At 42.9% G+C, this 144,179-nt stretch overlaps 1 protein-coding gene across 1 annotated transcript; it reads right to left on the reverse strand.

Moving 5' to 3' along the window:
- Positions 1–27,887: 27,887 nt before the first annotated feature.
- On the reverse strand, positions 27,888–93,154 carry HTRA3 (HtrA serine peptidase 3). The gene is made up of 10 exons (XM_040335367.1): positions 92,797–93,154; positions 91,586–92,640; positions 61,326–61,425; positions 56,189–56,411; positions 55,310–55,504; positions 53,034–53,066; positions 50,418–50,532; positions 47,103–47,151; positions 31,337–31,432; positions 27,888–30,335 (listed from the first exon to the last, which is right to left on the reverse strand). Exons 2-10 carry the CDS (start codon positions 91,992–91,994, stop codon positions 30,170–30,172), a joined length of 1,386 nt encoding a protein of 461 aa, XP_040191301.1. The 5' UTR covers positions 91,995–92,640; positions 92,797–93,154; the 3' UTR covers positions 27,888–30,169.
- Positions 93,155–144,179: the final 51,025 nt, after the last annotated feature.

Genomic DNA, 144,179 nt, shown 5'->3' on the forward strand with positions numbered 1-144,179 from the left:
CACAGGGGTAGTACTCATGCCAGGAGGAGGAGTAGACGAAGGTGGTGGAGGATGAGTAGCCGACGGTGGTGGAGGAGGAGGTGGAGGAGGAGGAGGAGCAGTAGAAGGAGGAGTAGAAGGAGGAGGAGCAGTAGAAGGAGGAGGAGTAGAAGGAGGAGGAGCAGTAGAAGGAGGAGTAGAAGGAGGAGGAGCAGTAGAAGGAGGAGGAGTAGAAGGAGGAGGAGCAGTAGAAGGAGGAGGAGTAGAAGGAGGAGGAGTAGAAGGAGGAGGAGCAGTAGAAGGAGGAGGAGCAGTAGAAGGAGGAGGAGCAGTAGAAGGAGGAGGAGCAGTAGAAGGAGGAGGAGTAGTAGAAGAAGAAGAGGAAGCAGAATGTTCAGATGGAGCAGGAGAAGAAGAGGAAGAAGAATGTTCAGATGGAGCAGGAGAAGAAGAGGAAGAAGAATGTTCAGATGGAGCAGGAGAAGAAGAGGAAGAAGAATGTTCAGAAGGAGCAGGAGAAGAAGAAGAAGAAGGTGGGGGAGCTTGAGAAGGAGCAGGAGAAGAAGAAGAAGAAGGTGGGGGAGCTTGAGAAGGAGCATGAGAAGAAGAAGAAGGTGGGGGAGCTTGGGAGTTATGTGGTGTGTGAGGATGGGGATGGCGGCAAATCACAGTGTCCTCTGTGAGAAGACCCCTCACCCCCTGATTTGCCAGGGTGATGAGGAGGCCCTCAAAGAGGAGGCGTTGGTCTAATGTCATTTCTGACATTTTGGCCAAAACCACTGTGACAAATCCCTCCTGAGCAGTGGGAGGCTGTTGCAGGGTTGCATGGGCATCCCGAATGAGGGCTAGTGAGGCGTCACGCACCCTTGTATCCCTCACCTGCCTTCTCGGACGCAGACGAAGAGGAGACACCTGGCATCTCGTGCTTGGCCCAGCAACCTCGTGCAACCCACTTGGGCCTGCCACCTCATCCGCTCCACTTGGGCCTGCCACCACGTTACTGATACTTGGGCCTGCCAACACGTCCAAGATACTTGGGCCTGCAGCCTCCTCCAAGCCACTCACCCTGTCCTCCTCCTGCCTGGCATTTTCCTGATCCTCCTGCTGCCTGGTCTCGTCCTGTGTATGGAAAAAAAGTAAAGTTTTACTATTTTTTAAAATTTTTGGTTTATTTATTTAAGCTCCTGACTGTAGCATTTTTTTTGGTCACGACTTAGCTAAGCCAATCATTCTGACCCATGTTTTATGGTCAATCACACCACAAAAATTCATGGCCAATACTGACAAATTTTAGGAATAACACTTTTAGATTTAATTTTTATTTACCTTTAATATCTTAATTTACATCTCTTTAACAACATTTGAACACCACATATTTGCACATTGAAAGTACTATATACCTGGCTCCAGCTGGGCAAATCTGGATCTTCATCCAGGATGGAAGGCTGCTGAGAGGGTTCTTCTGCAGAGGGAGCAGCAGGTTGGCTGGAGGGAAGGCTGGAGCTTCTGTGGCTTCTGGGGCGAAGGCTAGAAAGTGACTCCCTAACCTCCAGGTGTTCATCCAGGAAGCTCAGTTTGCTGTAGTACCACAACTTGGGTTTAAATACCCGCCCTGCTCCAGCTCCAGACCTCATCGAAGCCAAGACCTTGTTGCGTGCCTTCCTGTAGGTGCCTCTCAAGGTCCCAATTTTGACCTCCAACTGGTCAGTTGTCACATCAAACCCCACCTGTCTCCGCACAAGTGGGAGCAGGCTCTCCAGTGCAGTTTTGCGCAATTCTCTATTTCTAGAGATGGGGTCTTTGGTGGCCCACAGAACAGGAAGTTCTTGCCACCTATCAATGAAGATCTCCAAGAAGTCGGGTCGGTTAAAGAGATTCATCTTTTCCTGTCCAAAACCAAGGATAAAAAAATAATGTCACTACACAATCTAGAAAGTCAATTACTCTTTCTCACAAGCTAGCCCTTAAAGGGTCACTAATGGATAACTATATTTTTGGAGGAAATTACTGTTTACAGTGTCTAGAGACATACAAGTGCATACATATAATGTGCCTCTAGTTTCACTTTTGGTTTTAAATTTAGTTATTGTTTCTGTGAAGTAAAGAGACACACAGAACCCAAAAATATAAAAGCAGGGCATATTTTAATTTCAAAAATTATTAGCATTGTTTTGGTTGATTTTTAAACACACAGCTTAGACCACAGTGACAAGCTCCCCTGATAAATTTGAGAGGGAGCAGAACCAGGAAGTGATGATTTATGCAAATGATTACAGCTGCTTAAAAGCAAAAAGGGACAATGAGGACATGAAATCAAGACTGATATAATGTAAAGTTAGTTATTTCTGCCCCAAACAATTTTGGCTTAGTGCTCCTTTAAATGTCTGTCTTTCCTGAATATGCCACTGCTGTCCCAAGTTCGAAGCATACCTACACGCTTGTCGTTCAAACGTCTTTCTTACGCAACCCGGTCGTATGGACGCTACATGTGTTCGAGCCTTATATACACTCCGCACACGACATCCGCCCATGCTTAAAAAAAATTGATGTTTCCCCCCCGCCCCTTATCTTCCGTCGCAAAAACGACAAGGTGGAATTGGCAGCAGATCATGTTGGGTCAGTTCCTAGGAAACAGATGACCAGTTGTGTCGAACTAATAAGCCAGATCTCATCCTCATTTGTGTATGAAACGTTAGTTAGATAAAAGCACTCCGATATAGTTTGGTCAAGACATAAAAGCGACCATTTGCATCATGTTTAAACCGACTTGTTTTTAGAAGACATCCTGATGAGAACCGAGATTGCCCACACAACAGTAGTTGGATCAAAATGCATAATCAAAGCGTTGTTTACGTACGACGGCACTATAGCGGACCATTACCTTCAAATTTCAAACTGGCTATGTTGTAATTTCTGAACCTAAGATGTAGGCCACAAAATCATTCAATCAAGAAAAACATGTAAAATGTAGTTACATACCGGTCTTTGACCCGATCGTTATCTCCGCCGTCTTCCACAAACTGTGAACGCCCCTTTTACTCACGTGGTAGCCCTTTATACACGCGCATGTGGGACTTTACGCACGTCTCCCCGCCCCTGACGTTCATGGTATCGTATTTTCCCCGCCCCTTTTCCATCTTTTTTTTGTTGGAAGCACATGTTGGAGAATATGGCAGCACGGCGAATCAGTTGTAAGGCCTCCAACATGACCTTTGAGGAAATGGTGGAGATGGTCCTCATCCTCAAAGCAGAGGACTACGATGGGAGGCATGGGCCATATAAGTACCCGAACAAGGTCAAGGCCGCAATAATGGAGAAGGTGAGGAGGAGTCTCCATCGCAAATTTGGAGTGAAAAGGTCCAAGGAGCAGATCCGGAAAAGGTGGTGTGACCTTAAGAAACGTGAGCCGGAACAAATGAAGAGGATCAGGAGAGTGATTAGAAGAAGTAAGTTTGTTATATATTTTGTAAGATTTGTTCCGCGCCATGTGTTTTTTATTTCAGGTTGTACTGTAATATTTTTTTAGGCACAATAATTTGTCGTCAAACTGGACGTCCATTCGGAACGACTAAATATTGTGTTTTAAATCCTACAAATTATGACATTTTTTGAAAATTGTGGTGAGATCAATCGTGAAAATTATGTAGATGTGCTATTAAAACCACAAATCTTTTTTTAATAATTAAATATACAGTAAAAGGAGAGTCTGCTCAGCAGTCGGTGACACATGTGGACTCATTTGCATAATTGTTGTCCCCTTTAATAACCCATTTTGGGCTTCACACAGAGCTGAGGTGATCCAGTGTATACTTTGTTGGCTTACATGTTTAAAAGTAGACCAAAGCTACAAGATTTGTCAGGATCTTTGTGAATGCCTTCAATCCTGTGTTTTGCCCTGAGGGGTTTTTCTAAACATCAATAGTCCCAGAAATTTTATAAAGTGAATCATATTCCTCTTTCAGGCCTATAAGCTCTAAAAATCCTGTTTCCATTTTCTTCATTCTCGTAGGGCGTCATGAAGCTTCAACACGGGAGCAAGAAGTCCAGCAAGCCACACCCCCGAGGGATGGTGATGATGCGCAGCCTGCCACCACATCAGGTAAAGTAACATATAACTAACCCAGCTTCAGGTAATGTAGATGTAGGCCTGCCTAATTTCAAAAAATTGTTTTGTCCCACATTTCAGGATCAGGTGGTGGCTTGGACAGGCATACAAAACAGATGCTGATCTCGGAAATATGGGCCTGCAGAGAAGAGGTGGAGGAGATACATTTGGCCAACAGAAAAAATAATGAAAGAGCAAGGAGGGTGGAAACTAAATTAAAAAATTTATTGGATGTTTTGGGGAGAGTCTGAATCTGGAAAAAATACCAAAAAAAAATTTAAATACCAGATTTTGATGTTTATTTAATAAAAAAAAAAAAAAAAAAATAATAAAACCAGATTTTATACTTTATTTAATAAAAAAAAAAACCAAAAAAATAATAAAACCAGATTTTATACTTTATTTAATAAAAAAAAAACCAAAAAAATAATAAAACAAGATTTTAGACTTTATTTAATTAAAAAAAAAAAAAAAAAAAATAATAAAACCAGATTTTGATGTTTATTTAATAAAAAAAAAAAAAAAAAAATAATAAAACCAGATTTTATACTTTATTTAATAAAAAAAAAAAAAAAAAAAATAATATAACCAGATTTTAATGTTTATTAAGAAAAAAAATCTAAAAAAATTACAAAAATGATTGTATATTGTATGAGAAAAATCACCCACAAAAATACAAAAATGATTGTATATTGTATGAGAAAAATGACCAAAAAAAATACAAAAATGATTGTATATTGTATGAGAAAAATCACCCACAAAAATACAAAAATGATTGTATATTGTATGAGAAAAATGACCAAAAAAAATACAAAAATGATTGTATATTGTATGAGAAAAATGACCAAAAAAAATACAAAAATGATTGTATATTGTATGAGAAAAATCACCCACAAAAATACAAAAATGATTGTATATTGTATGAGAAAAATGACCAAAAAAAAGACAAAAATGATTGTATATTGTATGAGAAAAATGACCAAAAAAAATACAAAAATGATTGTATATTGTATGAGAAAAATCACCCACAAAAATACAAAAATGATTGTATATTGTATGAGAAAAATGACCAAAAAAAATACAAAAATGATTGTATATTGTATGAGAAAATATACCAAAAATTTTTGTAGGGTATTTATGAAAAAATAAAAATAAATTAAGAAAATAAAGAGCTTTTGAACCTCAAAAAAGTGTGTGGTGTTTTTCATAAAATACGTAAAATTTTCTATGTGTTTGGTTTGGGGGTCACCTGGGAAATGTTTGCTAGTTGATAATGAAAATACACTTAGTTACACTTAGTAAAGAACTCCAAACAACACAAGCAAGACATAACAAGTTTAGAAAAAAGATTATGATTTATTTTTTTGAAAGCTACAATTATGGCAAATTTGATTGAGATGGTATTGCCCCCCTACCCATGAAATAGTCCATGTATTTGTCCCGGACTTCACGGGCACTCTGGGGGGGCAGTCCTGTGTGGCCAGCTTCAAGGCCCGCCAAAGTTTCTGCAGGGGTCAAATGTTGTGCCTCGGGCCCAACCAGGGCCATATAATTTGGAGATTGTCTCCGCAAAAAATTGTGGAGAATGCAGCAGGCAAAAATAATAGTATTCCACTTATATTCTGCCATGTGGAGAGAGGTGAGGAAAAGGCGGAACCGGCTGGCCATGATGCCGAAAGCGTTCTCAACCACTCTACGTGCTCGGCCCAGCCGGAAATTAAAGACACTCCTCTCTGGGGTGAGGGTGCGCTGAGGGAATGGCCTCATAAGATGGGGTCCCAGGGCAAACGCTTCATCAGCCAGGAAAACAAATGGCAGGCCTTCTACATTCTGGTCATCCGGTGGCAATGACAGATCATCATCCTGAAGGCGAAGCGCGAACTCCGTCTGCCTGAAGGCTCCCCCATCCGATACCCGTCCATTCATCCCGACATCCACAAAAAGGAATTCATACTGTGCTGACACCACCGCCATCAGCACAATACTGTTGAACCCCTTATAATTAAAGAACTGGGATCCTGAACGGGGTGGAGGCACGATGCGGACGTGCTTCCCGTCGATGGCTCCCCCGCAGTTGGGGAAGTTCCATCGGGTCTGGAAGTCCAAAGCCACAGACTGCCACTCCTGTGGTGTGGACGGAAGCTGGGGAAGAAAAAAAGAAAAAATTAGCCACATAACCTTGCAAGCAGATTATACAAAGACATTATAAGCATTATAACATTTCTGGGAACTAGCATATTATATCTAAATATATTTAGCCAATTAACACATTAAACACCCCCTCTGATGGGCCAATGCCCAAGTTTGGGGGAGGGCTAGATGAGTTTGGGAGTACTAAAAAAAATTAATTTTGATTATTGGTGAACATAGACTTTACAACACATTTTGGAGGGGAGGGCTAGATGAGTTTGGGAGTCCTAAAATTTAAATAAAAAAAAAAAATATATTGGTGAACATAGACTTTACAACACATTTTGGAGGGGAGGGCTAGATGAGTTTGGGAGTCCTAAAATTTAAATAAAAAAAAAAAAAATATTGGTGAACATAGACTTTACAACACATTTTGGAGGGGAGGGCTAGATGAGTTTGGGAGTCCTAAAATTAAAAGAAAAAAAAATTAAATATTGGTGAACATAGACTTTACAACACATTTTGGAGGGGAGGGGGGGGACATTACAATGGATATAACACAATACATTGGGAAGTGACTAGACTAGGTAGGTTGGGGCCCAGGATAGCATGCTGGGGAGGTAAGTGATGGAAAATATGCATGTAGGCCAAAAAAGGGGCATCAAAGTTTACATCATGCATGGGGGCAAAGGGGACATTCACAGCATATTCCAGACATGGTAATTAGGGAAGGAGGAGATAACTACAAGACATTAGCATACATTATAGACATAAAATGTGAGATTAAAGGAGAAAACTTACCCTCATATATTCCTCCTGCAGAACCTGGATGATGGCAGAGCAGGTGTCAGGAATGATGAGGCACAGAGCCTGGGGGGAGATGCCCGTCGAGAACTTTAAGTCCTGAAGGCTTCTCCCAGTTGCCAGATAACGGAGGGTGGCAACTAGCCTCTGCTCAGCACTGATGGCTTCCCGCATAACGGTGTCCTGCCTGGTAATATAGGGGGACACCAAAGCCAACAGGTGCTGAAAGACGGGATCAGACATCCTCAGGAAATTCCTGTAATCAACAGGATTATTTTCCTGAAGCTCCCGCAGCAAAGGCATGTGAGAGAATTGGTTCCTACGGAGCAACCAATTCTTGGTCCATGAACGTGTCCTCCTCCTGTTCATGAACTCCTCATTGTCTAGGTCATAAACAAACAGACCTATAGACAGAAGATGCTTAGCACGAAGTCGGCGACGACTAGGTGCCTGCAACATGGCTACAAGGCTAGTTACGAACGACAAATCAGAATTGCACTAAACAGACCGCAGTGAAGAACAGCAAGACCTATGAAGAACGACCCTGACAATGAAAAACGCGGGGACAGGACCGCAATGTAAAACAATACGACCTGACCGCACGTCTCGATTGCCTAGATACGACCCACACAAGTACAAACTGAACGGCAGAGATCAATCTGAAAGCACAAAGACTGAAAAGCACGAATCGTCACTCACCAAACTTTTACTAACACGCGTAAACACGGAATCAGCAAAAGGAGCCCCAAGGGTGGCGCCAACAAAATCAAACCTCCCCTTTATAGTCGCGTCATACGTCGTGAGCGTCATCGCGCCGGAGAACGACCAGATTTTGGTATGTTACGTGTGTACGCAAAGCAAGCCTGCCGAGCTTCTCGACAAGTTCAACAAGGAACTCGTCGAGGAACTCGACGGGCTTGGCACGTCGAGTTTCTCTGTCGTGTGTACGAGGCCTCAGGAGATATTCTCGTGAACGGCGCTTGCCAGGGCAGCTGCCCGCTGTGTTTCTCTCCTTTTTTCAATTGGCCAAGGAAAAAAAAAAAAGGAGGATCATGGGACATGTAGTTATGAGGACTGGCGACCCCATTGCAATCCTAAGGGGGAAACTGAAGCCCCTACAATGCCCAGATGAAGGGGAAGGAGAGAGAGACAGGCAATGATTGACACTCTGCATTTGGTGGACAACAATGGTGACAAGTGACATGCTGCACCTGGTGGCAGATGATGGGGGCAAGTGGCATGCTGCATCTGGTGGCAGGTGACAGTGGCAAGTGACACACTACATCTGTTGGACGGCAATGGTGGCAAGTGACACACTGTATCTGGTGGCAAGTGAATGACTTGTATAGCGCTACACATGCGAACTGAATCGCCTCTAGGCGCTTTTTGCAGCCAGTGTCTTCCTGGCTGGTGCGGTCATTTACCCTGTAGGATCTTGACACGCTTATATATACATATACTGGGCCAATTTGGCCAGGATCCAATTAACCTACCAGCATGTCTTTGGAGTGTGGGAGGAAACCGGAGTACCCAGAGGAAACCCACGCAGACACAGGGAAAACATGCAAACTCCGAGCAGATGACGTCGTGGTTGGGATTCAAACCAGCGACCCTTTTGCTGCTAGGTAAAAGTGCTAACCACTGCACCACTGTGCTGCAAGTGGCATGCTACATCTGGTGGCAGGCAATGTTGACAAGTGACACACTGCATCTGGTGGAAAGAGACGGTGGCAAGTGACACGCTGCATCTTAGAGGAGGCGACGGTTGCAAGTGACATGCTGCATCTGGTGGCAGGTGACGGTGCCAAGTGACACACTGCATCTGGTGGCAGGCGACGGTGGCAAGTAACACACTGCATCTGGGGGCAGGCCATGGTGGTAAGTAACACACTGCATCTGATGGGAAGTGACACACTGCATCTGGTGGCAGGCGATGGTGGCATTGTTGTTGAGCATCTGGTGGCAGGTAACGGTGGCAAGTGACATGCTGTATCTGGTGGAAGGCGACAGTGCCGAGTAACACGCTGCATCTGATGGCAGGCGGCAGTGGCAAGTGACACTGCATCTGGTGGCAAGTGACACGCTGCATCTGATTGCAGGGAACAGTGGCAAATGAGACGCTGCATCTGGTGGCAGGCAACGGTGGCAAGTGACACGCTGCATCTGATGGCAGGCAACAGTGGCAAGTGACACACTGCACATGGTGGCAAGTGACACACTGCATCTGGTTGCAAGCAACACGCTGCATCTGGTGACAAGCGAGGGTTGCAAGTGACATGCTGCATCTGGTGGCAAGCAACGGTGGCAAGTGACACACTGCATCATGCTTCAATCATTCTGACACAATATCAAGCATGGTGTCAGGATGATTTAAGTTCTAACATGTCCTTTGGAAGGATTATTTCATTTTCCTTGATCAGTGTTAGAAATGTTGAAGGCTCCAAATGGAGCTGCAGACTTTTGCTGCATTTAAGTTCTTTATTTCTTGTTTCCAAATCCCTACATTGCTAAGTAGTAGAGCTGTGATTAGTTAATGCTGGGAAAATTCAGGATGTGGCTGGCATAAACTCAAAAGTTTAGAATTACTGGTGATAAGCTATTGAGCATTACCCTCTGATGTTGTGCCATTGACTCCTTGCCATAGAAACATTTGTAAAAAAGAGGCGTTGGTAAAATGACCACACCCATGTGGGGGCGCCAGAAATATTTTTGCATCCAGGTGTCTGTGACCCTAGGATTGGCCCTGGCTGGTGTCATCACTGATCACATGTGTACTATAATGGCAGTTGAAGATCAAACAGAGGCCAAGATGGCAGCCTCCTTGTCTGAAAACTATTAGCCAGATTCAGAAAGAGTTAAGCCGGCGTATCAGTAGATACGCCGGCGTAACTCTCAATCTAAGCCGTCGTATCTTTAAGTGTATTCTCAAAATGAGATACACTTAAATCTAGCTAAGATACGACGGTCTGCACCGTCGTATCTTAGCTTTCTACTTAGGCCGGCCGCTAGGGGCGTATATGCTGATTTACGCCTAGAATGCGTAAATCAGCGAGATACGCCTATTCACGAACGTACGCTTGCCCGTCGCAGTAAAGATACACCGTTTACGTAAGGCGTTTTCAGGCGTAAAGTTAGTCCAACAAAAAGCTGGCCTAGCCAATGTTAAGTATGGACGTCGGTCCCGCGTCTAATTTTGAAATGTTTACGTTGTTTGCGTAAGTCGTCCGTGAATGGGGCTGGGCATAATTTACGTTCACGTTGAAACCAATAAGTCTTTGCAGCGTAATTTGGAGCACGCACACTGGGATATGTCCACGGATGGCGCATGCGCCGTTCGTAAAAAAACGTCAATCACGTCGGGTCACTAATCATTTGCATAAAACACACCCACCTACTCACAATTTGAATTGGCCGCACTTAGGCCGGCACATTTACGCTACGCCACCGTAACTTAGGACGCAAGTGCTTTGTGAATACAGCCCTCTATAACTTACGGCGGCGTACCGTAAATACGATACGCCCGCTAAAAAATAGGCCGCCCTACCTGAATCCGGCTATATATAACTATATATTGGGTTTAGTTCCACTGTAAGCAGCATAGAGGTCTGTTCCACTATACTAATAGCAATGTCTTGATGAATAGCAGAAACTGTGGCATGCATTTCATGGTTACTTTTTAGTTTTGAATTCTGTACCTTTGAATCAGCCCAATAACGTCGAGTGACTGCACAATTACTCTGGATCATTTGTCATTGGCGTGTTTTAGTCTCTGTTCTGATGTTTGACAGCTGGACTGAGTCCAGATACTGAATCATGAAAGAATGAATACTCTGTGTACTGCTTCGTACCAGTGAGCACAGCGGGACTGTACGACTCAGCCATAAACATTAGCCAGGTGTCAGATCATCAGATAATGACAATATCTGTGGTTTCATCAATGTCACTATTGAATCATGGATTTGATACAGTGCCCTGAGTCACAATGGATAGGAGTCTGTTCAAGATTCAGCATGATTGATTTAATAAATTTTTACTCTTGAAAATGTATCCTACCTCACGGCTTCATTTCCACTGGCGTTTTTACAGCCACTGTTGTTAGGCTTTTTTACAGCTTAAAAACGCCTGTCCATGTTTATTTTGTAAAAAAAAAAAAATTGTTTTTTTTTGTGAGCTGCAGCTTTAAAAATGCCGCGGTCGCGTTTTTGAGCGTTTTCGCGCGTTTTTTAACGTCTGGCGTTTTTACAGCTCTACTCTGGAGCTTCAGAACGCCCTGGTCCTGCGTTTTTTTTACAGCTCAAAAACGCCTATGCCATTTGCAGCTCAAAAACGTCTATGTGGGCATGATGCCATAGAATAACATGGACAGGCGTTTTTAAGCTGTAAAAAACGCTCAGAAAAGTGGCTGTAAAAACGCCAGTGGAAATGAAGCCTTAGATTTATGCAATGAAATATTGAACCAGTTGATAATGAAATGTGGCAGATCTACAATTTAGTGCATATCCCATTTTGCAGAAAAAATATGGGAGGGAAGGTTACTATTTTTCCAATCTCCCATATGCAGATGTACTGATGCATTAGGTTTTATATATACGGTCAGGGCTTTTTTTCAGGGGGAACTTGGGGGAACTCAGTTCCACCACCTCTGGCTCAGACCCTTTGGTGCCTGCTCACCACAATCACCTGTAAACACAGCAGTCTGGTTTCTGTGTTTACAAGTGACAGCTCTGCACTCTGTGTGTAACCCCCTGAACTCTGCACTCTGTATGTAATGCAATCCTGGTATTTAATGCGCCTTTAGGACCCTTCTACTGTTTGTGAAATCTGAACGGGGTCGTGGTTGAGTTCCTGCACCTATTTTCTAAGAAAAAAAGCTCTGTATACGGTAGGTGAAGATCTGAACAGTAGGGGAGTATAGAGCAGCTAATGGCAAGTTGCATGGCTAACATTTATATAAAAAAGAGAAAAAATTGAGAAAAAGAATAAAGATAGGAGGGGTAGTATGAGGAAAAAGGGGGGCAGTATGTGGAAGGAGAATATCATTCCCCCTCTCTGCACTTTTAAGTATGGATAGGAGCGGGACCCATACAGTACATCGGCTGGTCAAGAGTAAACTATCCAAGGGGATCAAATTTTCAAACATTTGCCATGAGAGTCCTGACATTTTTCACTTGGCATGGTACCCATAATGCTGCGTACACACGATCATTTTTCGGCATGAAATAAACGTTGTTTTAAAAAAATTTAATTTTAAATGATCGTGTGTGGGCTTCACATAATTTTTCGGGTTCTGAAAAACGCCCCAAAAAAATTTCTAACATGCTGCATTTTTTAACAACGTTTTAAATAATATAGTTTTTTAGGTTGTAAAAAAAGATCGTGTGTGGGCTAAAACGACGTTAAAAACCCGCGCATGCTCAGAAGCAAGTTATGAGACGGGAGCGCTCGTTCTGGTAAAACTACCATTCGTAATGGAGTAAGCACATTCATCACGCTGTAACAGACAAAAAAGCGCGAATCGTCTTTTACTAACAAGGAATCAGCTAAAGCAGCCCCAAGGGTGGCGCCATCCGAATGGAACTTCTCCTTTATAGTGCCGTCGTACGTGTTGTACGTCACCGCGCTTTGCTAGATCATTTTTTAAAAACGATGGTGTGTGGGCAACGTCGTTTTAATGATGAAGTTGGAAAAACTTTGTTTTTTTTCATGCCGAAAAATGATCGTGTGTACGCGGCATAAGTCCTTGTAAAACGTCATTATATAAGGGTGGGCAAATTCCAAATTCCTTCATCTACAAAAGATGAAGAAAATCAGCTTATGTTTGGGCTGGGAACAAATGGTATTGGGTTTGTGTAGCAAGTCTTGCCAAGTTTCTTTGTGCAGACTTCGGTCCAATAGTGTTCTAATAAGGTGGTACACATGTATCCATAGTCTTTGCACTATGGGACAGGACCACTAAATAAAGTACATAGTGTGTCTTGTGTAGTGCAGCCCCTAAAATACATTGCGTTATGGGATGAAACTTTTTCTTTTCATGCGAGTGTGAGTTACCACCTACATTACATTTTTTTTATTTATTTTTTTATAGAAGTTCTCAAGAACTAAAATGTTGATGGAGTTTTTAGAAGTTTGGGCTCAGATATCATTCCAGTCCTCTAAGGGCAAAGGTTTGATTTATTTCCTCCTCCCACTTCAACATATATTATAGTTTTTTGGAATTTATAGTGGTGTTTAAAGATCGGTACAATTGTGAAAAGAGGCTGAGCTCCTGGGGACCCTCCTGACAGGTGCGCTCAAACCTGGTAAGTAGTCGAGGATTCCGTTTATTTCGAATCATTGAGGATATACAGTATAATATTCTTTGCAGTACATTTTTTCTACCACCAAATGTCCCCAGTCGAGTGACCAGCATCCTTCAACCCACTTCCTCTGAGCCAAGATTATCATGGACCTGCAACAGCCTGTGACTGGACAGTAAAAAGAGAAGCAGCACAGTGGGGAGTTCATCTCTCTCTATGTCACTCTACTTTTTTCCTATAAGCATACTTGCATCAGGTCAAAGTCAGGTACCTACACTGCTTGCATTTAAAAACACATGTAATTATATACAGTGGGGATCGAAAGTTTGGGCACCCCAGGTAAAAATTTGTATTAATGTGTATAACGAAGCCAAGGAAAGATGGAAAAATCTCCAAAAGGCATCAAATTACAGATTAGACATTCTTATAATATGTAAAAAAAAGTTAGATTTTATTTTCATGATTTACACTTTCAAAATTACAGAAAACAAAAAAATGGTGTCTGCAAAAGTTTGGGCACCCTGCAGAATTTATAGAATGCACTGCTCCCTTTGCAAAGCTGAGACCTGCCAGTGTCGTGGATTGTTCTCAATTATCGTCTGGGAAGACCAGGTGATGTCAATCTCAAAGGTTTTAAATGCCCAGACTCATCTGACCTTGCCCCAACAATCAGCACCATGGATTCTTCTAAGCAGTTGTCTAGAAAACTGAAACTGAAAATAGTTGACGCTCACAAAGCTGGAGAAGGCTATAAGAAGATTGCAAAGCGTTTTCAGATGTCAATATCCTCTGTTCGGAATGTAATTAAAAAATGGCATTCATCAGGAACAGTGGAAGTTAAAGCAAGATCTGGAAGACCAAGAAAAATATCAGACAGAACAGCTCGCAGGATTGTAAGAAAAGCAATTCAAAACCCACGTTTGACTGCAGGATCCCTTCAGAAAGATCTGGCAGACACTGGAGTTATGGTACACTATTCCACTATAAAGAGATACTTGTACAAATATGGTCTTCATGGAAGAGTCATCAGAAGAAAACCTTCTATGTCCTCACCACAAAAATCAGCGTTTGAACTTTGCAAATGAACATATAGACAAGCCTGATGCATTTTGGAAACAAGTTCTGTGGACAGGTGAGGTTAAAATAGAACTTGTTGGCCAGAATAAGCAAAGGTACGTTTGGAGAAGAAAGGGCACAGAATTTAATGAAAATAATCTCTGTCCAACTGTTAAGCATGGGGGTGGATCAATCATGCTTCGGGGTTGTATTGCAGCCAGTGGCACAGGGAACATTTCACGAGTAGAAGGAAAATGGATTCAATATCATTTCAGCAAATTTTGGATGGTAACTTGATGCCATCTGTGAAAAAGCTGATGTTAAAGAGAGGATGGCTTCTACACATGGATAATGATCCTAAACACAACTCAAAATCCACGGGGGATTACATCAAGAGGTGTAAACTGAAGGTTTTGTCATGGCCTTCACAATCTCCTGACCTCAACATAATTGAAAATCTATGGCTAGACCTTAAAAGAGCAGTGCGTGACAAACAGCCCAGAAATCTCAAAGAACTGGAAGACCTTTGTAAGGAAGAATGGGCAAAGATACCTCAAACAAGAATTGAAAGACTCTTGGCTGGCTACAAAAAGCGTTTACAAGCTGTGATACTTGCCAAAGGGGGCAGTACAAGATATTAACTCTGCAGGGTATAAATCATTTGTATTTTTTATGCACCTTAAAAATCCCATGTAATTTTCCTATGTTTATTAATCATAGGTATTAGATGATGGAATAGTTCCCCATCATTGGTATTAGTTGGAGGAAAAGTTCCCAATTGTTGGTATCCGTTGGAGGAATAGCGCCACATCATTGGTATCCGTGAAGGAAATAGTGCTTCATAATTCGTGTTAGTTAGAAGAATAGAACCCCATATTAGAGAAATGGTACCCCAAGGGCCAGATAAAGAACTGCATCTGGACCGAGGGCCGCAGTTTGGAGATAAAGGAGACCAGACCAGATTTATTGGTGCAGAGCTGTGTCTAGAGATGGTGGTGTGTTCTTACATTCACATGCTCCTTATGGGCAAAATGTTCTAGGCGGTGTTTTACTGAATACCTAGGATCATTCACATTTGTTGTGTAGGAACTTACAATATAATGTTGGCTTTCTCAATATTTCTACCCTCAACTAACCCTTGAAAAAGAAAAATATGATGGTCTCAGCACAGTGGCATGATTTATGATTTATAACGACAAGCAGGTAATCGCATCTACCATCTGGCGGTGAGCAAAAGCCCTGTTCACATTCAAGGCCATGTATAAAAGTCTAATGCCGCGTACAGACGGTCGGACATTCCGACAAAAAAAACTTGGATTTTTTTTTCGACGGATTGTTCGCTCAAACTTGTCTTGCATACACAATGTCACACAAATGTTGTTGAAAATTCAGAACGTCAAGAACGCGGTGAAGTACAACACGTACAACGAGACGAGAAAAATTAAGTTCAATAGGCAGTGCGGCTCTTCTGCTTGATTCCGAGCATGCGTGGATAAAACGTGTTGTCGGCAAATTTGAGAACCAGCTCTCAAATTTTTGTCGGAAATTCCGACAGCAAATGTCGGATGGAGCCTACACATTGAAAATTTGTTGACGGAAATTATGATTGTGTGTACGTGGCATAAGGCCTCATACACACAGGGCATTTGCCCAGCTCTCCTAAATGCCTTTCCTCCTGACAGAGGCATTTTGGCAGAGAAAAATGTTTGATGTTTGTAAACACGTGCACCACGTATTGGCGTCTCAAAAGCTTGGGTGTGTTTTTTTTTTGCTGAGATAATAATTTATTCTGCCCATTGAAATGAATTAATGCTCAAGCACTAAATGTGCCTATCATTAATGTGCGTTTTAAATGCGTTTACACGTGTTTACACGCATTAAGTATTTTTTCTGCCAAAACGCTGTTGCTGCTAGACGTGCTGGTAGTCTTTTTTTTTCTTTTTATGCCAATAAACGCCTCTAAATGCCTATATGTGCATGGACACATAGGCTAGCATGCAGGGGTGTTTAAAAATTGCCATACGCCCCTAGTAGCAGTGGTAAAAACAGCCAGTGTGCGTGAAGCCTAAAGCTGGCCGTAGATGGATCGAAATTTGGCCAGCGCAGCATGGACTATGGTTTTCCCACTTGACAGAAGACTATCGATCAATTAACTTTTGATGACAATTTTAATTCAGTGAGCGGCAGAAGCCAATCAGCTGCAGGAGGAGTGCCCACTGTCAGAGTACAATAACATAGGTTAGAGAATTCCTCCTTCCACCTAGCTTGTGTAAATGGGGGATCTGTTTGCTTTTTTTTTTATTGGCCATCTGGCTGACCAACAAAAAAAGACCCATCTATAGCCACCTTAACTGTCCTATTTTTTATCATACTATTTCACATCCAACAGAAATGGCATGAGAAGAAGTTTTTTTAAAACAAAAATAGTATTATCAGTTTTTCAATATCTATAAAAAAAAAAAAGAATGTTTCTGGACCATGTAAAATTTAATTAAGTTCACGTCGAAACCAATGACGTCCTTGCGGCGTACTTTGGAGCAATGCACACTGGGAAATTCCACGGAGGGCGCATGCGCCGTTCCGCAAAAACGTCAATCACGTGGGGTCACAGTAGTTTAACATAAAACACGCCCCCCCTTCCACATTTGAATTAGGCGGGCTTACGCCTTCGCTTAGCCTTGTTTTCATGTCCTATGCACAAAAACATAGGAACCAGGGTGCAGTAAAATGGTAGCAGGTGCTCTGGACTGATTAATCAAAACATAGAAATGATTGGCTGTAGCAGGAGGCAGTTTGTTTGCAAAAGGCCAGGGAGTCCTGTGTTGTTCCGGGTAAGCTTGATGGAATCAGCTTGGAGAGCGCAGCACCAGTAGGCATGTGACGTCAACGGGGTGAGGGGAGAACCACAGTGTGTTTCAGAGCATGCGCAAAGCTCGTATGGAGCATACGCGCTCCTATCTCAAGTCCAAGGTCTTAAGAAAAGAGGCACGTGTGCTCCGTACGAGCTTCACGCATGCTGTGAAATGCGCTGTGGTTCTTCCGTCACCCTGGTGACGTCACATGCCTACAGGCGCTGCGCTCCAAGCTGATTCAATTAGGCTTACCCGAAACAACACAAGAACTGCCAGCTTCTACCTGCTATTGTACATTAAACATTGCACTCAGGTGCTTTTCTGTTTATGTTGCATCTCAGAGCTGGCTTTACTCCAGAGAAAAGCTGTGGCCTCAGTGCGTGTCGTCCTCAAGATTCACCATTTATGAATTGTCATCCATCTTCATCATGGACTTTTTAATTCCCTTCCCCTGGACATTTTAGATTAATCATCCATTATTGTCTGCTACTTATACAATTACCCTGCACGCTAGCATTTCCATTGTTTTACAACCACAGAAGTGGTTTAGAACAACCTACCTGACGAGTTCCTTCAAAAACTGTGTGCAAGTATACTTAGAAAAATTGTTATCTGTCCATTTACTTTTTTTTTTACTTAGTTTATTTTTTATAAATTAACAAAATATTAAAGCTTCTATTTCTATTACTGAAAGCATTAAAGTGGAGTTCCACCCTAAAAAAAAAAAAAAAATTAAACAAAAAACCTAAAAAAAAAATAGAAAAAATATATTTTTTTACTTACCAGAAATTACGGTTGCTATGCAGATCTTCCTAATCTGCCTCTTTCTAGTCAGCGGCAGGTCTTCTTCCTCATCCTCCTCGCGTTGTCTTCTGAGGAATGGGGCGCACTGCCTTCTGGGAACTGTGGCCCAGATTCTTAAAGGACTTACAATGGCGCAGTGCCATGTACGCCGTCGTAAGTCCTAATCCGAGCTGTCGTATCTATGCGTCTGATTCTTAGAATCAGTTACTCATATATATCCATTAGATCCAACAGGCGTAAGTCTCTTACGCCGTCGGATCCTAACTGCATTTTTTTTTGGACCGCTAGGTGGCGCTTCTGTCGAATTCTGCGTTGAGTATGCAAATTAGCTAGATACGCGAATTCCCGAACGTACACGCGGCCGACGCAGTAAAGTTACGATGTTTACGTTAGGCTTTTCCCAGCTTATAGTTGCCCCTGCTATATGAGGCGCAGCCAATGTTAAGTATGGCCGTCTTTCCCGCGTCAAAATTTGAAAAAGTTACGTTGTTTGCGTAAGTCATCCGTGAATGGGGCTGGACGTCATTTACGTTCACGTCGAAACCAATGACGTCCTTGCGGCGTACTTTGGAGCAATGCACACTGGGAAATTCCACGGACGGCGCATGCGCCGTTCCGCAAAAACGTCAATCACGTGGGGTCACAGTAGTTTAACATAAAACACGCCCCCCCTTCCACATTTGAATTAGGCGGGCTTACGCCGGCCAATTTACGCTATGCCGCCGCAACTTACGAAGCAAGTGGTTTGAGAATACAGCACTTGCCCATGTAAGTTGCGGCGGCATAACGCAAATCGGATACGTTACGCCGCCGCAGAGATACACCCATTGTACAAGAATCTGGGCCTGTGTGTATCCCAGAGAGAAGCCACCCATTCACAAAGCACCGCGAGACTTGCGGATGCGCAGTAGGAAACTGGCAGTGAAGCTGCAAGGCTCCACTGGCTGTTTCCCTTAGTGAGGATGGCGGCGCCGTGACATCGCGGGCACCTAGGACAGGTAAGTGTCCTTATTAAAAGTCAGCAGCTACTACAGTGTTTGTAGCTGCTGACTTTAAAAAAAACTGCGGGTGGAATTCCGCTTTAACTACAATTTCTGAAAGTATTCTTAATTTACCAAATTTTTTTACACCTGCCATAAACTTTTGCATAGTACTGTTTATATAGAATAAAGCTTTAGATCAGACTTTGCCTCCTTTATATACACTGCAATTACTTTGCCCTGTGCCTTTGTCATAGCGCAACTATATTAAATATTCGACAATGATTTAAGTATTTGTATATACGGTATGCAGTTCATGTATAGCAGAACTCAGACTGGGGAAAGAAGAAGCAGTACAAGGAGCCAATTGGTTGTACTGCAGTATTTATGTGCTAACAAGGCACATGCTAATAGGATTAGTGAGCAGAGTGACAGAATAACTAGCTAATCAGTTTGCTGCTTCTCTTTTCAATGCTTTTCACCTGCTGGGGGAGGGTCAAGACCTATAAATGCTGCTAAACTTCAGCAAAGAAAAATCAGGACTCCTGCCCTGCCAGACCGGGCTATACTGCGAGGCAGAGCTGTGTTAATCTCGGCACTGGATGAACAGTAAAACAAATAATTTGGCATGTAAAACAGCAACTTATGTGTACTTTATGGCCCAGATTCACAAAGAGCAAGGCGCACATTACGCCACCGTAGAGTAACCACCGTATGCAACGCCAACGCAGCGCAGAGAGGCAAGCATTGCATTCAGCAAGCCAGTACTCCCAACGCTGCGCCATCGTGGCGTTTGTTCCGAAGGCGCACGTCGGCGTAGGTGGAAGTGGGCGTGAACCCATGCAAATGAGGCGTGACCCCATGCAAATGATGGGCCAAGCGCCAGACAGGTAGGTATCACGAATTGAGCATGTGCCGTGACGTGGATGCATCCCCCTGCGCCTGCTCACAACCACGCCGGCAAAACTGCCTAAGCTACGCCGGATCACTGCGTACGCCGTGAACATAACGTACGCCCAGCCAGACACACGTCCAACGCACAATATGCCGGCTTGTGTTCCCTGGTGCAGACCTGTGCATGTCTGTTGCTGGGTTGCACCTCCTTTATGGGGAATAACTTTACGCCGGACGTACAACTTACGCGCATCTTGCGTAACATGCGCCGGGCACACGCACGTTCGTGAATCGCCGTATTTCCCTCATTTGCATGTTTGAATGGCTAATCAATGGGAGCAGCCCCATGCATCCAGCCTAAATGCGTGCCCACCCTACGCCGGCGTGTGCAAGCTACGTCGGTGGGGTGTAGCCTGGTTTTAGGTGCATGTCTGTTTGTGGGTCTGGCGCACAGATACGACGGCGCACATTTGCACTTACGTCGGCGTAAGTGCTTTGTGAATCTGGGCCTATATTTGTATTTAGCTGTTTGGCTGGAGTCAAGCTTTAAAAATGGCAGCCTACTCAAAGAAGAGTGATGTAAATCTACTTTGGGTGGTCATGAAGTGGTTAAAGATGGATTGCCTACCCATTTAATAGTGATCCTGTAAATGTGATGCACATTACTTGGTGCAACCAAACTGATGAGTGCAGGAAGAATAGGAGGAATGAGTAATACATCTGCACCTTGGCTAAACTCAGTTTGTTTATATGTCTCCTCTCACCATAACCTTTTCATTCATGTCTGCAGATGTTTACACAGCTGTGGTAGAAGACAGCTGCATGAAAGAACGTGGTGTGACTTTTCCGACCTTTAACTGTTTATGCCGAAAAGGCACAGACTCCACCAACTGGGAAGGTGGCTGCACCCCACAAACCCAATGGTTCTACCATTGATGCTGAAAGCTTTATAAGAAGGAAAGCTTTATAGCCAGTTGTCCCTGATTTCCAGGACAATCCCTGTTTGTCATCGTACATTAAAATGGGAAAGCAAACAGCCTGCAGAAGAAGACGCTTATTACTTACCTCTTTAGTGGGCAGCAAGTCATTGGTTCCATCTTCATGAGCTATGGCCTCCAGCAGAATCTTGGCATTTGACACTTCCAGGTGTGTCAAAATCTTGGTCCATCATTGTGCACTGTGGTTCTCCCACTGAACCCTATGTCAATACTGTATACTTTAGGGGTAAACAGAATCACAGTGCAGCTGGGAGATGTACTACTTTACAAATAGCTAACTTTCCTGTTGCACTCAGTGCTGAGGTGAGCAACCAACCAGAATCCAGTGCCTGAAGCAACATTACGCGCCATCCTCATAGCACGGGGTTCGGGTCCAGTTCCCAAGGTATTGTAGAGGTTGCAGCATAGGCGGCGCAGGGGGTATATAGGGTGTCCTTGGCACACCCTAATCACCCATTTGACGCAGACTCTCCTTGCTGCCCACTGTGTTTACTATGCTTCAGTTTGTGAACTAACAGAAAGCTGCTCAGCACAGAGCACTTTCCATTCATTCATTGATGGGGACTTGGGAATCTCTGTCCCCAGTCACTTTCTCTGTTTTCAAAAGTGAGACATCAGGAGTCTGTAAAGACCCCTGATATGTCACCAAATCCCCCCCAACGGGGCTCCTAAAAATAATTTTAATTACAAAGCTCAAAAACTACTGATACATCTACTGCTCTTCTGACATCATCCACTGCCCTACTGACATTGTCTATGTTTTAATACATTTTAAAATGTTTGTTTACATTTATTTCTAAGACTGTGTGTTTCTGTAATATACTGTATATATATATATATATATATATATATATATATATATATATATAAACTATCTATATCTCTCTCTCTATATATATATATATATACAGTGAGGAAAATAAGTATTTGAACACCCTGCTATTTTGCAAGTTCTCCCACTTGGAAATCATGGATTTATGATTTTTTAACTATTTATTTGTATGATACAGCTGCAAATAAATATTTGAACACCTGTCTATCAGCTAGAATTCTGACCCTCAAAGACCTGTTAGTCTGCCTTTAAAATGTCCACCTCCACTCCATTTATTATCCTAAATTAGATGCACCTGTTTGAGGTCATTAGCTGCATAAAGACACCTGTCCACCCCATACAATCAGTACGAATCCAACTACTAACATGGCCAAGACCAAAGAGCTGTCCAAAGACAAAATTGTACACCTCCACAAGGCTGGAAAGGGCTACGGGGAAATTGCCAAGCAGCTTGGGGAAAAAAGGTCCACTGTTGGAGCAATCATTAGAAAATGGAAGAAGTTAAACATGACTGTCAATCTCCCTCGGACTGGGGCTCCATGCAAAATCTCACCTCGTGGGGTCTCAATGATCCTAAGAAAGGTGAGAAATCAGCCCAGGACTACACGGGAGGAGCTGGTCAATGGAAAAGAGCTGGGACCACCGTTTCCAAGGTTACTGTTGGTAATACACTAAGACGTCATGGTTTGAAATCATGCATGGCACGGAAGGTTCCCCTGCTTAAACCAGCACATGTCAAGGCCCGTCTTAAGTTTGCCAATGACCATTTGGATGATCCAGAGGAGTCATGGGAGAAAGTCATGTGGTCAGATGAGACCAAAATAGAACTTTTTGGTCATAATTCCACTAACCGTGTTTGGAGGAAGAAGAATGATGAGTACCATCCCAAGAACACCATCCCTACTGTGAAGCATGGGGGTGGTAGCATCATGCTTTGGGGGTGTTTTTCTGCACATGGGACAGGGCGACTGCACTGTATTAAGGAGAGGATGACCGGGGCCATGTATTGCGAGATTTTGGGCAACAACCTCCTTCCCTCAGTTAGAGCTTTGAAGATGGGTCGAGGCTGGGTCTTCCAACATGACAATGACCCGAAGCACACAGCCAGGATAACCAAGGAGTGGCTCTGTAAGAAGCATATCAAGGTTCTGGCGTAGCCTAGCCAGTCTCCAGACCTAAACCCAATAGAGAATCTTTGGAGGGAGCTCAAAATCTGTGTTTCTCAGCGACAGCCCAGAAACCTGACTGATCTAGAGAAGATCTGTGTGGAGGAGTGGGCAAAAATCCCTCCTCCAGTGTGTGCAAACCTGGTGAAAAACTACAAGAAACGTTTGACCTCTGTAATTGCAAACAAAGGCTACTGTACCAAATATTAACATTGATTTTCTCAGGTGTTCAAATACTTATTTGCAGCTGTATCATACAAATAAATAGTTAAAAAAATCATACATTGTGATTTCTGGATTTTTTTTTTTTGATTATGTCTCTCACAGTGGACATGCACCTACGATAACAATTTCAGACCCCTCCATGATTTCCAAGTGGGAGAACTTGCAAAATAGCAGGGTGTTCAAATACTTATTTTCATCACTGTATATATATATATATATATATATATATATATAGAGAGAGAGAGAGAGAGACAGAGACAGAGATATATAGATAGATATACATATACATATACATATATATCTACACCAGGCATTAGACCGGCGAGAGTGTCGTGTCAACTTTGGAAGAAGACAGCGGAGAAGACTGGGCAAGAACGAGCAAAAGAGTGGAAAATAACGGAGGAGACCCAGCAGAAGACAGAGGAAGAAGAACCGGAGAGAGAGCGGAGAAGAGCCGGAGAGGGGAGAAAAAACGCAGATTGGAGAAGAAGTCGGAAGAGACCCCCGCAGCTGCCTAATAAACGACTTTAAAAACCTGCGTATAGTGTTTTATTTTTGACACTTTTTTTTCCAGGTGAATGGGTAGGGGTACAATGTACCCCATACTCATTCACATAGGGTGGGGGGCTGGGATCTGGGGGTCCCCTTATTAAAGGGGGCTCCCAGATTCCTGCAAGCCCCCCCGCCCACAGAGCCTGACAGCCAACAGCCAGGGTTGTCAGGAAGAGGCCCTTGTCCTCATCAACATGGGGACAAGGTGCTGTGGGGTGGGGGGGCGCAGGGACCCCCCTGCTCCAAAGCACCCACCCCCCATGTTGAGGGCATGTAATGTGGTATGGTTCAGGAGGGGGGGCGCTCGCTCATCCCTACCCCCTTTCCTGACCGGCCGGGCTGCGTTCTTGCATAAAGGTTTGGTATGGATTTTGGGGGGACCCTACGTAGTTCATTCAGCGTAGGGGCTTTCCCTTAAAATCCATACCAGACTGAAGGGCCTGGTATGCTCTAAGAGGGGGAACCCATGCTGTTTTTTTTTGTTTTTTTTTTATTTGGCGTGGAGTTCCCCTTCAAGATCATCCGAGCACAAGTCGCATACCAAAGTCGGATCAGGCAAGATCCGACTTCAATAATATTTAATGGACTGAAGTAGGATCAAAGTCGGACCAAAGTAGTGCAGGGAGCATTTTAAAAGTCGGACCGACTTGTTTCGGACCAGTTAAGACGGCTCCCATAGGGAAGCATTGATTTTTACACGTCAACATGAGCTCCCAATGTCGGAGCGTTTGTCGTACCAGTGTGAACCCGGCCTAATCCAAAGTCTATGAATATATAGCCTGTGTCCTGTACTCTACAATTAGGTTCAATTGCTGTTGTCCTACCTATTTTATTACAATTGGAAACTATACTATGACTGTGCCTGCTTTTAAAATGGACAGATATGCCATGCTTTGAAGAATTAGCCACATGCAGCTACTATTTATTCTTGCTTTCAACATGTGTATAACTATCAATGGGAATGTGGACTCAATAGACAGTAGTTGGTTCACACTACAGAAATACAATGTTGTAGGTTTTTGTTTTCTGCAATTACACTACAGTTACGTTAGTTTGGAAAGTGCCAATCAAAGTTTAGGGGAAAAAAAACACTGCAAACCTCCCAAACAAAAATGGTCTCTTCCACTGACCCCTGCATCCTGCAATGATGTAGAGCAGGGGTATCCCAATTTTTTTGTATGAGGGCCACATATATTTTACAAATTTACAGAACAAAAAAATTCCTGTCAGAGACCCCTTACATCAAGTCCCCTATCGGAGTCCTCCCTTACATCATGGTCCCCATCAGAGCCCCTGTACATCAGGTTTCTCATTAGCAACCCCCATAACATCACGTTCTCCATTAGAGCCCCCCTTAAATCAGAGTCCCTCCTACATCAGGGTTCCCATCAGAGTCCACCCTTAGGTTAGAGGCAGACCTTAATTTTCAATCTGTGAACATTGGGGATACACCACTGAACCTAGCTGGAGGCCATGTGAAATCTTGTAACATGCCAAATGTGACCAGCAAGACCCCTAATGTAGAGGATGGAAAGAAAGCCACAGTACCCAGTGGGTTACTCGTGGAAATGTTTTTAATCATTACCAAACCAAGTTGTAATTTACACTTATAGGACATGTAACAAACACCTCATTAATTCTGCCCAACTTGTGTACTATTTGCTTATGATTTTTTTTCTCATTATTGCTGGTGACCACTGATCTTATCAAAAACAGGATGTTATGAGACAAGGAGCCTCTGAAAACACTAAATCGATTTATTGCATTTGCATCCTTTTCTTTCAGACTCTGTATCTTCTGTGGTTTCAGGTACTGTATGCTCGTTGATGTATGCTTACACCTGATCCTGGCACAAATGCTGTATGGCAGATATCGTCTGTCAGTTCAGTGAACTTGCACCCTACCATAGCAAAGGTTCCAGTTTTATAATGTCTGAGTTTGGTCATTCAACCTATAGGGCCAGATTCTCTAAGAATCTGCGTTGGCGTAGTGTAAGCCATTTATACTACGCCACCGCAACTTACAGGAGCAAGTGCCGTATTCCCCAAACACTTGCTCCGTAATTTGCGGCGGCATAGTGTAAATGGCCCGGCATATGGCCGCGTAATTAGAAGGGGGCGGCTTGCATTCCAATTAAGCGCGCCACCACGCCGATTGAACTGTGCATGCGCCGGGCTGAAAAATAGCCCAGTGCGCATGCTCCAGCTCACGACGGAAAACGTCAATAACGCCGACGTGTGCGTCATTGACTTAAAGTCGTATTCAAGAATGACTTAGGAAAACGACGTAACCGACGGAAAAAGACGACGCGGATCCGACGCCATACTTAACATGGCATACGGCGGACTGGCGTAAGGTTACCCCTCATATAGTAGTGGTAACCTTACGCTTACGGAAACGACGTAAGCGCCGAGTACGCGACGCAAATTCATTCGGGAATCGGCGTATCAGGCTCATTTGCATAGTCAAATGATACCTGAACGTAAACGCCACCTAGCGGCCGGCGTTGCATTACATCTAAGATCCGACGGTGTAAGTGACTTACACCTGTCAGATCTTGGCCGTATCTATGAGAAAATGATTCTAGGAATCACTCGCATAGATACCCGGGCTCAGAAACAGAGATACGATGGTGTTTCCTGAGATACACCGTCGTAACTCTTCTGAGAATCTGGCCCATAGACTTTATCTCATATTTTTATGTTACCCTGGTATGGACTCATCCTGCGTTTTGGTTTCTAAAAACTTGCCCTTATACCATAATAAAGTTTCTTGCTTTTTCTGGTTCATTTTCTATGGTTGGCCATTGTCTATATACTATAACTTTGCCTCAACCATGACATTGGCTTGCATGAGGACTATGCTTTGCCTGGTTCCCTGTAAGATCTTCAACTCTATCTAGTGGGGCAAACATCAGGGCTGCAACTTGGCAATGCCAAACAGCTCTGCATTAATTCCAATGCTAAAGGTTCCTAGGGACAAAAAAACTCTCCTTAGACTTTTGCTTATGTCTACCACTGGTGAGGTGACACACTGGATCCACACCAGCCTGTGGCAGTAATCTATCCACTTGCATCTTAAATTTGACATCTAACAATACTTAAAAAGAAAAAAATGATTTTCAAAAAATCACATGACACACTTTTATACAGTATATAAACTTTATTTTTTTACAGCAGAAATATATACAGTACACAAAATACAAAGTAAATTACCTGCATAAAGTAGAAGGATTTTCCTGTGGATCAAGGCACTGATGGGTACCCATATGACTTTGCACAAGATGTGTTTACTGCGCATTTATAAGTCATTAATTCTATAAGAATCGTGCAATATATTCTAGAAAGACTAGATTCTGATGGAATTTCCATAGCATATGGTCCAAAGTACCTATTTATTTAAAGTGGACCTGATAGCTGTAGAAATATTACCCAAGTGCACCAATAATCGCATCAGTAGATTACAAACATAGCACTAATACTAATTATTAGATCGTTAAGCTCAGAATAACACAAGTGGGGTTGGGTGGATTGGCCAAATCTAATAATGCCATTTTATTTAAGGTATGGCTAGCCCCAGATGTGATAAACATTTCTATTTTGTTTTCTGACTAGCTAAAAAACCTTATTAACTGGTTGACTCATCTATGCAATGCTTTTGGCTATCTCTGCTTTTTGCAGAAACAGTCTAGATAAAGCTGAATGAGATGGGGTTTGGGTATAAAAGTGAAACTACACTCTAAGTGCTATGAACCCCCCCCCCCCCCCATTTCTACAAAACTATGAGTACTAAATATACAATCTTACCAGACATGCTTACCTTTTCAGAAACTTAGAACTCCCCCTCTCTCTCTACTGATGCTGGTCAGTAGACCAAAAAACTGGAGCGTTGGTCGTATTATCTCAGTGAAGGGGCTTTTGGCAAGTGACATCAAGCTAGAGTTGACCATTCAGTAGTGTCACCTTAACTCTAATGCCGCGTACAAATGCCCGGAATTTCCGACAACAAATGTTTGTTCAGAGCTTGTTGTCGGAAATTCCGAACGTGTGTAGGCTCCATTGGACATTTGCTGTCGGAATTTCTGACAACAAAAATTTGAGAGCTGGATCTCAAATTTTCTGACAACAAAATTCGTTCTTGTAAATTCCAAGCGTGTGTGGACAATTCTGACGCACAAAATTCCACGCATGCTCTGAATCAAGTACGAGATGGAATCACTCGGTCTGGTAAAACTAGCGTTCATAATGGAGATAGCACATTCGTCACACTGCAAATTTTTAAATCTTTTAACGCAGCGCATTCTCTTCTGACGGACTGCTCTTCTAACGGAGCAGTAACGGACTGAAAAGCACGAGGCTAAAAAGCACAAATCGTCTCTCACCAAACTTCTACTAACACAAGGTTAGCAGAAGGAACCCAAAAGGTTGCGTTCTTGGTATTGAACTTCCCTTTTATAGTACCGTCGTACGTGTTGTACATGACCGTGTGTATGCAAGACAAGTACGAGCCAACATCCGTCTGAAAAAACGGTTTTGTTGTCTGAATGTCCGATCGTGTGTATGCGGCATTAGGGTCTATGCACAGTGAGCATAAAAAAATTCTAGTTCTTTTGGGAAAAAAAATTGCTGATGGGGAACGTTTTTGTACAGGTGTTAAGGCGCGTTTAGCTTTTTTTTTCTGCCAGTAAACTCATTTAAAAAATGCATTTTTTTTTCTGCCTCTACATGCTGAGCTCAAAATATGCCCCTAATCATCCTAATGTGCATGGACACATAGGATAATATTGAGCTTCTTCTACAGGCAAAGATGCAAAACTCCTGTAGAAGCAGCAATTTTTAAGCCCAGTGTACATGGACGCTAAAGCTTCCATAAAACAGATGTCACATGAAGAGTGCTTCCACATTTTGTCATCCAAAGTTTGAGGGTACAGTAAATATTTTTTGATTCTTATTTTTTATACCTATTATATTCATTACATAGGGTAGCAACTTTTCTTAGACAATGTTAAAAATAGAATGCTGGTCCTTTGATTTCCTGATTCACATGATTTTACAAAATTCTAATGGATAGCCAATACTAGTTAAACTATTTGTGTTGCCTGCAAAACAGAGGAGGCAGCCATTTCTAAGCTAAATCAATAAAGACTTTGTAAGTTTTTTTTAATTAAGATATACAATACGTTGTAGATCACTATCCCCCAGTTAGAGGATGACCCAGCAGCACACCTTTCTTTGATCCATTCATCCACCAAGAGTGACGAAATTAAAGTAGAAGTTTGGCAATACAACACACCGCCTTTTAAATTCTGTCTCCCTAGTGTTCCCTATTGTCCTGCACACATTTTAGCAAAAATAATTTTTGTCTTTCTATGCACAGCTCCATTTCCCCTATGCAAATGTTTGGCTGGTCCGAGGGAACACCCTTTCCCTCTGGCAATGCCTAAAGCAGTGAACGCAACTGGGTGGCATCAATGCTCTTTTCGATTCAGCTCCCTTGTTGTACCTCTACATTACATAGAAGAGATGGAGCTTTGTGATCACATGACCACATAGCAAAAAAGGTATTTTCTTTCTGCTAAACTGAATTGAGGGGTAGCATTTAGAAGGCGGGATATTGTATAGCTCAAACCTTGTGTACATTTTACATTTCTCTATTTGGGGCTACATGGTGCCAAGGACTCCTACTCCCACCCTCAAATATCATGCCAATTGTCTTTCACCAACATTGTCATATGAGAGGAAGAGGAGTGAGTTATATGTTTTGTCACACCTGGAAGTACCAGCAAGTAAGAGAGGGAAAGATAAACATATGTTGCTGCGGAGGGGGCATTTAAACAAGCCTATTTATTTTTGCTTTGCATGTCTTAAAGGCAAAAACTACTAGGTCTTGTAAACAGTTGGTATACTAACATCTATTTATTGGATTGAATTCAAGATGTTTTATGTAATGTTATATTTTGGTGTTTTGCTTAATTTTGTACAGTGGTGTTTATATACTTTTTTTTTATAGAAAGAATCTATTCTACAGCCTAAGGAAAGTCATATGTGTCCACACTTCTTCTACTCCTTAGTTGTCTCTGTACCTCTTATGATAAAAAAAAACTTTGAAATTTTCAACTGACCTGCAAGTTCTTCGTTCATGACGTACAGTACAGACGCAGCTCAAATTGTCAATTAACCCACCAGGAGGAATATAGTCACTGGCTCCAAAAGAGGTATTTTTTGTTGTTGTGCAGAACATTTACTGCAACTATTCCACATCCATTGAATAAAAACCAGAAAAAAAAGACAGTTCTCTTGCCAGATCCAATCCTTCCATAGTTGGCACCAGCTGCATTTCCGAGTGTTTCAGTGGAAAATATGCCATATGCTTTTCAAAAGAACATCTGATCGTACTGAGGCAAGGTTCTTAGAACTTTCCATTAGGTGGATTTTGATTTTGTGAGCTTAATGTTCTGACTTGTATAAATGTTTTATATATTGTTTTTCTTTTTTCATTACATCGAAACGTCAGGTTCTATGTTAAACAGAAGGTCATCATTCCCTCTTCTAACTTCAAGTAGTAAAGGTGATTCATTTATTACAGCAGTGTGCAAATCAGTTGATGTCATCAGTGGTCGCCCATTAACTTTCACAACGATGTCCCCGGCTTTGATCCCACCTCTGATGAAATGATAAAATGGGTTAATCACTATACTAGAAACGTTATCATTTACAATAGTTGATAGGCCTACACAGCATTTATCAGTCTTTCTATTAAGAACAACCTAAAATGTTGTAGTTAGACCACAAAGTTAGGTTATGGTGTTTATTAGTTTCCAGTGATCCATAGAGCAAAATAATTATTTAGAAAGCACATAAAAATACCCATATCACTAATCAAACTTTCTGAATATACTTTATGATCAGTGCCAACACTGGCTCAGGTACAGCATTACATGGGGAAGACACCACATCAATGCATTCAAAAGTGGTTTATTGTGGCTGATATACTTGGTGGTTCACAAAGGAGGTTACAAAGACACATTCCATTACAGACAGATATAGAGTTCCATCTTGCCTTAGTTTTCAGTGGTGCCTACTGCCAATTGTGGTACCAGCTGACCAAACATCGTCCATTTTAACAGTTTCAAGGAAGAGAATCTACAGTGTATGTCATGGCATTTATTATAATCACGTACATTATTAGCCAAGACATATCTGCCTTCTCTCCCTGTCAAAAAATAAAAAATCTTTCCTTACTAATTTGAACAGTGCAGAAGTAGTGAAGGATCCTCTACCCATCTCTTGCCAGCAGCCTATATTGGGAATAGGTAAGAGCCTTTCCAATGTTATCATCATAGACCCCTCACAGAAGGCTATAATAACAGGACGTATAATCCCATCTCAATTCTTGCCAAATGGTAAAGTGCAAAAATTGAGAGGCATTTAAGTCACTCAATCACTTCACTTCCCTTTAAGGTGTCACTGTAAATGGAAAGAGAGAAAAATCTTCCTAATGGGGAAACAGAACAGCAATAAAAACCCGCCAGAGGTTTACCACTTTCCAGTTCTATCATAAATAAGAAAAAAGTTCTAACTGCAATGGGGTTTTTAATTAACCCAGTTTTAGGCTCAGCCCATGTTTCTAAATAAGCCATCACAGCATAGTTTTGGATTCTTACCTCTGAGCTGGTGAATTGGGCACCACTTCATGGACATATATCCCACTGCTAACATCAGGAAAATCTGGATTGTTTAGTTTCAGTTCTTCAACAAGTCTAAAGCCAAAGCAGTAGAATATTATTAGCCATTCATCCTTATTATGATTATTATTTATTTTATTTGTACACCAAATTATGGTGAGAGAATGAGCGCACTTTGGCTTTTTATCAATAAGTTTGTTTGTTGGAGTGAAAGATGCATATTGCCATTGTCAATAAATACAAAATAACTTGCCATTAAAATACAAAATACATTTTTGGAGGTGGGCACATTGTTTATTTTTGTAAGAAGGCATCACTGTTTAGATAGTAAGAGCCACCTACAGGTATAAATACCTGCCTTAGCATTCAGTGCCCCAACTTCACTTAAATATAGAGGTGTTCTGATTAGACACAGAGCCATCACATCCTGGTAGTGTCAGGGTTTACCAGCTCACTTTTTTAAAGTGTCTCGCTTTCTAATAGCAAAATAATGGAAAGCAGGGAGGACCGGCCAACTTTGACACTACCAAGAAGTGCTAAAGGTTTATCTGTACAGAATGGTGCTACAGAGCGGAGGCCCTGAAAGTTGCTGCGGATGTGTACAGGCACATATAACTGCTTTACACCTGTTAGTAGCTTTATATATTTTTGTTAATTTATTTTTCATTGCTAATATACAGTATATATAGTATATATCTTTATTTTGTTGAGAAATCAGTTTGAAAAACACCCCCCGGCATTTTAGCCATGGTCATCTTGAGTAAGAGCAAATGATTTATGTAGCATTTACTTTCTGGAATTCAACTGCCATTAGGTCAGGCATGCACACCAGAGGGTGTGCTTAGCTGAGAAAGCCTGTCACCCTCCAGATGAAAAATAATGCCCATGAAAATTCATGGGATGTATAACATTATTTCTCCACCAGGAAGAAATGTAATTTTTTTTTTTTAAACCAAGTAAATATTATATACCTTCAGCATAAGGATTAAAGTGATTGTAGACATTCATTTTATTTATTTTTTAAATAACAAACATGCCTATACTTAGTATATAATAGTGATCTCCGTAGCCTTAACCCTGAGCCACACTCTGGATTGCATTGCAGAATGCTGGTCAAGGTAACTTACCTTGTCCCCAGGATCCTGCAATGTCCCCCCCGTGGGATCATCCGCCCAATGCTATGTGTGCCAGGCTCCGTTCCCTGCGAGCGTTGTGACGCATGGGGGCGGAGCCCAGTGGCAAATTCAAAAAGTACAAAAAAATATAACAGTACACTGTAATCTTACAGATTACATTACTGTATCAAATCATTTCACCTTCCTTTTGTCCCTAGTGCTTTATCCAGTGCCCTGCATGCCCTTTTATATTATATACCGTATTTATCGGCGTATACCGCGCACTTTTTTGCCCTGAAAATCAGGGCAAAATCGTGGGTGCGCGGTATACGCCGATACCCACTTTCCCGCGCCGAGTTTGAATACTGCGCCGACATATACCGAGCGCAGTACACTCGTGTATTGTTGGGCAGTCTCGGCTCCTCCCGCGCTGACGTCCTGGACGTACAGGACGTCAGCGCGAGAGTAGCCGGGCATTGCCGACAATACACGAGTGTACTGCGCTCTGTATATGTCGGCGCAGTATTCAAACTCGGCGTGGGAAACGAGCGGGGAGGACACCGCAGAAGGACGCCGGACCCGACGAAGAGGACACCAGAAGCTGCAGACAGACGCCGGACCCGACGAGGCCGCCGATGGACGCCGCGCAAGACACCAAAACTGTAAGTACAAAAAAAAACGTTTTTTCCACAGGATTCGGGGCAACTTTAGGGGTGCGCGGTATACGCGGGAGTGCGCTATACCGCGATAAATACGGTATATACTGTTCTTTCTGCCTGAAAACATGAAAAGTGTCAAAAGTAGTTTTAAACCAGCTAGAAAACAGCGATAGTAAATTGGAACACTTGCAGAATTGAGCGGTACTGAATCTTGGGGAAATTCATTTTAATATTATTATAGTATTATTTTTTATAATTATTTATAGTTATTTATTATATTATAATTCATGATTTCGTGTTTCAAACGTTATCATACCCGGGATGTCTACTAGACTCTTGTTTGGACAGATTTAAGTGAGTTATTAAGAATTAGGCCCCTTTGACACACAGATGTCCGTTTTGACGGACCCTGCTTTGCTCAGCAGGGATCGCTCCGTTGATCTCCGCTGAGCCAGCAGATGACAGGTCTGTCTTGGCTGACTGTGCAGGGATGAACCTGTCAAAGATCCGCTCTCCTCTATGGGGGATTGGATAAAAGCGGACCGCCTGTCCATTTTCATCTGATCCGATCGGCCAGACGAATGGAAAATAGGGTTTCTATCCATCTGGATTCAACAGATCGGAGCGGATCGGATGTCAGAGAACATGTCACCACTGACATCCGTTGCTCCATAGATCTGCTTGGAGCGTCCATTCAGGTCTGCCTAAAAACTTAAACAGTACGCATGTGTGAAAGGGTCTTGCAGGCCTACAATATAAAACACCAGATTTCTATGTAAAACAATGTACCACTTTGAGATACAAAAATCTGACATAATCATTCCACCAGGGAGGCTACAGGGGACTGTTATTAGATTCTTGTATTGTTTTTCTTTTTATGACATTTTAATTTTGTTATCTTTTACATTTTTTATATTTTCTTTTCACATGTAATATTATGTATTTTTGATCATAACATTTTTGTATTGAACACTGAATTAAGTAGGTGTTATTGTTGCGCTACTGTGAATTCTGCTATATATGCATTTTAGTATATGTATTTCATTTTCACTGGATTTGACATGCCTGCACTTACCTGCTCTGTGCAATGGTTTTGAAAAGAGCAGCCCTGATCCTCTTCTTCTGAAGTCCCCTGCCGACACTCCAGGCCCCTCCCCTTTATCAGGTACCCCAGTCGAAAGTCGCTTTACATTGGGGCACCTGTGCGACCTTGCTCCCAAGTCCCACTGCTGCGTCCATTGAAACAGACAGCAAGACCTGGCCCCGCTCCCCACTCCTGTGTCACAGCTTTTGATTGATAGCAACGGGAGCCAATGACTTCTGTTTCTATCAATCTGTCCAAAAAGGAGAGGGACAGTCGTTGGATCAGATGGGCTCCGGTAAGAAAAAAAAGGGGTCTGGGGGGGAAGCTGCAGCACAGAAGAATTTTCACCCTAATACATAGAACCATAAGGCTTTACAACCACTTTAAAGTGGTTGTAAAGCCTTACAGACCACTTTATGCTACAGGTAAGCCTATAATAAGGCTTACCTGTAGCTACCCAGGATATCTCCTAAACTTGTACAGTTTAGGCAATATCCCCCTGTCCACTGATGTCATCGGCACATGTGCACTGGGGAAAACTGAAGCAATGGCCGTTACCGGCGGCTCCCACGCCCATGCGCGGGAGTGATGTCATTGCAGCTCTGGCCGATCACATTGGTGATACCCGGGGGTAACCCCCGGGAAAGATATCGCCACCGGAGGGTGGGAACAAGGACCACTGCGGGGGCTTCGATGTAAGGTAAGCAATTCATAATTGGCTAGTAATTGAATAAATGAGGCATAGGGAAACAAATCAGAAGACACCACATCCCATAGAAAATGAAACAAAATAGGATGGGGGGATCGGGTAACAAACCCGGGGACTTTAAACGGTGTCAATTAAAGAATATATCAGAGAATAACGATGTAGATAAAAATATGATTTATTCGATGATACAAAATTTTACAGAATTAAGACATGACATTGTTGATCCTTGTGATCATGTGGCGGCTCGAATGAACCAAGCAACGCCCAGACCTGTTACAGATTGCTCGACATGTTTCGCTACAAGCTTCATCAGGAGCATATATACAGGGAAGGCTACAAGGAATAAGCAGAGAACAACATCATCAATATTTGTATAGATGATTGGCATGTACTAGCAGACAGTACGCAAATTTAAACAATAAATAATCATTAGCAATAGAAAAGGAACAAAATTGAATAAATGATGTCAAGTATTCATGAATATTACAAAGATCACAGAAACCATAATAAAAAAGGGTGATCATGAGCAGACTTACCACGCAGAGATCAAAGATCATCAAAGGTCATGTGATGAAAACTAAGCATAAACAGCCATAGTTTAAAAACCAAAATTAAACCTGTAGGTACAGAGCCCCACTGGAACCATTCCATACACACGCCGTCACAGAAATGCTGCAGTATAAAAGAGAGGGAATAGATGAAATTAAATGTATATAGGGTAAATTGTATAAATCCCTAAAATTCCAGACAAATACATGCCTGCACAGATTAAATAAAAATCTATGCAAAGAAAAACTAAACTTGCCAGATGTGGCAAGAGGTAGAAAGAAAAAATATCCTAAAAAATATATATGTATATATACCTAATGGGGTTGGTAGGGTCCAGTGAATAAAGCTGGCATCAGCGTATGATAGATCCAGCACCTGAATGGTTAAGCAACCATTGCTCAAAGGGTGGGACAAAATCCCCAATGTTGAAGACTGGTGAAAAACAAAAAGTTTTTTTTTTTAATATAGATATAATAATAGGTAATGTGATATTAAATTGAAATGAAAAGGAACAGCTGAAAAAATTATTAATAGTTGGTGTGGTGAACAATTCAAGATAGTAGCACACCACTTACCTCTTCACTGCTGACAGGTTATCTAAAGAGCACGGATAGATCTAAAGACCAAGCAGTCTAGTGACCCTGACAAGGCAGAGCCATTGAATGGATCATGAGTGTGGATCTCTTTATATACCTCCCACAGAGGCGTATGATGACGCCGCTGGGGGTGGGCTGAAATGATGGGCAGTGATAGGTGCTGGACTTCAAGGGGGAGGACAGGGGGGAAGACAGTTGAAATCCCCTGTCATGGATCGCCAGTAACGGCGAGGCATATCATACGCGCGCATGTCAGTGACGGATGGATGACGTCAACGGGCGGCGCTGAGAGTAAGCGCCATCTTGGATCAGGGATGGAAACCTGGCAAAGCGAATGACAAGCTAGAGTGGGTCACTGACAGTCAGTCCGTCGTCACCAGATCGGTGAACGGCGGCGAAGAGAAGTGAACACACTAGTGAGTGAGCGCGGCATGGTGAGGGAGGGCCAGAATGGAAGTGGCCGGGCCACACCAAGGATGTCCCCATCGGAGGCAGATGGGTGGAGCCAAACGATAATGAGCAGCACCGACAAAGGATGCCCAAATGGGATCACATAAATAGCAGGGACCGGACCTATATCCCCACATAATAACGTGCGCCCCTATTGCCCATACAGCACAGAGACAGCAGCATAATGAAACAAGGAAACCAGTGGAGGCAAATACAAATACAGGCATGGCAAGAGCATATATAAATATATAGAATGAAATCTAAAACATGATTGGAGGATAAATAACAAGCCAATACAATGATTGTAGTTATTAGGAGGGCTACGGAGAAAATGTCAATAAAGATTGAAAAATGTATAAATATTACTCCATAACAGAAAAGGGGGGGAGGAGTTGGATCTTAATCAAAAAGTGCTGGTAAATCTGCTCTGTAAATGCATGTAGACATTAAATAATACATTGGATATGAACATGACTGATTTAACAATGAACAAATTTCAATATAGGGGAAAAGACAGAGAAATGAACAATAATAGAAAGATATATAGCAAGACCAAGATTAAACAATGAATGGAATATCTGTTTTTAGAGGAAGGGTTTGAAACTGAACCCCTCATTCAAGCCGGGTGGCTTAAGAGCCGCTAATTGGTGGATCCATTTAGCTTCTTTTTGCAAAAGTATCTTGTCATAATCCCCTCCTCGATCTCCTGGGGGGACATACTCGAGTGCAAAAAAATGCATGCACGTACTGTCAAAGTTATGGAACAATCCCATATGTCTGCTGATGGGAGTTTCCATCTTTTTCTTTCGCACCAGGGCAACATGATCCCTGATGCGGTGGAAAAAGGGCCTCTTCGTCTTGCCGACATAGAATGCACGACAAGAACACTGCATGATATAGACAACACCTATTGATTGGCAGTTGGCCGCAAAATAGGGTTTGTATTTATGTCCGTTCGGAAGTACACATATAGCCGATGCAGATATGTATCTGCAAAATGCACACTTGTGGCATGGGCGTGTACCTAGCAGACTTGCAGGGATGGATGTGCGGCTGGAGTAATGACTCCTGACCAGCTTATCACGAAGCGAACTGGACCTACGAAAGGTAATTTGAGGGTGAGAATCTAGATGTTTGGACACTAACTCATCACCCATGAGCAGGTACCAGTGTCTTTGAAGGATGGTCCTTATTTGTTGGTGATGTCCAGAGAAGCGGGTAATTATTCTGGTACCCGGATTTAGTTTGGCTACTTTCGGGTCATGAAGTAAAGAACCTCTAGTTTTGGTCTTTACTCTGGCAAATGCCCTTTTTAGACACTTGTTACTGTAGCCTCTATCGCGGAAGCGTTTTTGTAGTGAGTTAGCCTCTTGGATAAAGTCCTCATCAGAGCTACAATTCCTCCTAAGTCTGAGGTATTGTCCATAGGGGATGCTGGATTTGAGAGGTTCAGGATGGGAGCTGGATGCATGAAGCAAAGCATTCCCTGCCGTGGGTTTCCTAAATAAGGAAGTACCTATAGTACCGTCTGGTTGAATGAAAATATGGACATCAAGAAAGGAAATTCTTGTCTGACTGGTTTCAAAAGTAAATTTAAGGTTAAAATCATTGGTCTTGAGGCTATCAAGGAAGGTGATAAGATCAAGATGGGGTCCAGTCCAGATGAACATAATGTCGTCGATGAAACGACGCCAAAATGGGATATGTTCCAAATGGTGCTGGATCCCATCTTGATGAAAGAGGTTGCGCTCCCACCCCCCCAGGTACAGGTTTGCATAGGAGGGGGCACACTTGGTCCCCATAGCAACCCCCTGCACCTGGAGGTAGTGGGAGCAACCAAAAAGAAAAATGTTGTTGGTGAGGATGAACCTCAAAAGATCCAAAATAAATTGATTGTAGTGAGGCCTGGACTCACTGCAACCAGATAGGAAGCCCTCGACAACTCCCACCCCATGAGTATGGGGGATAGAGTTGTATAGGGCTTCAACGTCCAACGATATCAGCCAAGACCCCTCGGGCACGGCAATGCCATCGAGGGATCTGAGCAAGTCGCTGGTGTCTTGTAGGTATGAAGATAGACCTTCAACGTGTGGTCTGAGGTAATCATCAACCATCTCGCTGGCTTTTTCAGTGAGAGACCCATTTCCGGACACAATGGGGCGTCCAGGAGGTGGGGATACATTTTTGTGGATCTTGGGCAGGGCATACATGGTAGGAGTGCGTGGGCAAGTGACGTTGAGGAATTCCCAGGTTTTTTTTGTAATAAGTCCAGTGTGATAGGCAGAACCTATTAATCTTTGATATAAAGAGGTAGTGAGGTTCAGATGGTCTAATGAGACCTTTCTGTACCATTGTTTGTTGTTAAGTATGTTCAATACCATGCGTTCATATTGGGTGACATCCATTACAACAAGGTTTCCGCCCTTGTCGGAGGGCTTGATTATAATTTCCGAACATTGCTGTAGAGAGGCAAGAGCCGCTTTCTGGGTAGATGTCAAATTGGTTTGGGATGGGTTGACCCATTTGGTTTCTGTTATTTCCTTAGTCACTTGACTGGTGAAGGCCCATACATTGGGGTTCCCCTGAAGAGTGGGGAACATTCGTGATCTAGGTTTGTACTCCCTTTGAGTTGATGTAGTGGGAATGATATTAGGTCTAAGGCCAGTAGATGGTGATACAGATGGATCAGGGTTAGACTCCAAGAGTTCAGCTGCGGATAGATCATCGTCATTGATATGGCCTTCTTCCCAGAGTTCCATTAACTCCTCAACTGCCTTAATGTCAGCAATAGACATGTTTTGCCATAGAGGGTTGTCAAAGTTGGTAGTGTGAATAGCAGGTTTAGGTTTGTCGAATAAAATTTTTAACATCAACTTTCTGGAGAAGAGGTTGATGTCTTTAATAAGTTCGAATGCGTCAATGTTTTGAGTTGGACAAAAAGATAGGCCAAGTTCAAGAACTGAAATTTGGTCCTTAGATAGTTGGACAGACGAAAGATTGATTATTTGGAAACCGTCCTGGGTGTTGGTGGAATTGTTGGATTTTTGTTGGTCCACCTTCTGGAATCTGGAACTGGCTGGCTGAAAATTTGTGTTGGACAAAAATCCCCCTGTAAAGTATCAGAGCCTATATCATTCATCAGTGATGTAGGTACTCCCAATGGGGCAACAAAGTCAGTAGTATTAGAAGTGGCTACGGTATGATTATCAACAAGTGCATTTTTAGCTAGTGTAGCACGTGTATTAATCTGACTTTTGGGAAACGCCCCCCGTTTGGAGGTATTGGTGGAGGCTAAACCCCTACCAGCTCTAGACTGGAACATCCCATGAATCTTAGGGCCTGTAGTTACATCTGCCATCTGGATGGCCGGAGTGGAAGGCATAGATGAATCAGAATCCGTACAATCGGTGGTAGAGTCACGTGGATTGGACTGATTAGAGTTGGTATTTCTGTTTTTATTTTTATTGGCCATGCTTGGTCGTTTACGGCCTTTGTTGGTCGCTGCCCAATTATAGGCTTGGCCATTATCAAAGGCCAACTTATCACGGATAAATTTTTTGTCTTTGTTTTTTAATAAGGTGGATACATAGGTCTCCAAATCCTTATTTAACGCGAGTTCTTTGGTAGGGAAAATTTCATCAGCAATGACGAGGCTATTGTCTTTGTATAGATCCTCAATTTCTAGATCTAGGGTGGCCAAATCGGATGAATACTGATCACATAGGAGAGTCATCATTTTGGCCGAACATTTCTGAAGATTTAATTCCCATTCATGCTTGAATTCTGAGCTGACATTAAAAATAGTGGGAAAGATCTGGATCCTAAGACCCCACGGGGTGATCTTATCCTCAATGTACTTCATAAAATACCATCTATTCCAGAATAGACGTGTTTTACGTTCTAGCATTCGTTGGAGTCTAGCAAAGAATCCTTCAGTGGATAGACCCCCACTTGCTTGACTTTGAATTTTTTGGAATTTGTTCATTAAACCTTCGAAAGCATTACCACAATAGTCGGCCATAGGTACAAGGGATGTAGGCCCTCAAAGCCCAAAAAATATAAAACTTGATCAAAAACCACTGGATGAAACAAAAGAAAAGAGGAGAAGGAAAGGGAAAGAGAGACAAAATCGAAATAAGCCTAGAATATGTAAATTACAGTCATCATATATATACGTATGATAGGATTTGATACTTCACTGTGCCTACTAAAAGTGATGGGTGGATACCACCCTAGAAGAAACAATTGAATAAATGAGGCATAGGGAAACAAATCAGAAGACACCACATCCCATAGAAAATGAAACAAAATAGGATAGGGGGATCGGGTAACAAACCCGGGGACTTTAAACGGTGTCAATTAAAGAATATATCAGAGAATAACGATGTAGATAAAAATATGATTTATTCGATGATACAAAATTTTACAGAATTAAGACATGACATTGTTGATCCTTGTGATCATGTGGCGGCTCGAATGAACCAAGCAACGCCCAGACCTGTTACAGATTGCTCGACATGTTTCGCTACAAGCTTCATCAGGAGCATATATACAGGGAAGGCTACAAGGAATAAGCAGAGAACAACATCATCAATGTTTGTATGGATGATTGGCATGTACTAGCAGACAGTACGCAAATTTAAACAATAAATAATCATTAGCAATAGAAAAGGAACAAAATTGAATAAATGATGTCAAGTATTCATGAATATTACAAAGATCACAGAAACCATAATAAAACAGGGTGATCATGAGCAGACTTACCACGCAGAGATCAAAGATCATCAAAGGTCATGTGATGAAAACTAAGCATAAACAGCCATAGTTTAAAAACCAAAATTAAACCTGTAGGTACAGAGCCCCACTGGAACCATTCCATACACACGCCGTCACAGAAATGCTGCAGTATAAAAGAGAGGGAATAGATGAAATTAAATGTATATAGGGTAAATTGTATAAATCCCTAAAATTCCAGACAAATACATGCCTGCACAGATTAAATAAAAATCTATGCAAAGAAAAACTAAACTTGCCAGATGTGGCAAGAGGTAGAAAGAAAAAATATCCTAAAAAATATATATGTATATATACCTAATGGGGTTGGTAGGGTCCAGTGAATAAAGCTGGCATCAGCGTATAGATAGATCCAGCACCTGAATGGTTAAGCAACCATTGCTCAAAGGGTGGGAAAAATCCCCAATGTTGAAGACTGGTGAAAAACAAAAAGTTTTTTTTTAATATAGATATAATAATAGGTAATGTGATATTAAATTGAAATGAAAAGGAACAGCTGAAAAAATTATTAATGGGTGGTGTGGTGAACAATTCAAGATAGTAGCACACCACTTACCTCTTCACTGCTGACAGGTTATCTAAAGAGCACGGATAGATCTAAAGACCAAGCAGTCTAGTGACCCTGACAAGGCAGAGCCATTGAATGGATCATGAGTGTGGATCTCTTTATATACCTCCCACAGAGGCGTATGATGACGCCGCTGGGGGTGGGCTGAAATGATGGGCAGTGATAGGTGCTGGACTTCAAGGGGGAGGACAGGGGGGAAGACAGTTGAAATCCCCTGTCATGGATCGCCAGTAACGGCGAGGCATATCACACGCGCGCATGTCAGTGACGGATGGATGACGTCAACGGGCGGCGCTGAGAGTAAGCGCCATCTTGGATCAGGGATGGAAACCTGGCAAAGCGAATGACAAGCTAGAGTGGGTCACTGACAGTCAGTCCGTCGTCACCAGATCGGTGAACGGCGGCGAAGAGAAGTGAACACACTAGTGAGTGAGCGCGGCATGGTGAGGGAGGGCCAGAATGGAAGTGGCCGGGCCACACCAAGGATGTCCCCATCGGAGGCAGATGGGTGGAGCCAAACGATAATGAGCAGCACCGACAAAGGATGCCCAAATGGGATCACATAAATAGCAGGGACCGGACCTATATCCCCACATAATAACGTGCGCCCCTATTGCCCATACAGCACAGAGACAGCAGCATAATGAAACAAGGAAACCAGTGGAGGCAAATACAAATACAGGCATGGCAAGAGCATATATAAATATATAGAATGAAATCTAAAACATGATTGGAGGATAAATAACAAGCCAATACAATGATTGTAGTTATTAGGAGGGCTACGGAGAAAATGTCAATAAAGATTGAAAAATGTATAAATATTACTCCATAACAGAAAAGGGGGGGAGGAGTTGGATCTTAATCAAAAAGTGCTGGTAAATCTGCTCTGTAAATGCATGTAGACATTAAATAATACATTGGATATGAACATGACTGATTTAACAATGAACAAATTTCAATATAGGGGAAAAGACAGAGAAATGAACAATAATAGAAAGATATATAGCAAGACCAAGATTAAACAATGAATGGAATATCTGTTTTTAGAGGAAGGGTTTGAAACTGAACCCCTCATTCAAGCCGGGTGGCTTAAGAGCCGCTAATTGGTGGATCCATTTAGCTTCTTTTTGCAAAAGTATCTTGTCATAATCCCCTCCTCGATCTCCTGGGGGGACATACTCGAGTGCAAAAAAATGCATGCACGTACTGTCAAAGTTATGGAACAATCCCATATGTCTGCTGATGGGAGTTTCCATCTTTTTCTTTCGCACCAGGGCAACATGATCCCTGATGCGGTGGAAAAAGGGCCTCTTCGTCTTGCCGACATAGAATGCACGACAAGAACACTGCATGATATAGACAACACCTATTGATTGGCAGTTGGCCGCAAAATAGGGTTTGTATTTATGTCCGTTCGGAAGTACACATATAGCCGATGCAGATATGTATCTGCAAAATGCACACTTGTGGCATGGGCGTGTACCTAGCAGACTTGCAGGGATGGATGTGCGGCTGGAGTGATGACTCCTGACCAGCTTATCACGAAGCGAACTGGACCTACGAAAGGTAATTTGAGGGTGAGAATCTAGATGTTTGGACATCTAGATGTCCCCATCTTGATCTTATCACCTTCCTTGATAGCCTCAAGACCAATGATTTTAACCTTAAATTTACTTTTGAAACCAGTCAGACAAGAATTTCCTTTCTTGATGTCCATATTTTCATTCAACCAGACGGTACTATAGGTACTTCCTTATTTAGGAAACCCACGGCAGGGAATGCTTTGCTTCATGCATCCAGCTCCCATCCTGAACCTCTCAAATCCAGCATCCCCTATGGACAATACCTCAGACTTAGGAGGAATTGTAGCTCTGATGAGGACTTTATCCAAGAGGCTAACTCACTACAAAAACGCTTCCGCGATAGAGGCTACAGTAACAAGTGTCTAAAAAGGGCATTTGCCAGAGTAAAGACCAAAACTAGAGGTTCTTTACTTCATGACCCGAAAGTAGCCAAACTAAATCCGGGTACCAGAATAATTACCCGCTTCTCTGGACATCACCAACAAATAAGGACCATCCTTCAAAGACACTGGTACCTGCTCATGGGTGATGAGTTAGTGTCCAAACATCTAGATTCTCACCCTCAAATTACCTTTCGTAGGTCCAGTTCGCTTCGTGATAAGCTGGTCAGGAGTCATCACTCCAGCCGCACATCCATCCCTGCAAGTCTGCTAGGTACACGCCCATGCCACAAGTGTGCATTTTGCAGATACATATCTGCATCGGCTATATGTGTACTTCCGAACGGACATAAATACAAACCCTATTTTGCGGCCAACTGCCAATCAATAGGTGTTGTCTATATCATGCAGTGTTCTTGTCGTGCATTCTATGTCGGCAAGACGAAGAGGCCCTTTTTCCACCGCATCAGGGATCATGTTGCCCTGGTGCGAAAGAAAAAGATGGAAACTCCCATCAGCAGACATATGGGATTGTTCCATAACTTTGACAGTACGTGCATGCATTTTTTTGCACTCGAGTATGTCCCCCCAGGAGATCGAGGAGGGGATTATGACAAGATACTTTTGCAAAAAGAAGCTAAATGGATCCACCAATTAGCGGCTCTCAAGCCACCCGGCTTGAATGAGGGGTTCAGTTTCAAACCCTTCCTCTAAAAACAGATATTCCATTCATTGTTTAATCTTGGTCTTGCTATATATCTTTCTATTATTGTTCATTTCTCTGTCTTTTCCCCTATATTGAAATTTGTTCATTGTTAAATCAGTCATGTTCATATCCAATGTATTATTTAATGTCTACATGCATTTACAGAGCAGATTTACCAGCACTTTTTGATTAAGATCCAACTCCTCCCCCCCTTTTCTGTTATGGAGTAATATTTATACATTTTTCAATCTTTATTGACATTTTCTCCGCAGCCCTCCTAATAACTACAATCATTGTATTGGCTTGTTATTTATCCTCCAATCATGTTTTAGATTTCATTCTATATATTTATATATGCTCTTGCCATGCCTGTATTTGTATTTGCCTCCACTGGTTTCCTTGTTTCATTATGCTGCTGTCTCTGTGCTGTATGGGCAATAGGGGCGCACGCTATTATGTGGGGATATAGGTCCGGTCCCTGCTATTTATGTGATCCCATTTGGGCATCCTTTGTCGGTGCTGCTCATTATCGTTTGGCTCCACCCATCTGCCTCCGATGGGGACATCCTTGGTGTGGCCCGGCCACTTCCATTCTGGCCCTCCCTCACCATGCCGCGCTCACTCACTAGTGTGTTCACTTCTCTTCGCCGCCGTTCACCGATCTGGTGACGACGGACTGACTGTCAGTGACCCACTCTAGCTTGTCATTCGCTTTGCCAGGTTTCCATCCCTGATCCAAGATGGCGCTTACTCTCAGCGCCGCCCGTTGACGTCATCCATCCGTCACTGACATGCGCGCGTATGATATGCCTCGCCGTTACTGGCGATCCATGACAGGGGATTTCAACTGTCTTCCCCCCTGTCCTCCCCCTTGAAGTCCAGCACCTATCACTGCCCATCATTTCAGCCCACCCCCAGCGGCGTCATCATACGCCTCTGTGGGAGGTATATAAAGAGATCCACACTCATGATCCATTCAATGGCTCTGCCTTGTCAGGGTCACTAGACTGCTTGGTCTTTAGATCTATCCGTGCTCTTTAGATAACCTGTCAGCAGTGAAGAGGTAAGTGGTGTGCTACTATCTTGAATTGTTCACCACACCAACTATTAATAATTTTTTCAGCTGTTCCTTTTCATTTCAATTTAATATCACATTACCTATTATTATATCTATATTAAAAAAAAAACTTTTTGTTTTTCACCAGTCTTCAACATTGGGGATTTTGTCCCACCCTTTGAGCAATGGTTGCTTAACCATTCAGGTGCTGGATCTATCCATACGCTGATGCCAGCTTTATTCACTGGACCCTACCAACCCCATTAGGTATATATACATATATATTTTTTAGGATATTTTTTCTTTCTACCTCTTGCCACATCTGGCAAGTTTAGTTTTTCTTTGCATAGATTTTTATTTAATCTGTGCAGGCATGTATTTGTCTGGAATTTTAGGGATTTATACAATTTACCCTATATACATTTAATTTCATCTATTCCCTCTCTTTTATACTGCAGCATTTCTGTGACGGCGTGTGTATGGAATGGTTCCAGTGGGGCTCTGTACCTACAGGTTTAATTTTGGTTTTTAAACTATGGCTGTTTATGCTTAGTTTTCATCACATGACCTTTGATGATCTTTGATCTCTGCGTGGTAAGTCTGCTCATGATCACCCTTTTTTATTATGGTTTCTGTGATCTTTGTAATATTCATGAATACTTGACATCATTTATTCAATTTTGTTCCTTTTCTATTGCTAATGATTATTTATTGTTTAAATTTGCGTACTGTCTGCTAGTACATGCCAATCATCTATACAAATATTGATGATGTTGTTCTCTGCTTATTCCTTGTAGCCTTCCCTGTATATATGCTCCTGATGAAGCTTGTAGCGAAACATGTCGAGCAATCTGTAACAGGTCTGGGCGTTGCTTGGTTCATTCGAGCCGCCACATGATCACAAGGATCAACAATGTCATGTCTTAATTCTGTAAAATTTTGTATCATCGAATAAATCATATTTTTATCTACATCGTTATTCTCTGATATATTCTTTAATTGACACCGTTTAAAGTCCCCGGGTTTGTTACCCGATCCCCCCATCCTATTTTGTTTCATAATTGGCTAGTAGGCTATGCCTACTAGCTGATTATGCCTTTGTTTTCAGGGTTTTTTGTTTTTTCAAGGGTTTACAGCCACTTTAAATATAGTTAATGTTGATTGAGGAAGTTTAGTTACACTTTAAATTGGTATATAGCCATTTGCTTTGAGTACAGCTTTAAGGAAAGGGCAACATTTCCCATTGTCAAAAAGAAATCTTACATGTATTCATGTTTAATAGTAATAAAAAAAACTCTCTCTCTATAAAAGTTCACATGGCAACTAAAAAGAAGATAAAAAGAAAAAGCAATTTTCTTTCCAAAACATTAATCCTTTCAGTGCTCTAGCCAGAAATGTATTTTGTAAAAATTTCAAACACTGCAGCTCAAACCTCTCCATGTCAGGCAATAAAAAACATTTTTGGCATGTAGACAATTTCCTCTTCTTGACTTACGTAGGAGTTATAGTCAGCATCTTTATCCCGATGAAACGCTTCTTCCCGTCTGAAGAAACAAACAGTGACAAGACGTTTGGAATGGGGATATTAATATTAGACCACAATAGAATAAATACAAGATTTGGATTTTATAAGAACATTGTTGACTTCCTTCAGATCCCTTGTCTCCCACCCTGTGTCTCTCAGACATAACATAAACAAATAGAGAGCAAAATCAGAAATATCACGATGTGCAAACTGCGTCCTTTGCACTGGGAAAATATACAGCAGATTAACGTATACTATAATATGTACATCAATAAAAATAGTTGCCTTATTGTGCAATGTGCTCTATTTACTTTATTCAATAAAAGTCTTGTGTTTATAGTGAAGCTCATTATGGTAGGGTGACCAGACATCCCCGGTTTCCAGGGACAGTCCCCAGATTGAGGACACTGTGCCCGGACCAAGTCTGTCCCCGGATTGGATTTGAATGGGTGCTGGGGCAATTTCAAAAACAGTTAGTGCAGAATAAAAAAAAACAAATCTGAATTACACCCCCCCCCCCACTCTGCCGCTCCTACTAGCTTAGGGGGGTCTATTTCTTTCCATTGTCTGTGCCCCTTTCTGATGATCATGTGCTGGTCGGAGCAGAGGGACTATTTCTTCAGTTTCGGGTGCGTGCCCATCCAGCTCCGCTTGCATGTTCTGCCTTGGCTCAAGTACTGGCCAGTTTATCGCCTTGCCTTCCCTGGTGGAGTGATCTTCCTCTGCTCCCCACCCAGTAGTAGCCGGGGGCCTGGAGAGTGAGACTTGACAGACTGTGAGGCGGGCGGCATCGATGGGGAAAAGAGTTGCTGATTGCTGCCATTACTAGTAAAAAATATATATGTCCCCGAATTTCATTTAAAAAATCTGGTCACCTTACATTATGGAGCAATACTGAATGTATGGTTTGAGCTAACAGACAAGGGATATGTTATCCTAAAGAAGATCTTCAATCTAAACTATTAATTTAATTTTGGGTGGCTGGAGATATGTATAGCCTGTCTGCTGGAATCTTTTTACTTTTTTCCCGGGGGAAAACTTTATTTATGGTCAAATTAGCTACCTCCTGCTGGTATGTGTCCTGGGAAAAAAGTATAGGCAGGCTGCATTTACTGGTGATGAGCAATGTTTGTAGCTTTGCTTTCTGATGATCTAGTAAATCCATACTTGAAGTTTTGTCTTTCATTGTGTTCACTGCTGATTGCTACCTAGAAGTCACTGGATAAAAGCATTTTTTGGACCCCTTCTTGCTTAGCCTTTGAAGTGCAAATATCCCTCCCACCTGTACTGCCTTCTAAAGTTCACATCCATCAACCACCATTGCTGATGTAGGTGTGCCATTCCACCATTATAATATTCAATCAACTATTGGTCCATTTGTATTTGCTGGGCAAGGATGAAAGAACGACGGTGCCCTATACAGAAGAATGATTGGGAGAAGTGACCACTTGCACACTTTGTAGCATAGCAGTGAGCTGGATAGGGGTCCAAAATACTCCTATACCAGTTTACTGTGCAGATTGGTTAATTGAGCAATTGGATGTTCTCCGAGGATTAACCAGATCCACTGCAAATCCTGGTTTGGGCCCACAAGTTTCAATAGGGACTTCTGGGTTTGTTCAAAAGACAGCAGATCAAAGCATCACCAAAGAAACATATTGGACGTTTGTGTTTACTTTCTTCTTGTATTATTATTATCATCTATGGCCACTTGTGTGTAAATCATAGCTAAAGGTGAGGAGGGCCTCTGAGAGGTGTCAAAAGAATCTACAGGGTGGGCCATTTATATGGATAAACCTTAATAAAATGGGATTGGTTGGTGATATTAACTTCCTGTTTGTGGCACATTAGTATATGTGAGGGGGGAAACTTTTCAAGATGGGTGGTGACCATGGCGGCCATTTTGAATCCAACTTTTGTTTTTTCAATAGGAAGAGGGTCATGTGACACATCAAACTTATTGGAACTTTCACAAGAAAAACAATGGTGTGCTTGGTTTTAACGTAACTTTATTCTTTCATGAGTTATTTACAAGTTTCTGACCACTTATAAAATGTGTTCAATGTGCTCTCCAGTGACATGTGGCGAGTGCTACGCTGTGGGCTCTTGCTGAATGATGCTATCACAGCCACTGATGTTTCTTCATTAGACCCCTTTCACACTGGATACGCCTATAGTGGAGCGTTAAAATCGCGGTAAAACACCGCTATTTTACCGCGGTCTAATGAAGAAACATCAGTGGCTGTCCTAGCTTCATTCAGCAAGAGCCCACAGCGTAGCATTTGCCGCATGTCACTGGAGAGCACATTGAACACATTTTATAAGTGGTCAGAAACTTGTAAATAACTCATGAAAGAATAAAGTTACGTTAAAACCAAGCACACCATTGTTTTTGTTGTGAAATTCCCAATAAGTTTGATGTGTCACATGACCATTTTCCTATTGAAAAAACAAAAGTTGGATTCAAAATGTCCGACTTCAAAATGGCCGCCATGGTCACCACCCATCTTGAAAAGTTTCCCCCCTCACATATACTAATGTGCCGCAAACAGGAAGTTAATATCACCAACCATTCCCATTTTTTTAAGGTGTATCCATATAAATGGCCCACCCTGTACAATAACACTTGTATCAAAGGGAATTATCATTCACAGCTTTTCTTTAAATAAAACCCGGAGTACAGGAATGTAAAATCATCTACACGTGTGTGCTGTTTCTGTAGAGAACATAGTAACAGGAAGCATGGAATGGTGGCAGTGGGTGGGGTTTAATATGAAGATAGTGAGACAGCATCTTAGACTTGTGGCCTCATATGAAGGTCCAAATTGGTCAACTAACTCTGTCAAACTTCACCATGTTAGAAATATACAGTTTGTCACCTGATTGACCTTAAAATTTATTCCTTCAAAACACAGAAGGGGGAGGGAAGTAGAATCTGACCCTCGGAGCGGAACTAAAAAGATAAGTATACTTTGAAGAAAAGTCTCCCACTAGTCTTGCCCACATGTAAAATAACAGTTTTGGGTGAAGCTTAAATCTAGAATAGCAATAAACATGATATCCAGTGCTCAATTCTGTTCCTAAGGGCTTCTACAACAGTTTCAACAACCAATTTTCCCACTGGGTCTGGAAGTTCGGTTCTCTGTAGGAGTTCTGCCTGTTTATGTAAAGCCTAATAAATGGTGGAACCCTCAACACCAATGAGATGAGGTGAGAGAAATAATCATTTTATCATTACAATCTTTTAAATGGAGTTTTGTCTTGAAGCATTTTATTTTCCTTTACCTTTAATTTTTTTGTCATGTGTATCAGTCATGAATTTTGTAATGCGGTCAGATGGAATTGCAAAAGAGATTCCGGCTGCAACTTTCAGAGTATTAATACCAATTACTTCTCCATCCTGTAGAGATAAACAAGGACATAATGATATCACTACATCTACATAGATGAGAATAAACAGTTTATATACAGGTGATACTCGAAAAATTTGAATATCGTGCAAAAGTTCATTTATTTCACTAATGCAACTTAAAAGGTGAAACTAATATATGAGATAGACTCATTACATACAAAGCAAGATAGTTCAAGCCGTGATTTGTCATAATTGTGATGATTATGGCTTACAGTTCATGAAAACCCCAAATCAACAATCTCAGAAGATTTGAATATTGTGAAAAAGGTGCAATATTCTTGGCTCAAGGTGTTCCACTCTCATCAGCTAATTAAGCCATAACACCTGCAAAGGGTTCCTGAGCCTTTAAATGGTCTCTCAGTCTGGTTCAGTAGGAATCACAATCATGGGAAATACTGCTGACCTGACAGTTGTGCAGAAAACCATCATTGACACCCTCCATAAGGAGGGAAAACCTCACAAGGTAATTGCAAAAGAAGTTGGATGTTCCCAAAGTGCTTTATCAAAGCACATTAATAGAAAGTTATGTGGAAGGGAAAGTGCGGAAGAAAAAGGTGCACAAGCAGCAGGGATGACCGCAGTCTGGAGAAGATTGTCAGGAAAGGGCCATTCAAAAATGTTGGGGACTTTCACAAGGAGTGGACTGAGGCTGGAGTCAGTGCATCAAGAGCCACCACACAGACGGATCCTGGACATGGGCTTCAAATGTTGTATTCCTCTTGTCGAGCCACTCCTGAACAAAAAACAACATCAGAAGCGTCTTACCTGGGCTAAAGAAAAACAGACCTGGTCTGTTGCTCAGTGGTCCAAAGTCCTCTTCTGATGAGAGCAAATTTTGCATCTCATTTGGAAACCAAGGACCCAGAGTATGGAGGAAGAATGGAGAGGCACACACTGCAAGATGCTTGAAGTCCAGTGTTAAGTTACCACAGTCTGTGTTGATTTGGGGAGCCGTGTCATCTGCTGGTGTTGGTCCACTGGGCTTCATTATGTCCGGGGTCACCACAGCCTACCAGGAGATTTTGGAGCACTCCATGCATCTTCCTGCAGATAAGCTCTATGGGGATGCTGACTTCATTTTCCAGCAGGACTTAGCACCTCCCCCACACTGCCAAAAGCACCAAAACCTGGTTCAATGACCGTGGGATTACTGTGCTTGATTGGCCAGCAAACTCGCCTGACCTGAACCCCATAGAGAATCTATGGGGCATTGCCAAGAGAAAGATGATAGACATGAGACCAAACAATGCAAAAGAGCTGAAGGCCACTATTGAAGCATCCTGGTCTTCCATAACACCTCAGAAGTGCCACAGGCTGATCGCTTCCATGCCACTCCGCATTGAGGCAGTAATTGCTGAAAATGGGGCCCAAACCAAGTACTGAGTACATATGCATGCTTATACTTTTCAGAGGTCCGATATTGTTCTATGTATAATTCTTGTTTTATTGATTGCATGTAATATTCTAATTTTCAGAGATTTTGGATTTGGAGTTTTCATGAGCTGTAAGCCATAATCATGACAAATCACGGCATTAACTATCTTGCTTTGCATGTAATGAGTCTATCTCATATATTAGTTTCACCTTTTAAGTTGCATTAGTGAAATAAATGAACTTCTGCACAATTTTTCGAGTATCACCTGTAGATGGCAGGATGAGGAATATTACAGGGCTTCCAAGGACTACACTATATGGATAAAAGTATATGGACAACTGACCATCACACCTTCACTATATCACCAAAGTATGTGGACACCCCTCCAAATTATTAAGTTCAGGTGTTTACACTGAAGTAACTGTTAAAGCTATAACATATAAATACATTTTAGGCAGCTCTGTGTCTGCAGCCTAGTAGCAACAGTTTAGTAAAGGCCGCTTTCAACAGTTTAGTAAAGGCATGTATCTGCCCCTGTGGACAAATCTGGGGGTGTGATGTGAAGGAACTAGAGAAACCTGCACACAGTCCTGACCGGAGCCCTACTGAACCACTTGGGGATGAATTTGAATGCTGATGCTGCGAACCAGGTCCTCTTGTTCAACATCATTACCTGATCTTACAAATGCTTTTTTTGGCTAATTGGATACAAATTTCCGCATTCACGTTCCAAATCTTGAGTCAACCTTTCCCGGAGTGTTACAGCTACAAAAAGGAAGGAGGGAGGGAAGGAAAGCAAGGAAATCCTTGCTACTGTCCATGGTTTGGGCATCTAAGAAGCTCATATAGGTCTGGAAGTCAGGTGCCTACAATGTTTCAGCTATAGTGCACCTACCTTTTAAAAGAAGGAATATTTACAGAGCTTCCCAGAAAACATTGTGTGAAACTTCACTACGTTTCCTAAGTGCCCCATTAATGTCCAAATATATTGCAGTTTTAATACTAAACAATCACACCATATAGTACATCAAACTGAATAAAAATGAAAATATCCACACACACGACTCATTCTACATTTTATCATTTAGTACAATAAATATGTAAATACACTCACCAAATTTACTAAAGGACCTCCAGAATTTCCATACTATAAAAAAGCAAAAACATTTTAGCATACAAATTAGTCTGCTTGCACAAGATGCTTGTTGCCAAAAAGTATCTTCTAACAATCAGTGTAAGTGCATAAAAGGTACACAGAATATCCCCATGGTTTCCATGAAAAAACTGGTGCAAGCCTGTAGGTAGTTTATAACATCCTAACTTTTTCCTAATTTACTCGTTGTTGTTCCCAGTTTTGCATTGTTTAGTATATATAAAGTGTATCCAAAGGCAAAACTTTTGTCCTGTTTTAGATAATGTTAAGTTTTTTTTTTTCACAAAGAAGATTTTGTCTCACTTTGAGTTACATACTGGTAGTTAGTCTGGTTAAAAAAGACACAAGTCCATCTAGTTCAACCAATAAAAAGAGGGGGGGAAAACACACAGTTTATTCAGAGGAACACAAAAAAAAAAAAAAAAAACCCTAGCAAAGCATGATCCAATTTGCTCCAGCAGGGGAAAAATATTCTTTCCCGATCCCCCAAGAGGCAATGGGATATTTCCTGCTGGATTGTTGTGTCTATAGGGAAACAAATGAAGAGATATCTATTGATTGGGATACAGCTGGTAATATATATATATATATATATATATATATATATATATATATATATATACCGGTATATATATATTTATATATATATATATTTATATTTATATTTTTAACCACTCCCCACTCTATCAAAATGGAAAAAAAAAAGGTTTGGGCTATATATATATATATATATATATATATATATATATATATATATATATATATACTTTAAAATATTAATAACAGAGTAAATATATGAACAATGACATTACAAAATTGCAGCAAATGTATAGAAAGATCTCTATCGACACATCAAGCTACAACATAGGTTTCCCCTTCTGATGCATTTCAGCCAAAATTAGGAATCATGGATGCACTCTGGGAGAAGCACTGATGAGCACTGTCTGTCTGCTGAGGTTGGGACAATGATTGCCTAGCCAGCTGAGCTGCTTCCATGTTGTTTATGATTATGTCTGTAGGGTTGGAATTTAATATTTCCCTTTCTACAAGGAAAGGTCAGAAGAATTGTGACGGGAAGGCCTGTGGAACCAAGAATCCTTTGGAGAGGGAGGGAACCCTTGTTTCAGCTCCCCATGCCCCTCCTATGTCTAAGCCACCCTGTGTCCATTAGAGGCACAGGGTGAATGAGAAAAATGATGGACAGCTGTTTAATGGACAATGAGAAGGTGGTTACTTAAATATAACAGTAATATTTATTCACACTATCTCCCAGGATAGATATAAAGAGCTGATCACAAGTCTCTAGAACTGGGTAGGAGCGGGACAGTCTACTCTTCTATATTTGTTGCCTACTAGGCTGAGGAGGGGGGAGATCACTGTTTGTATTGTGAGAAGGTTTTCTGTGTTTATATTTATGATAATGTTGATTGTGTCTTCTGAGCTAAAAGACGGCAAGTCTGTCCTGAAAGGTCATGCCTCCGAGTCACCTAGGCTGTCTAAACGATTAGTAATTAGCTCATGTTAATTTGGTTTCTGGTTACAGTTTGTATTGTCATCCTTGTGTATATATTTTTGTAAGATCTCAAATAAAGCAGGCTATTCCTGATGTACTCCAAGACTGGTGTTGTCTGGTTCTTGGGGGTACTATAGCCAGATGCATTGGTCTCGTGTTTCAAGACTTAGGAAGCGATATACTGACGGAAGCACTCAAGCAGAGTGTGGGACGTTCCGTCTCACATATGTATCAAATTTCAGTGTAGCAAGAAAAATTCACTTAGAATGGCAAATTTGGTGTTGAAAACCAAACTAGCCTTTTGGTGAGGACTGTGAAGTTCCACAAGTAATAATTTCATACAAAATCTAAATGAGGTCACAATATGAGGTTTCTGGATTCCCTTAGTGATTAATATTGTTATGTCGCGTACACACGATCGGGTTTTTGCCCAACCAAAAGCTCATTGGAATTCCGACGAATTCCATCAGTGTAAAATAAAACAAGTTCTATATTTAAACTCCGATGGAATTCATCGGAATTTCCGATGGAATTTCTCCGATGGGGCATACACATGGTCGGAATTTCCGATGGAAAAAGTCAGTGGGCAGATTTCAAAGCATCTGGCAAACTGATATCTAGAGTCCAAACAACCAGAAATCTCTACTCTACTAACATGTTGGTCCACACCATAAAGAACATCAGCAACTTTAATCTAAAAAAGAGGTTTAGGAAGTTAACTTACATTAATGATGGCATCAGTCTGCACATAATCCATATCAGAGTCTCTCAAGCCCAGCTCCCTTCCATCTCTCTGAGCTGTGCTCACTATTCCTGTGGTCACCGTGTTCTGTAAGGCAAATGGGCTTCCGATAGCCACAGCAAACTCTCCAGGCCTTAGATCTGCTGAATGGCCCAATGTTAGGACTGGCAGCTTTTTCTAAAGTGGAATACAAGTATTACATTTGTTTATATAGATAAGGAACAATGTACATGCTCCTGTATCTGAACAAATTTACATTAGATTTCTACTACTACAAAAAAAATCTCTATCACACAGAGCATAGGCATACCATGAATAACACAGCCAACTAATACTAGATCTAAGTTTGGCAAATAACCTTATTTATTATGTATCCAGATGTGTTTTGGTTGTAGTATCAGGAATTCCCTTGAGAAATATCTACAGTAAATTTTGCTTATTGCTATTCCGAAACTGTAGACACGGCATGCACAACTGCTGAAGAAAGTCCCAGCTCTGCTACTACATGAGGCTAAATGTATATTATTTCTAAGTGAAAATGTTCCAGCATCAAATATCCCAGTCATTTCATAACAGAACACGGACGGTAGCAAATATTTTTTATTAGTCAATCACAGAGCTGCAAGGCAATCTCAAAGTAATGTTCAGTTAGTTACCTACTTTCACACCCATGTGCTTTTTGGTGCATTTTGCAATTTGCAGGCCATATATTTGTCTAACCAGCGAATCAGAAAATACTCAAGCCAGAGGGAATCGGACAACTAGCATTTTTTTTAAATGTTCAGCAATGGCAGCTCCCATACTGTATTTCTCCCAGAACAGGTTTACTTGAAGTGTTGCCTATATGTAGCTCATACTCACTTTTGAATTGATCTTGATTGTAGCAATGTCAGATTTTTTATCAATATCCTTTATTGTTGCTTCATAGGTGTCCCCATTGTGCAGCTGTACCTTTAAGTGCTGCCTACCGGATACAGTGTTACTGCTTGACACCACATGGGCATTGGTCACAATTAAACCCAAATCTGATATGATAAAACCTGATCCACTGGACATGGGTACATTACGTCCAAATAGCGGATGCCTGGAGGAAAATAAGGAAAGTCATTTACTACAAATTGGGGAGGTGAAGCAAGTTTGAAACTCCCAAAGTGTAACTGCTGGGAAAAAAAAAATTACATATATGCTGTCACTACCATTAACATAGAAATTTTACTACCATCACATTGTTTTAGTACCTGTTGATCCCACCAGTAGATCTGTTATGTTTCTACTTCCTCCAACAGGGTGACAATGCTGTTTGTTTCATAGTGAAATCATATGAAACCACGGTCACCCCATGAATAAGGTGGTCTTACGTGGATATGTAGTATTGAATAGCGTTTAAGTAATTAACATAAAAACTTAAGCCAATAGTCTTTAAGTAGTTACAGCATTTTTGGGGGAAAAACGTTAAACCACATATAAAGACTGACTATTGTAAGCAACACTAGCAGTGTAATATGGCTTGTCCCAATCACTGTCTGTCATTTTTTTCTGGACAGCTTGACTATTTTATTATTTTTATTTATTATTTATTATTATTTACTATGTTATTTGAAGTGGAAAAATGATGAACCTATTGATGACAGAGTCAATAGATAATAACAATATTACATTATACTATTGTTCCGTTTTCATCAAAGTGTGAACAGCTACAAGGTATTACTTGACCTTGAGGGGCCATCTACACTTTCTTGTTGTGGTAAAACATGTGTTGCACGATACGTGCACTACACCTACGTTGCACTGCAAAAAAGAGTTACATCAGATTTTCTACATATTTCGGTATTGGTTTCAATGGCTACATTTATGTAACACACATTCGTGGGCAACAATACATTCGTGGTGGAAATTAGCACTAGAAGCCCTCTTGAGAATGTCCATATGGATGAAATGCGACGGGCGGAGACTCTGTGCTGACATCACACGGCTGCATGACCCAGGATAGCAGTGGCTTTCTATGCGAATTGTACTTGTTTTTAATAGCCTTGGCCAACTGTTTTAACTACCGTATAAGTTTTGTATATATCCAACATTACAATAAATACTACATTTTTGTTGCTATCTGTTGGCTCCTGGGTAAGCTTTATTTAACACAGCCAAGACCAGACTTTAGGCACTACTGAAAGGAGAGGAACTAGGACTGATGTACACATTGCCTGGGATGAACTTGATTTGAGAAACATGCTGTAATTGCTACGTGTATTGTAGCATTGATTTTGGTGAGTGTTCACTCTGTAAGCTGGTGGTGTGGTGGTGGCTGGAAGATCTCTACACAGTGGGATTAATACCATGTACACAGAGGCATTTGATTTTTTTGTGTTGGTGGAGGATTCGTGACTCACGGAAGTGTTGGAATTTTTATGGACAATTATTTTGATAGGGAAGCACTCTACAGACTTTTGATAAGTGTTTGTACTTTGTCATTGATTTTCCTTTTTTTAATAATTGTATTAATTTGGCTCTGCATACATTTATGTTGTATTTTTTTTGGGCTGAATATCGACCCTCTGTGTGCTAGTAGCCATATTTGAACCACAGCACAGATTCATCTTTCAGATATTGTTACATTTGTTAACATTTGTGTGCTATTGCACAGCAAAATTGTAAATGAGTCCTCAAAGTCTGCATTGCAACTCTTCACTTAATGCATATATAGGCAAGGAGCAGTGCTTTTGACTGAAAAGTGGGCATGGGTAATATTTTGCAGATTTGATGTAGACAATATTTTTTTGCAATTACCTTTAAGGCCCCGTACACACGGTCGGACCAAACCGATGAGACTGGCCTGTCGGACCATTTTCATCGGTTCACCTCTGAAGTGGCCGTACGGCCTGATATGTGTACACACCATCAGTCCAAAATCCGATCGGGTCAGAACACGGTGACGTCAAACACACGACGTGCTGAATAAAACGAAGTTCAATGCTTCCAAGCATGCGTCGACTTGATTCTGAGCATGCGCAGATTTTGAACCGATGCTTTTCTGTACTAACCATCGGTTTGGTCCGATGGGGCAGCGGTCCATCGGTTCGGTTTTGAAGCATGTTTAGAAATTTTGGACCGAAGGAAACCAGACCGATAGCCTATACACACGGTCGGTTTGGTCCGATGAAAATGAACTTCGGTTCATTCTCATCGGACCAAACTGACCGTGTGTACGGGGCCTAAGACTTATTGGTGCATTCTTTATAATATAAAAAAAGTAAAAAATCCAACAGGGACAGTGGTTCCCCCTAACACTAGCCATGGAAGGTTTGCAGACATCTTTCCACTAAATTACTGGTAAGCTAAAATAAATATTTGATGTGACATTACAATTTCATTAGGACTGACCTGTTATCTGACTTTTTGCTATGAGTCACTTTTTGCTCAATTAACTGAAAATCCCTGAAAAGGTTTTTTTTGGGCAGCCCTCATTTCTGCCACCCAGCAGCCTAGTAATCCCACTTTAGTAAACAAGGTTGATGTTTTAATGCACGCTATGAAGGAAGCCCATTCAGAACTCAGTCTCTCTTCTCCTTGATCTAGTTTTGAGTCATTTCAGGTCACAGCATTCCTGGACCCAGAAATATAAATGATTGAGCAGGTCCCACTAAATGGTAAGAACTGAAGAATTTTAATAGCCGCGGGAGGCCATAATTTATCTTGGCACGGGCACTTTCTTCAGAATAAAAATGACTTGCTGCATTTTCTCTTAAACAGATTCAACACAACTATTCTGTGGCTTCACATTTTTAATGAGTGAAACCAATCTTGTATCTGGCTCCCCATATTAATGCCAGATAATCATTTTATTCTACCACTGCGGTATAGACTGCATACTTTGCTGCCAGGTTTAAATATAATTTATCTCTGTTCATGCTTTTCAAGAAATTTCGAACTCCTCCAAAAATACGTAATATATAGCACCTGGCCATGTTACTGTGCATAATGAGTTCATTCATCAAAACAGAAGATTTATCAATTGACTGGATGACCTAGTTGCAAACTGTACCCCATCTCCAGGAAAAATTTCATATGATAAAAACTTTCTGGGATTTTTTTTTCCCTGGAAGGATGCTTTTTTTCCAAGACTGTAAAATCTCTTTCTTAATTTTTACATTTAAACCAAGCGTAGTTGAATTTTTGTGTCAAGTGTCAATAAACTGTATCTAAGGGAAAAATGCAGCAAACCTAATAAAGATGAATTCCAAATATGGATATTTTTGCATAGTTACGTGTAAGTATGCATTTTCTATATGAAGCCATTCCCTCTGGAAGCTGGGTAGGCACCTCTACTACACTACAGGGACCTCCACTGGCCTCCGGGTCCTATGCTGAGTGGCTTCCCTGCCTGGAATTCAGCTTTAGAATATTAAGGGTTGCTGATAAAGCAACCCAAAATAATATTTTGCTGTTTTTTGCATTTAAATGCATAGATTATAAGTTGCCCTATGTTCAAATGCATTCAAACAACGCTTGTCAACATAAGCCCTACATAATTAAAGGAACAAAAATGGTAGACTTTGAAAGAAAACACAGACAATTAAAGTGGTTGTAAACCCTTCCTGTGCTATTTCCACCTTATCAACCTTTCCTACCTTATAAACGAGTTGCTCTATGTAAAACGCTTCCTACCTTATTCCTTTCTGTGTAATCTGTAATTTTCGAATGAATGACGCAATCGGCACATGCGCAGTTAGTGCCGTTTTTCCGGCCGGCTCTTCTTCTTGCCAGAAAACTGTGTACTTGCCAGGGCTGCGTAATTTCCTCTGACTGACGTCAGCCCCGAGATCCCGCGAAACTCCCTCCCTGAGAAGCTGATTCTAACCCCATGTGACTCGCTATGTCACAGGGGTTGGAGCGTGGAGCCGAGGACAGAACCTCCCTATCTGACACTAAAACGAGGCTTGGCTTCAGGAAGGAATGCGCACGTGCGGGATTATGGACACAGAAGAAGAGTGAGGGCGGAAATAAAATACTACTGAAACGCGGAAGACAGGAGTCATAATGGCAGCGGCTGAGTACAAGCAAAGGCGAGCATAAAAAGTCATTTTTTTCAAGTAAGAGCGTTCTATTTGTATAATGTATGTAGCGCATAGCTGCTAAACAGCAAGATGAAATTGCATATGGCTGATTTGGGGTAACATTATCTGAGTTTACTACCGCTTTAAGTACTGTTTTAAGTACTGATCCTTTTTTTTATTTGCACTAACATACAATTTTTCAGAAAACACATATAAGACCAATGGAAGAGACAATCTGCCAATAACCACCATTTAACCTTGTTTTGCCAATAAGAAACCTTAAAATTTAATTTTTCAACACCCTCTACTCTCTCACACACATTATTTTCTTTCTTCTTAAAGGAGTTGTAAAGGAAAAAAATGTTTTGCCTAAAATTAATATCTGCAAGGTAGACAGACAGAATAGTGTAATGATTCTGTTAAAAAACTAGTGAATACCTATTGAATTCCTTCATCTATATCACCTCTGGCGTTCTAGTTTCTGTTCTCTCATTCACTTCCTGGTTTGCAGAGCTCGTTCATGTAAGAACTACATTCATGTAAGAACTACATAGAGAACATGTTCTCTATTTGGCCCGACGAGATCCTCGTCAGTTTCCTCGGCCAAAAGTGTACACGCGACCGGGTTTCTCGGCAGAATACGGCTCCGATCGAGTTTCTGGCTGAATTCTGCCGAGAAACTCGGTCGTGTGTACGGGGCCTAAGTCCACTTTGTGGTTTTGAATATTTCCCCCAAGCAGTGTACAAGCAGAATTGGTGGATTTGATATCCTTCCTGTGCTGCAAAAAGCACTGATGGGCACAAGCTTCCCCAAAATGGGCTTGATGACCTATAAACATCATCAGGGCACAGAGTGACGATGTGGCAATATGAGGTCCTCACCCTGCACAAAGGGAAATTGTATAACTTATTCACATTATGTCTGAAAAATTAACACTTGATATTACCTCAAAAAAAGTTCAATGTGAACAACAGCTGGAGCGATCTTCTCTACCACATCAGCAATGAAGTTAAATTTGTACCTCGGACTGTTGAGATGTTGGTGACCTATACTGGCAGAAAAAATTGGGTATGTTAGTAGGAACATTCCATGATGAAACCTCCTAAACACAGTCAGGATTACAGTTAATTACAGTCTTCAAGCTTTAACTTCTGGCATTAGACTTTGACTACTATGCTCCTGCAAAGTCATATCCTTGGCTGACCCCATTATTCTCAAAGTAAGCAATCTGTGATAAAAATAATATGAGCTTTAAAGACCTTTGAAGGAGACTTTAGACGTCATTTGTTCCACCAATGATGTTCTTATTTACAGAAGTCCATACTTGCAAAGCTCGTTGACACAGATCCTAATTTCTTCAGCTTTATGGTATACAGAGAATTCCAGACTCAACTCTATGTCCCAGACTTGTCTTATAGCCTCTTCTGTGTCTCGACGCACTGCGGTTAAGTATATTTACTTGTGGATGACCACATGAAAGGTCCACTTGAAATCAGACTGTGGTGTTTATGTAACAAGCTTCCCAAACATGCAGAGCGATGAAGTTTTGTGTGGTTCCTAACCACCAGTATCATCTTAACATGGAACATTTCAAGATGATTAAAAAAAATTCAATATTAGTATTTAAGGTTCCTCTAAACCAAAAATACAAATTGGTCCATGTCAAAGAGCTACTACATACCAGTGGTCAATGGTTAGTCTAACCCGAAGGCCATATTTTGACTTTTGGTTGATGCCGGAAAGCAAAAATCAAAAAGCAATTTTCTAAAGATTTCTCTTGAATATGGCTTACAAAATGTTGGTATTAAGGTCTGTATGCATGTCATCGCCTTTACTTGAAAGTCCAACACATTCTTTTGCATTTTTCCTTTATTTTTTATCATAGAGAACTCAAGGTCGACAGAAATAGAGCCAGGAACTATGGCAGGAAGATCTTAAATCACTGGAGTCCTCAAGGCATACGAGAAGGTAGGGAATGACTCTTTATATGAGTCCTTGCCTTTGCCCAAAATATTACTTTGATAATATACTAACAATTACTCATAAAAAATATTTAATTTGAAATAAAATTCCCCAAAAAAGCATCAGAAAGGTCAGTAATAAATACTGTATGTGGTTTGTATTTCTGTATTTCTTTTTTTAATAAGTAGTAAAAAAAAAAAAAGTGTGCTCCAAAAAGTTTAAGATGATAGCATGAAAGTATGCATTATTCAGAAAAATTTGTCAATTGGTACAAACTTTAATTTATTGGTTATCATATGTACAAATACAACTAGCATTTTGGATTAAAATGTAAAATGAACAAGGTTTTTGCACCAAACACATGACAAGCAGTAAGCTAGCTTTGATGCCCTTCTGCCTTATAACATACCATTTCACTCTGTTTCAGTCACAAGTACAAAAGATTGGGTTTAAAAATAAGCCAAAAGTCTGCACAACTGCACCAACCCAGTCTACATGTTCATGCCACATGAAGACACCTCCAGTGCTAGTAGATATAGGTATTGGAAAAAACCTTATGGACAACCAACCTGTCTGCCTACATACGACTCATACTTAAGAACGGAGGCAGCGTGATGACCCCAGTTACAAACCTCCGACTTACATACGACTCATACTTGAGAACAGAGGAAGTGTAATGTCCCACTGGTCCCGGAAACCGCTGGGTGACCATCTTGATGCTCACCGCATGCTGCCACCTACCATCCAGCAGACTTTTCAGCAATCACACATCACTGCATGACCATAACCTTCCCTATGCTATCCAAAACTTGAAAATAGTTTTTTGGCTGGAGTTAGACTTAAAAAAATGTACCTGTTCCAACTTACATACAAATTCAACTTACCATATATACTCGAGTATAAGCCGAGTTTTTCAGCTCATTTTTGAGTCACCTTTTTGTGCCTGATCTACCAGACTTTGGGGACCCGGTACTGGCCGGCCGTAGGTCCCCTGCACTCTAAACTTGGCACACATGTAGCCCCTCTACAAGTGTGCAAAGTTTGTTGTCCGGGGGACCTAGGGCTGGGGAGCACCGATTTTTCAAAGCTGGGCACCCCTTCCATAGACTCCCATGTTAAATGTAATTTCACCGGTGATTTTGGGGACCTGGTACTAGCCGGTCGTAGGTCTCCTGGACCCGGAACTTGGCACAAATATAGCCCCATTTCTCCTCTACAGGTGTGCAAAGTTTGTTGTCTGGGGAACCTACAGCTGGGGAGTACCGATTTTTCAAAGCCGGCACCCCTTCCATAGACTCCCATGTTAAACATCAGTCTAGTCATAGACACAGTGAGGCATGGGCACAGTGAGGCATGGGCACAGTGAGGCATGGACACAGTGAGGCATGGGCACAATGAGGCATGGACACAGTGAGGCATGCAGATGGACACCCTAGGCTTATACTCAAGTCAATACGTTCCCCAGTTTTTTGTGATAAAATTAGGTGCCGTGCCTCGGCTTATATTCGGGTCGGCTTATACTCAAGTATATACGGTAATTGCATTCCATGTTTTTGTCATAATTGCCTACATAATTATATTTGGCCTCTGTCTTTTTTTGGTCAATGCAGTCCTCACCCTCACTGACCTCCCCGTCACTACCATGTCCTCTAATGAATATGTATGTTTGCAGAAGGGACCACTGAGTGCTGAGTGGGGTCAAAATTCGGAATGTGCCATGTCCCAGTGGATCTCAGAGGAAGATAGCTCTTGAATAGAGCAGTGTTATGGTGTGTAGACAACAGGAAATGTAAGTATTTAGTCACTTCTTTTCCAAGTACACCAATTCCTTTTTTTTAAGACAGGACTGCTTTAAAATGTGTACATATTCATAGCAAGCAATAATAGAGCTTTAATATAAGTCCTTACTGGCCTCTGTAGCGGCAGGCCCTCTGGAGTAATTAACGTATATAGACAGCTGTTTTGGTGGAAAAACAACATTTTGCAGTTAGCTTCACTTCCATCCCTGGTGACACTGTTGACTGAGACAATTAAAGAGGTGAATCTCTCTAACTGGGACACACACAGCAGTAAAAAAAAAATGACAAGGGTTCTAACCATTTACCACTCTATCCAAATCTTGAAAACCCTTTTTCCCTTAGTTATTCTTTAATACCCAAATATCACAAGAGAGACTTTGAAGTTGGGTTTAATTCAATTGCTAAGGCGACATTCGCACAGGCAACTACCAGCTGCAGGCTTTAGGAGATTCCTTCTGCTGTCAATCGCACCAGGGCTAGTCACCTTGTTTAACCCCTTGCCACCACTTGTACACATGGGTCCTGTACTAATGATCAGGAAACAGAAAGCCTGGTTCCCAATCACCTGATCAATGTGATAGTCCTCGATTGGCTCTCAGACTTGCCCTGACATTCCCCCGTTGCATTGCCATTCACTGGGAAGCTCAGTGTGCTGCTGCTTCTCCTTGCCCCAGCTCTTATGCAGCTGAGAACAGAGGAAACAGTATACAAAAATGTTTTGCATTTCATTTCTATTTTAAACTTAATGGGATTTTACAAGGTGATTGTTTACAATCACTTTAACTACTTAAGCCCCGGACCAATATGCTGCTAAATGCCCAAAGGCGTTTTTACAATTCGGCACTGCGTCGCTTTAACAGACAATTGCGCGCTCGTGCGATGTGGCTCCCAAACAAAATTGGCGTCCTTTTTTCCCCAAAAATAGAGCTTTCTTTTGGTGGTATTTGATCACCTCTGCGGTTTTTATTTTTTGCGCTATAAACAAAAATAGAGCGACAATTTTGAAAAAAATTCAATATTTTTTACTTTTTCCTTTAATAAATATCCCCCAAAAACATATATATACGTATTCTTCTACCTATTTTTGGTAAAAAAAATCGCAATAAGCGTTTATCGGTTTGGTTTGCGCAAAATTTATAGCGTTTACAAAATAGGGGATAGTTTTATTGCATTTTTATAAAAAAAAATGTTTTACTACTATTGGCGGCGATCAGCGATTTTTTTCGTGACTGCGACATTATGGCGGACACTTCGGACAATTTTGACACATTTTTGGGACCATTGTCATTTTCACAGCAAAAAATGCATTTAAATTGCATTGTTTATTGTGAAAATGACAGTTGCAGTTTGGGAGTTAACCACAGGGGGCGCTGTAGGAGTTAGGGTTCACCTAGTGTGTGTTTACAACTGTAGGGGGGTGTGGCTGTAGGACTGACGTCATCGATCGAGTCTCCCTATAAAAGGGATGACTCGATCGATGCAGGCGCCACAGCCGCCACAGCCGCCAGATCGCTCCCCGCGGAAATCCAACCGCCGCATGTAGCGGGGAGGGGTCCCGATCGGACCCCCACCCGCTAGAAAGCAAGGATGTACCTGTACACCCATTTGCCTGTACGTGCCATTCTGTGGACGTACATATACATGCGGCGGTCGGGAAGTGGTTAAGCTTGATACATTTTGACCAGAAAATAAAGGTAAAGACAATTGTTTTTTTTTTTATTTGGACAGAGTCATTTTTGCTATATTTATAATGAGCTTGTATGTTGTCTGCTATGGGTTTCTGTATTTTTCATACTTGTTTTTTTTTTGTTTTTTTTTATAATCCTGTATTTGCCATGACCCATTGGTAGTTAAAGTTGCAAACTAAAATTTGAAAAAAATGACCTATAAATCGGCTGTAGTAGTTCTCATTCATGCTAAAGGTATGCAAAATATTTGTAGAAAAAAAGTCGATTTACCATTACGTAAAGTGAGCCTAGAAATGTCGGAATCTCTATAAAGACTTGTCAGCCGCTGCTAGATCTTTACAGACACCTAAGGCCTCGTACACACGACAGAGAAACTCGACGTGCTTGGCACGTCGAGTTCCTCGTCTCGTTTTGGGATGAAGCCGCCGAAGAGCTCGGCGGGCCGCCTTCTCCTATAGAACAACGCGGCCAACGAGAAAATAGAGAACATGTTCTCTATTTTCTCGTCGAGCTCCTCGGCGGCTCCATCGAGCCAAAACTGTACAGACGACAGAGATTCTCGGCAGAATCCGGGTTTTGACCGAGTTTCTCGGCGAATTCTGCCGAGAATCTCTGTCGTGTGTACGAGGCCTCAGAAAACACTTGACCAGCTAATGGTTGTAAATAAATATATAGCTATAGCATGGGCTATATGCCTACCCCTCCCTGGAGGAACATTGACATAGCTAAGAAAAGATGTCTGTGCTATTCATTCATCACCTCGATGTATGGCACCTTCACATGCTTTATAACCGCATGGCCATAAAATTCTATACTATGGGCCTCAGTGCAAACATCAATAAACCCATCAGCTACCGGTTATACCGGGGCAACTGCAGATGTGAAGCTACAGTTCATTGACTATGTGTTTCGACTCGTATACTGTAGGAAAGGTTAGGAAGATTAATGTTTATTTTCCATTTTTAAGTCTGGACAGCTTGGCACGCTTACAGGAAAAGTATACATTGTGGTTTGTTGTCACGCAAAAAAAGGCATTCCCCAATGTAAGCACATGAAAAAGGGATAGGCGCCAGTATCAGAGGTTAGTTTAGTTCTGTAGCCAGTTGATTTGGAATTGCTTGATTAGTTATAGTGACCATTAGGGATGAACTTCGTATTCGAGTCGAACTCATGTTCGACTCAAACATCGTATGTTTGATCGTTCGTCGAAATACGAACAAAACGGGTCATTCGCGCCAAATTCAAGTTACGTTTCACAGACCATAATTCACTGCGGCATCGCTGGCTGATGATTGGCCAAGCATGCACTATGATCCGCATGCTTGGCTAATCACAGCTTGCAAAAAACGGAGAGCCATAATTGGCCAAAGCCAGGGTGGCTTTGGCCAATTATGGCTCAGGGGGTTTAGTACACTCCCCACACTATAAAAGGCCGCCTGCAGGTCGGCCCTGTGTAGTGTGTTGCGGTGGTTAAGAGAGGACAGAAAGAGTGACCTTTTTTGCAGGTAGATAGAGCAGGCAGGCAGGCTAGTCAGTTAATGTTACAGTGTGTAGAGGATATATATACATCCCAGGTGTTGTACATATATTTATACACTGTATAGTTTAGCTAGATCAGTTATTCCTAATTGTCAGGCAGTTGATTGTGCTAGCTGCTGTGTTCTCACGTGTTGTATTGCCCGTGTGCTCTTTAGTTTGCACCTAAACCTACTTAGTGTATACTGCAAGTATGCTCTGTAGTTTGCACCTAAACCTACTTGGTGTTTACTGCACTTGTGCTCTATAGTTTGCACCTGAACCTACTTGGTGTTTACTGCACTTGTGCTCTATAGTTTGCACCTAAACCTACTTAGTGTATACTGCAAGTGTGCTCTGTAGTTTGCACCTAAACCTACTTGGTGTTTACTGCACTTGTGCTCTGTAGTTTGCACCTAAACCTACTTGGTGTGTACTGGCCGTGTGCTCTGTAGTTTGCACCTAAAGATTCAGGAGCAGTGATTTTAATAAAGCTTAAATATGCCAGCAAAAAAAGTTTTAAAAACAGTCATTTTTTCAGGAGTCCTGAAAAAAACGACCGTTTAAAAAAAAAAAAATTCCAAAGATACATGTTCCCTGGGGCAAGACCCGGGTTCTCAAAGACGTTTTCACAGGCATACTATAGACACCCAGCAGGTACAATATTTAAAGGAATTTTTTTTTTTTTTTTTTTTTTTAAGCATCATTAAAATCACTGCTCCTGAAAAAACGACAGTTTTTAAAACTTTTTTTCCATTGATACATGTTCCCTGGGGCATGTTTGGTCCGTTCGAAGGTTCTGGTGCGAACCGAACGGGGGGGTGTTCGGCTCTTCCCTAGTGACCATAAACTCATGACTGCCCTCACTGGCACCTAGTATTCACTGACCTTTTAGTTAAATTGATACTAAACACACACTGTTCAATTTCCATTGTCCCTTTCTGTATGTGGATGATGGCACTGAAAAAAAAAAACAACCAAACAAAATATATATTTTCCGAATCGATATACAGCTGTCACATGACCCAGATCTTTACCAGAGTGAGTATGATTAGCATGAAATACAGCAACCCTAAACATTTCCACTCACCTGGTCGCATTAGGTTAGTGGAAATAAGCTGAGGGTGAGTGTGGAGCAGGGAGGACTGGGCCGGGGGGCAGAGAGGCAGTAAAAAAAAGGCTGCACCGCTTCTGCCAAAAGTGATCGGCCAGGAAACTGTCGGGAGGAGAGCTGGTTGAATCACACAGAGAGAAAATACCGGTGGGAATGCTGGGAAATTGAATCGGTGTGCTGTCAATTCTAGGATGCGGTTCAGGAGATGGGACTTTGTTTGACAGTGGCCGGCGTTTCAGATCCAAGCTGTGTCAAAATATCTGGAGAACCTCTCTCTGTGTGATCTGGCCAGCTTTCCTCCTGATTCCTCGCTGTGATCACCATGCAATGATAGACTGTATTGATGGGCACTGATGGACGCTGATAGGCTGCACTGATGGGCACTGATAGGCTGCATTGATAGCCACTGATGAGGTGGCACTGATGGCCACTGATGAAATGGCACTGATGGCCATTAACCTGCCTGGCGGTATTCCCGAGTCTGACTCGGGGTTAGATTTTCCTGCTGCGAGCGGTAACCCCGAGTCAGACTCGGGCTTGCCTCGCTAGATCCACAGGCATGGTTTACTTACCTTGTCCCTGGATCCAGCGATGCCACCGCGCTGTGTGAGCGAGCAGGACCTCGCTCGATTCACACAGTGCCTCTGTGTGATGCCGATCTCCGTTCCCTGCGACGTTACGACGCACGGGGACGGAGAACGGCGCCAAATTCAAAAAAGTAAACAAACACTTTACATACAGTATACTGTAATCTTATAGATTACAGTACTGTGTGTAAAAAATACACAACCCCCTTTGTCCCTAGTGGTCTGTCCTGTGTCATGCATGTCATTTTATATAATAAAAACGTTTCTTTCTCCCTGCAAACTGTAGATTATATATCAGACAGGAGGCTCATATCTTATGCATTAATCCTTCTTTATTAATGCCCATAGCAGAAAAAGTTCAATATTCAATTTTAATGTAAGTGAAAAAAACAGAAAAAAACTGTACGGACTACAACTCCCAGCAGTCCTAGGGCCAGTAGCCACTCCCATTCTGTAGCCCCTATATAAGTACTGTCCCATCTTGCATCTTCCTCTTTCTTTCTGCTCATAGCAGCACGGATATTCAGATGAGTATAATTTTGTGAAATATATATATGATATAGCCTAAGATTATCAACGGCTTTCATATTTAGTCCTTTTTCTTCATTTTTAACCTTGATGCCATTGCGCTTAATGTGATGGCTTAGATGTTAGGATTGTCAAAGGTTTTTTATATTTAATCCCTTTTCTGTCATGTTTTAGCTGGTGCCATTGCGCCTAGTGCGATGGTTTATTAATTTTCCGATTGCCTCCGGGCCCTGTCTGTTTCCCCGCTGTCACCGTTTTATCCTCTCGCCTCAATCATCAGCTGCCTCGATTCTTCAGCTGGAGACCGGACCCGAGGGCCTCAGCAGTGGACGCTTTCCGTCACTCCTGGACGGGGGAGACACATTACGCGTTTCCCCCATTTGCGATGATCCCCAGAGCGTTGCTACAAATAGCGAACCAGAAGGCGACGGTTGTGCTGATCACTCCTTGGTGGCCGACACAGCCATGGTTTCCCCTCCTGCTAGAGATGGTCATAGACCATCCCAGACTTCTGCCTCACTTTCCGCACATCCTCTCCCATCCGACCAAGGGCATTCACCCTCTGGTAGCGGACGGCACGCTGACTCTCCTGGCATGGTTGGTCTCGGGGTGCCAGACCCAGACAGCGACCTTTCTAAGTCAGCTAGAGACCTCCTCGCCCTGGCCTGGGCCCCCGGGACTCGATCGGCATATCGATCAGCCTGGGGACTCTGGGTGCGTTGGTGTGGTCAACGACAGGTTGATCCCGTACAAGCCCCTGTAACTGTCTTAGTCAATTACCTGGCGGATTCCTTTGAATCTGGTAAAGCATACAGCTCCATAAATGTATACAGATCAGCCATTTCGGCTTACCACTACCCGGTAGTCTCTACCGGTTGGCAAACACCCCTTGATATGTAGACTGATGCGGGGCATCAAATTCAAGCGACCTCCACGCCCTAAATATCAATCCACCTGGGATGTCTCCAAGGTTCTCGACTTGTTCTTTAGATGGGATGACAACGAGGCGTTGCCTCTCAGGCTTCTGTCTTATAAACTAACAGTCCTTCTGTGTCTGGTTTCGATCAAACGAGTCTCCGACGTTAGAGCGTTGGACATTTCCAGGCGTCAGTTTTCGCCGCAAGGGGTTAAATTCTCAGTGGTCCGTAGGACCAAGACAAACCTTCAGTCGGTATTTTACCCTTACTTTCCGGCGCATCCGCGACTCTGTGTGGTTAAATGCCTACAGGCCTACGAAGCATATACTGCTGACATACGCTCTCCTGTTTTCTCCCAGCTTCTACTGTCATATGTCAAACCTCATCATCCGGTCACCTCCGCCACTCTAGCGCGTTGGGTTAGATCAGTCATGGAGATGGCGGGCATAGACATAGCCCTGTTTGGAGCACATTCTTCCAGGGGAGCTATGGCTACCAAGGTGGTTTCGACGGGGGGTTCTCTGGCAGACCTCCTTTTGGCGGCCGACTGGTCTTCTGAGACCACCTTTCATCAATTCTATTTTAGACCGGAGGACCATATCTCCATGTCCGTCTTATGATTGGTTTTGCTACATATATACATAGGGTTTGTATATATATATATATATATATTGTCTTTATTCATAGTAATGTACACAACGTTAAGCTTTGAACTTGCATAAGATATGAGCCTCCTGTCTGATATATAATTCGAGATTTTCCTAGCTTGTGACGGAAAATATTAATTATATGAAGACAGGAGGCGAGTATCTTCCCTCCCTACCCAACCCTGTCACGGTTCTTCATTCTCTTCCAGGTTATTGACCACTATCACAGTCCATGTGTGCTGACGACCTGTCGGTCGTGAAGAGTTTTCCTGGGATCGGATGACCTGTTAGCCAAGAACGTTTCGCTGGTTAGTCCCCGTTGGGACGTGTTACAGTTTACCCCAGTTGTCTCCTGAGACTGAGATGTCGGACCGGCTGGCCGAAGAATCCGGTGATTAGACGACCGTTCAAGGGATGTTCCTGGTTCCTGTAGGTTTAGGATTCGCATAAAGAAGAGGAAGATGCAAGATGGGACAGTACTTATATAGGGGCTACAGAATGGGAGTGGCTACTGGCCCTAAGACTGCTGGGAGTTGTAGTCCGTACAGTTTTTTTTCTGTTTTTTTCACTTACATTAAAATTGAATATTGAACTTTTTCTGCTATGGGCATTAATAAAGAAGGATTAATGCATAAGATACTCGCCTCCTGTCTTCATATAATTAATATTTTCCGTCACAAGCTAGGAAAATCTCGAATTGTCCATAGCAACCAAAAGTGTCTCTTTATGTCAAAAATAGTTTTAGATCAGCTAAAAAACAGCGATAATAAATTATAATCACTTGCAGAATTGTGCGATAGCGATTTGTGGGGAAATTCGTCATAAAAAAAAAAAAATGACAGCAACAATTCTGCAACTGAGCAAATTTCAGTGATTTTGATTTGATTACATTATTGAATAATTTGTATTATAATTATATTAATATTTGTTATAATTATTTATAATTATTTATTATATTATAATTTATAATTTTGTTTTTAAAAAAATTTCATACCCGGGATGCCTATTAGAATCTTGTTTGGTCAGATTTAAGTGAGTTATTTCTAAAAATTACAGACCTACAATATAAAACGCCAAATTTCCTTGCAAAAAATGGTACCGCTTTCAGCATGTTTTTTCTGAAAGAATCATACCGCCAGGGAGGTTAATGATGTGGCAAAGATGGGCACTGAGGAGGCTGCACTCCTGCACCCCTACTGATAGGCACTGCTGGTTACTGGTGAGGCTGCACTAAAGGCCACTGATGAGGTGGCACTGATGAGGTAGCAATGATGCCCACTGATGAGGTGGCAATGAGATGAAGCTGCACCGATAAGGCAATGATAGGCTGCACTGATAGGCACTGATGGGCACTCATGAGGCTGTACTGATGGGTACTAATAAGCTTTATGTTAATCTTGCTAAAGTTGTAGCTTTTCTGCATAAAACATTTAACAGTTTCATTTTATGAGATCATTTATGAGGGCGTGTTTAGGGGCAGGGCAGGGTGGGGCAACTGGTGGCGAGTAACTTTTAAGGCCTGGCTAGTAGCTCAGGGCTTGACATTTTGAGCCCACAGCATTTATTAATAGTTTTTACTGATGTGGGCTTAATGTGTTAGCTATTTATTACCAAAAAGAAGACTATGTTGCCCTGTATAGTTATAGCAGCATAGTGTGCTAAACCTACCAGCCAGCCTGGGCTCTCTTTCAGTTCAAAGAATATAGGCCAAAACCACTATAAAAAAAAACCTTTTAAAATCTTCTGCAGCCTGTGGTTGCTCCGTCCTGGGTTATTGTAAGGATGGAACAGCGGTTGGGACCAGTGTGCAAACGGAAGAGGGTACTACCATGTTTTTTCAGGCCACACATACACACTGTGTACTCTCTCCTGTTGCAGCCACTGAGCTCATCATGGGCAGACATGCTGGCACTCCCTATAGTGGAACTAGGGGGTGCTTGTCCCAATGGCTGCTCTATCCCTACAATAACTCAGGACGAAGCAATCACAGGCTGCAGAAGATTTTAGGAAAGCCTCTTTTTAAAGCATTTGTTACCCCAACATTTCATATTCCTGATATGTGCCTGCTGTACCATGTACTTGTATGAAACAGTCTCCTGTTTTCTTTGTATTGCTTTGTTTGGTGTTCCTGCCCATCTGCTTTCCTATTAAAAACTGACCACACTAATAATGAGAGCATAACATGGTCAGTTCTCTAACTATGCTGAGAATGTTCCCCCAATGATCAGACTTGTCCTGACACCCCCCACCTGCACAGCCTTTCATTGTGAAGCTCAGTGTGCTGTCGTTTCTCCTCCCCCAGCTCTTATGCAGCTGAGAACAGATGTGATCACTTATAAGATGGGGAAAAGGGTATTTATAATGCTTTTTTATACCCATACACAGATGTTTTGCCTTTTATTTCTATTTTAGCTTGTAAATCTCCTATGGGTAGATTCAGGTAGGGGCGTGCTAATTTGCGGCGGCGTAGCCTAGCGTGTTTACACTACGCCGCCTTAAGTAAAAGAGGCAAGTACATGATTCACAACGTACTTGCCTCCTTACTTAGGGCGGTTTAGTGTAAACGCGGCGGGCGTAAGGGCGCCTAATTCAAATGTGTTGGAGGGGGGCGTGTTTAATGGCAATGAGGCTTGACCTCACGTTTTTGACGTTTTTTGGCTACTGCACATGCGCCGGGCGCCTACATTCCCAGTGCGCATTGCGGCTAAGTACGCCGTACGGGCCTATTGATTTCGACGTGGACGTAAACGACGTAACTCCCGATTCGCGGACGACTTACGCAAACGACGTAAAAAATTCGAACCTCGCGGTGGAAACGGCGGCCATACTTTAACATTGTTATTCCACCTCATAGGTGGAATAACTTTAGGCCGCCGGGCGTACGTTCGTGAATCGGCGTACAAACTCATTTACATATTCTACGCCGACCGCAATGGAAGCGCCATCTAGCGGCCATCCGAAAAATTGCAACCTAAGATAGGACGGCGCAAGCCGTCCTATCTTAGTTATATTTAAGCGTATCTCTGTTTGAGCATACGCTTAAACATAGGTCGGCGTAGATTCTGAGTTAGGTCGACTTATCTACTGATAAGTCGGCCTAACTCTACCTGAATCTACCTACTTGTATTTGTTTGACATATGTCGCCCTTCCAGAGCTCCTTGCTGCAATAGAGCAGTTATAGGTGAGGGCAGTGGCCACTTGTTTGTATTTTGATGATTTTTGTCAGGGAACGCACTGACATCTTTGCTGCCATAGTACTATGTGCTGAGTGTTCAGTGTGCCCCTGTACCTTTGACCACTTCTCGCCCGCCCACCGTCATATGACTTAGTTGGGTTTGAGCGGTGATATCCGAATGATGCCTGCAGTTATAGACATCATTCAGATTCCTTCTTTTTCAGCCAGCGATTCTCTGCACCATAAGAACAATCATGGCGGCTGTTCAGCAGCTTAATAATTCCCCCCCCCCCCTCCCGCTGCCCTCTGGTGCTTCTCCCAGCTCGCCCCTGCCATCAGCGAACCAGAGAAGGAGCCGACCGCGGCCGGCGATGGATGTTGACCATAGAGATTTCTGGCGGGCCAGATGGTCGCCGGAGTCTCTATGATCATTCGGAGGTTGGGGAGCGATTTTTTGACGTCACACCCGTCATCTACATTTAAAAAAATGCCGCCGCCTCAGCTGGGAAGCCAGGATCTGTTCTTTTTTTTATTTTTTTTAGATTTCATGCTTCCCAGGCTTCTGGGGACTTATTGACACCATATCTCACTCTAAAGAGGGCCTGTCACACACTATTCCTATTACAAGGGATGTTTACATTCCTCGTAATAGGTATAAAAGTTATAAAAAAAAATAGAAAAATAAAAGTAACATTAACAATAAAAAAATAATAAAATTGAAAGCGCCCCTGTCCCAGAAGCGAACGCATATGTAAGTCGCGCACACATATCTAAACTATGTTCAAACCACACACGTGAGGTATGAGGTGAAAGAGAGCAATAATTCTAGCACTAGACCCCCTCTGTAACTCAAAACATGTAACCTGTAAAAAATGTGAAAATGTCACCTATGGGGATTTTTAAGTACCGAAGTTTGGCGCCATTTTACGAGCATTTTCAATTTACTTGGTGTAACATCATCTTTCACATTATGCAACAAAATTGGGCTAACTTTTTTTAAATATGTTTGAAAAATTGCTTAGCAAAAACCGTGCGCGATAAAAAGTTGCAATGACTGCCATTTTATTCTCTAGGGTCTCTGCTAAAAAAAAAAACATATGTAATGTTGGGGGGTTCTCTGTAATTTTCTAGCAAAACACTTATGAGAAATGTCAGAATTGGCCTGATAGGCAAGTGGTTGAGGAGGGGTGGGCTCCTTCCAGTCCACCTGTCCTCACTTATCCATTAAAATGCATGTGCTCCCAATGTGGAGACCCAGAAGTCTGGTTAGGGACTAAACAGGGTGCCTCAGCAGAGCCTGTAGCTTACGCATGCATTTGCAAATGTGTGCAGATTAAACCCCTGTTCTTAACGCATATTGTTAGACAGGTCCATTCCATTGGTCGCTGTCTGGTTGGTAAGTTTGAGTTTGGAAATATCCTTGTAATTGTTTGATCATTTAAGCCACGTAACCCCACGATTGGATTTTCCGACAGGAATTGTGTGTTGTCAGCCTTTTGGCGAAAAATCAGTTTGTACGCTCCATCGGACAATTGTTGTCGGATTTTCCACAGACAAATTGTGGATGGCAGGCTTTACCGCCAGGCACCCGTGATCGCTTGTTACAGAGTGAGAATCGGGAGCTGTGTGTGTAAATGCATTTTTATAGCACTGATCACTATAAAAATGCCAATGGTCCCAAAAATGGTTAAAAGTGTCTGAAGTGTCTGCCATAAGGTCGCGGTACCGATAAAAATCGCTGATCGCCGCCATTACTAGTAAAAAAAAAATATTAATAAAAATGCCATAAAACTATGCCCTATTTTGTAGACGCTATAACTTTTGCGCAAACTAATCAATAAACGCTTATTGCGTTTTTTTAAGAAAAATATGTAGAAGAATACGTATCGGCCTAAACTGAGGAAAAAATTATTTTTTTTATATATATTTTTGGGGATATTTATTACAGCAAAAAGTAAAAGATATTCATTTTTTTTTTCAAAATTGTCACTCTATTTTTGTTTATAGCGCAAAAACTAAAAACCGCAGAGGTGATCAAATACCACCAAAAGAAAGCTCTATTTATGGGAAAAAAAGGACGCCAATTTTGTTTGGGAGCCACGTCGCACGACCGCGCAATTGTCAATTAAAGCGACACAGTGCCGAATCGCAAAAAGTGGCCAGGTCATTGACCAGCAATATGGTCCGGGGCTGAAGTGGTTAAAGAGAGTTCAGGCTAGAAGGTAGGTTTAGCATACTATGCTGCTATACCTACAATGGGGATCGAAAGTTTGGGCACCCCAGGTAAAAATTTGTATTAATGTGTATAACAAAGCCAAGGAAAGATGGAAAAAATATACAAAAGGCATCAAATTACAGATTAGACATTCTTATAATATGTCAAAAAAAGTTAGATTTTATTTCCATCATTTACACTTTCAAAATTACAGAAAAGAAAAAAATGGCGTTTGCAAAAGTTTGGGCACCCTGCAGAATTTATAGCATGCACTGCCCCCTTTGCAAAGCTGAGACCTGCCAGTGTCATGGATTGTTCTCAATCATCGTCTGGGAAGACCAGGTGATGTCAATCTCAAAGGTTTTAAATGCCCAGACTCATCTGACCTTGCCCCAACAATCAGCACCATGGGTTCTTCTAAGCAGTTGTCTAGAAAATTGAAAATGAAAATAGTTGACGCTCACAAAGCTGGAGAAGGCTATAAGAAGATAGCAAAGCGTTTTCAGATGTCAATATCCTCTGTTCGAAATGTAATTAAGAAATGGCAGTCATCAGGAACAGTGGAAGTTAAAGCAAGATCTGGGAGACCAAGAAAAATATCAGACAGAACAGCTCGCAGGATTGTAAGAAAAGCAATTCAAAACCCACGTTTGACTGCACGATCCCTCCAGAAAGATCTGGCAGACGCTGGAGTTGTGGTACACTATTCCACTATAAAGAGATGTGTGTGTGAAAATATTGCGCAAACTTATAAAAAATGAAAAAAGTGGGCGGCCAACACACAAAAAATATTTGTAAAGGTATTGTGTAAAAAGAAGTGTAGCGCCAATATATTTCAACTCTACTTTGGTAAGAACCGGAAGGAGAGAGATAATATAAGATTGGAAATAATCCAAATGTGTACTTAACACCGTGAGGTGTAGTGACAATTATTTGTAATTGAGAATTTTATAAATCCTTCAAAAATAAATAAATAAACTTGTGAAGTGGAAATAAACACCTATAATGCAAAAATAGTCTGTAAGACAAATATTCCTGTGTGAATGTTAATGTGAATGTGAACTTCAGAGGATCAACATGCACCTGTTGCCAGTTAAGTCCTGTTAGGAACTCAGGAGAGAGATGATGGTACTCTCAAATAAACACACACTACAGCAATTACCCTGCAAAGGCAGGTGAGCTATAGGTTCAAAACAAGTTTTTTTGGGGAAACATCTTAAATCATATGGGATGATATTAACTTCACATAAATTATATATAGTCCAATCCCCTGTTGGGAATAATACATATATATAGTCCTTTTTGATTGTATAAATATCCTCAGTAGCACGCTTCAATCAGACTTTTACGAGAGAAGAAATAACTGGGTACTCTTACCAGAACACGTTGACCCACTCCTCATCTTACGATGGGTGGGTCTCCAAAGCTTGTACGGGCCGATTGCCCTCTCTGGTTACCCTTGCGATGTAATTTCTCTCAAGGCCTCTCCAGCTTTATGTAGTCTCCAGATAGTGATTGGTGCAAGATTATACTCACAGACAAAAGGACGCAGATGTTCTCCCCAAAAAATTTTTTTTTTTTTTTTTTTTTTTTTTTTTTTTTAGGTGATGGAATCAGTGGTTGATCACAACAGAGTATGTGGAAAAAACAAAAAAAGAGAGCTCCACATAGTGTAAAAAAGTTACAGTTTTAATGAAAAAACTTCAAACTTGTGTCACTGAAAAGAGTGAACACACTGGATAAAATAACACTTTGAACAAAAGTTTTTTCCCAAACAAAGTTCAGCAATAAAAATCAAAATCAAAAGTCCAACAAAAAGTTGTAAAATCCAAAAAAACCATGCAGCAAACCAAAAAGCTTTCCAATCCAATAAACGGACAGAAAATATCCACAGATAATGCAGGTAATGGCGGTATGACCTCATACCGCCATTACCTGCATTATCTGTGGATATTTTCTGTCCGTTTATTGGATTGGAAAGCTTTTTGGTTTGCTGCATGGTTTTTTTGGATTTTACAACTTTTTGTTGGACTTTTGATTTTGATTTTTATTGCTGAACTTTGTTTGGGAAAAAACTTTTGTTCAAAGTGTTATTTTATCCAGTGTGTTCACTCTTTTCAGTGACACAAGTTTGAAGTTTTTTCATTAAAACTGTAACTTTTTTACACTATGTGGAGCTCTCTTTTTTTGTTTTTTCCACATACTCTGTTGTGATCAACCACTGATTCCATCACCTAAAAAAAAAAAAAAAAAAAATTTTTTGGGGAGAACATCTGCGTCCTTTTGTCTGTGAGTATAATCTTGCACCAATCACTATCTGGAGACTACATAAAGCTGGAGAGGCCTTGAGAGAAATTACATCGCAAGGGTAACCAGAGAGGGCAATCGGCCCGTACAAGCTTTGGAGACCCACCCATCGTAAGATGAGGAGTGGGTCAACGTGTTCTGGTAAGAGTACCCAGTTATTTCTTCTCTCGTAAAAGTCTGATTGAAGCGTGCTACTGAGGATATTTATACAATCAAAAAGGACTATATATATGTATTATTCCCAACAGGGGATTGGACTATATATAATTTATGTGAAGTTAATATCATCCCATATGATTTAAGATGTTTCCCCAAAAAAACTTGTTTTGAACCTATAGCTCACCTGCCTTTGCAGGGTAATTGCTGTAGTGTGTGTTTATTTGAGAGTACCATCATCTCTCTCCTGAGTTCCTAACAGGACTTAACTGGCAACAGGTGCATGTTGATCCTCTGAAGTTCACATTCACATTAACATTCACACAGGAATATTTGTCTTACAGACTATTTTTGCATTATAGGTGTTTATTTCCACTTCACAAGTTTATTTATTTATTTTTGAAGGATTTATAAAATTCTCAATTACAAATAATTGTCACTACACCTCACGGTGTTAAGTACACATTTGGATTATTTCCAATCTTATATTATCTCTCTCCTTCCGGTTCTTACCAAAGTAGAGTTGAAATATATTGGCGCTACACTTCTTTTTACACTATAAAGAGATACTTGTACAAATATGGTCTTCATGGAAGAGTCACCAGAAGAAAACCTCTTCTACGTCCTCACCACAAAAATCAGCGTTTGAACTTTGCAAATGAACATATAGACAAGCCTGATGCATTTTGGAAACAAGTTCTGTGGACCGATGAGGTTAAAATAGAACTTTTTGGCCGGAATGAGCAAAGGTAAGTTTGGAGAAGAAAGGGCACAGAATTTAATGAAAAGAACCTCTGTCCAGCTGTTAAGCATGGGGGTGGATCAATCATGCTTTGGGGTTGTATTGCAGCCAGTGGCACAGGGAACATTTCACGAGTAGAAGAAAAAATGGATTCAATAAAACTTCAGCAAATTTTGGATGGTAACTTGATGCCATCTGTGAAAAAGCTGAAGTTAAAGAGAGGATGGCTTCTACAAATGGATAATGATCCTAAACACACCTCAAAATCCACGGGGGATTACATCAAGAGGCGTAAACTGAAGGTTTTGCCATGGCCTTCACAATCTCCTGACCTCAACATAATTGAAAATCTATGGATAGACCTTAAAAGAGCAGTGCGTGACAGACAGCCCAGAATCTCAAAGAACTGGAAGACTTTTGTAAGGAAGAATGGGCAAAGATACCTCAAACAAGAATTGAAAGACTCTTGGCTGGCTACAAAAAGCGTTTACAAGCTGTGATACTTGCCAAAGGGGGCAGTACAAGATATTAACTCTGCCGGGTGCCCAAACTTTTGCAGACGCCATTTTTTGGTTTTCTGTAATTTTGAAAGTGTAAATGATGAAAATAAAATCTAACTTTTTTTGACATATTATAAGAATGTCTAATCTGTAATTTGATGCCTTTTGGAGATTTTTCCATCTTGCCTTGGCTTTGTTATGCACATTAATACAAATTTTTACCTGGGGTGCCCAAACTTTCAATCCCCACTGTATACAGGGCAGCATAGTCTGCCTTTTGGAAAAGAAGAGCTTACACTTTAAGTAAAAGGTCAGTGAATACTAGTCAGTGAGGGCAGCCATGAGTTCATGGTCACCATAACTGATCAAGCAATTCAAAATCAACTGGCTACAAAACTAAACTAAACAGAGCCATCACAGGCTGTAGAGGATTTTAAAGCGGAGCTCCACCCTATAGTGGAACTTCCACTCATCGTAACCCTCCCCCCTTCCGGTGTCACATTTGACATCTTTCAGGGGGGGGGTGCAGATACCAGGAATTTGCACCCACTTCCGACCACACAGTCTGTGGGTAGACTGCGGGCAGAACGTCAGATGAATCCCCCCGCCGCCCATCCCCGCCCCCCCCGTTGTGTTCTGGGAAACACACGGCTCCCAGAACACAATGGGGACCAGTGAGCACGGCGCAGCGCAACTCGCGCATGTGCCGTAGGGAACCGTGCAGTGAAGCCGCAATGCTTCACTTCCTGGTTCCCTCAGCGAGGATGGCGGTGAGGGCAGCAGAGTGACGAGCGTTTGCTCATCTTCTGCTGCCAACATCGCTGGACTCCAGGACAGGTAAGTGTCCCAATATTAAAAGTCAGCAGCTGCAGTATTTGTAGCTGCTGGCTTTTAATATTTTTTTTACAGAGAAGCTCCGCTTTAAGAAGCTTCTATTTTGGCCACTTTGAACTGAGGGAGTCCTGGATGGAAGGTAGATTTAGCACACTATACTCCTATATGCAGGGCTGCTAATATAAATCGCAGGAGCCCCAAACAGACTACCGGACAGGGCCCCCAAGAAAATATTGAGGATTGGTCCCCCTGCATCCAATTTGCATGGCAGGAGATTGTCACCGGCTCTCAATGGAGCTGTGGAGCGAATTGCACAGAGGTCCTGTAAGTCTTTGGCTCTGTTTCAGGCCTGAATTCAGGCAAAAATGTAATCCCGATTCGTCCCTGAAACGGAGAACAGGGATGCACTGGACCCCTGTTGTCAGCCGCATCCACCTGCAGTGTGAACCCAGCCTAAAGCTAATTTTTGATAACAATACAATAAAATTAGGGCTGTGGAAATTAACTTTTAATTAATCGATTAATCTTTAATTTTTTGATCGATCAAAATTATTTTGATTTGTACTCACCTCTCCGCTGGCTTCAGGGAGTTCCGTCGGAGATCCGGTGACGTCACGGACACCGGCGGGGCTTGCCGTGTCCATCTGAAGGGCTCCTTTGCTGTGCCTTCATATCTGCATGCCGGCAGGACCTTACTATCTGCCACACGCAAGGGATGTTACACTTCCCTCTATCACCCTGGGATTCTACAGCCATCCACTGGGAGTTGTGATAGTTCCCTTCGAGTGCTGCCTTTGTGTGTTTTTTGTATCCTGCTTTCCATTTTTCCAGTGGTTGGTAGAAAAAGCTAAAAGTAGTTGGATCTGTATGTGCGTTATAATTAATCGAAATTAGTCGATTAATCTATTTAAAAAAAAAAACGATTAATCGAACAGAAAAATTTTGATCAGTAACAGCCCTAAATAAAATTATTAGCAGACACGAATACAACATAGAATTCTTGCTAAATCTAAAAGATAAAACTGAGTTAATAAAAAAAAATGAACATGAGATGAAAAAAACTATACAGGCTGGGCAGTTGGAGCGGCAGGATCAAAGAGACAGAGGGAGAGAAACAAAGTTTACTTGGCAGCAAAAAGAAACGCTAATATAGAAAGTTTTTTGTACAAAGTTTAGACGCGTTTAGGAGAGTTTTATGGTTTTTTTTTTCTGTGAGTAGGCTCCAATCAAAAACGCAAACCAGAGGAGTTTTTTTCCTGCCTCTAAACATGGAGCTCAAAATATGGTTGTAATCGTCCTATGTAGAAGCAGCGATTTTTAAATCAGTGTGCATGGATCCTTCAAGAGCACAGCTAATATTAGAGCCAGTGCTGCACAGGGAGTGGGATTATTGAGGGATGGCTGTTTCTTTCTCAGCAGATACAAGCTGGCAGCAGGGAGAGGTGGAGAAACCAGCTTTTAGATGCTGGAAGAAGAGAGACACAATTGTCGTCCATCACTAATCCCCCTCCTTGTGTGGGCCCCTTTGTGTGCTCGGTCCCCCTACAAGAGAACTGGTGGCCCCCCCCCCCTATTAGCGGCCCTGCCTATACGCATATGTAACCAGGGCCAATGTGGTGCCCATATTTAAAAAGGGAACAAAGTCTTTGCCAAGTAACTATAGACTTGTTAGTCTAACTTCTATAGTTGGGAAGATACTGGAACGTTAATAAAAGACCACATGGATGAGTTCTTGCTGGAAAAAAACTATTTAAGCAGCAGACAGCATGGATTCATGAAAGACAGAAGTTGTCAGACAAACCTGATTTCCTTTTATGAAGAGGTAAGTAAAACCTTGGACAGAGGGGTGGCGGTGGATGTGATATATTTGGATTTTGCAAAAGCGTTCGATACAGTTCCGCACACACGGCTCATGTGTAAGGTAAAGTCTACAGGATTGGATATATCAGTTTGTAAATGGATAGAAAAATTCAGAGAGTCGTGGTTAATGATTCTTACTCTGAATGGTCGAAGGTTATCAGTGGTGTACCCCAAGGTTCAGTGCTGGGACCCTTACTTTTCAATATATTTATAAATGATATGGGTCTGAGATCAAAAGTAACATTTCTGTCTTTGCAGATGACACCAAGCTATGCAGTGGAATAACGTCCTTGCAGGATGTCTCCAATTTACAAGCCGACCTCAATGCTCTGTCTAATTGGGCGACTGAGTGGCAGATGAGGTTTAATGTTGATAAATGTAAAGTTATGCACTTAGGGGCTAAGAATATGCATGCATCATACATACTAGGGAGAGTACAACTGGGGGGATCCGTAGTGGAGAAGGATCTGGGGGTTTTAGTTGATCATAAGCTCAATAATAACATGCAATGCCAAGCTGCGGTTTCCAAAGTGAGCAAAGTCCTTTCTTGTATTAAGAGAGGTATGGACTCCAGAGACAGTGACCCTGTACAAATCATTAGTAAGACCTCATCTGAAATATGCAGTTCCGTTTTGGGCACCAGTTCTCAAAAAGGATATCAGGGAACTGGAGAAAGTGCAGAGAAGGGCAACCAAACTGATAAGAGGCATGGAGGAGCTCAGCTATGAGGAAAGATTAGAGGAACTGAATTTATTCACTCTTGAGAAGAGGAGAATAAGGGGGGATATGATCAACATGTACAAATATATAAGAGGTCCATACAGTGGACTTGGTGTTGAGTTATTCACTTTACGGTCAACACTGAGGACAAGGGGGCACTCTTTACGTCTAGAGGAAAAGAGATTTCACCTCCAAATACGGAAAGGTTTTTTCACAGTAAGAGCTGTGAAAATGTGGAACGGACTCCCTCCAGAGGTGGTTCTGGCCAGCTCAGTAGATTGCTTTAAGAAAGGCCTGGATACTTTCCTATATGTACATAAAATAACTGAGTACTAAGATTTGTAGGTAAAGTTGATCCAGGGAAAATCCGATTGCCTCTCGGGGGATCAGGAAGGAATTTTTTCCCCTGCTGTAGCAAATTGGATCATGCTCTGCTGGGGTTTTTTGCCTTCCTCTGGATCAACTGTGGGTATGGAGTTGGGTGTATAGGATTGTACTGTGTTTATTTTGTTTGTTTATTTTTTGTGGTTGAACTGGATGGACTTGTGTCTTTTTTCAACCTGACTAACTATGTAACCGCATAGTGTGCTTTTCGGTTTTTGAAGGTAAACTTACTCTTTAACCACCTCAATACTGGGCATTTTCACCCCCTTCCTGCCCAGGCAAAATTTTCAGCTTTCAGCGCTGTCACACTTTGAATGACAATTGCGCGGTCATGCAACACTGTGCCCTAATGAAATTTGAATATTTTTTCCCCACAAATAGAGCTTTCTTTTGGTGGTATCACCTCTGCGGTTTTTATTTTTTTTGCTTTATAAGCAAAAGAAGACGGACAATTTTGAAAAAAAAGCAATATTTTTTACTTAATAAATATCTCCCAAAAATATATTTAAAAAAATATTTTTCCTCAGTTTTGAACGATATATATTCTTCAACATATTTTTGGTAAAAAATAAGCGTATATTGATTGGTTTGCGCAAAAGTTATAACAGCTACAAAATAGGGGATAGATTTATAGCATTTATTTTTTGACTAGTGATTTTTATCGTGACTGCGATATTGTGGTGGACACATCGGACACTTTTGACACTATTTTGGGACCATTCACATTTATACAGCGAACAGTGCTATAAATATGCATTGATTACTGTATAAATGTGACTGGCAGGGAAGGGGTTAACACTAGGGGGTGATCAAGGGGTTAAATGTGTACCCTAGTGAGTGATTCTAACTGTAGGGGGAGGGGACTGACTGGGGGAGGTGACCGATCGGTGTCCCTATGTACAAGGTACACAACATTGGTCTCCTCTCCCTGACAGGACGTGGTCCTGCTCAGTTACTGGGCAATCGCGGGTGCCCGGCGGACATCGCGGGCGCCGGGCACGCGCATTGGGTCTCCATTGATGCGGCGCATACCGCGCGCACCCTGCCGGCACGTGCGCCCCCTAGTGGCTCGGGAAGGTGAGGACGTCATTATGACGTCCTCCCAGAATGAGAGGCTTATCGTCCCGCCGTCATTTGACAGTGGGCGGTAAGCTAGAGGTTAAAGTTGACATAAGCTGATCCCGAAAGTTAAAACAGTAAAAAAAGTGCTGGTGTGCAGGCACCTTATGGGCCTTAAAATACCTCTGTAAAGCACATTACTCCTGAATAAAGACTGTAAACAAGGTCTTGACTTCAACTCAAGTCCAGATTACAGATCGGACTTAAGCTCCATGCCAAAGCCCCAGCTTTCCACACAGACTAAGTAGGCAGTACTGGACTTTCTTATTACCATGCCCCATACACACAACCGGTTTTCCCGTCGTAAAAACTGCGATGAGAGCTTTTCGTCAGGAATGCCAATCATGTGTATGCTCCATCTGACTTTTTCCCACAGAAAAACTGCCGGGGAAAAAAAGAGAGCAGGAAAAAATCCTAGCGGGAAAACCGTGGGAAAAATACTTTTTCGACGCGAAAAAAAACATGCATGCTCAGAATCAAGTCGACGCATGCTCAGAAGCATTGAACTTAATTTTCTTGGCTCGTCGTAGTGTTGTACGTCACGCATTCTTGGAAGTCAAAAGTTCACCGCACTTTTGTGTGACCGTGTGTATGCAAGGCAGGCTTGAGAGAAATTCCGTCGGGAAAAACCATTGTTTTTTTCCGACAGGAAAACCGCTCGTGTGTACGAGGCATGCCCCTTTTCTGGGTATTTACAGCTCTTCAGGACCCTGGCAAGATCTGCCTCATGGCTGAGAGTGAGCTTTCAATGGGTTTCCATAGCTGGGCCCTGTCATACTAGGAAAACCAAGACGTTCAGGGATTGTGAACAATATTTTGGTGGAGGTATCAACAACCTCAACAAAGCCACATTGAATTTGCCATGACTACAATATGCATTCAGCCCTCTCTGGGTCGTATGATATTTGTTTTGGCTGGGCGGTCGGGAGGCAGTAAAAAGAGTTGCACTGCTACTGCTGCAGGAGCTTGCTATGGGGGCACCCAGACCTGAGTCAATGCTCTGTATGTCTATTCAGACATGGAGCTTCGGCTCACTCCCCTCCCCCTCTCTCTCCTCATTAGCTCACTAACTTTGATTGACAGCAGGGGGAGCCAATGGCACCCAATGCTGTGTTTCAGCTAATCAGGAAGGAGAGTCCCGAACTTCGTAGCTTTCCTGCAACATCGCTGGGTCGACAGGCAGCTCATGTAAGCATTGGTGGGCTGCTGCACACAGGTTTTTTTATCTTCATGCATAGAATGCACAAAGATAAAAAAAAAACCTTCTGCCTTTACAACCACTTTAACCCTTTGGCGCCAGCCGCATGCAAATATGCGGCCTGTCGCCGCCTGGCCCTTGGTGCCAAGAGGCTGCATATTTGTGTGGATTGCTGTCAATACAGCAGTGCTGAGAGTGCGAATGCTGCGTACTGCACTGCAGGTTACCAGCACCTAACCGAAAGCTCCTGTTCGCTGCTTGCGATCAGGAGTTTTCAGATCACGTGACTGCCGATCACAGCAGTCACGTGACTGCCGATCACAGCAGTCACGTGATCTTAAGGTCCGCCTCCCAACTCTTTAAGAGGTTTATGACACTGGGAGGCGGAGCTTAAGATCACGTGACTGCTGTGATCGGCGGTCACGTGATCTGAAAACTCCTGATCGCAAGCAGCGAACAGGAGCATGCGCAAATAGGTTAATGGACCCTGCAGGTGTATGCCATAATGTCCTAGTGTGCACCGTATGCTAGCATATTATGGTGGACTTGCCTGTCAAACGCGGCCCTCCAGCGCAGCACTGTCGCTGCTTCTGGTACTCCCATCTTCACCAGGGGCCGGATTCAGATACCTCCGCGTATCTGTCCGGTCGGCGTAACGTATCTCCGATACGTTACGCCGCTCTAACTTTGGGTGCGAGTTCTTTATTCAGAAAGAACTTGCGCCCTTAGTTACGGCGGCGTAACGTATGTGTTGCGGCGTAAGGCCACGTAATTCAAATGGGGATGTAGGGGGCGTGTTTTATTTAAATTATGCTTGACCCCGCGTATTTGAAGTTTTTTTTAAAAAAAGCGCCGGGCGGTCATTCGTTTCTGAATCGGCGTAACTCCTCATTTGCATATTCCTTGCGTAATAATACGGAAGCGCCACCTAGCGGCCGGCCTGGAATTGCAGCCTAAGATCCGACGGTGTAAGTCACTTACACCTGTCGGATCTTAGGGATATCTATGCGTAACCTGATTCTATGAATCAGGCACATAGATACGACCGTCGGAACTCAGAGATACGACGGCGTATCCAGGTTAGCGCTCTCCTGCTGTTTGAATGGTTGGGCCGCGATGATGTGATGATTAGAGCGCAGCACTCTCTGCTTTCATGGCACACCCAGTGTCTTGCCTACCCTCCAGTTCCAAATCTTTGGGTCACTAACATAGAACAAGCATCTAGACATACTGGGGTTGATTTACTAAAATTGGAGAGTGCAAAATCTAGTGCAGCTCTGCAACACCAATCAGCTTCCAGAATATTCTTTCATCAAAGCTTAATTGAACAAGTTGAGGTTAGAAGCTGATTGGCTACCATGCGTAGCTGTACCAGATTTTGCACCCTACAATTTTGGTAATTCCGCCCCACAAAAACCTGTTTGTCATAACAAAAGCCAGGCAACTGGCATTTTCTATAACAGGTCATCAATGACAATCTCCATATTTATACTTTAGAAAAATGAAGAAAAAAATCTGTTGCTTAGTGTTTGACTTGTACCTCCTGCCCAGCAGCCATCCAATGTCTATGACCCGCGTATAATAATAATGGCCATCTAGAGGCAGTCTGCGAAGACTAATAGCTCTCCACCATGTAAACAAGCAGCCGGCATGTATTCTGTAAACTGTTATAGTATTCTAGCAGCATGTGTCTTCTAAGCTTCACGTCATAAAAAGAATGTCGCTTTGTTTTGCAGGTCATGTATTATGATCACTCTTAATGCCGTCTGAGCATGAATAACATTATTTGCTTACATAGTCAACAACAGCAATTAGAATCCAGTTTACCGTTCCCGGAGTGCTGCCATTAATATTCTACAATGAGGCTCTGTCTGCACTAACCAGACACAATTTCTGGAAGACAGCCAGGAACAAGTTTCCCGTCCTCACTGTATAATAACTCACTTTCCCATGTAATAATAATGGGTCATCCATTGTAAACCATGTTGAATTATCGGCCCCATTCACACTACTGTACCATCATGTACTGTAGGCATGCTGGTTTTATGCCTATTCTTTTCAATGGGCTTCCCAACACTCAACAAACATGAAAAAGATGCTCATGCACCTGTCTGAGCTTCATACGTTTTTTTTTTAACCGCACATTTGCCATGCGTTCTCATGTGCACAGAATGCGTCAGTTGCTTGGTACATCTGACCGCAATCCTTCCTTGCAGTGGGGCTACCCCCGCACGGCAAGGGTTAAATGCTCATTTATGTCTAGGGGATCAGAAAAATCTGCTTTACCTACCTGATCCCACTGGCAGCCATTGAACCCCTACACTCCAGCTTGTGGACTGTCCCTTGGTGTCCTTACATCCAGTTCAGGGCTATGGGCCCTGCACTGTATTTGGCAATGTCATAGGCGCAGGGGTCTCCAAACTACGGCCCTCTAGTTGTTCAGGAACTACAATTCCCATCATGCCTAGTCATGTCTGTGAATGTGATGCCACATACACACGACCGTTTTTTTTTGTGGGCTCCAGAGCATTTTCATGACAAGAACATGCTCTATTTTTTCGCGTCGTTTTTCACGTTGTCGTTTTTCACGTTGTGAAAAATGGTCCTGTGTAGGCTTTAACGACGTGAAAAAAACGTGCATGCTCAGAAGCAAGTTATGAGACGGGAGCACTCGTTCTGGTAAAACTAACGTTCGTAATGGGGATAGCACATTCGTCACGCTGTAACAGACTGAAAAGCACGAAGACTGAAATCGCGAATCGTCTCTCACCAAACTTTTACTAACACGTAATCAACAAAAGCAGCCCCAAGGGTAGCGCCATCAAAATGGAACTTCCCCTTTATAGTGCCTTCGTACGTGTTGTACTTTATCGCTTTGCTCGAGCATTTTCTTTTCACGATCGTGTGTAGGCAAGGCAGGCTTGACAAGAATCAGGTAGAAAAATAATTAGTTTTTTTTCTAGACCATTAAAAATGGTCGTGTGTATGCGGCATCAGAGTTTTACAATGCCTGATGGGACATGTAGTTCTGCAACAGCTTGAGGGCTTTCGTTTGGAGGTCCCTGTTTGGGTAGGTGAGCGCTGCAGTGTAGGGGAGAGGAGGCTGAAGGGAGCGATCTAGCAGCATGGGGGGAGACTGCAGGAGGGGAGGATTGGGTAAGTAATAAGTGCTTTTAGCCTCCCCAGACATAAACAAACATTTTAAGCTGAGCTATGAGAAACCCCAAATTCCTCACTGCAAGGGCAAACTGCTCATTTAGTCCAGGGGATTTGGTAAAGCACTTTCCAAAACTGCCCTGTGGAATGAGCATAGGAGGCACAGCAGACAGCAGCATTGTCAGTCTGAGGGGGAGAGGTGGATAGCTGCAATATATTAAATGTTTACTTTTGTTCCAAAATCTGCTGGTATGTGGCCACCTTAAAGCGAAATTAAAGGGGTTGTAAAGGTTCGTTTTTTATTTTCTAAATAGGTTCCTTTAAGCTAGTGCATTGTTGGTTCACTTACCTTTTCATTCGATTTCCCTTCTAATTTTTTTTTCTTTGTCTGAATTTCTCACTTCCTGTTCCTCCTCAGTAAGCTGTTCTGCCTTACTAACCCCCAGCCAGAACGGCTCGGATGATGGGGGCAAGCTTACTGAGGAGGAACAGGAAGTGAGTTATTCAGACAAATAAAAAAAACATTTAGAAGGGAAATCGAATGAAAAAGGTAAGTGAACCAACAATGCACTAGCTTAAAGGAACCTATTTAGAAAATAAAAAACAAACCTTTACAACCCCTTTAATTCCGCTTTAAGCTGGCCATATACCAGCAGATTTTCTAACATACCAAAACTCCTACAGACATACGATCGAATTCCTGAACCAAAAACCCATTCACTGAAATTCTTCCATTGGGAGAAAAAGTTTCTGCTGCTTGAAATTTTCTCCTCACCGTGGTTGATTTGACCCAATAACAATTAGACAATTAAACAAATGTTAAAATCTCATTCACACGTGCTTTGGAGTCTACAGTAAAGATCCGCGTACAGGTCATTCTTCAGAAAGGATTTAACCCCTTGAACCCCGCAGTAGCGTGCCGCAATTGCTTGCATTGCATGTGGTTGCAGGACACCTGCAGAGCGCCCCATTCACTTGAGTAGATTGTGCTCGTCAGGTGCTACACCTGCCAAAAGTGACAGGGGGTATAGTTCCTGCTGTGGTCACGAAGCAAAGCATTGTGGCCAGAGAATGTGTACACCCCAACTTGCTGGCTCTGCAGCTAAAGGATGAGCAGTTGGGGGGCTACAAAAACATGGCTCAACCACTGGGTTTTACTACCCCTCAACCGCTAGGGTGAATGAGAACATTTTTATTGAAATTCTACTAGTGTATTGCCAGCTTCAGGCAGTTATCACTCAAACATGTGTGCCCACTGGTACAATTTCAGATCTGGCATTAACTCGGACAGAAATCTTCCCAATAGGGAGACAGAGCAATAAATATCTGACAAGCATAGGCATGCGCACATAGGGTGTAAGGTGTGCCTGGGCACACCCTAATCACCCTGCACTGTGCAGATTCCCCCTGCTGCCTGGCTGCAGAGAAAGGGACTGGGGAATCTCTGTCCTCAGTCCCTTTCTCTGTCTCAAAAGTGTTCTAAACAGACCCCTGATATTTCACCAAAGCCCCCCAACAGGGCACCTAAAATATATATATATATATATTTAAAACAAATAATAATAAATATAAAATTGTAAAAAAATAATAATAATAATACAAAAAAAGACACTGACACCAATCTCTGCCTTGCTGACAAAGCCCTACTGACTTGCCCACTGCCATATACGGTATATTACACATGCATGTGTGTTTGAGCTTTGGTGTGCACACCCTAATGCCATAGGCTGCGCACACCTATGCTGACAAGGATTCTAACCCCTCCCCTCTCTATCTATACACCTTAAAAAAAGTTCCTAATCTAATAACATGTGCTAGAGATACAACACGGGTATATCATAATTCATTGCACTAAAAAATACCCTGGGTGTGATATGATTTATATACAGGTAGGTGATATACAGTAAGTAAAGCTAGCAATGCATAAACCAGATCCCCAGAGCTTGGACTAACTCTTCAATTTAGAAATTACATTGCCACGCAAGGTTTGCAGAGACTTGTAGTTCTACACAGTCTTACACATCAGCACCACCCCCCCCCTCATAATTCTGGTATCACCCCACATATCATGCCCCTCCTTACCCGATTGGCAGGCTCCTTTGTGCACCTGCACCACTGGGGGGTGCCCTTGCTGCAGCGCCCTCCGACTTGCAAGTTTCAGTTGGCACAGGTTGTCATAAGTCTGCCCGTCATTGGCACACACCTGGTAGTCTTGCTTGCACTGGCATGTTCCCTTGGTGCCCCTCTTGCCAGTGGGTGGCTTGCAGTGTAGAGTATCCCCACATGGTGGGTCTCCTTCCCGGCCACATGGCTCTCCTTCCCCCGCAGCGCAGATCAGGCAGCAGTTGCATCGATCGGGGATGTACCCGCTAGGGCAGACCGGGCTTGGGCACCTCGTGACATCACAGCGGGATGGACAGGCTGAGGATCCGCAGAGGAGGGAGAGGGAAGTAAGGATGAGCATGATTGGGCAGCTGGGAGATCCCTTCATGATGGGCACCGGGTGGGCAGGCAGGATCACACTGGCCACTGAGGTCTATCCTCTCTACCCTGTAGGCTTGTATCACACTGGACACTGAGGGCTATCTTCTGTACCTGGCAGGCTAAGCTCACTTTCCTGTAGACACTGAGAACCCCTCACTCTCCTCTATGGGCACTGAGGTCAATCCTCTCTTTATTGAAGGTTGGGGCTCACTTCTCTGTAGGCACTGAGGGTTATCCTCTCTACCCTGCAGGCTGGATCACACTGGGCACTGAGGTCTATCCTTCTACTCTGAATTCTGGAGCTCACTCAACTATAGACACTGAGATACATACTCTCTATCCTACAGACTGGAGCTGACTCCTCTTTGGGCACTGAGGTCTATCCTCTCTACACTCTAGACTGGAACTACCTCTTCTTTGGGGACTGAAAGCTATCTTTTCCGCTCTGCAGGACTGAGCTCACACCTCTGCGGGCACTGAGGTTCTATCTTACAGGTTGAAGCCTATTCTCTATTGGCATTGAGGTCTATCCCCTCTATCCTGCAGGCTGGAGCTCACACCTCTAAGGTCTATCCTCTCTTCCCTTCAGGCTGTGGCTTACTCTTCTGTAGGCAATGAGGTCTAGTCTATCTGCCCTGCAGGCTGAAGCTCACCTCTTGGTTGGCACTAAGGTCTATCCTCTGTGCCCTTCAGGCTGGAGCTCACCTCTTGATTGGCACTGAGGTCTATCATCTGTACCCTTCAGGCTGAAGCTCACCTCTTGGTAGGCACTAAGGTCTATCCTCTGTACCCTTCAGGCTGGAGCTCACCTCTTGGTAGGCACTGAGGTCTATCCTCTGTACCCTGCAGGCTGAAGCTCCACTCTTGGTAGGCACTGAGGTCTATCTTCTCTGGAGTTCACCTCTACATAGGCATTGATGTCTATCCTCTGTACCCTGCAGGCTGGAGCTCACTCTTCTGTGGGCACTGAGGTCTGTCCCCTCTACCCAGCAGGCTGGATCTGACTCCTGTGGGCACTCTCTCTCCTATACCCTGCAGCCAGTATGATGATACAGGGTACCAAGGTGCTGAGTGCAGCTGTGCTCTTTCTGCATTGGAGTCAGGCAGGGATGGCTAGGATCCTATTGCACAGTGTATAGAGTAAGCAGCTGAGTGTGACTTGTGTTTTATGGTAAGAGGCTGTGTGTGAGCCGGAGGGGGAGTTACTTGGGCTGGAGCAGTGATGTTTAGGATCTCTTAAAACTCAGTCTTCACCACCCCCTCTCCACCCATTCTCCTGCTCTGGCATTCATTAGGTGGAAAGGATGACAGTGACATTTCCCACTTCATGCCAGCAGTGTGCCTCAGTGGCACCAGACTCTTCTGTCATCTGAATTTCAACCACCTGTTTGTTTCTCAGAGTTAACAGATGAAAACTAAATTACAGCTACTGATTCTATGAAAATATTAGAAGCGACAGGACATCAAACTGCAGACACACATTAATTACATGATAAATCACCCGCAAGTCAGAAGCCTGTATTACGCTATGAAAAGGCATTTTAATGAAGCCGATACAATATATTGTGAACATTTCCACATATAAAGATTTTCAGATGTAATGGCTGTTATGCTATTGCTATGAATTGGGTACTCTCTGTAGTGTCAATGACATGGTGTCCATATGTCTTTCACTATAGATGTATGCTAAAGTAAACCTGTCAGGAGAGAATTACGGAAGCTGCAATTGCTGAAAATACTAAAACCGCGTACACAAGACCATTTTTAATGTCCTAGAAAAAAACATTTTTTTCGACGTGATTCTTGTCAAGCCTGCCTTGCATACACACGATCAATTCAGAAGTTCAATTCAAATGGCGCCAACCTTTTGCTGGTTGTGTGTTAGTAAAAGTTTGGTGAGAGACGAATTCATGCTTTTCAGTCTTCGTGCTTTTCTGTCTGTTACAGCGTGACGAATGTGCTATCTCCATTACCAACGCTAGTTTTACCAGAACGAGTGCCCCCGTCTCATTACTTGCTTCTGAGCATGCATGTTTTTTTCACGTCGTTAAAGCCTACACACGACCGTTTTTCACAACGTAAAAAACGCCACAAAGTGAAAAACAACGCGAAAAATTAGAGCATGTTCTAAATTTGTAATGCCCATTTTTCACGTCGAGAAAAATGCTCTGGAGCCCACACACGATCATTTTAAAAAAGGGCATTTTTCACGTTATGAAAAACGGTTGTGTGTACGCGGCATAACTGTCTGGCCATCAAATCAGTGTTGAGGCATATTTGTTTCAGAAAGATAAAATATAAGATTCAGATTGAGAATAATTTAATAATCCCAAAGGGAAATTATTGCCATACAGCTGCATTTAACAAAGACAACAAAAGATCACAATAATGAACAGAACACAATAATGCACAGAGCAGAACAATACAATTACCAAAAACAGAAATTAGTACAAATAAAACAAATTAAAACTATATTCTAATAAAACATCCATACTATTAAAATACAACGAAGAATAAATAACAAGATTGAAAATAGAAAATCAAACTACCAAAATGCAACTAATACACCGCTTTCTCTAAAGATGATAATACACGATGATAAAATAGTTGAAGAAGAACAGAACATACTGTAGATAGAAATATGCAAGGGAAAGTGGAGACATGATTGAAACCTTTTGATATATTAAGTGTGTGAATAGGGTTCAGGAGGGCAGTATTTGAGGTATATGTAGCTAAGATCAAGATCACAGATCACAAGGGCATTTCTTCAAACTAGCAGAATGAAAGTTTGAAATTTACCATAGAAAGTATTATTTTACCAGTAGTTGATGCTTGGAACAAAATTCCAGCAGATTTGATGGACCACTTGGGTCTTTTTCCTGCCATCATCACCCTTCTATGTTTCCATGTCACTAGATAATCTGACTATACCTAGTTTCATGTTCCTCTTAAACCTAAATGATTTTCTTGCCTTGTCCTAGCTTGTGTCTCTGATTTGATATCTCTAATATCATACAATCACATATACCCAATTCTATACCCACAGTTGATCCAGAGGAAGGCAAAGAACCCCAGAAGAGCATGCTCCAATTTGCTACAACTTTACCTATAAATGTTAGTACTAGTAAGTTATATTCTGTACATTTAGGAAAGTAACCAGGCCTTTCTTAACCACTTCAATACCGGTCACTTATACACCTTCCTGCCCAGACCAATTTTCAGCTTTCAGCGCTGTTGCACTTTGAATGACAATTGCGCGGTCATGCTACACTGTACCCAAACTAAATTTTTATCATTTTGTTCCCACAAATAGAGCTTTCTTTTGATGGTATTTGATCACCTCTGGGATTTTTATTTTTTGCAAACATTTTTAAAAAGACCGAAAATTCTCGGATGGGCACTGATAGGTGGCATGGATGGGCACTGATAGCTGGCACGGATGTACTGTAATGTGTTGCACTAATGGATGCAAATCAGTGGCTCATTTGCTTTCAGTTTGGACTGGGTACTTCTTCATTCCTTGATCCTCAACCGTGGCTTGTCTCCTTCTTCTGTACTTTGGTGACACTTGGGCTCCATTCACATCTATGCGACAAAACGCCCGACGCCGGACGCTTCTGCCGCTAGAGGGGAGAATTCCCATTGCTGTCTATGGAGATGGTTCACATCTCATAGACGCCGAACGCCTGTCGCCTAAAAAATAGTCCCGGGCCCTTTTTTTCAGGCGACATTGGCGTTCGCCCATTGACAGCAATGGGAAGAATCTGAAAAAAAAAAAAAAGATACACACTCGCGGCAAAATACGCCGTGTACGCCGCTGTCGCATAGATGTGAATGGAGCCTTAGTTCTGATTCCTAGCTTGGTTCTGATCTTGCCTTCATGTTGGGTTTTTCTCACCTCTACCTATGAACACTTTTGGTTGTGTAATTTCACTTTTGCTTGTTCCCAGTGAAGCAAACTCGAGGGCTGCATCTTAGGCCTCGTACACACGACCGAACATGTCCGCTGAAACTGGTCCGTCGGAGCAGTTTCAGCAGACATGTTCGGTCGTGTGTAGGGCCGACCGGACAGGTTTCCAGAGGACAACTGTTTCTTAGCATGCTAAGAAACATGTCCGCTGGAACCATGTCCACCGGACATGTCCGATGATCAGTATGACTCATCGGACATGTACGCTGGCCCGAGAACCCACGCATGACGTCGAAGTGATTTGACGCATGCGTGGAAGCATTGAACTTTCGGGTTCGCGCACGTCGCCGCGTCATCGTCGCCGCCACGTCACTGCGTCGTAACCGCGTCGTCACCGCGTCGTCTGTCCGCGGGAAATTTGGTCTGATGGTGTGTACAGCCATCAGACCAAATGATCCCAGCGGACATGTCCGATGAAAACGGTCCACGGACCGTTTTCATCTGACATGTTGGGTCGTCTGTACAAGGCCTTAGAAGGAATCTTGCAGGAAATATTCTATGCACATCTTTAGTTGCTCTGGGGCAAACCAGGTGCTTCTTCCATTTCTACTGTTACTCGAACGTCTGAAGATGCTTTTCCTTCTATTAAACTACCTGCACGCTATGATTTCTGCCTCTTCTTCTTCCAGTTTATTTTTCTACTGGGATTACCTAGATCTGTTTCCTGCTCAGAACCAGATCATAGGCTCCTATTGAGTACATATTCTACTGGGTCTCCTTTTACCAGCTGTTACCAGAATATACTTATAGCTCCTGGAAGTCAGATGGTCTTCTCTGTATATCTCATGATAAGTTATTACTTTAAGGCCTAGTACACACGAGAGGATTTATCTGCGGAAAAGGTCCGGAGGTCCGTTTCCGCGGATAAATCCTCTGGCGGATTTTGATCTCATGGTTGTACTAACCATGAGATCAAAATCCCAGCGGAATTCCGTCTGCGGTGACGTGTCGCGCCGTCGCCGTGATGATGACGCGGCGACGTGCGCGACGCTGTGATATAAGGACTTCCACGCATGCGTCGAATCATTACGACGCATGCAAGAGATGCATTCGGACGGATTGATCCGGTGAGTCTGTACAGACCAGCGGATCAATCCGTTGGACTGGATTCCAGTGGATAGATTTCTTAGCATGTTAAGAAATTTTGATCCGCTGGAAATCCATCCCCGGGGGAAAAAATCAGCGGAAAAATAACCGCTGGATCGTACACACCAGGGGATCTATCCGCTGAAACCGGTCCACGGATCAATTCCAGCGGTTCGATCCTCTCATGTGTACGGGGCCTAAGAGGAAATAACAATAGATTCCAGTTGTTCGTTGTTCTTATCACTCACAAAGAACATTGTTTTCAAGAAGAAGAGGAAAGGTGTTAATCACAGGTTTACTATATCTGTCTATATAAAGTCTCATGAGAACCAATGGCAAGGCCCGATGATATATGTAGCACTACCCCCGAAGGAGCTGCTGGTTTGTTTTGGGTGACATGTTACCTCTATTCCTTCGCCGTCTAGGGCAGGGCTCAAAATTTCAAGTCCTTAGCCACTAGCCAGGCCTTAATAGTTACTCGCCATCAGTTTCCCTACCCAACATCTCCCCTGCCCCACCCCTAAGTACGCCCCTAAACACGCCCTTGTAAATTATCTCATGAAATTACACTGTTAAATATTTTAAGCAGAATTAAGTTCCAAAAATAAATATTAACAATAGTAACATAAAGCATATCAGTACCCATCTGTGCAGCCTCAGTGTGCCCATGAACGTAGCCTTACAGTGCACCATCAATGCAGCCTTACAGTGCCCCATCAATGCAGCCTTACAGTGCCCCATCACTTGCAGCCTTACTGTGCCCCATCACTTGCAGCCTTACTGTGCCCCATCACTTGCAGCCTTACTGTGCCCCATCAATTGCCTCTCAGCACAAATCCCCCCCAATATTCCCCCTCTTAAAAATCTTCACCCCCATATGCCACCTTCCAGTACAAATACCCCCTCTCAGCACATTACTTCCCCTCCATTTCCCCCTACCAGCACAAGTCATCACCCTCATATACCCCCTTTCAGCACAAATCCCCCTTCTCAGTAAAAAAATGCCCCCCATATCCCTCGTCCCAGTATAAATCCCCCCAAACCCCTCCTTATACAAATTATTTTACCCCCCAAATCCCCCCTCTCAGCACAAATCATCCCCCCATCTCCCTGCACAGATCCCCCCTCTCAGCCCAAATCATCCCCCCCATCTCCATGTACAGATTTCCCCTCAGCATAAATCATCCCCCATCTCCCCCTCCCTGCACAGACCCCCCCTCTCAGCACAAATAATCCCCACATCTCCCCTCTTTCAGTATTAAACCCCTCTTCTTGCCCAAATTCGCTTATTCCCCCCAACCAGTCACCCTCAGCAGAAGACTTACCGGTTATCAGAGACCGGGTCCTCAGTGATTGATGGCCGACACTTTAGCAGCTCCCATCTGTCCCAGCCGGCTACCTGCATGTTAGCAGTGTCAGAGCGCCGGGTGATCTCCTTCGAGTGTGTGTCGGCATTTGCCGACATCTCCTGCGGGGTGTCCCCGGGTCTCCAGCGCAAGGATGGCTGACAATTTAGCAGCTCCTATCTGTCCCAGCCAGCCGCATGTCAGCCGTGTCAGGGCGCCAGGAGATCTCCTTCCCAGGTTCCTCCTCGCGTCCCATCAGAAGACACGCCAAAGCAGAGGAGGAACCTGGGAAGGAGATCTCCTGGCGCCCTGACACGGCTGACATGCGGCTGGCTGGGACAGATAGGAGCTGCTAAATTGTCAGCCATCCTTGCGCTGGAGACCCGGGGACACCCCGCAGGAGAGGTTGGCAAATTCCGACACACACTCGAAGGAGATCTCCCAGCGCTCTGACACTGCTAACATGCAGGTAGCCGGCTGGGAAAGATGGGAGCTGCTAAAGTGTCGGCCATCGCGATCGCTGCGCTGGGGACCCCCTGCAGGAGATGTCTGCAAATGCCGACGCGCACTGTAGTAGCCCACTCGCCATCACCTGAGACTCAAGCCCCGCTCTTGCCCATGCAGTCCCGGCCCCTGGTGTCACCCCTTTGGCGGGTGTCACCTGGTGCGGTCCGCACCCCCATAGCAACGCCGCTGCAAGCCCCTCTCCATGACACACAGCGGAAGATGCCCGCTGTGTGTGATACAAGAGGGGGAGAAGGAGAGTGCTGCAGCCTTGGTTTAAAGCGGTGCCAGGGCAGTCCAGTCCTGCCGTTCTCTGTGTCCTTCGGCTGACAGAACTGTCAGCCTGGTTCACCCCAGCTCCTCACTCGCCCTGGAATAAATTTCACTCGCAAAATGCGAGCAAAAGAGTGAAATTTTGAGGGCTGGTCTAGGGTATACGATGAGAGCTGAGAAGAACTGCAATGTCCACACTTTAGGTGTATTTTTCTGTGCTTTATTACCCAACGGGGTAAAATAATAAAAGTAGTAGTTAAAGAGGTAGAAAGAGTAATAGGTAGTAGGTTCAGTTGTATAACTTTGTTCGGAAACAATCCTGCTTCCAGCGATAAAACTTTTGTCGCCACTCTAGCCAGACACCTGCACACCTGGATAGGCCTCTTTCAATAGCCTAGCAGCCAGGATGTCACACGGAAACTTTAGCAAAGTCTCTGCCACAGACCTTCCCAAAGGTGGAGATGTATTCGGTCCAGAATCATTCTCAACACAGGATTAAGCACCCGGATCTCTCTTGAATAAACTTGTGAACTTAGGACTGACAGGCGACCATCATTCAGCCTTTCAGTAATGGTGCGTCCTTCGATGAAGTTCAAGGCTTTGCCTGAGATACCAGCCTTGTACTCAGTGCTCTCCCAGACAGGTTCTTCATCGAATGGCTTCCTCCCTCAGGACGCACAGCACAGGACCACTCTGTGCTTGTCGACCCAGTCTGACTACCGGGCCCACTGAGTAGAACATAACCCCAGTCCAACGTGGTCCCGGAGCCAGGAACACTTGAACACGCACCCCCGGCCATGAGGGCCACACACAGGAGGTGGTGGGATGACAGACCAGCGATCATCGACCACGAACCAATGACGTCTGTCCCTTAAATACTCTCCCCCAGCATGCACAGCGAAGCGATCAACCCCCACTGATCGGCTGCCGAGGAAAAACACCCAATATGCCCTGACTCGACTGCTGCCACCCTTGGCCTGAGGTGGTACTAACACCCCAGACAACAATAGTGGTCACTCACAGTACAGCCATGGCTGAAATAGAGGCCCAAATTTGGCAAAAAACACATGGCCAGAGGTAACTAAATCTCTGACCACCCTCTAAATTTAAGGCAGCACCCGCTATGAAAGTAGCAGGGCGCTACATACTACATATACATAGAGGTCAGGTTATGCCCATGTATGACTAGGTCTACATTAGTACAGTGCACTATAGCTAAGAAACAGTGCAAAATGTAATACTTGTCTGAATGAGTCCTAAAGGTGCCCCTACTTCAAGGACTTTCTTTCAGTTGACTAACACCAGTATATATCAGATAATTAAAACTAGTGTAGTTGCGCTAAAATCTGCTAAATATAAATCACACCTGGAATAAATACAAAAGTGCTGGTGCAATAAATAACTAAGACCAAAAAGATTATGTGAAAATGTCCACAAAACAGGTGCAAATGAGCTTGTCTGATGGTTAAACAGTCACTGCAAGTAGTTCCCGATATGCAGCAATCACTGCTCATCACAAACCAATTGATAGCGGTTTCAGATGCTTGCTATAAATATTCCAAGATTGCTTCAAAAAACAAGGCTCTCAAATAAATCAGAAAGATAAAATACATAGCGCAATATGCTGATGCTGACTTCTAAAATGCTGAAGTATATAAACAACTCACATGCAATCAGCCGAATAACAGTGCATAGTACGATCAGATACAATACTGGACTCCTCAGTCTCCTGGGTCTTGTCACTAGGCTCCTCCCCTACGCGTTATGTCACTTGTCACATGACTTTTTCGAGGTATGATACCTTTGTTGCAGATTCCTACGTTTTGTTATTCTGAAGTAATCCCTGTGTGTTTCTCTGTGCCTCTATACTGAGTGGGTGTAATGGGAGTGGTTTCATATTTACCTGTCAGGTGTGCAGCTGCAGGGCACTAATGAGGAAATCTGATGGGTCTGCATCCCTTTAGACGTGCTCCAATTGAAAGTATCTCTCCAAAAATGAAATTTTTGTTGCAGAGGATGCCTGGAAATCTGACTTGTATCTTAGGCAGACTTCTGGGAAAATTGGTGAGCCAATCACACAAGCAGGAAACTATGTTTCTAGGGAGTGGTCAGTACACACTCTGTGTACAGAACAACTCCATGTAGCTATATTGCAATGTCTTCTACAGTGGTTGCAGTTTGAAAAGGAAAGGTAATTTTAATAACATTCAATTACAATATGATTAGTGTCACAATTATATGTGCTATATTATTTTTTCTTTAGTTGCTATTTTTTCTTCCAAGAAAGTAGAGTTACCCTTTACGTACACAAGAACAAGGCCTTACTCTAGCTGAAAGTGGCTGGAATGAACAACTGTCACACTAGCTGTATAAGCACCCTAAGGGATATGAATGATTACTACAAAATTGAGTGTGTTGGGTAGAGTTTTATTTTTATTGCATATTTCATATGTACAGTATATGTTTTTATGCCTCTGTGTTTCTTCACATTGTATAGAGGCTGGTGCTACATACATCAGGAATGACAACAAATGGAAATTATATATATATATAACATTTATATGGTTTTATATGGACAGGAGCATTTGCATTCTCTTCTTATCTGAAAAATTCCTTATCTAGAAAATTCAATGGCATCCTTTTCTGGCCAGCCTTGGAGCCTAGTGGGTAACTCTTATCACCAAATAGCAGATTATGTGTCTTTGTTTCTGTCTGTTCTGAACAAGACCAGGAAATGTTGTGCTTTTATGACAGAGATGTAAATGACACATCTTATGAAAAGTCTCAATTGTCATCCCAAATGTTTTTTTAAATACCCAGACCTACCACTCAAACTAGGCCCAATACTTATTAATATTATTCAAGCTGTGCTATAAGAGCAGCTTAATATCAGGTGCCTTGGTGTATCAAGGCAGGATTATGTATGTCTCTTCAATACAAAGAGACAGGTACAAACATTTATGTTTATTATAAGAATAACTCCTGATTTTCTGAGGTGAGCGATATGAATATTGTTTATTATGTTTGTGGATAGAGGACAAGCCCGCGCCATGCCCCATGGTTACCAACGTTCAGTAAATTTATGAACACTTTGTAAAATCCATACTTTTTGCGTCTGTCCTTGAATTTCCATTACGGACATGAAGGCTGCATGTCCATAACTGACATTCATGGACAGATGCAACAATTAACTGTTTGAAGATTTCTAACCCTTTCCAACCCAAAACTAAAAACAAAACCTCTTAGCTGGAATTTCTGAAATCCTCCATAGATGCTGTAGGCATTCAGGGGGGGGGGGGGGGGGGGTCCGCATTGTATGACTCCAGATCAACTTTTTTTGCAAACATTCTGCAAGTCTGCTGCAAGTTCTGGTTTAGTTATAAATAGTTATTAATAGTCATCCCACCACAGGGGTCACTGTGGCTGAATTTTCATGCTGTAGACTTGCAGAGCTCTTGCAGTAAACTCACCACTGCAACTTTGCTCTTGCTAGAGACTTGCCACGCACATTTGCTTCAAATTGGAAAAGTGTCAATTAGAAGTTGTGCTTCAAGTGCTCTGCAAGTGTACAACTTGCTAGTTGTGCAGAAAGCTGACAAACTTACTGTCCTGGACATGCAATAATGTCTGGCAGCTTACCTTCTCCTCATGTGTCCATTAGAGGCCTGACCCTATTCTGGCTGCCTTTTTATCATCTCTTCTTCCTGTATGGCCCCACTCCAGGCCATCCCAGGAAGTCTATATTAACTGTTGCACTGCAGGTCTGCTTTGCTGTTCAACCTTGTTAGCTTAAGTTCCTGTCTGCAGTGTGCTACGTTTACCTTCCTGTGTACCGTTTTGGCTCGTCCCTGACTTCTCCCGTTTGCCTGTGACCCTGACCTTTTGCCTGTCCCTCGGTTATCGTTGTCTGCCTGTTGCCCTGACCTCGGCTTACCCATTACTATCGCTTGTCCTAGTTGCTGCTTCCCCTCTCTCCCTGCGGAGCGTGACCTAGGGGATCCCAGGGGTCGACCTGGATCCAGCTGCAGCGAAGGCCATCCTCACCACTAGAGGCTCTGGTGAACACAAAGCTGGGTCTTAGACTCCGCGCCCTGGGGCATCTTGGGATCACGCTTCCTCTCTGATTGCAGCAGTCGGCTATAGGGTTCACTACCCTGTGGTGCATCCCTGACCCCAACGGGGTGCACTTGTCACCTGGCCACAGGTGACCTGACACTTACAATTCAACACTGCCACAAATTTGTGGTAAGTAATCCTTGCTATCTGGGTTGTACTCTTGGCCACCACCAAGTCTTTTGTTGTATTTGTGGTCAGCTATTGTTTTGTAACTTGCAAAGCTTCAATAAAATTTTACTGAAACAGACAAACTGAAACAAACTGAAAAACACATAAACACAAATCAACCTCAAGGGCTTTTTAAACTGAACTTCATGCAAACAGCTAGATACATAGATAACATCAATGAGAGCAGTTTTATCTGCCAAAAGATTTGTTTCTGTCTATTTAATCCTAAAATGTGCACAGTTATGCCACACAACACAGTCATATCTAGCTGGGGAGGGGATCTGATTTTTCTCTGCATTCACATACAGGTATCTTCCGCACCCCAAGCCTGTGACTGGACAGTAAATGAGAATCGGTACACTGAGGAGCTCCTCACTTTGACAATCTGCACTGTCCTACACAGCCACCCATTCAAGTCAAATGCTGCATGCAGCCATACTCTTGTAAACTCAAAAGGTTTATGCATTGGCATTTACCTGGGCATGTGCCAGCATATTTGCCAAAACATGAACATGGCACTTTCAGGAAAATATTCCATGTGCACTTGCACTGTTAATACCAATGCAGCAGACATCAGGGTTTACATGAATATAGTAATTGTATGGGCGGCTGTACGCAGTGGCTGCCCAGATGGCAAGGATAACCTGCCACAAATTTGTGGCAGTGTTGAATTGTAAGTCTGTTATCCTGCTGCACATTTTCACTGGCAAGTTTTACACGTGCAGAGCATTTGAAGCACAAGTTCTGGTTGACACTTTTCTAATTTGTAGCATATTTGCATGGCAAGTCTCTAGCAAAAGCAAAGTTGCAGTGGTGACTCTACAGCAAGAGCTTTGCAAGTCTACAGCATGAAAATTCAGCCACAGTGACCCCTGTGGTGGGATGACTATTGCACAACATAACTGAACCAGAACATGCAGCAGACTTGCAGAATGTTTGCAAAGAATGTTGATCTGGAGACATGCAAACCTGTGAAGCATGACAAGTCTAGCAATAGCTTAGCAAGTCATTTTCAAATTTGCAGCATATATACTTACTATCTGGATGCAGCTCCCCAGGTGCAGGGAAATGCCAGGGATTTTACATCAGAAAGCTTTTCAGCCATTAGATGTCTGTGTGTATAAGGCCTAATAAAAAACACTAAAATCAACACGATCAAAGGGCATAACTTACAGTCAGTAGGATGCGTCCATTGTGCTAATGCCTCTTCTTTTAGGTAAAACCCTCCTCTGTCAATGCCCCTCTGACATAATCTTCCAGTGCACAGAGGTCAAATAAATTGTGGGAGATCTCAAAGGCTCACATCCAGAGTACCCGACTATACCAACCCTTTCTGCCCAGCTCCAGCATTCATAGAAGCCTTACTACAGTCTCTATGAATATAGATCAGGTTTCATTTATAGAAGCTATAGAATGACTTCTATGAATGGTGAAGCTGGACAATAAGGGTGGGCATAGTTGAGCTCCCTTGATGAGAGCCTGTGGCAGCCCCTTAGTTCTATTAACCCCCACTGCACTGGAAGATTAGCCCAGCAGTGTTGGGGGGGCATGGACAGAGGAGGATTTTACCTAACAGAAGAGGTATCAGCACAAGGAACACATCCTACTGACTGTAAGTTATGTCCCTTGCAGTATTTTTTGTGTTTTTTATTTTGGCAATACTTGGGCTTTAAAGAGGGGTTGTAAAGGTACATTTATTTAATTTTTTAAATAACAAACATGTCTATACTTGCCTACCTGGTAGCCGGGAACCTCCTCTTTTTGGGTACCCCGCCGGCACTTCTGGTCCCTCTGGCCAGTGTCCCCATGGGAAGCCACTTCCCATGGGGGCACTCATGCATGCTCGCACCCGAGTCCCTCTGCTATATCCATTGACGCATACAGTGGGACTCGGCCACGCCCCCACTTCCTCATCACTGGCTTTGATTGACAGCACTTGGAGCCAATGTCTCCTGATGCCCCAGCAAAGCCAGTGAGACCTGGAAGTGAGGGAAGAAAAGATCTTCAGACGTGCATGGTGCTGGATCAAATGGAATACATTAAATTAATAAATGTTTAGACTTTACAACCCCTTTAAGCATAGCTATAGAAGACCTAGCAGCACAGTAAAAGAAAAAAAGGATTGTTATATTTAAGGACGATGTATACATATTGGGGAGGCAATAGGACTAAATGTTTGCCAATCATTCTAGCTGTCTGAGATGGAGGTTCAGAAAGCAATTCTGATCATACCAATGAATAGACTTTGCCAAAAATGAGGGTGGTGTTCCAGTTAACATTTGCATATTTTGCAGATCATCTTCTGCCTGGAATCCTGGAATGACCTAACCAGAATAGATTTTATCCAGTGTCCTTTTCCACATATTTAGAAACTTCTATCCTGCCCATCGCTTGTGAGCAGAGCTGACTAATAAGCGGTCCCTCTAGAGGAGCAAATTGGGCGATCCACTCTATGACATAATCAGTTACATATTCTTTTCTTCTTGTAATGAAGTTAATGTTGTAAATGTCTGAACACCATCCCACCCTAACCAATTCTTCACTTGTGACTTCCTATTAAATTACATTAAGTGACACAGAAAATAGAAACTGATGAATCAGGGTCATATAATACTATTATTTAATCATTTTAAATATTTTGTCTATTTGAGGGAAAGCCCTTTAAAAAATGAAATGTTAATGGTTTGGAAAACTATAGAAAACTGATGTGCACATACAAAGAGCACTATAAACAGTTATTTAATTTCAATCAGATTTCTAGTTTAAGTGGGTGAGGTTTAATTCCCTGCCAAGTCTTCTCTGATGTCTGGAATCTCCGCCAGTGCTCTGAGATCAGCTGATTGCACCAATTTATGCTTTTTTAACTCAACACATGGTGGTTTTTGACTGGCATTGTGGAATAGTTCATTAAATGATAAAGATACTGGGGTAGATTCAAGAAGCAATTGCGCCTGTGTAACCATAGGTTACACAACGCAATTGCTTACTTGCCCCGGCGTAACGAGTGCTCCTGATTCAGGAACCTCGTTACGCCGACTGCAGCCTAAGATCTGCGCGGCATAAGGCTCTTATGCCCGCATATCTTAGGCTGCATTCTTGCGGTGGCCGCTAGGTGGCGTTCCCGTTGTGCTCAGTGTATAGTATGCAAATTGCATACTAACACCGATTCACAACGTTGCGCGAGCCCTGCGTACGCAATTTACGTCGTTTACGTACGGCGGTTTTCGCGCAAGGCTGCCCCTGCTATTAGCAGGGGCAGCCCATGTTATGTATACCCGTCATTCCCGCGTCGCGAAATTTGAATTTTACGTACTTTGCGTAAGTGAATCGTGAATGGCGCTGGACGCCATTCACGTTCACTTTGAAGCAAATGACGTCCTTGCGACGTCATTTGCCGCAATGCACGTCGGGAAAGTTTCCCGACGGAGCATGCGCTCTACGATCGGCGCGGGAACGCGCCTAATTTAAATGATTCCCACCCCCTACGGGATCATTTAAATTGCGTGCTCTTGCGCCGGGCAATTTGCCGGCGCGCCCGCGCAATTTACGGAGCTTCTGCTCCGTGAATCAAGGGCAGCGGAGCAAATTCGCAGGGGCGCAGGGCAAAAACGTTGCCCTGCGCCTCCGTAAATTATGCGCAATTCTACCTGAATCCGGGCCACTGTAAATGGAGGCACTAATGAATGTCAAATTCAGTACAGGTGAACAGACATGAATACTCAGGTCCTAACCTTCATGTAATGACATCTTATAGTACAACTTTAAGGATCCCCAGATCTCTTACCACAATATTCACAGCATACACTAATGGCTCTTGCCATTAAGTGCACATAATGGCACATGAAGCGACCGCTCCCACAGGAGCCCGCAGTTTAATGTCCCGAGGGTCTTTTCCCATAGTTGCACCCGCAGCCAGGCACACAGTCACTCCTTTGGTTTTATGAAAAGTCTAGGGGTATGCTTTTCTAATGCTTTATTGCAGAACTTAAATTTGGATAGGAGTAGGGTAACTGTGGGATACTCCAGTAACTCTAGTAGCAACTTGAGGACACTAATCGTCTTTCTATTATTGTGAGTAGAGTCCTTGCACAAGCAGTTAGTGGACTGAGCTTTATCAGGACACCAAGCACAATGTCCCATTTTGAACAATGCTGACTCTAGCACTACAAGGGATAGCAGAAGCACACAGTCTCAGGCATCTCTCTCTTCAGTCTGTACACACGAATGTCCTTGGATAGTTGAACACCTCCTTCCAATATCTCCTGGACACCTTTTCCAGTGATGCCAGCCCAGATCTCCAGATGAAAGTCCCTCAGTCAGCTCCGGTAACTTTTAGCAGAATGGGCCCCACAGCTAGCCTAGCTGGGACCCCGATGGAGAGCAGACACATGGCAAGCCTGCCTGGGAGGGCAGCAGCCATCCATGCCAGGATCTCCTCATCTGGGAAAAAGAACGGAAGAGTATTTATGCTCCTCCCCAGCCACCATCTTGGCACCTTTCCCTAGGGATTGGCCAGGGCTTCATAAATATTCAGCTGCTGATCTGAATCTCCTAGCCCACTATCTTCCAGAACCTTTACAGAGCAGACCAAAACAATCATATGCAGCTCAACTGACTACATTGAGCCAGTAGATAAATTTACCTAACCTAGCGCCTATCCAGGAGGGTGCTACACACACTTACCTCCTACATTGTGCATGACAATGCTAGTTGTTTGGCTTTTATTCTGATGTAGCGCGCACCCCAGAAAGGGCTCACTGAATGGTCCCAAGATTATTTCCCTTCTTTCCCAAACTAGGGTATTTACAGCCAGGCACTCCAGTCTCAGTCACTCTTCTGGCTCAATGAATAGTCTAGGGGAAACCTTTTTTTTTTATGCTTGGATGGGTGCAGGGTAACTGGATGGGATATCTTTCTCAAAGATTCCTAGCTCAGTTCTTGCGGCAACAAATAATGGGCTGAACCACACAGGGACAGCATAAAGAATGTCAACCTTTCAACACAGGCTGGAACTGATGTATGAGGGATAGTAGCAGCACACAGACATTGGGATCTCACACACTGGTCTGTACTCACAAATGTCAATGGATATTTGAATGCCTGCTTCCAATATCAGCCAGACATATATCCTGTGGGCTCTTCAGACCAGATCCCCAGGTAAATCCCTCAGTCAGCTCCAGCAAAAAATCAAGAGATTAGGCCAACCCTCTAATACAGCTGGAACCTTGATGAGCAAATGAAGAAGCAGAGCTGGATTGTGCAGAAGGGTGGCAGCCCTTTAGGCTGGAAACTTCTCCTCCTGGATAAGAACCCCTCTGCTCTAGGCCTCCAACTATTTGTGCAGTCTCACAGCCACCTACTGGGCACCACCCCCCAGGGATTTGCTGGGACCACATAAATATTTCAAGTGTAGATTTGACTCTACCATCCCACTACTTTCCAGAACTCTCCAGAAAATGGGGAAGCAGTCAAACCCACAGCCAGTGAAACTCAGAGCAGACCAAAGCAATCACATGCTGCTATTTTATTTACAGAGGAGCTAAATAATTAGATTGACCTATAGCACCTAACTAGGAGAGTGCTATATTGATGATGGCTTTTACACTGATGATAATGTTTAAGTGCCCCTTTAATACTTGCATCATTGACTAGAAACAAGTATGGCGCTAATGACCTCAGAACTCTCTGAACTGATCTGTATATTTTTTCCAGAGCTCTGTTGGGCAGCACTTCCCTCATAAATGAGACCGAATGTCTCTCTGTATAATTAAAATGGTAGACATGTTTGCTTTATATGGTGGTATAAAATGTCAGCCTGTCCAAACATCTCACAAAGTGTCTTGTGGTTACTGGCTTCCCTGTGGTTTTAGATTCTCAGTACTACAGACAGCGTTAATCCTAAATAGTATGAAAACTAGTTATTAGAAGATAAAGTTAACCTGTACTTTGTCTGGATTAGACAAAGTTACATGTTCACTTGATAGCAGGCATCACAAGGAATTTGTACTTACCTTTCCTGCATTCCCCACCATCTCAAACCGCAGCATTGCTTCTGGCAAAGGAGGACATGAGACATTCTGCTTTGCTTCTAACCATGCAATCTTTTTTTTTGTATTGATAACATTTGTAACAAATCCCAATTTTACTAGTCAGTTGGCAATTGAGCGGCATAGACATTAAAGAAATAAGAATAAGCTATTGTGCTGACTGGAACTCAACCCTCATTGAACGAGGCAAATAAAAGGGCTAGGAGAGTGGTAGGGAACACCAGGTAAAATGGATGCAGCTCCTTTCAAATTAGATCTTGAGATCCTAATGCACATATAAAAAACAAAACCAAGAGGGTGTCTCCATCTAGGTAAAGCGATTTAATTTAAAAGCATAAAAAATAAATAAAATGCACGCACTAGAAAAAAGTAGATCAAGGCTTGTCATAGACCCATATAGACCTTCATAGGATCACCGTGAGGCTGCATAGCTCAGTAGGCACGTGGCTGGTTGAAGCCAAGTTATTGAAGTAAGTGAAGCTGTCAGGCTTCAGGCCGGAACATAAGCATCAGCAGCTTCCAGAATTGGTAAGAGGGCCGTGGCTCCAACAGCAGGACGTGGAGACGGTAAGAGGGCCGTGGCTCCAAAACAGCAGGACGTGGAGATGTGCAGACAGGACGTGGAGAGGATGTGGCTACAGGTTTCAGGACAGAAAGGAGGGCCCCTTTATCAAACCATAGGAAGGAGATTGGCCAAAGAACAAGCCTCCCACCTGTTACAGAGTATAAAGTTTTATTCTTTGGCCAATCCCCTTCCTATGGTTTGATAAATGGGCCCTCCTTTCTGTCCTGAAACATGTAGCCACATCCCATCCACTTCCTGTCATCACCCAGCCAAGAGAGATGCTGTTTTGGAGCCGCAGCCATCTTACCACTTCTGGAAGCTGCTGATGCTTATGTTCCGGCCTGAAGCCTGCCAGCTTCACTTCCATGAAGAACTCGGCTTCAACCAGCCACGTGCCTGCTGAGCTCTGCAGCCTCACGGTGATCCTATTAAGAATAAAACCTTTTAAGAATAAATAAACGGCATTGCATGTCGCTCATGTATATGTGGGGGGATGGCCAAAAGGTGAGTATGGACTATAAAGCAGGTCTGTTTCAAAATTCACAGCTTGTGGTGTTTTACTTTCCCCCTATGCTTTGCTATGTTTAAAGCCCAAATACAGGAAACGTAAAAATGCTAATTTAGGGAACATTAAAAGCAATTTTTTTCTTTCCCGATCCATTTCTCTCCAGCAGATTGCACTCCTATATGCTACTGCAGTGGACTATCCCTTGAAGTCCAGTGCAGGGCTTCTACTGTTATGCAATTATTTGGTTCATATGAATTTAAAAAAATAGAAACTTTTTGTGGTATTTTGAGCAATTGAAGCTATAGTCCTCAGGTGCTGATGAGAAGGGGTTTATAGAAGATCTGGTGATCCTGCCGTAGAGATCCTTGTTATGGAATTTCTTGTTCTTGGATGACAACTGTCTTCTAGTTATGCTCCTTTGGTGCCACCATCACATGTACCTCTGGTGGAGACTATTAGGCCTAGATTCACGTAGGGTGGTGTAAGTGTGGGCGGGCGTAGCGTATCGTATTTACGCTACGCCGCCGCAACTTAGAGAGGCAAGTGCTGTATTCACAAAGCACTTGCGTCCTAAGTTACGGCGGCGTAGCGTAAATGTGCCAGCGTAAGCGCGCCTAATTTAAATTGTAAAGAGGTGGGCGTGTTTTATGCTAATGAATCGTGACCCGACGTGATTGACGTTTTAAACGAACGGCGCATGCGCCATCCGTGGACGTATCCCAGTGCGCATGCGTCGGATAGAATGCCTAAGATACGTCGAACACTGCCTATGATGTGAACGTAACTTACGCACAGCCCTATTCGCGTACGACTTACACAAACGACATAAAAAGATACGCTTGTTCCGACGTCCATACTTTGCATGGGCTGCGCCACCTAGAGACCTGCTTCATCTTTACGCCGGCGTATGTCTTACGTAAACGGCGTAACTAAATGCGACGGGCGCACGTACGTTCGTGAATCAGCGTATCTAGCTCATTTGCATATTCAACGCGGAAATCAACAGAAGCGCCACCTAGCGGCCAGCGGAAATATGCACCCAAAATACGACGGCGTAGGAGACTTATGCCGCTCGTATCTTGGCAGAATGTATGCGTAACTGATCCTATGAATCAGGCGCATACATACGACGGCGCTCATTCGGACTTACGACGGCGTATCTGGAGATACGCCGTCGTAAGTCTTTGTGAATCTGGGCCTTAGTAGCTGTGCTACTACACTGTGCCCTGGTGGGGTCCCTATCGGGCATCAGGTCAATGATGTGCAGCCAACATTGGAGGGAGTGCATCTAGACAGAAAGTGGTTGAAATAAATTGGAGGAAAAGATCGGGAGGATGAAAAACATAAGAAAGCAACGTTTTATAGAGCAGACAGTACATGGTAATTATTTATGTTATACACTGGGTTGGATTTACTAAAGGCAATTCGGCTGTGCACTTTGCAAGTGCAGTTTCTCCATAGCTTAGCGAATGTGGTGAAGCGCTGCTGACTTCCATCATCCAATCATGTATAAGCAATAATGCGTTTTTTTTTTACTTGTAGGTGATTGGATATTGTTTGTAAAGCGAAACTTTGCCTTTAGTAAATCAACCTCAATGTTTAGCAAACTAAATGTCATGCAGTTAGGGTTTGCATCTACCTTAAATATGACTGTGACTTGGAACTCTGCATCAGAATTCATACTGCTATTATTTTCTATGGTTCTCAGAAAAGGTCTCACTACTACACAGGAACAAGTTGAGATTATAGAAGAATGTGAATATTTTGCCAAATAAAACAACTTGCTGAGATGGAACATTGCAAAATGAATTAGGAAGAATTGGGTCTACTTCTCTGCACACAGTATTAACTATTTCAGTGTAGTGCACCCTTCTAGCTAATGCATTTGGTCCTACTTCCCTCTTTGTAGAACACACAGCCAGGCACACAGCATTTTCTTCATTGGGCTCACAGAGGTAAGCGCTCTGTGAGCCCAGGCTAAGCAAAGAGTTATCAAGATTGTCCACATTGATGTCCGAAGTGCAGAAGTTTTGTTTATCACTGGCACACCAGATTGATTTATCCAAACTTTGATTTATATATTTGGACTTTTATTTTTGGATTTATTATCAGTTTTGGGTTATATCAATAATTTTGAATTCACTGCATATCTTTATTGATTGTTATCAGTCCCTTATGGACTGTCTTTATATTCACTTTTAGATTTTTAGTTTGCGCTCATCATTTTTTATTCAGACCTTTATTTGTTGTTAGCACATTTTAGATTTGAGCAGCATTCTGTTTTTCACTGGTCACTTTTAATTTTCACTGTTGGCTAGCGCTTTAGTCACCCACTTGTTTATTCATTCATACACTGCCTCAGGAAACAATCTAGGGGTTCCTTTTAGGGTTTTTATTGGAACAGGAACTTGGATGGGAATAGGGAGCACGGAATACCCCTGGCGTACTGTAACCGGAACAAACTTGAGTGCTTCTCAACTTCTGCCTGTGCCTTACACTGGCTGCGCTTGTGGTTGCTCTCCACATATTGCTGGCTGCACTTGACTGTCCCACAGGATTCCTTATACATAATAGTGACCTGTACTCCAGTAGGGGGTTAATTTCAAAGAATTGTATTAAAGGTTTTCAAAGCACAAGCACAAAGATCAAATGAAAAGAACTCACTTCTGCAGGTGTAGCTAATACGCCCACTGGAACACACACCTGAGTGCTAGCCCCGGCTCGCCTCTGTGGTAAATTGTCAAAATAAGAAATGGCTGCACCTCACGTGAGCTTCAAGGAAAGTTTATTGGAATATGAAAATTTTCAAAAATGACACCAGAGGACACCAACAGTGGTCAAGGTAGATGCGTTTCACATAACAGAAATATGCTTAATCATTATCATAATCGTAACCATAATTTAAAGTGGTTGTAAACCTTTGTGTTTTTTCACCTTAATGCATCCTATGCACCTGAGCCCTCAATTTCCGTGGGTGCGATCCCACGTTGCTTTCCCCAGGTCTTGTCGGCTCTTCATTGGATAGATTGATAGCAGCGCTGCCATTGGCTCCCGCTGCTGTCAATCAAATCCAATGATGCAGCTGGGGGGCGGGGCCGAGTCATACAATCGGCGGCTATGGACGCCAATTGTATGGCACGGGAGCGTGCTCGCAAGCTAACCCCCTTGGGAGAGAGCTTCTAGGAGGGGGTTAGCTCTTGCAGGGAGGAGCCACGAGAGCCACCGCGGGACCCCAGAAGAGGATGATCGGGGCCACTCTGTGCAAAACTAACTGCACAGTGGAGGTAAGTATGATATGTTTGTTATTTAAAAAAAAATTGAAGCTTTAATACCACTTTAACATCGAATGTCATTTAGATTGGTTGAAACCAGTAACGTATGGAAACGTTGTTTCCATAAGTAGCTCATGTATATCAAGAATTGTATTATATCAAACGGTCCTTCTTGGGGAGGGACTGGGCCTAGATCTGTGGGTGAGGCAACATTCTTGGGTTTGACAAGATGTGTAATGGCCCCTCTAAGGAGGGAAGTAGTGTTGGGGAAGAGGGAAAAAAAAGAAGCAGGGAGAGATGGAGAGAGGTGGTGTTGGGCAGGTGGTCAATATTCGATTCTCTTGCCCTTGAATGTGTTTAGGGGTGTTTTAGGGTGTAAGTCCCAATTAAACAGTGTTCGTCCTGTATGAGAAGTCTAGTCTTTAGAGCCGGAGTATAGGAGTATAGAACCTAGAGACAAGCTGCCTTGTCCCTAGGTTCTTTATTCCAGTGTGGGTTAAAACTCTCATACGTTATTAGGGTTTTAAACTTTCATAAGCCTGGTTTATTCTGCTGATTCTGTAAAGTTCAGCCAGCATGCCCAGGTTTTGCAGAATTTGGTGGGAGTCTCACGGCCTGGTGTACCAAATCATCAATTTCCAACGTTTTCTTAATGCGTTGCAGCCATTCTGCTATTGTTGGGGGGGTTGTGACTTTCCAATGTATCGGGATGCACATTTTGGCCTCATTGATTTAAGTAGAGGGTCAAGGACTTCCGATATGCCAATTGGGGGATTGAGGTGTGGTAAAGGAGATACTGCACGGTTGTGTAATCAAGGGAGTAGGATGTGATAGTTGTAGTGAGACAGTGCACTTCTCTCCAAAAGGGTTGGATAAGCGGGCAGTCCCACCATATGTGCACTAATGAACAGGAGTCTCCAGCAAAGCGGGGAAGTTGTAGGATAGTATTTGTGGAGTTTGATAGGGGTTCTGTACCACCTCAAATAGATTTCATAGCTGTTTTCCTTTGTGGATGTGGGAGAAAATACATTCCCAATCCTCTACCAAGAGGGCTGAGGTTATGTCTGTTTCCCACTGTTGACTTACCTTATTACGTTTGTTGTCAAATTTGGCGAACATCAGAGAGTATAAGTTGGAGATGAGGTGTCTCTGGGGTTCAGATTTGGTGCATAGTGTTTCAAAATGGGTAAGATCTCTGTGCCATGATGTCAGAGTTCTGGAGCTGTTCAGGAAGTGTCTAATTTGGAGACAGGTGTAGAAAGGGATGGATCTATTTGGGAAATGTGATAGTAAGGCATTGTAAGGCAAGAGATAATCTTTATCTAAGAATCTTTTGGCACAGAGAGAAACCTCAGGATTGGGGTTGCAAGAAAGGTAGCCTGCTAGGCCAGGTGGGAACTCAGGGTTGTGGTTGATTGGGGTAAGAGGCCCTGGGGGGGAGGAAATGTTCAGTTTTTTACAGTCTGTCTGAAAGCGGGGGTCCTTAGGGGGTTAAAAGCACCACACTGTCACTTCTCCTTAGTCATTTACTCACTCAGCCACAGGATCATTGGTTGCCTCTTGTCAAAATCCACAGGCTCTTCCTAGTGAGGGAGATGTAGACTCACACCACTGCAGGACAGTTGGGCTTCTTCCCACCAACTTCCTCCTGGCTCTCTCCAGGGAGCCTTCTCCTGACGCAGCTCAATCCCAGGATAAAAGCTCTATAGTAGGCCCCACAGCTAAGCCTAGCTGGAACTTCGATGTCTTCACTATGGCTTCTCTAGCTTTTGTGCCAGAGCCCATGCACAGGGGTCTCCTGCTGCAGGACTTGACCCAGGAACAGTGCACCCTGCTGCACAGGCCTCAGACTGCGTATGCGCTCTCTCTTACGCCTCCCCAGGTATTGGTCAGAGTTTCATAAATGTTCGGGGCTGCCTGTTCTGCTCTTTTTTTCCACTATGCTTCTAGAAGCCTTTAGAAGACAGGGGAAGTAGCAGAACAGCAGCATGTGCAGCCCTGAGCAGCCCTAAGCAATCAATATCTGCTTCACTGTTTATAGAGGAGCCAAACTAAACGTTGTGTCACCTAAGTTCCTCACTCACACATGACAAAGGACTCCAGGTTTTGTTACTTGTCAGCACTTAGTAGCTTCTGTTCCGAGTCCTGTAGCCCAGAGACTTTGCTGAGCTTTAAGTGGGATAAAGCCTCCAATCCCAGGCCTACATTTTACATGTGAACCAGTTCCCTCTGATTGTTCAGGCGTGCAAATGTAATTTTGTGCATGAGCCAACTAAGGCTGAAGGCTCCCCTTTTGGAGATAAACGGCTACAGGAGAGGATTGTTTGAACACTAGAGCACTAGTGCCTATTCTGACTTTAAAACCAAGCTGAGGACTGAAAGAGTTATTGTTTGAGGGTCTGAAGCAGACCGAACGTGGCCAAAAGGCTGGTTATTTATTTATTTATTGTATTGTATTGATGTGACACTTCAAACCCGGTGGGAGCAACATGCTGTAAGAACCTTTTCCAGGGTTCTCCTATTCTTGAAGTTCCCTTAGGCCGCCGCGTACACATGGTCGGTTTGGACCGATGAAACTGAACTTCAGTCCGTTTTCATCGGTTTGACCGGCCTCAAAGTCAAAGGATATATAGCCAGCAAATCATGATTTTTCAAGATACCATCCTCCGAACGTTTATCAAGGGGCTCACATCATAGCGTTAAGCTGCAGCATTTCGGAGCCACGCATGACCCCTTTGACGGGCATGTGACGGTGTGCTGGCGATATATGCTTTGTGGTGTTACTGCTCTCCAGCTGGTAGATGCTACAGAACACATTTACTTCTTGCCATCTCCAAGAGTGTGTGCAATGGAAATATTATACATGGTTTGACCATTTAAAGGATATCTACCAGGATATCTGCCAGGATATCTGCCACTAGATAAAATTAAAAACATCCCATTACAGTATGTACTTAAATAGCACCATGTTTCCTTTCTAAAGGATAATTGAAAGTCAATTGATCAATCAATATACTGATACATCCATATCTTTCTTAAAACTGTTAATGTCAGCAGCTCACATTTTACTTGTTAGTTGTTGAGACACATTCCATACCTTAAAGGGGAGTTCCACCCAAAAATGGAACTTCCCCTTTTTGGAATACTCCCCCCCTCCGGTGTCACATTTGGCACCTTTCAGAGGGGAGAAGGGAGCAGATTCCTGTGTAATCCAGGTATTTGCTCCCATGTCCGGCACCTACTTCATCGCCCCCGCTGTCTTCTGGGAGACACACAGGTCACAGAAGACAGTAAGGACCAGTGAAATCGCACAGCGTGACTCGCGCATGCGCAGTAGGGAACCAAGAAGTGAAGCCGAAAGGCTGATTCCCTGATGGCGGCGGCGGCACCTGAGAGCCGAGGGACAGATTGGCTTTGGGTGATGATATTGTGGGCACACAGGACAGGTAAGCGTCCATATATTAAAAGTCAGCAGCTGCAGTATTTGTAGCGGCTGACTTTTAATAATTATTTTTTAGGCGAAACTCCGCTTTAACTGCAGTAAAGAAAATATATGATCACCCTGCCTTTAGTTTAAAGTGTCCATATGTTGAGAGGGCTCATAAGCCATGAAGAATCTATCCAAAATACATGTCTCACACACCTAATAGCTGTTTTTCCCATAGTCCAAGTTTCATTATTAGAGCATGCTAATAATTGTTTTTTTTTTTTATCAGATTTTATTTTGCAGGAAAATAATTAGTTAGACTAAACCTAACTTAAAGATACACACATACAAATTTCATGCAGGTTGCATTACAAGAGTCCCCACTGGAAATGCATACAACAGAAGAATAGGCTACACCAGTACTCGCCCTATCCACACACACCCCAAAAACATCAGTTCTTAGGAAGCAGAATTAGGGGGATTCACTATCCTGACCCCCCCCCCCCCCAACTGCTGCCATTTAGACCATATCAAAATCACATGTTTAGGGGTTCCACACTTTCCATCAGTAATTTGTCATAAATGATGTTTGTTCATCTCAGCCATTTAATATCCAACAGGGGGAGGTTGATAATTGTTCATTTTAACCACTTCAATGCTGGTCTTTTTTACCCCCTTCCTGGCTGGGCCAATTTTCAGCTTTCAGTGCCGTTTTCCTTTGAATGTCAATTGCACGGTCATGCAACACTGTACTCATATGTCATTTTTATCATTTCTTTTAACACAGATAGGGCTTTCAATTGGTGTTATTTCATCGCCAGTGGGTTTTTTTTTTTCTGTTATAAAACATTTTGCAAATAAGTAATTTTTCTTCATAAGTTTAGACCAAGATGTATATTGTTAATTTTTTTGGTGAAAATAGACAACAAACTATGGTATACATATCTGAAAATTTAACAATCCAGATGTACGGACAAAACTCATTTCTCGAGGTCCGAAAACGTCAGGACAGTAAAAAATATCCCCCAAATTACCCCTTTTTGGAAAGTAGACAGTCCAATGTATTTAGTAAGAGGCATGGCGAGTTTATTGAAATGTGATTGTCCCTACCTATACTATGTGATCACTGTAACCAATCACAGCTAACAAGACAATTGTACACAATGACTGGCATGAATCAAAGCCATTCATTGTTTACAGTTGTCATGTCCTCTTCTGTGATTGGTCACAGAGATTACATGGTACTGGCAACGGGCCGATACACTGATCATTCATTGACTGTGTGTCCAGTGGACACAGTCGGTGACAGATCGCATTGCATCACAGCTCGTGGGGCGCATGCGAGACACATTCCAGCAGGACGTCATATGATGTCCACTGTGAATGACAAAGGTCCCACCCAGCTGTCATTTGACAAAAGGCTGGGTGGAAAGTGGTTAACTTTTTTCACATTTAAGACGTTTTGGGGTAGAAAAGGATAAATAGGCCCGACAGAAAGATTTGATGGTCATATAAACAGGAGTCAGTGTCTGGGTCTGAACCGAGGACCTCTGCTGTGTCTGGCGGTAACTCCTCTAGTTTAGCCACCTGAGATGCTGGACATCTCCCTGCCTGATTGCTTTGACAACCTTGCCTTATGTCTTGTTTCTTTTGAACTATGAGCTCTTTGCTCCACCCATTACTTCCTGATTCAAGCCATGTCTCTGCACTTCCTGTTTTCCAGATTATTGTGCTCTCTGGAGACAATATCTTGCTCTTGTCACTCCTGCTGCCATCTGCATCTTTGCTACCACCACCAACCTACAGACCTTTGGCTTGTTCCTTGACTACGCTTCTGCTTGATTCCAACCTGCAACCACTTGTTACCGACCTTTGGCTTGTTTACCGACTATGCTTTTGCTTGATCCCTACCAGCTATATCTGCTACTGGACCCCAGCTTGCTTACCTCATGGTGGGGAAATCCTGAGAACCACGACCTGGTGCTATCAAGCAGCAAAACCCATCTCCACCATCATGAGCTCTGGTGAATACCAGATAGTACTTAGAACCTGCACCTCAGGTGAGCCAAATCTGCCAAAGTGGCCTGCTTATATACCTATCTTGCTGGTCAGTGGGAGTCTCTCTACTACTATAGCTACTTGTCTCCGAGCCTGATCCCTGACCCAGTGACAACATGGTTCTCTGTTTCTGTACAAGATGTAAAGTCTGCCCAGTAATTAAAATGTTTGTGATTTTGTCTAAACCTAAAACCAGAATTCCAGATGGGTGGGATAGGCCATTTAATTAATTTGCACATAGTCAGAAGGAACATCTAAAGCTTGATTAGCCTGTTATGCTGCAATCTAACAACATTTGATCCTTGCTACTGCTGTCCTACCCCATTGGGACATCCTCCAAAAGCCTATACACCATCTCCCCCTTTCTTCTAAATAAAGACATCTGTACCAACAACCTCCAAAATGCACCTCCCTAAATGATGTCAACTAATCAGGGCAATTAAAGAAACCTGTAACAAAGACCCATCAAGTGTGCAGAAAAACAGGAATGCTGTTCTTTTCACGGGAAGCACAGAACATAAGCGGAGTCCAATCATTCCCATGCACCTTCATGCTAACAAAACAATAACTTATTGCTACATTACTCTTTATATTAATCTGTTTTATTTTAAATGTATAAATGTAGTGAAGCAAATATGTTGTATAATACCACCACAAGTTGCCATAATTTCGTTATTATTTAGGAAATAAACAGAAATCTTTGGAAACTGTGAGAAGGAGCTCTGGCCTGTAAGCTCTCATAAATGTCACTTAAGAACAGGGAGTGGAACAAGAATTGGTCAATTGAATATTTAAATCATACATGTGTTTTCTGTGTTATGGCGTCAATTAGGAGGCTCCTTCACCACGTCCATAAGCACAGACCTAGTAAGCACTTTTATTGTGTATGGAAAGAATGAGTCACGACGTGTCTCTAATGGGTAAAGGAAGAAAGTTCACTCCATAGGCTCAGAAGCTGCTGCAAAACAGATGGAAGTTACTCAGAAGTTCATTTGAACTGTGCAGCTTTTATCTGATGATATATCTTTTTTAAATCTCCCATCATCCTAGACATTCAGTGTTGCTTTTTTGCAGCTATAATATGACAAAAAATAGATCTATTCAGGAACATTTAAATAAGCCTGTCACATATATTGTAATTCAAACTGAGGGTGAACAAAAGAAAAAGTAGAGGTTACTGTGTGCCGAAGCAATCTCTGATATAGAAAGCTGAAGTTACCAGCAGATCTACAAATATCAACTTTTAAAAAGTATAATGAAAGGCAAAACCTTTTTTTTTTATATAAAGTAGAGAGTGGTTAAAGTGGAACTAAAATTGTATTTTTTTTTTTTTATTCTAGAGGGATAGACTTTCATTTCCAGAAAAGACTCCAAGAGGGCAATTGAATAACGTTTTTAAGACACTTTTCCGGTGGTATGGTTCTTTTAAAAGTGTGCTCCTGCTCCTTTAACCACTTCTCTACTTTGGGTGTTTTTCAGATTTGGTGTTTACAAGACTAAAACATTTTTTTTTGCTAAAAAATTACTAAAACCCCCAAACATTATATATATTTTTTTCTAACACCCTAGAGAATAAAATGGCGATCATTGCAATACTTTTTGTTGCACCATATTTGCGCAGCGGTCTTACAAGCGCACTTTTTTTGGAAAAAATTCACTTTTTTGAATTAAAAATTAAGACGGCAATAAATTTGGCCCAATTTTTTTATATATTGTGAAAGATAATGTTACGCCAAGTAAAATGATACCCAACATGTCACGCTTAAAAATTGCGCCCGCTCTTGGCATGGCGTCAAACTTTTACCCTTAAAAATCTCGATAGGCGACGTTTAAAAAATTCTATAGGTTGCATTTTTTGAGCTACAGAGGAGGTCTAGGGCTAGAATTATTGCTCTCGCTCTAACGATCGCGGCGATACCTCACTTGTGTGGTTTGAACACCGTTTTCATATGCGGACGCTACTCACGTATGCGTTCGCTTCTGCGCGCGAGCTCGTCGGGACGGGGCGCTTTAAAACATTTTTTTTCTTTTTCTTATTTATTTATTTTTATTTATTTTATTATTTTTTTACACTGGAAAAAAAAAATTGATCACTTTTATTCATATTACAAGGAATGTAAACAGATCTCATATTTAGACTTAAAAGCAAAAAAAAAACTGTAAATTTTGTCATTTGAAAAAATGACAACAAAAAAATGTCTTGTTAAGACGCTGGGCGGGACTGACGTTTTGACGTCACTTCCGCCCAGCAATGCTATGGGGATGGGTGGGGGCCATCTTGCCCTCACTCGTATTCACACAGAGCAGGCTGAAGCACCCGATCGCCTCCGCCGCTACCGACGGCTCCGGTAAGCGGCGAAGGGCGCAGGAGAGCGGCGGGAGGCGGGGGGCCCCCTCCCGCCGCCGATAACGGTGATCTCGCGGCGAATCCACCACGGAGACCACCGTTATCTTTTACAGGATCGCTCACACTAAAGATGGATACCTCGGTTGTGGCAGCAGCTGCTGCCATTACCGAGATATCCATCTTTAAAGTGCCACCGTATATAGTCGTATAACGGTCGGCAAGTGGTTAAGGAGGGTTGGGCTCTCTCCAGTCATCTGCCCTTCATCTATCCATCAGCATACATGTGCTTCCACTGAGGAGACTTTACATTTTAGAGTTAGGACTGCAGTACACAGGGAGCCTTGAGGGGTCTGCAGCTTACGCATGTATTTGCAAATGCGTGCAACTAAACCCCTGTTTTTAACACACTATTAGACAGGTGAATTTGGTTGGTTGCTGATTGGTTAGTAAGTTTAGCTTGGATATTCTGTGTGTTTTTTTTTTTTGTATAATAAGTGTTTTATTTTATAAACGAGAGACAAAAATAAAATGCAAAACAAATACAAAATACAGTGGCATTTGGACAACATCTCATTAACATAGTCCGAGCACAGTTATGCATTACAGCCGGGATACAGTTCTACTTGGGCTAAGGGAGGGGTGTCATCCCACCTACTCCGGACATTCGGTCAAATTGAGCGGGCATCCCCCCCAACAGGTGGGGAGCGGGATGGCCCCGAACCCACCTGAACAAAAAACTAACGATGCTCCCATAGTGACATTAATACATTCCCTGGAATCCGCCAAGGGCGCCATGGGCAGCCCAATAACAAGTGAAAAAGAAGAACCTTCCAGGGACCTTCCTGAGAGCCCGAGGCAAGGCCGGGTACCGAGGTACCACATGCCTGCCTAACTTTAGCCGTATGCCACAACACAAAGGCAAAAAAAAAAAAAGAAATTATTAAAAATAACAGAGGACACAAAAACTGACAAACATTAGACAAACACACAGAGAGAGAAAAGACAAGGGAGTCAGGGTAAGAAGAGGAAACAAGAGAGCAAGATATAGAAGGAAAGAAGCGGAAGGATCAGCCCCCACCAACGTCCCAGGCAGGGTATAGCAGTAATCAGGAGGCCTCCTAATTAGACAGTTGGCTTTGCGCATGGACGAGTCTCCCAAAGGAGGGGTCTGCCAAAGTGAGCAGAGCCTCCTCTAGGCTGGACGATAACGGGGCAGTATCGTGGATGTGCGCCCTCCACTCACCCCATGTATTATTGAAGCGCTCCCGGGTGTCCCTACACTCTGCGAGCCAGCTCTCGGCCTCCATGATCTCCCCCACCTTCCCCAGCCAGTCCTGTTTCGCTAGGGATTTGTGAGCTCTTCCAATGAACTGGGATGAGACGTTTGGCTGCATTGAGGAGATGGGGGAGAGCACTTTTCTTATATCGGGACAGTGAGATGGTAGGAACGTGGAGCAGAAAATGTTGAGGCCGGGCCGGAATATCCAGCCCCAGGCCCTCAGAGATATGCTTACGGACAACATCCCAGAACGGCCGGAGCACCGGGCACTCCCACCAAATGTGTAGGAACGTGCCTTTCTGCCCACATCCCCTCCAGCACACCTCAGAAGCGGTAGGGAAAATCTTTGCTAGCGTAGTGGGGACTCTGTACCATCTTGTTAGTAGCTTATAATTGTTTTCTTGGGTCCTAGAGTCCACAGAGCTTGAGTGGGTCAGTCGGTACAGATGGTGAAGTTGTTCCCCGGTAAAGTCTATGTGTAAATCTCTCTCCCACTCCCGCACAAAGTGGGGGGTGGGAGAGGGTGATGCCTCCCCCAACAGCCCATATAATGCTGAGATCGCATGAGGCAGGGGGTCCGCAGCGAACCACATGTCCTCAAATTCAGTCAAAGTGGACCTAATCTGAGCTGTCTTATGGCTTTTGGTTATAAAGGTCTCCAGTTGGCGATGTCTCCAGAAATCAAAGGGGTAGCTACCGAATCTCTCTCGCAAAGCGTCGAGAGACAACAAAACGCCCCCCTCCGCAAATTTTGCTAAACTACAGAGTCCGTCACCTACCCATGTACCAAGAGATGACCTGAGCTCCCCAGGGGCAAACCACGGGAACCCACAAATCGGCGCCAGGGGAGATGTCCTGGGCGCCAAGCCTAAGCTAGTATTCAGCCTATCCCACAGACTCAAGGAGTGTGCCGTCAATGGGGACACCCACTCCGAGAGCCCCCGCTCTTCAGCCGGTACCCACGGCGCATAGGACAGGTCCCTCCCAGCCATAGTCTTTTCCAGGGGGACCCATAGCTTGAGGGATGTGTGGAATTTCCAATTCAAAATCCGTTGCAAGGCGACCGCTTGGTAATATTGTGGGATGTTCGGTATGCCCAGGCCCCCTCTGATCTTAGCCCGCTGGAGTATGGACATTGCCAATCTGGGTTTTTTGCCCCCCCACACAAATTTAGTAAAAAGGCTACGGAGATCTATGAAAAAGCGCTTTGGCAATCGAATCGGTACCATTTACAAAAGGAAAAGGACGCGTGGCAGTACTACCATTTTTAGAATATTCGTCCTACCTACCCACGTGAAAAGAGCCCTGTCCCACGTCTGGAGGTCCTGGGTGATGGAACTGAGAAGGGGTATATAATTCAGTTTATATAAAGAGTCATGATGGTTGGTGAGCTGTATCCCTAGATATTTTATAGAGGCGGTGGACCACCTAAAGGGGAAGGAATCTCTCAGGGAAGATATCAAAGTCTGCGGGACCGTGATTGGCAGAATTTCGGATTTTGTAAGGTTTACTTTAAAGTTGGAGACCTCCCCGTATGCAGTTAGTTCCCTCATCAGGCTTGGCAACGAGAAAAAGGGGTCGACGACATGAAAAAGTATGTCGTCTGCGTAAGCAGATAATTTGTGTTCAAGGGAACCCGCCTGTACCCCCCTGATGTCCGGGCACTCCCTAACCTTCTGAAGCAATGGTTCCAAGACCAGAGCAAACAGGAGGGGCGAGAGCGGGCACCCCTGTCTCGTGCCATTCCGAATGGGGAACACCTCAGAGAGGCCGCCGTTTACCTTTACTCGGGCCGTAGGTGAGATATATAGGGCAGAGATCCAGCGTAGCATGTGGGGGCCTAGACCTGTCCTCACGAGTACCACGCGGAGAAAGTCCCAGTCCACGCGATCGAATGCCTTCTCCGCGTCGGTGGACAATATCAAATAAGGAGGCATCCGATCCCGTGTGTGCGCCCAATGTATAAGCTGCAGGGCCCTATTGGAATTGTCTCTGGCTTCCCTACCCACCACGAAGCCAGTCTGATCAGCATGTACCAAGTCGGGGATAAGGTGTTTCAGTTGGTTAGCCAGGATTTTAGAGAAAATCTTTAAGTCCGTGTTTAGGAGGGATATTGGCCTGTAGCTCTGCGGTTGGGTGGGGTCCTTGCCTTCTTTAGGGAGCACTGTAATGTGTGCCAGCGAAGTCTCCTGCGGGAGGCCGCCAGTCGTCGCCAGGGAGTTAAGTAGGGCACAGAAGGGAGCCTGCAAGGTGTCAAAAAACTTCAGGTAATAGGCCCTAGTGAACCCGTCCGGTCCCGGGCTTTTGCCAGAGGGCAAGGATTTGATAGTGGCCAACAGTTCGGCCGTGTCAATAGGACGTTTTAAGTCTGTCACCTGTTCCGAGAGAAGGGAAGGGAGCCCAATCGAAGAGAGGTATTCTTCGATTCTGGCCCGCTTGAGAGTCTCTGCTGCCGGAGAGGAGGCGGAGTTCAAGTTATACAGAGACTCATAATAGTCTCGAAACAGCGAGGCGATTTTTGAAGTATGCTGTGTTTGTTCACCCTCAGGGGACAATAGTTTGTGCACGTGAGCTAGGAGCCTCTTCTTCCGAAGAGCACGGGCCAACAACCGGCCGCATTTGTTACCCTGCTCGTAGTAGGTATGGGCCATATATCTCAATTTACGATTGATTTTGCGATCCAGTAATTTCGCAAAAAGCACTCTGAGTTCAGTAAGACGGCTAAGATCTTCGGGACCAGACGTCTTCTTATGACTGAGCTCAGCCTTCCGCAGCGCCTGAAGCACTCGCTGGAAGTCCGCCTGCCTCTCCCTATTAAGCTTGGCACCCATAGCAATAAAGGTGCCACGTACCACTGCCTTGTGACCCTCCCACAGGGTGCCCCCGCTTACCTCCTCGGTGGTATTTTCCTGAAAATAGTGCGTCAAGGTCTCCTGTACCCCCGCCACTACCCCCAGATCATCCAACAGGTTCTCGTTGAGCTTCCAAGTCCTGACCCTGGAGAGTGCCTGAGATAAGGAAAGCGTGAGGGTCACTGGGGCATGGTCAGATATAGTGATTTGGTCAATAGTTGCCCCCAGGAGAAGGTCCAGTGCATCCTGATCCACCAAAAGCATGTCAATTCTAGTATACACCTTGTGGACACTAGAAAAGTAACTATAGTCCCTTTCCGTAACATGGAGGGCCCTCCAGCAGTCCACCAACGTGTGGTCCTGAAGTATCCTCCTAAAGTGTCTTAAAAAAGCGTTAGAGTGGGTGGTCTTACCCGTCGAAGTGTCCAGCATAGGGTCCGGGCTGATGTTAAAGTCCCCCCCCAAAATTAGTCTACCTTCGCGGAAGTCAGCTAGCTGGGCAAGGGTCTGGTCAATAAATGTAAGTTGTTGCACATTGGGGGCGTACAAGGTCGCAAAAGTAAATTTCTGTCCCATGATCAAGCCCTTTAGAAACACATAGCGTCCCTGGGGGTCCGTCTTGTGGTCGATAGGCTGAAATTGGCAATGCTTATGGATAGCGATGGCCACCCCCCTGGACTTGGGTTTTGGGGAATTGCTAAGATACCACTGCGGAAACAAATGGGTGGGAAGCTTCGGGAGAGATATGTCTGTGAAGTGGGTCTCTTGCAAGAACAGCACTTGAGCCCTCAGCCGTTTCACTTCTAACCAAAGCCTGTTACGCTTATTAGGGGAGCACAAACCCCGTGTGTTATAAGAAACTACCTTAACCGTAGCCATGGGAGAATGAGTGTGGTCGTCCAGGTACCATTCCGAATCCGCAGGGGCTGATGCGCTTCTCTAGTAGAGAAAGAGAGAAAAGAGGGGAAGGAAAGGAGAAAAGAGAAAAGAGATATAGGGTGTAAACATTGGGGGTTAGCTTAAGTGGTAAATGCGATTGTTAGCGAGTCCACAGCAGCCAGTTGTAAGATTTAAGGGCATGGCAGCCCATTTTTATTAAAGGGAAACAAAATAAAAAGTCCATTCATAGGATTCCCACGCAGGGGTTCTTCTCCAGTACAGTTCACAAACACAAAATGCCAAGCTTACTGGCTCCTAGGCTTACTTCAGCCTGGCTGTACCTGTTAAACCTTGGCCCACTCCTGGCCTCAACAGGATTCTCCAGTCTATTGTCTCCCCGACTTCAGGACTTCCTTCAGCCCCTCTTGCAGGGTAGACAGACAGCTCCCCACACACAGGTCTGCCTTGCAGCAACAGCCAGCTGCACACTCCACCTTCCTCTCCACTCTGTTCTCACCAGTACCTCATTATATTGGCTGTTTTCACCTGAGCACCCAACCTGCTGGCTATTCCCAAGACCTGGACACAGGGCCGGAGATCCCATCCCGCCCAAGTCTCTGCAGGATCTCCAAACCACACAGCCCCATTCAAACTTAGCAAAACCCGGAGAAAGCTGCCAAAACAGTTTTCTCCGTTTTAAAGTTATGCTGTGAAGTTCTGCTGTCCACTGACATGCAGACTCTGTGTCCGTTTTTGCTGCGTTTTTATGGTGACCGGGACCCTGACTATTACAAGGGATAAAAGGACATTAATGACACAAAATAAACAACAAATAAAAAAAAACATTTTCGGGTCCACTAATGCCAAAAGGGCATAAGAGAGTGCGACCCTATACTGCTTGCCCGGCCCAAGTGGCCCCCAAAAAAATGCGGGGTCACAAAGGTGGGGCAAGGTGCCCTTAACAGGGCATATACCCATAACAGGTGGTCCTAAGTGGGAGTCGTGATCAGACACCGAGAGCCAGGAAGCTCCCGCCCCTCACACACACTAGTAAAAAGAAAAAAAAAAAGAAATAAGCAACATATTCCGGCACTATTCTGCCCAAGAGGGATCCCAGGCATACTAAGGGCACCCAACCCAACAAGCCCAGACCCCAGGGAACCCCAAGGCCCATCCACCACCCCGGGCCCGCCCCCCAACCCACAGTCCCACCTCCTCCTTGTCTGAATGTACAGTTCCCCATTGGCATTGGATGGGTAAGGCACTGCAACATGGTCCTGGCCGTGGGGCAAGGTCCCGCAAAAAACAAAATGTGCGTAGTTTCAGGACCAGAAAGGAGTAACAACCACAAAACCCCCCCCCCTCACTTGTGTGCCAAAAAAAAAACAACGGAGAAAAAGGAGACCCTCAGTCGGGCCTCTTCGTCAAACAGTCCCTGTAGGGTGGTGTTGGGGATATCAGTGATACAAAAAAAGGGACAAGAAGAACTCCCGGCGGCCGCCGGGGTTCTCCGCCTTCGGATGCGAGAGAGTGCGACAGTCCTCAGTCCCCTGCCGGGGATCCTCTTCCAGCCCCTGTAGATGAGGGACGCTTACGACCACGGGAGCTTCGGACCTGCTGCCAGGGCTGGGGTGCTGCCACTGTCGGAATAGCAGAAGTCATTCTCCAATCTGTGAAGTCTACCGGCTCTAGCTGTAGCTGCGTCAGGAAACGTGGGAGATCATCTTTATTGCGTAGGATAGCAGACCTGCCATCTCTGCTAGCTTGCAGCCTGAACGGGAACCCCCAGCTATACTTGATATCTGCAGATCTTAAAGATTCCAATAGGGGGGAGAGAGCCCTGCGCTGCATCAGGGTGCGGCGTGATAAATCCTGATAAAAGAAAAGCCTGGCACCATCAATATCAAAATATGGGCGTTTGCGCATCAGCTGCATGATTCGGTCCTTAACAGTATATCTATGGAGCTTGCATATAATGTCCCGCGGGTTCTCCGCGTCCTGTGACGGGGGTCTGAGGGCCCTGTGAGCTCTGTCAATCTCCACTTTGTCATTCGGGGAGAGGCCCAGCAGTTCCTTAAAAATGCCTTGCAAGGTGGGAACAATATCACTAGCCCCTGTAGCTTCAGGCAAGCCCCTGATACGAATGTTGGACCTGCGGCTGCGGTTTTCGTAATCATCCAGCTGCGTGATCAAGGCCTCAATTTGAAAATCCTGAGCAGCACATTTATCCCTGAGTTGTGCAATAGTAGGCAAGGCCTCATCTACAATCTGCTCCAGCGTTTCCAGTCTGTTACCAAGCTGAGTAGTATCGGCTTTTAGCTGATCAATGTCCTGTTTAAACGCTTTTTCCACCCTGGTGGCAAAGCGATCCAAATCTTCCCGTGTGGGGAGTGATAGCAAATGCTGCCTCAAGTCCCGGTCGCCCAGCACCTCTGCAGCGTCAGATGCTAGGCCTAATGAGGTCACAGAGCCAGGGGAGTCAGGGGGGGGTCGCATCCCTTACCAGATTCGGCGTGTGGATGGGGGATCCTCCGTGCTGTGACTGCGGGGAGAGTCTGGCCGCGTCCTTCCCCTGCTTCTCAGACCCCTTGCTTTTCCCGGGCGCCATCTTGGAGGGCTCGCCGCGTGTTTGCAGGCCGCAGCCGAAATAAGCGCCGATGGACCGGTTCCGAGCTGTGCGGGAGGCTTGTTTCTGGAGGAGGTCTTCCGGGATCGGGACATGCCGTTCAGGGCCCGTTAGGAGGCGGCGAATCCGCCAGATTGTGCTGTTTAAGCTGCGGTGTGTGAGGAGCTCAGGAGATCAGCGTCCTCACGCGTCCATGTCCAAGCCACGCCCCCTTCTGTGTGTTTTTTGACATGCGTTCGCCCTTTCCATTGCTTTTTGCTGTGAAGACCAGTCATAGGTAGGGGCAGTGACAGTTGTTTTTTGTATGGTTCTTTTAAAACCCTGTGACTAATTTGTGAAAGCCTCACAACAATTTTGTTCCAAGTTTATGGCATGTGTGGCAGATTCAAGTGGTTCTTATTTGTACCACTTTAAAAATGTGTTGCTATAGTTGTGACAAATTTAAATAAGATTTTTTTCAAATAAGCATGATCAGTTTTTGACTTTCAGAAGAAGAACTATCATCATGTCTGCATGCTGCAAGAAACATAAAATAGTGACAGCATCAAAAAGTGGTACATTACGTCTGCCCCATTTTTTATTTATTTATTTGTTTTTTAGTTTTTTTAAACTGTTTTTAGTTAACCTTTTAGTATAGATCTATATTTGTCCCAAGCATGTTTAAATCTCCTTTGTAGCTCACACATCCCCAAACATCAGCGATCCACCTCCGTGTTTCACAGTAGGGATGGTGTACCTTTCATCATAGGCCTTATTGACTCCTCTCCAAATGCGTTTATTGTTGTGGCCAAAAATCTACATTTTGATCTCATCACTCCAAATGACTTTGTGCCAGAAGGTTTGAGGCTTGTCTCTGTGCTGTTTGGCATTTTGTAAGTGGGATAATTTGTGGCATTTGTATAGTAATTGCTTTCGTCTTGGCGACTCAACCATGCAGCCCATCTTTCTTCGAGTGCCTCCTTATTGTGCATCTTGAAACAGCTACACCACATGTTTTCAGAGAGTTCTGTATTTCACCTGAAGTTATTTGTGGGTTTTACTTTGCATCCCAAACAATTTTTATGGCAGTTGTGGCTAAAAAAAAATTGAGTTGGTCTACCTGACTGTGGTTTGGTTTCAACAAAATCCCTAATTTTCCACTTCTTGATTAGAGTTTGAACCACTGCTGATTGGCATTCTCAATTCCTTGGATATTTTTGTATATGCCTTTCTTGTTTTATATAGTTAGCTTTTACAACTAGCTTTTCCAGCAGATCCTTTTACAAATCTTTTGCTTTCCCTATGATTCAGAATCCAGAAACGTCAGTGCAGCACTGGATGAAAGATGCAAGGGTCTGTCAGTGGGTCTTATTTGCGCCACTTTTAGAATGTGTTGCTATAGTTGTGACAAAATTAAGTAAGATTTTTTTCAAATAAGCATTTGTGATGATCAGTTTTTGACCTTCAGAAGAAGAACTCTCATTGTATTCTCATGCTGCAAGAAGCATAGAATGGTGACAGCATCAAAAAAACAAGTGGCTTGACCTGGCTTGAAGATGGCTGCTTAACTCCTTGGCTCCCGCCGCTACGGCTCATCTTTTGATCACCGGAGGGTAAATAGTCGCGATTTCTACACATCTACTATCCTATTAGATTCTCAACATACTACTGATCTTATTGATCGATTTTGGAAAGGCGATTATTGATTTCGGAATCACAATCAGCGATTTATTGCAGCCTCATTGACAATATCTAGGGGCCCTCACTTTGATACCAGTCAGAGCTTTTATCCCCTGTTTTGATTGAAATTGATTCCAGAATGGCGGCTGATAATATAAAAGAACTACCAAACATTGGATCTTTACAGCCCAGTCTGATGGACCTTAGATCAGTCGCGACTGACATTAAAGAGACATTGTCCGCAGCTATAGCTGAACTGCGTATCGACATACGCGACATTGCTGTTAGAGTGCAGGACGTTGAAGTATCTACCGCTCAACATGACACGGTGCTTCGCCGTATGGCTTTTAAAATGGATACCCATACACTTCAATTGAGAGACCTCCAACGTCACACTGAGGACTTGGAGAACAGAGGACGAAGACACAACGTTCGTGTTAGGGGACTCCCTGAGGAAATTGATTTCGACCACCTTCTTGGATGTGTTACCGAACTATTTAATGGAATTCTGGGTAAACCCCCCCAGTCCTTAATAGGGATGGAACGTTTCCATAGAGCCCTTAGACCGAGGGGGAAAGACACCGACCCCCCTAGAGATGTGATCTGTTGCTTGATTGACTATGGGCTAAAGGAAGAAATTCTTAGAAACGCCAGACTAAAATCCAATCTCTCTTATAATGGATCGCGTATACAGATTTTTCAGGATCTGTCCAGCATTACCCTAAAGAACAGAAGAGACCTTAAGCCACTACTTGAAATTCTACGTAGCAAGGGCATTGTCTACAGGTGGAAGTTCCCCTTTGCACTTTCTGCTACGCACCAGGGCCGCACTGCCCTATTGAAAGTACCTGAGGACCTTAAACCCTTCTGTGACGCACTTTCTTTACCGTTGATTGATGTCCCTGACTGGTACGCGGAGTTCCGTCACACACACAAGAAGAAGGACCCTGGATCATCCGACGCTATGGAAACACAAGCTGCAAGACTGCGTAGGAGGCGCTCTCCCTCCACTGACAGGAGCTCTCTTACGTCACGCGGACCGCACGCTGAACCAACCAGCTCTCCCTGCTCACGAAAGTCACGCTGCAACTACTGAAGACCAGCGCTGATCGTTCTGCCTGTGTCCCGTAGGACTGTTTATCTATTGTCTGACTCCTATGTCAGTATGGTACTTTTATTTTGTTCGCATGTGCAGATTTATGCCTAACCTTTCTTCTTTTTTTTTATTCTAATTGTTGCTGAGTGATGTCATCCCCACAGTAATGCTACATTCTATCCTCTGTGTGTAACACATAGACCATAGTTGTTTTTCCTTTTATGATTTCTTGTTTACACACAGGGAAATTTTTATTTATTTCTTTCTAACTAATTGACACAATGTTCTCTCTTTTTTTTTTTTTTCTTGAAAGATTTAATAATATCGTTACATCCTTTTGAATCCATTGGTGTACTAGTTAATTTCCTATTGTTTGCTGAAAATGTTTGCACGCACTGTTTCTATGAGTGGTTAAAACCCAGGACTTCTATTTTAATCTCCTGTCTTTTAAACCTATTGATATTTGGATACTCTTTACACAGTTTCCTCTATGGTTTAGCATAACAAAATAATCCTACCCTGCTGAGATATTTTTCTTTTTTATATGTCTCATTTAATCTGATTTTGCTTACACATAGAGGCTGATTTCTTCACTCACGCTAGATTAAATATTTATATGTTACAATGTCTGGGTAAGTTTTCATTGTATCCAATTCCACCGTTGTCTGCTGGCTCTACTTTTGTTATCTTTTATTGCCGCATAGTAACTTATATCTTATTCATTTACTTATTACATCCCATTATTTACTTTCCTCTTCATATCCTTGCTGTTTTCAGTTTTTTTTTTTTTTTTAATGATCTTCCAATAACCTCTCCTTTATTATACATATTTTTTTTATATACCGTGGCGGCGGGATATAGGTCCTTTATTTTAGTCTCTTCTCGATCCGGGCTCTCCAACCCCTCTCAGTAATAGGGTGGTGGGCATTGCTGTCCTCGATTGCATTCCCACTACTTTGTTCTGGACCAAGCCTTTGTAATATTTACGGTTAAGAAAACATATCGGTTTTCTCCGTGGGGTTTTTTTTTTTTTTTTTTTTTGGTTTCCCCCCCCCCCTTTTTTTTTAAATTTAATTTTTTTTTTTTTTCTCCTCCTATTGTTTACAATTCATTACTCTTAAGGTCAAATGTCACAGCCAAACAACAATTCGAATTCCTCTCAAACTATCAACTTATACTCTTTAAATGTTAAGGGCCTCAATATCCCTGAGAAGAGGTCGAAACTATTTTTATTGCTACGTAAAGCTAAAGCAGATATTGTTTTCTTACAGGAAACCCATTTTAAGTCCGACAATGTTCCAAATTTTCACAATAATCTGTACCCTGTTGATTATCACGCCACTAATCCGGATTCCAAATCAAAAGGGGTTTCAATCTTTGTTTCTAAACACTGCCCATTACGAGTCCAAGATTCCCTAATTGATCCTGGAGGTCGTTATATTTTTTTGAAAGGTACTCTTTACAACAAAAACATTACCTTAGCTAACATTTACGTCCCGAACAAAAAACAAGTCCCTTTCATCAGGGACACTTTTGACGCTCTCTTCCATTTCCAATCTGGTATGTTAATATTGGGTGGAGATTTTAATGTGACTCTGGACCCTTTGATTGACTCTTCTTCAGGTACCTCCACTTTGCCATATTCCGCTCTTCGTTCAATTAAAAACTTACTTAAAGACTTAACACTCCATGACACATGGCGCACTTTACATCCTAAGGCCAAAGATTACACTTTCTTTTCTCCACCTCATAATAAATACTCCAGGATTGATTATTTCTTCTTGAACCAGACAGAACTTGACTCATTAATCTCAGCGTCCATTGAACCTATGATTCTTTCTGATCATCATCCAATAACACTTTCCCTTACTCTCTCCACTAAACCAATTAATTATTTTATATGGAGGCTTGATAATTCCCTCCTTAACAACCCTGAAAATGTAGATTTGATTACTTCTCACCTAACCCATTTTTTTAGAGAAAATGATTCCTCTGAAATACAACCTCTGAACCTATGGATGACTCATAAATGTGTCATTAGAGGCTTACTTATTTCAAAGCGTAGAAGGGCTCACCGAGCTCACATAGCTGCTCTGACTGACCGTATTCGTATACTTGAAAACAAGCACAAACAGTCATTAGCGATTGAAGCATATAATGAACTTCTTCATGCCAGAGAGCTTCTACTTGAGGAATTTAATAAAACAACCAAACGTAAATTTATGCTGTCCCGTAAGCTTTTCTATGAATTTGGCAACAAATCCGGGAAATTGCTAGCTAGAGCCCTGAAAAATAATAAATCTAACACGACTATTCACTCCATATCTGACCCTTCAGGGAAAAAATTTCACTCTTCCACTGATATTGCTGCACAATTTAAGACTTTTTACTCAAACCTTTATAATATTTCTGCTGACCAGAGTTTCGACCATTCCACACGTAGAAAACAATTGATCACAGAATTTTTAGCAACTCACAGCCCTAATCCCATCACTAAAGAGGAGGCCGAATATTTGGACCGCCCACTGGAATGGGATGAATCTAAATTTGCCCTTAAACAGCTGAAAACTGGCAAATGTCCTGGTCCGGATGGTTTGAGTGTAGGCTACTATAACACCTTCACAGATATTGTACTCCCTTATTTTTTGAAAACTTTCAACTCAATCCCAGATCAACCTCTCAACAACAACAGGGATCTTCTTGAGGCACACATCACGATGATTCCTAAACCTGGTAAAGACACGCTTTTAGTCTCTAACTATAGGCCCATTTCCCTCCTTAATGTTGATTTGAAACTTTATGCTAAAATTTTATCAAATAGATTATTGCCATTAATCCCTAATTTAGTTTCTTTGGACCAGGTTGGTTTTGTCCCTGGACGTGAATCTAGAGACAATACCCAAAAGGCCATCAATATCCATCATTGGCTGACGAGACACTCTACACCTGGATTCTTTCTCTCCTTCGACGCGGAGAAAGCATTCGACAGGGTTGCATGGGACTATATGGCTGAATGCCTGAAAGCCCTTGGGATTGGTGACCGCATGTTACGTTACATTCTTACTCTTTACTCCTCTCCCACTGCTAGAATAAAAATTAATGGATGCCTGTCGGAGGCTTTCTCCGTGTCGAACGGGACCCGCCAGGGATGTCCTCTGTCTCCAATCATATTTGTTTTAACTCTGGAGCCTATCCTTAGGAGAATTCGATCTAATCCCAGCATTAAAGGTGTTGATATCAATGACAAACTATACAAATTAGCAGCCTATGCAGATGACATCCTGCTCTTTTTAACGGATCCTGTTAATACTATACCTAATCTACTAAAGGACTTTTCAATTTTCTCTTCAATTTCCAACTTTCAAATCAATTTTAATAAATCCAGAGCTTTAAATATCACTCTGCAGAATGATGTGGTATCCCTGTGCAAACGTATATTTCCATTCATATGGGAAACGCATTCGCTAACCTATTTAGGCATACGCATACCTATTCTACTAAAGGACTTATATTCCTCTAACTTTCTACCTATGCTTAAATCTATTCAGGATGACCTCCTAAAATGGGACAAAAATCTTTTTTCATGGTTTCGAAGAATAGCCATAATCAGGATGAATATCCTCCCCAGATTACTCTATCTTTTGCAAACCATCCCGATTAAATTGCCAGCCTCCTTCTTTAAATTATATAAAAAATTGTGTTTGAAATTTATTTGGGATTCCAACCAACCCAGGATTAAGTGGGATACTCTACTCAACCCTAAACTGTTGGGTGGGGTAGGATTACCAAATATACAGAAATATTATTGGTCTTGCCATTTGTCCCGTGTTATTGATTGGCACATTCATAAGAAGACCAAAGATTGGATTGATCTTGAGGGACTATCTTCTAAAATTCCTTTACATCACCTTCCTTGGACGAACCCCCGTAATATACCCCGTGGCAATAGCTCGCACCCCCTTACTGGTCCCACGTTACAAGTCTTTAGGTTAATATGTGCTAAATTTGACATATCGTCCTCCCCGGGCCCAATGACACCTTTCCCTGTAATCCCTAATCTTTTTCCTGAATCCGCTGTACCCATCTCCATAGATCCTACTTTATTTCCTTCATTAAGAGCGGAACTCTTTTTCAAAGATGGTAAATTTTTGACTTACGACACCTTTTGTCTTACTTTCCCGAACCTCACTATTTCTAAAATGGACTATGAGATTATGCTAAATTCTATTTCAAACTCTGGTTCTCTTTTGACTTGGAACAGGCCTAAAACCCCCTTTGAAATGTTATGTGTTAGTAATGGCCCGCAAAGACATATCATATCGAAAACGTACTCACTATTATTTTCTGATGTTGATCTTGAAATGGATGAAAAAGTTCAATATTGGGAAAGGGTTCTGGATATACACCTATCTGCCAATGAATGGCGTCACATTTTCACATTCATTCATAAGGGTTCTCTGAATGTTCTCACTCAAGAAAACGGTTATAAAATATATTCCAAATGGTATAGAACACCTCATGTTATTCACAAATTTAGCCCTTCCACTTCGCCTACCTGTTGGCGATGCAAGTCTGCTTTGGGTACTCTCATACATATTTGGTGGGAGTGCCCATTCATACAACCCTTTTGGAAAGAGGTTTACCGTATTATTCCCCTAATCACTACTTACTCTCCGAACTTCACCGCTGCCCAATTCTTGTTACATCATACCTCACTACCTTACCACGTTTATAAGAATTCCATAGTATTACATTTGATTAATGCAGCAAAGCTCTGTATCCCAACACATTGGAAGGACACCTCTCCTCCTAGCATTTCAGAATGGCTTCAAAGAATTAAACGAATAGCGGAAATGGAAGACCTGATTCTTCAATCATTGGACTCTCCCTCTAAATTTCAAGATAAATGGAAATGTTGGTTACGCTTTACTGACTCTACAGAGTTTCGTAACTTATCCCATCACCCTGCTTCTGACTGAGACTACCCTGACCTTTTATATGACAAATTACCGAGACTCCCTATCCCCCTTTTTTTTTTTTTTTTTTTTCTTTTCTTCCCTTTTTATGTTTTGCTTGGTGATTCTTATTTGGAAAATAAAAAAAAAAGAGGTGTATTACTATTTTTTTTTTTTTTATCTTTTCCTGGTAGAATTTTCTACTTGTTATCATCAGTTATGAAAAACAAAGAGATATGTATTCTCTTGACTTTTGTTGTTCCGTGGATGTTTTTAATTCACTTCATTCGTTCTGTTATTTATCTTGATGTTTCAATAGATGTTTACTGCTTTATTGTACAACTTATTTTAAAATTCCAATAAAATCTTTAAACCAAAAAAACAAGTGGTACATTGAGTCTGCCCCATTATTTTTATTATTTGTTTTTTAGTTTCTATAAACTGTTTTTAGTTAACCTTTTTGTATAGATCTATATTTGTCCCAAGCATGTTTCAATGATTGACTCACTATCTCTGCTGGAAGTCTATTCCAAGCATCAACAAATCTTTTGGTAAAATAATACTTTGTAAGATTAGTTTTGGACTGTCCTCCTGCTAGTTTGAGGTCATGTCCCTTGTGTTCTTGATCTTGGCTTCATATTTAAAAAAACTGCCCTCCTCAACCTTATTCACCCCCTTGATGTATTTGATGGTTTTAATAAATTCTTCCCTTCCCCTTCTTTCCTCCAGACTGGCTAGCTCTTAAAGTGATATTGAAGGCTTTTATTTTTATTTTTGTTAATAACAAACTTGTCATACTCACCTGCTCTGTGCAATGGTTTTGCACAGAGCAGCCCCAATCCTCCCCTTCTCAGGTCCCTCACTGGCGCTCTTGGCCCCTCTGTCCTCCAAGGTGATTCCAGAGCAAGCCGTTTGCAATGGGGGCGTGACAGACCCACCCAGGACAGTATCTTTTTGGCGCTGACTAAAGGCAAGCCTGCTACACACTAATTATGGCCCATGGAGGAGACCAGGAATTTTCTGCTTCTCCTAGTCAGAGCATGGAAAACTGCTCAGTTTGGCCTCTAATCCCATAGAGAGAGCAGCAGACCATTCTCTAATGATGGACAACAACGTGATGAACACTGAGAGCGAGCTTTGGACTAATTCTCTGAATAAAGACAATGAGCTTCCTTTCTGGAGGGGATGGAAAGGTGTAATATTAATCTTATACAGGTTAATGGTCAAAGGGAGTATGGTGGCTCTCCTGCAGACTGGGTTGGAGAAGCACCCACACTTGGGATAGAAATATTTATCAACAATCTCCTTCATACAATCTATGAAGATAAATGAACTCTACATTTTTAGACTGCTGGAACATTGTATGAGTTTTGCCTTATGATGACTTTTCTAGTGGACAGATTACACAAGTAAAAGCCAAACACCTGAAAGCCAGCACGTGTAATGTACTTTGCGTATCCAGGGCTGTGGACTTGTTGCCGGATTGTCTGGGATGGGCTCCCTTAATAATGAAAGCTGGTCTGGGTGCCTGGTTGATGATTAGCTTACTGTTAACTAGATCACTGTTTAATTAGGTTACTGTTAGCTGCTAGCTGCTCAATAGATGTACTGTTATATTTACTAATGATATTACTGTTACAGGCTTGCATTATTTAGGATAATGTGATCAAGCTCTTTGCTGATTTTGTGTGGTATAAATTCTGTTTGAATTTACAATATAGAGAGTGCTTGTTTACACCTAATCTAGTGTCGACTGGTTGTTGGGTGCAATTCCCAGCTATAATATCTGATTCCTGTGTTCCAGCGGTGAGGAAGCAGCACTGTTTGATGGAGGCACCCAGGCAGAGTGCCAGACAGTTCGTCACAGGGGACACTCAAGCAGGCTGATTCCCGAGCTGTGGCTCTTTGTGTCCATTACACACAGAGCCATGGCTCAGCCCTGCCCCCTCTCTCCCCTCATTGTCTCACTTGGTGTGATTGACAGCAGTGGAAGCCAGTGAGGCTTCAATAGGGAGGGGAGTCCCCTGAGTGCCAAGGCTCTTGTGCACATCGCTGGATCAAGATGGGGCTCAGGTAAGTATTGGGGGGGGGGGGCTGGGAGGACTGCTGCACAGAGAAGGTTTTTACCTTCATGCATAGAATGGGCTAGCTCACGTGTAGACATATTCGCCAGCACACCACGGATCGTATATAACGTCCAAAAAAGTTTTAATGCACAGAAAACATCACAAGAGGTGCAACATTTCGAGGCTGCACATGACCTCTTCGTCAGGCAAGAGGTCCTGTGCGGCCTCAAAACGTTGCACCTCTTGTGATGTTTTCTGTGCATTAAAACTTTTTTGGACATTATATACGATCCGTGGTGTGCTGGCGAATATGTTCATGTGGTTGATTGTTCCAGTACCCAGCTGGTGATCGCTTCAGCACCCATTTGTGTACTTTTGAGCCGTCTCCCCAGGAAGGTGTGCGATTGGAAGATTAACTAGTCTTAGTCAGGAAAGTCTAGGTTTAATCCCGGGGGAAAAACTGTTAGACTTCCTGCACATCAGAAGAAGGTTAGTTCTTCTGCCAGCTTAGTTGGGGCCCTTATGATGTCACGCAATGAAATGTTCAGTCCCTTTAAGATATGGAAGAAGCAGGATAGCTCCCTTTACGAGGCATAGTGGTTGGCACAGTTTACTTTAAAATGTGAAATTGTTGGGAAGGGTCACTTTAAGCTATTGAGTTGTGGGCAAGAGTGACTTTAAGAAGGGGGGGTATTTGTGTTCCACTTTAAAAGGGGAGTTTGAACTTAGTTTTATTCACCAGGAACAAGAGACAACTGTTCTAGGCCCTTGTCTATTTATACTCCTCTCAGCCCCCTGCTGGTCACTCACTCTCCTCACCAGGGATTGGCTGAAAGAGCATGAATATGCAGGCCAGAGTCAAACTTTCCCACCCACTATACCCCAGAATTCAATGGGATGCAGGGGAAAGTAGCTAAGCCTGCACCAGCAGAGCCAATAACAGACACAACTAAATGACAACTGCTCTCCAAAAACAATATTTTACGCAACACTAGGCCAAACAGACGCACTGAATTCCTGAAAAGTCAATCAACAGCTACAGCGATCCACTCTTCATAGCCTCTATTGTCACAAATGTGTGAAGCGTTTAACATGGTGGAAAGCATTCATTAGTCACAGAGCACATACTGTATGTAACTATGATTTGCACATTAAAGATGGGCTACTGCCGATTCTAATTGAATTAATGAGAAATGTGTTAGATATTATGTACTTTAGCCAGAAATGCTGCAAGTCTTTCATAACAATATTTAGCAGATTTAGGCTAGGTTCACAAATATATACAAGATTCTTGTGTGCTGTGTTTGAATGAGTGATTTCCGTGCGATTCCCAGGAATTGCGTTTTGACAGCCTGTTCATTTGAATGGACTATGCAAAAAGTAGTACTTGCACTATTTTTAAAAATGCACAGAGTTTACAATTAGCGTTTTAAGGTGCCATTAACCCACATCCCATGCAGATTGCAAGGGCAGTGTGTTTGAACGCAGTGCGGAAAACGTGCACAGAGAGATTTTAGCCACATAAAGTACATGGCAGGGTTCACAGTAATATAGACATGACAATTCTCTCTTAGCATTACCTCATGTTTACTATATTCTCAGACCTGTTTCCTGCTGGCATTGTGAAATTACAGTGACATCAGACTTCAGGAAAAGTGTGTTTTGGAAATATTTTTGTAATATTTATCTTGGCGCATGGAAGAGCTGAGGGTGTGCCATTCTGGTAATACAGCAAAACAACCGCATAGTAATGTTTAAAAAGTTATTCAAACCCAACATATCAAGCAAAAAAATACTAATGCTAATTGCAAAAAAATACTAATGCTAATACTACAGCATGAGTAGAAACAGAATTTTAACATAAGCGTACAAACACAATTTTTAAGAGAGAATTAAACTTTTTTTTATTACTCTAATCTGTATAAATTATAGACTAACAAATGTGCAAACATGTGAAGAAAAATTTCAACTTTTTTCAATTTCAAATATTATTATTATTTTTAATAATGTAACTGTATCTGACAATTACAATATTAAATATATGGCAATGCACGTCAACACTGCAACCTGAGAATCAATTAATTCTCCAGTCTGCATATGATTACTATTTCATAGCTGATCACATAAGTGGGAACCATTGATTGGTGGTTCAGTGCAGACCACAGCTGTCAACAACAGCCAGGATTGAGAGCCTGAGGATGAGCATGTCCCAGAAGCTATCAGACACAAGCAAAATTAAATTAATATGAGTGTATATCAGGCAGGCTTCATGGATAACAGTAGAGGCCTACAGTTGTGCCAATCAAATTCAGGGCCACTGATAACGCAGTTCAGCCAGCCCTTCTGTACGAGGTCCAGGCACCATCAGTTAAAAAGCGGGGCCAGGGCACCTGTCGAGCAGGAGGCTGTCAGCTCCTCCTTTTTCTCACCACATCCTTCTGCTGTCAAGGTCCCCTGTGCAGGGCCGATTAGGCTCACTATACAAGCCGCTTAGGGGCCCCGCAAAGCTGCGGAGGGCCCCCCAAATTACTAGAGACCCCGTCTGGTGAGAAGTCATTTTCAGCCCCTCACCCGGCTTCTCAAATCGCTGGCTGCACGGGAGAAGAGGTAAGAAGTCAGCACCCCCCGCTTCTCACTTTAATGTAAGATGTCATTTCCGACAACACCCCCCCCCCCCCCCCCGCTTCTCAACTTTAGTGTGACATGTCATTTTCGGCAAAACCCACCTTTTCTCAACTTTAATGTGACATGTCATTTTGCTTAGGGCCACAGGGAGGTCAGGATCGGCACTGCCCCTGTGTGCCCCCCTATCCTGCAGAGCTGCGCGGGGTTGCTGATATTTCACCTAAGCACAGGACAGTTAAACAATGTAAAAAAGATAAACAAGTAAAAAATACAATTAAAAAATAAAATAAAAAAATCTATTTTTAAATTCTAAAAAATGATTTGAATAAAATACAGAGTTGATCAAATGTGTTTTGCAGTCAGCATTTGGATCACACTTCATAGTGTATTTGACTAAGCATATTGCCTTGTCACCGCCTGCTTTAACCCTGCATTGCAATGCAGTTGTGAGGTGCTTGCATAGAAGTGCTAATCACATAAATGAGTCTTATTGAATGGGGGGGGGGGGGGGTGCAGCTTCTGCCAAGGCCGTGTGACATTTTGGCAAAAATATAATTTAATATTTTTGGAAGGGGACTGTCAGGTAGACTGTACGGGGCCCCATTAATTCTAACAGCATCCCTGAACACATTCCACTGTATTTTGCAAAAAAAAAAAAGGCACAGTGCATTGTAGTATACTAAGCCCCTTGTCTGCATGGGTCATTTTGCACACTTCGTCTTTTGATTTTTATGGTTTGTGGGAGTTTTTCTTTAGCAAATGCCTCGGTTTAAAAATATGCCGATTCAGTAAATATAAACACAAAAATTATACATTTGATGGAGTGTCTTCCCACCGTATCACGCTCAGTTGCTGGTCCATCTTTTCTGCAAAAATTGGAGTGGCAAATATGACTGAGGTTTAGTCCAGATACAAGAGGACAAATCCTTTGCTGCTCTCTAGTGGACAAATGTTTTAAGGCAGGTCTTTGCTGAAAAAATATGCCTTTTTACAATTTTTCTTTACTAAATATGCCAGCACACGGTACCTTTTTTAATGATTTTTTAAAATAATATTATGACTCATTTTTAAAACATTATATATAATATTAATATCTATTATGTTATGATTAGCTTAATGCCAATAAACTGTAATAACAAGTTGTGTACTCTAATGCCGCGTACACACGATCGGAATTTCCGACAACAAATGTTCGATGGGAGCTTGTTGTTGAAAATTCCAACCGTGTGTATGCTCCATCGGACATTTGCTGTTGGATTTTCCGACAACAAAAATTTGAGAGCTGGTTCTCAAATTTTCCAACAGCAAAAATTGTGTACACAGTTCCACGCACAAAATTCTACGCATGTTCGGAATCAATTTGACGCATGCTTGGAATCATTGAACTTAATTTTTCTCGGCACGTCGTAGTGTTGTACGTCCCCGCGTTCTTGACATTCTGAATTTCTGACAACATTTGTGTGACTGTGTGTATGCAAGAGAAGTTTGAGCCAACATCCGTCGTAAAAAAAATCCACGGTTTTGTTGTCTGAATGTCCGATCGTGTGTGCACGGCATTAGAGGTACTTTTTACGTAGATTTATCAAAGTTGAATGGTACAAATGCATTTCCAACAGAATATTGTATTTGTTATGGCTGATACTGTACTAAACATAACCAGTGCATCTGAGAGAGGGGAAAAAAGCATCAACTCAAGATTTTTTACAATGCTTTCTTTGCTCACAGAATATAAGGCCATATCCTCAAAAGGGATACGCCGGCGTAACTGCTGTTACGCCGTCGTATCCCTGGTCCTAACTATGGAACTGATCCACAGAATCAGTTTTCCATAGTTAGGGAGAAGATCCGGCATGTGTAATTGAATTACACTGCCGGATCTTAGGATGCAGTACCGCATCCGCCGCTGGGGGCATTTCGTGTCGAAATGCCGCCTCGGGTATGCAAATTAGCACTTACGGAGATCCACGAAGCTTTTCAGCTTCGTTTTTTCTCCGTAAGTTTTAGTTTGCAAACGCAAAATTAGGGCTGCTTTTACAAAGTGTAAACTGTTTACACCTTGTAAAAACAGACCTTTCTGTCCAGCGACGCGATTTTTTTTAAATTTTGAAAAAAAAAATTCGCGCCGTATCTTTTTTTTTTCCCGACGCAACTTTATTGACCCGTCGCAATCCACAAAGCTCGGCGTAACGTAATTTCGCGCTATGCACGCCGGGAAAATGACGTCACGAGCATGCGCAGTACGGCCGGCGCGGGAGCGCGCCTAATTTAAATGGGAATCGCCCCCATTACAATAGGAACGCCTTGCGCCGGCGGAATTTAAGTTACACAGCCCAAAATTTCTAGGTAAGTGCTTTGTGGATCGGGCACTTAGGTAGAAATTTTAAGGCAGTGTAACTTAAATGGAAAAAATTAAGTTACGCCGGATCTTTGTGGATAACCCCCATAGTCTATTGTGGTGTATTGGTCTA

Source organism: Rana temporaria, chromosome 1 (assembly GCF_905171775.1).
Source record: "Rana temporaria chromosome 1, aRanTem1.1, whole genome shotgun sequence".
In the NCBI taxonomy this organism is placed as follows: domain Eukaryota; kingdom Metazoa; phylum Chordata; class Amphibia; order Anura; family Ranidae; genus Rana; species Rana temporaria.

What these genes read in the sequence shown, in the direction of transcription:
- HTRA3 (XM_040335367.1), bottom strand. Translation starts at nt 91,994, where the DNA reads ATGAAGGGATCTCCCAGCTGCCCAATCATGCTCATCCTTACTTCCCTC. An exon ending in AGACTGATGCCATCATTAAT is followed by an intron (nt 53,067 to 55,309) that starts GTAAGTTAACTT and finishes GCTTTTTTATAG; the next exon opens with TATGGAAATTCTGGAGGTCC. An exon ending in ACATGACAAAAAAATTAAAG is followed by an intron (nt 47,152 to 50,417) that starts GTAAAGGAAAAT and finishes TTGTTTCTTCAG; the next exon opens with ACGGGAAGAAGCGTTTCATC.